Source organism: Hylobates moloch, unplaced genomic scaffold (genome assembly GCF_009828535.3).
Source record: "Hylobates moloch isolate HMO894 unplaced genomic scaffold, HMol_V3 SCAFFOLD_15, whole genome shotgun sequence".
NCBI lineage: Eukaryota > Metazoa > Chordata > Mammalia > Primates > Hylobatidae > Hylobates > Hylobates moloch.
Window position 1 is genome coordinate 35,288,796 of NW_026652290.1, and position 144,179 is coordinate 35,432,974.

The window sequence follows — 144,179 nt, forward strand, 5'->3', positions numbered from 1 at the left end:
CCTCACAGGGCATGTGACAGGGAGAGTGGCTCACTTCTTCAGTGCCCCGCTGCTCAAACCTCTAGGGGAGCATACAGACAGGCAGGCTGTGGGGCTCCAACCACATGGCGGTGTCTAGGGGTGGATGTTTACAGCTCCTGAAGCCCCAGTGGGCGTGTGTTACAGGGTAGTCTTTTAGTTTAGCTGTGTATAGGTGGCTTGTGTTAACCAGCTCAATTAGACCCTCTACTTTGTCATAAGGACAGTGGGCTTTCTGTATCCTGGGTGCTTGCCTTCATGTACCAGAAGAATCAGATCACATGTGGCCTTGGAAAATGGGTGCAAGGTTTTATTGAGTGGAAGTAGCTCTCAGCAGATGGAGGAGCCAGAAGGGAGATGGGTTTCCCCTGGAGTCAGGCCGCTCGGTGACCTGGGCTCTCCTCCAACTGCCCTAGCCAAACTCCGTATCGTTCTGCTGGTCGATGGCCTGCTGGCGTCTGTCTGTGTGCTCATCCACTGGCATGCTCCCCTCAACATCCTCTTAATGTCCAGCTGCTTGTGTGTCTGCCCGCCAGGGTCTCGGGTTTTTACAAGCCCAAGATAGGGGCATGGTGGGCCAAGGTGGTCTTGGAAAATGCAACATTTGGGTGTGAAAGCAGGAGTGCTTGTCCTCATCTAGGTCCGTGGGCACTGGCCCCAGGGTGGAGCCCTAGCTAGGGACCCACCTTTCTCTACCCAGCGCTTACCTGCCGCCCCCATTATCACTTTTATCAAATATTTATTTAAGTACATATTATTATTCCCATTGACTTATGAGAAAACTGAGGCTTAGAGCTATAAAGTGCTTCACCCAGGTTTCCACCTTGGCCATCTGATAGAGTGAATGATTGGACCATTTCCCCTCATGCCAGAAGATGAAAGGAATACCTCAAACCCTTACGGCACTGTTTATACTAGTTTCATTAGTAAATATTTTCTAAGATTTGTAAAGTCAGTAACTAGTTTCTGAAAGAAAAGAAACGGCATTTGACTCATAACCATGACACATGCAAGAATAGGCTGGTTTAAAAACTTACTTTGTAGTTACTGAGGCTGCGTTTTGCTTTAAAAACAAACAAACAAACAAACAAACAGAAAACCCTGTCGTAACAAGCAGTGACCTGCAGTTAGGCTGCACCACGAAGGCAATGGAGCAGAGTTAAAAAGCTCTGACCAACAGACAGCTAGCATCAGCATGAAAGCACAGTAAGCCCCACGTATCAGAATTTATAATGAGTAAAATAGAATCCTATTGTGGGACCCTACTTAATGGGTCTTCTCAGTACCCAGCAGGCCGGCAGCTGTTGCAGAACTGGTCTGCTTATTTTCTTATTTGTGGGCACGTAGAAGCTCACTGGCCCACTGGCAGCACAGCGTGGGTCCCTCAGGTGTGGGGATGGCAGCCACCTGAACTTGTTTGGTAGAGATGCAATCAGAAATGTCACCCTTCCATGTGCAGTTACCTCAAAGGAAAAAAAAAAAACCAAACACTTGGCCGGGTGCGGTGGCTCACGCCTGTAATCCCAGCACTTTGGGAGGCCGAGACAGGCAGATCACGTGGTCAGGAGATCGAGACAACCCTGGCTAACACAGTGAAACCCCGTCTCTACTAAAAATACACAAAATTAGCTGGGCGTGGTGGTGGGCGCCTGTAGTCCCAGCTACTCGGGAGGCTGAGGCAGGAGAATGGCATAAACCTGGGAGGTGGAGCTTGCAGTGAGCAGAGATTGCTGCCACTGCACTCCAGCCTGGGGGATAGAGCGAGACTCTCAGAAAAAACAAACAAACAAACACTTACGTTGGAACCTTCTTATCACTTCCAAATCATCACTTCCAAATCAGGGTGAATTCTCATGCTAAATTAGATTGCTTTTTAAAGCTTGAAGGTAAATCCTCAGTTTCCAAATAGCTATAACCCCAGGGACATTACACAGCACTTAGAGGGAGAATTTCCTGACAATCATATCCCTCAGAGCTTTAATAAGTTTTCTCTTTTCTGCCACTCTTCCTGAAACAAAAACTCTCTGGGGAGGAGCCCAGCCTGTCTCCGGTGCCCCCAGGAACATTCTCATTTCCTGCCAACACTTCACAGCGCTGGGTTTGACTGAGATGTTCCTCATTTTAGGTCCAGCTTACATCACTATAATCTATAACCTAAATCACTCTTCTGATAAGCTGAGCCATGTGAAATTGCCAATATTTGACTGTTTTCGATCTACAAAGCTGGTGATTTCTAATGGTTCAAGTCAGTACAGATTAGATTCCGTTTTCCCTCTTTTACATTTGCTGACCTTGAGTCTAGGATGCTGTTGTCACACAAGTCAGTGAAGAAGTCTCTGTCATCTTCAAAACCAATCTCTAAAATCCCCTAAAGTCCTTCCACAAAATCTTCAAGGGCAAACTGCCTCCCACACACTTTCCATGTTCCAGTTTTAGAGAATATATTTATTTTTAGCCATTCAGGCCATTTTAACATTTGAGGATACTGTGCCTGTGGCAAACAGTGGGCTTTGTGAACTGTGTGCAGGGCGCAGAGGCCAAGGTGAGGCTGTGTGTTATGCTGGCACATCTTTAAATTTAAAATAGAAAGGCACCCTTTTTCTGTCAAAAGTGTGTGTAGCACTATTGGCAGCCCAGCACCTCGTCCTGGCTCCGCATCTGTTAAGCGTGCGCCCGGGAGCTTGTGTCCTGTTTTCTCTCAGCAACATGGGACACCTGTAGGATTTTAAACACAGGGTCGGGGCTGGGAGTCAACATCTCAGGATCACCTCCTCCAGTTCAGGGAGAGAAAGCAGGGAGAGCCTGTTGCAGAATGCCTCACACATTTTATCTGCAGTTCCCTTCTTTTACATCACTCCTAAAGCATAACCAGTGACATTCTGCCCCACTTTCTCCTACCCACAAGCCTCCTCTCAGCAAGGTTTTTGCTGCAGTTGCTTTTGGAGAGAGGCAAGTCTCTGTATCGGAGGACTAGCCAAAGCTGCCTGCATGAGGAGCGCCTGCGGGACTGTCTCAGGTCTTTTGTTCACAGCAAAGAAGAACCCAGCTAGCCATAGTAAACCGATGCAAATATTCTAAAGGAGTGTAGTCATTCAGGCTAATGTTCCAGAGTTAAGTGGGTAGAAGAGATTTTAAAACCTATTAACAGGAGCTTGACTTTGAGTATGTTCTGCAATAGAAAACAGCCAAATTAAGACCCAGTACCTTAAGAACTCCTTCAGTAACCCCTCTTAGAAGGATTCAGTGTTTTATTGTTAATGACAGGAAACTTCTAGAAATCAAACAACTTTGACGTGAGGCTAGAAGCATTCCAAAGTGAATATGTGTATTTTTTATACTTCAGGAAGCTCTTGTCTGAGGAACATATCTTAAAATCTTTTTTTACTTATTTATTTATTTTTTTATTATTATACTTTAGGTTTTAGGGTACATGTGCACAATGTGCAGGTTTGTCGCATATGTATCTATATGCCGTGTTGGTTTGCTGTACCCATTAACTAGTCGATAGAATGTCCTTACATTTTCTTATTAATTATGCCTACAGTTTTAAAAGCTTAACAACTGATGTTTTTAAGTGGCATTTAAAAAAATTTTAATGCTGCCTCCTTAGCAAACTGATTTTTTCAAGTTTATCTTTATGAAAGGCATGAAAAGAATGATATAACCATGGTGGCTGCTGGCCTTACTAAAAGCTGGCCATTACCTTTTTGTTTATTAAAGCATGTACTTATGGTTAAAATTTAAGAAGCAAGATCATGCTTACAGCATGTCACTCTCCAATTTACTTATAATAAATAATCTTGATCTGATCAGTGTTCCCATTTCTACAAGTGTGCCCTGGACACTGCTTGTCCAGGCATGGTAAGGCTTGGAATTTGACTATTGCCCAGGAAGCCTGTCCCTCTGCCCACCCTCACACCATGCTCTGCAAGAAGGCACTATAGATGCTGGGGCATAAAAAGAAATTTGGTCTTTGTCAAGGGTTCTTGGTACAGATCTCCTACAACCCTTGGAATTTCCTGAGTGACAGGAAAGTCTAATTATTCCTAAGGTTCCCCTTTGGATCACACCTATATACACTAATAGTATAACTCAGAGTTGGGCCCCTAAATTGCCTCAGGAGAAGGCTGGTCACCAGAATGAGCCAGAAGTTTCAGCCCCACCCATTTACCTCCAGGAAGGAGCAGAAGGCTGGGGATTAAACTATCAAAAGTATTGAACAACAAGATTTGAAGAGCTTTCAAATAGGTGAACACAGTTACGTGCCAGGAGAGTGTTCCACCCCAACTCCACAAGGACAGAAGCTCTTGTGCCCAGGTCTTTTCTGGACCTTACCCTATATACCTCTTTATCTGTATCCTTTTTCATAAATCAGTAAAATGTCTTTCTGAGTTTTGTGAGACACTCTGGTAAATAATCAAAACTGAGCAAGGGATTATGGGAATCCCGATATATAGTCAGTCATTCAGAAGTGTGAGTGGCTGGCTACTTGTGACTGGCATGTGAAGCAGAGTCAGACATCTGGGAATGGAGCCCTTCAACCTGTGGAGTTTGATGTGTATTCTGGGTAGTGTCCAGATTGAACACATTGTTCGATATTCAGTTGGTGCCTGGAGGGATGGAGACTTGCTTGTTGGTGTCAGAAGGCACCCCATAGAAGCAATGCCACTTTAACATGAAATCAAGTAGACAGACCTGGAAACTTTGGGGAAAAGATACCTTGTGAGTAGGGCCACCGAGCAATCCTGACAGATACGGATTCTTTCAACAGAATGGGCTCCCCAGCGGTGAGCCATGTGGACACTCACAGCACCATCCGGGAGAAGGGCCCTCCATGATGCAAGAGAAAGCCCACAGCCCGTAACTTGGGATCTGCAATGCAACTGTCTTCTTCTTTCTTAACTTAGATCTTCTCCTTGTCCTCCAGTTTCTAACATATTTTTAAGTGTTTCTACCAGGAATTTTAAACAAGTTTTCTTTACTCTGCCAAAGGTTTCACAGCGGCCTTTTAGACTCAAATAGTACTTTCAGTTGTGTGTGCTGAAAAGTGGTTGATTTTTTATTTATGTATGTATACATCTTATTTTATGTATATATTTTCATTTTTCAGAGTTACATATTTTTGTAATTCTATTTATACGAATTTATTTTATTCTATTGTATTTCACGTTTTTAGAGTATCTGCCCTTGGCCTGGGTATTTGATTCAGTGAAACAGCTCCCCCAACCCCTGCCAACACCAACTGACCACTAATGGGTGGTTCATTCACTTTACAGATTCTTGTGGGGAAAGAACTGCCAGAACTTTCAAACACAATTAAGCAGAATAGTTGAAAAATCTTTTTAACACTATTCACTAGCTTTTGCTTACTTTTACTCACCACTATTTGGCCTGTGACCCAGCAGGAGATCTTTTAAATCAAAACACTTAGTTAGCTTTCTCTAGGGAAGGTGCTAACCTGAAAGGGGCCAGATATAGCCTGGGAAAGCGCAGCTCAGCTTAGCACCAATTTGCAAAGTAGTGTTGCTTATCTTCAGCACAGAGGAGCCTGCATGATCCAGGCAGAGGGAGTCTGAGACAGAACACAGCACATTAGGGAAACAGGGCAAGGTCAAGTGCACAAAGAAGGGGCATATAGGACACCAGCCCAGGAAGATCTAGCATGGGGAATGGCCCTGTGGGGGCAGAAATTCTCCCTCGGTAAGAAGCTGGCACTTTTCTTTTTACTCTCTGGGCTTTTTGGGGGCTGCAGGTCCTGGATATGGAGACTGTCCGTAGCTTGAATCCTGGGTCCCGTAGGGATTCTGCAAGGGCAGGCAGCAGGGGCTGGTAGGAAGATGTGATGCAATGTTGAAGGGAAAGGATGGCAGCCTGTGGGAAGGAGAGAGGCAAGGCACCCAATCTGGAGGAGAGTGTTAAAAAGAGAATCACTCTTTCGCCTGAGATTCCAGAGTGTGGGTCTTCACATATCCCCCCCTCTCAGAATCAGGATGGCAAAGTAGCCACTTCCAGGGATACTTGCTGCTGGAAAAGGAAACTGGGATGGCCAGGGGAACCCCAAGTGAACAGTGTCCTCACCTTGAGTTTGCCAGGAAGCTGAGTGAGAGTGTCCTCTTCCAGACAAGTTTGTCCACCCCATGCCCCAGAACATAGCCTATGTGGTATCTTACCAGTTCCAAGGGCTGCTATGGACACATGCGGCACTGGATTTAGTTCTACATAGGGAGCATTCTACTTAAACTGCACCAGAAACTAGAAGCTACTCATGTCTTTTAACCCAAAGGCCTTTGGGTAAGGATGAAAGTACCACTTGGAATTCCCCATTACGTTTTTACTATCCAGCTTCATGTTCTGTCCTCCCTCACTCACGGATACTACATAAAACCAGGACCCAGCGCTAGCTCCCTGCACACACTCTGCTTTATGGTTGCCAAGAGAGCAAAGGAGAACTAAAAGGTGTCACAGAGAGGCCAGCCACTGTGTAAGTTCTAGGATCATTGAATGGCATGCTTAAGCTAGGAAAATCATCTTTTTTTGCTGCCAGGAGAAATGAGACAGGCTTATTGATACCACTACCCTAAGCTCACCCACAGTCCCCGGGGAGTACATATTTAACGTCACTGTGGAATTTAGGGTAATTGGCGCCAGCCCCCAGGGCCACACACAATGCATTTATGCACCTGTGAAAACTAAGTACCTTGATGACTTAGAAACAACCCACAAGCTAAGGGGCTTTCCTGAGAACTGGTGCTGCCCATCCACCATGACTCATTTTCACCATGATCTTTAGTGTTTCCAGAATGGAGATCTGTAGTCTAATTGCCTGGAAGACCCACGCCCTCACTTTGATTTGGGATGCTGTGGCTAGCATTGTCTGCATTATTTGAGCTTCTACTATTAAAAACACCCTTATTTCACCTACTTATCCAAGTCATTTTCATTCCAGAGTGTGGAGTAGCTACTCCATTATCATGAAAGTCACTGCATAATGAATCTGGCCCCACATTTCTTCCAAGGAGATACACTGGCACTCTAAATCCAAAAACAAAGGTTTTACATGAGTACAGAGTATTACATTGTGTCAGGGTTTCATCACCGCCTCAGTCACTGTGGCGGAGAGCCTGGTGCCCTTAATGAAGATGGAGAGGGAGATCTGGTTGTTCCAAAATAAATAAGTCAAGAAACTGGATGCTGAGATGACACTTTAAAACACATTTTGTGTTTTGTTCTAACAAAGATTTCGGAGCTTTGCATTATCTTGCAGTGACTGTGGATATTACCAGGAGTGTTGATGAAGGACAATACACCATCAAAAGTGATATTTATGAAACTAATGATATTGTAGAATCCCTGTGAAAGTGATATTTGTGAAACTAATGATATTATAGAATCCCTGTGGAAGTGTGCTTGAAAAGACATATATATGTCTCATAATACATGTTGAATAACTATCCTCTCAAAGTATGAAAGAATATCAAATGTAGAGAAGACATGCTAAAATAAAAATAATTGCCTTATGTCCTCTCTTAGAATATTTATTTGACTCTTTCTCAAATTAGAGTGGCTAATTTCAGGCCATATTGATTGGATACTGTAGGTTTATTGTTATAAACATCTGCCAAAGTCCTTCCCATTCCCTATGCAATCCTGCTACCCAATTCTTTCTTAAACATTTATCATCACCTAATCTATTATAGAGAAAACAGGGACTGTAAATTCACTCAGTTTGTCATATCCTTATCTCCTCACTTCCAAATAGATCTACATGACCCACTCTTACCACCCTCTATCCTATCTTCGAGAGTTGTCTCCACCTGTCAATCATAAATTGCAATACCTGATTATGCTCTGGAAATCGCTTAGTCCATCAGTTATTCATTTTGCTTCCCATGTCTCTATTTTCCATCACCTCTGTTTTTTTCTTTATATTACAAGCTTATTTCGCATCTTTAAAAAAATCACTCATAATGTGCATGTGTTTATTTTAATTGAGATCTGGACTCTTAATAGCTAAAATTATTCAAAGGATTTGGTATATTGACTGATTATAATGTTTCAACATCTATTGATTTCTGAAAACATGGAATTTTGGTGCTTCCTCTCAACACTACAGGAATGACTTTTGCAAAGCTCTCCACTGACTTCTATGAGACTTAACAGCATGAACATGTTCAATCATTATTCATAGCCTTTTTGCATATTTGAAGCTGTTAATCTTCCTATCTTTGACCTTTTTTAGATGTTGTGACATCATTTTTTTCTTTTTCCTTTCCTCAAAGTCTCCATCATCTTCCTGAAAATTTGTATTTATCTCTCCATGGTTCCATCATCCACTCTTTTCTGTAGCTCCTTAGTCATCTCTTCTACTCTCTGGCTTTAAATACCACTTATATACTAATGGCTCTTAAAGCTGTGTCTCTACCTCTATTCTATCTCTTGTGCCAAATTTATAGCTCAAACTCCATTTGGTATAAAAGCGAATCTATTCCATCTCACCACTTCTATCCCAATAACAAAAATTAGTTTGCTCTCTGTGTTGACTAATGTTACAACCATCTATCCAGCTCTTCTGTTTGTACACAGCTAGGCAGGCGTCAGTCTCTATCTTTTCAAGACCCTTAATGTTATTCAAATCGTTCTTCATTCTCATTTTCTCCGCCTGGCCAATTCCCCATCTACTCTTGCCTAGACCATAGTAAAACAAGTCTTCTTACCGATCTCCTGTAGTTAACATTTTGCGCTGCCATTGGCCACACCACTGCCATAGGATTCTTTCTGAAACTTATATCTGATTACACTGTCTCTTCTGGATGGCTTTTTTTTTTTTTTTTTTTTGTTTTTTTGACGGAGTCTCGCTCTGTCGCCAGGCTGGAGTGCAGTGGCACCATCTTAGCTCACTGCAACCTCCACCTCCTGGATTCAAACAATTCTCCTGCCTCAGCCTCCTGAGTAGCTGGGACTGCAGGCACATGCCACCATGCCCAGCTAATTTTTGTATTTTTAGTAGAGACAAGGTTTCACCATGTTGGCCAGGATGGTCTCAATCTCTTGACCTCGTGATCCACCCGCCTCAGCCTCCCAAAGTCCTGGGAATACAAGCATGAGCCACCGCGCCTGGCCCCTCGATGGCTTTTTAAAAGAGCAGAGGCAAAAGGCAGCACCTGCATGACCCTTCTCTCCACAGAATGTCAATTAATGTGTTTTAAAGAGTTGTTTTGAGTTGGGAAAGGGGAGAATTCCTTTTTCTGTCTTTAAAACATATCTACTTAGTTGGAGATTTGGTTTTAATCACTGATGTTAGAAACTCCTTTCCCCAATTCCTCCTCCCAGGGTGCTAACCAGTCCACCCACTCCCTTCCCCAGTTATAAATATTCCATTAGTCTCATGATTCTGCCTCCTGGGTTATAATCTGAACCTACTACTGGCAGGACAAGGTGGCTCATGCCTGTAATCCCAGCAGTTTGGCAGGTTCAGGTGGGTGGATTGTTTGGGGCCAGGAATTTGAGACCAGTTTGGGCAATATGTTGTCCATTGAGCAAGACTCCATTGCTACAAAAAATTAAAATAAAAAGTTAGTTGTGCATGGTGGCATGCACCTATAGTCCTATCTACTCAAGAGCCTGAAGCAGGAGGACCACGTGAGCCTAGGAATTGGAGGCTGTAGTGTGCTATGATTATGCCACTGCACTCCAGCCTGGGTGACAGAGTAAAACTTTGTCCCTAAAAGACAAAAAAAATTAATTAAAATTATATGTGTGTATATATATATATATATATAATTAAAATATTTTTATTTTATATATTTATATATTTTATATATTTTTTATTTATATATATTTTATATATTTATATTCTATATATATATTTTACATGCCTATTCCCCAACTTAGTAGGTACTGATAAATGCAAAAGGAAAGAATGAAATTACTAAAAGTTGTCACTGATATTAAAAACCACTGTATCACTGTATGTATTTAAATCACTAATGTATTTTCTGATAACCTGGAATAAATTCAGCCTCTTTTATGAAAGCAATAAAGTATAAAATCAATTATTGTCTTGGATACTGCCAAACTCCCTGAAGAAGACTAAAGTGTGGAATAGTTAATATGTAAAAGGAGCTAACTACAAAAAAATGGATACTATAATTTTAATTTTGTAAAACTAAATAACACAGAGTTTGTATTTATGAGTGGGTGACTAAACAATATAAACAAGTTGTTGAAAATAATTATCTTTGGGTGATTGGGTTATGATGATTTTATTTTATTGTTTTGCTGTTTTCTCTAAATGTTCTGCAAAGCTGTAGTAATTACATATTCTGTAAAAAACATAATAAATGCAAAAGAAGACTTGACTAGAATACTTGAACATGTTTTCTTGATAGCAGTGGTTATCTATGGGTGATGGGGTTGTGAATAATTTATATTCTCATCTTTATAATTATTTTGGTGTCTATTGTTTATTGTTTATACATGAGCTATTGATAATTAAAATATCTTTTATAATATAATTTTAAATTAAAGACATTAAATGTTATTTTCATATGAAAAGTTAGAAGGGTGCTCTCCAGGATTTCACTGAAAGTTAATTCTGTGCTAGTAGGACTATCCAAATTGCTAACCATTTTCCCCATAGTCTTAGAATTTTCCCTCCAAATCAATCACTGGAAAAAAGCTCAGGAATGAAAGAAAAGGCACTGAAAATGGTGAATGCATGGCTGGCTGGAGAATGTAAGTAGCCATGAGACCGCACTGGGTATATAATAGCTACCTTCTCAGGTGCACCATATTCTTGCTGTGCAATAATGCCTCAAGGCTGACTTCTGGAAACTGGAAACTGCTCAGCTGGCTGTTCTATGACTGACATTCACCCGCCATTGACCCCTTTCTATCTACCTCACAGGAGGCACAGAGAAGTAGCTCGTGGTTTTTCCCCAGGCGGGGATTTCTTCCTTATCTAAGCAATGCAAGATTGGATGTAGGAGATGAGGCTATATCTCATTGTCACTCCTCCCAAGAAGAAGAGGCAGTGCTTTCTGCCTCATGCCCAGTGACCCAAGAAACAAATCACATCCATTCTGCCCACGGTGCCCTTTTCTCCTTATTGCTTTCGGGCATGGCAGAACACCTTCAAATTCACACATAAATCTTTTCTAGGTCTAAAACACTGAAAAGTGATTCCCCATGGTGGGTTATCTGTGGCATGTTGTCAATCTAGCCAAACTTCTCCATATCACGTAGCATGCAGATGGGCTATCACCCCAAGAGCTGAATTGTTGAGTGATCAAGGAATGCAAATCAATCTTAGTGTTCAGCTTTAAAACATAACTAGAAAGTCGAGTTGGAAATTGCATCAGTATATGTGAACATTATATATTTATAGCATAATGTTCCTTATGCAACAGCATCAGGAAATGTACTTGCCTATATAGATTCATTTTCATATAACTGAAGACAAACACATTATGAGCATGAAAACTTTATCTTAAGCATTTTTTATTGATTTTTCCCTCAAAACACAATACCCTGTTACAATAGCACACAGGGAGAATGTTAACCATTTAATGGATATAAAAGCATCATTCTCAGCTTTGATTTATGGACTAAGTTCTGAAGCATTGTACCTCCGTCACAGACTATTGAAAGAAAGAAATTTCACTTACTGTCACCACAGGCTTTAAAGTTTCCTAAGCTGTGTATGTGGCTGATGTAAAACAGTGATAACTCCAACTACCACTAAGGGGATGCATTAGAGACCACCCCCAGACACATTGCTATTTTGAGTCAGTGCTAACTGGGGTGACCAGCTGTCCTGGTTTGCCACTACTTTTGATTTCCTGGAATACAATTCTTTCAGTGCCAAGACTGAATTTTTCCCAGGAAAATAGGGATAAGTAGTCACTCTCATGTTCACCAGTGGGGCACAGTAATGCTCATAGGTATGACACAGGTACCCAGTGCTATTAGCTCCAATGTGCAGAGCTGTGATCGTGGATCGCTTTCTGTTACTTAGTTAATTTTGTCTTTTTCTTTTGTAGGCAATGCTCTTTTCCTCAACTATGATTTCTTGCACTGCCGAGACTAGCAGCTACACTCACCATTTTCTCTCCTAACCACTTTCACTTCCACTGTCCCTCCTTTCTGCTCTTGCTTTGCTTTTTCCATCTTCTCTTCCCTGTCACTTCTCCGCACACTCCTTTTTGTTATTTGCTTGCACTTCTTATTTCCATCCATACCATTTGTCCTGCCTGTCTCATCCTTCCCTGAAGGGAGAATTAATTGTATATGCTCTTTCTGCCAGTGAGATTCCTTCTCTCTTAACTTACAGAAACTAACATGTATGCACATGCTGGGCTACTTTTGGCTTTCTTGCTATTTTCAGCCATACTCAATGTCCAAAGGATCTTTATTAATTAATTTTCCAAGGGTTTTGCTGCTCTAGTGATTGAGATTCTCCAAATAAGGGCATTCTCCAAATACCAAGGTTTCACAAGTCACTGTAAGGGTTAAACAGAAAAGTGAACTCTTCATTAAGTAAGTTTTGGAAATAAGAAATTAAGCACATAGAAATGGATGTTTTATGGAATGGTCTCTCAGACCCTAGGGTGTCCATTGTGGGTCACCATCATGAATCTTGAAATTTCCTGATGTGCGGTTATGAAAGGTTGCATAGACCTTCCCAGGACACCCCGCACCACACTGTCGCTGAAGCTCAGTAGTATGATGGCATTTTTTCTGGAAGATGGCAGTAAAGTGACTGAGGAAGTAGTGCCTTTTGCTAAATTTCACAAAGTCTTTGAGTCTGTGATGGATGGATTGCAAGCAGGGTTTTCCAAATTCCTTTATCCAAGCGATGTCTTATGGGAGCAGTGTTCTTGGTACAACAATTTGGAAAAGGGGTTATTGTACACGTCAAAGCATATGTAAGCATTTCTTTTATTATTTGATCACTGTTACGATCTCATTCTTTAGTGGTTGGTTACGTATTTTATAGAAAAAGTACAGTGCAGGGAGAATGCCACATATCCTTTTGAGTAGCCACAGGCATGAGAAGACACAATTCTCAATTATTTCCTATCAATTATGTGCCCTCAATTTTTCTATTAATTACCATGTAAATTTAGATGACCAAGCAGCTTTAACTGCAGGCAACATAGGCAGTTGGTATTACATATACTAACCCCTCTTCCAGGCTCTGCGAGCACAAGATCTATATTATTGGCTGTGGAGAGTTCTTCAAAGTACCGCATAGCATTGTGTTTAAACCCCAGTGCTTTAAAGCCCTTAACTCTGTTTAGTCAAGAGATTTCCCTCCTCTGTGTTCTAAGACAGTATTTTTGTTTTTTTTTTTTTTTTTTGAGACAAAGTCTTCCTGTGTTGCCCAGGCTGGAGTGCCGTGGTGCGATCTTGGCTCACTGCAAGCACTGCCTCCCGGGTTCAGATGATTCTCCCACCTCATCATCCCTAGTAACTGGGACTACGGATGCCTGCCACCATGCCCAGCTAATTTTTGTATTTTCGGTAGAGACAGGGTTTCACCATGTTGGCCAGGCTGGTCTCGAACTCCTGACTTCAGGTGATCTACCCGCCTCAGCCTCCCAAAGTACTGGGATTACGTGCATGAGCCACTGCACCCAGCCTAAGACAGTATTATTTCTAAAGAGAAAAGTTTCTCCTTTCCTTGGGCTTTCCAAACTTGTTTTATTATGGAATAATAAATTAATAGTTTAATGTTTCATACTTCATTATAACATGTGGCATTGTTCATTTTGAAAACACAAGCATGATATATTTTGCTTCCTTTCAAATTTACTTCCTCTGTGCCCAGAATCTATAAAATGTCACCCTTTCTACTATACAGTAGCACTTCAGGACACTTTTTATACTTAAGGAAAAAATATTTGCTCTTTACTGAAACAAAAAAAAATTTTGAAAGAATATTTATTAACCTCATTCTGAAATGACTTCAGAATAGTTCTGCCAGCTATAGAGAGTTGGGTTAGTTTTCATATCCAGATTTCTCTAGTTTCATTGTTTTATGATAAAGTCTTTGGGAAAACTTGGGAAGAAACTATTATATACAATTTGTTTATAAATTTAGTATGAATTTATAACTATTATAAGAGAAGCTTATCTCTTTAGAAATAATACTGTCTTAGAACACAGAGGAGGAAAATCTCTTGGCTAAACAGAGTTAAGGTGTATGGAACAGATGGGTCATCAATATTTCATAAGGTGCTTTTCATATTTGGAGCTCCAAGTGCTTTATAAATATTAGCACAATATTACAATATCTCTCTTGGGCAAGAAAGTGGCAAATGCAATTCAATAATCCATTCACAATTTGGAAAACTGAACCACTTAGCATCTTCTTTTTTGACTCTTTGTTGAGAAAAATTATCTGCAGAGATGAGCACTGGACAGAAAGTTAGGAACAGGTCCATGAGAATCTGATGAAAGATTCAAAAGAAGGAGGATGCACACACTCACAATAGAGTGATACCTCTTCAGGAAGGCCCTAAGTGATGGCCATGGGGAGCTTCCTAAAATGTGGCAACTGAATCTTACCACAAGAGTGTGAGTCAGTAGGTCTAGGATATAGCCCAGTAATGGGTGGCAATGAAGCAAGCTTTGCGTGTAATTCTCCATGACCCCAAAGCTTGAAAACCACTACTGTAGAGAAAGGGGCCACTGGGCATGGTGCTTATGTTCAGTGATAAATTTGGAGAATAAGCACATGACATGACGTTGCAGCAGAGCCACAGCGAAGGGACTTCCCTGAGCTATCTGAGGCAAGACTGGGGCAAGATTTTTTGCACAGCCATTACTTTCCCTTCATTTGTGAAGGAGAACAAGGTCAAGAACAAAGAGAGGAGACTGCTGAGGATGCTTCTAAGGCTAGAGATCAGCATGGTTTTTGTTTCAACACAGCCCTGGGAAGAAAATGGGCAAACACACCACCACTGCTATGAGTCTGTGGTCCTGTAGGAAGGTCAGCCCCAGTGAAGTGGCTACACCATCTGGTGTATATAACCTGGGGTTCATTGTCATGCACCGAGAAAGAATTCAGGACATGAACACATGTGAATAGGTTAAGGAGTGGAAAGTTTAATAGACAGAAGAAAGGGGAGAGGAGTGCAGTTCCTTGTGAAAGACAGAGAGATGTCCCAAAAAAGAGAGGCAGTGGACTGCAGCAGATTTTATAGGCAGGCTGGAGAAGGTGTTGTCTGATTTACATAGGGCTCACAGATTGGTTCGATCAGTATGACATCTACACAGTGCGTGGGGGAAGCCTGGTTCCCCCACCCTAGCTTTCTTATGCAAATGGGCTTTCCAATTGATCAGCACCATTTTGTCTGCTCCTTTACAGTATGCGTGGCTGGCAAAGAAGCAAAGATGGTGCCACCATTTTCAAAATGTCTGGTCCTTACTTCCTGTTGGCATTCACCCATGCAAGCTCCCAGATTGCAGGCTCCACTTTGTTAGAAAATGACCTGGGGCTGCTTTTCTTTAAAAAGAAAAGCCTTACCAAGAACTCCCATACCCTTTCTATCTGCCTACGTAATTCCTTCTTAACTACTATATTCAGGAAGCCTTCTTGAAGATGTGAGTCCTCCTGAGGAATGGGGATTCTTCAGCCTCAGGTGTGTCCCCTGCCAGTTTGTGCTTTTCCCAGTGGAAATTATCCAGGATTGAGGCATTACACAGACTGCATGAATGAGTGAGATGTCCAAATGGGAATCTTCCTGAAGCTCTTACAGCCTGAAAACACGACAAGCATGCCATACTCTCCCACCATCTAAAACATAGGCTGTGTTAGTCTATTTTGAGTTGCTATATTGGAAGACCTGAGACTGAGTAATTTATGAAGATGAAAGGTTTAATTGGCTCACATTTCTACAGGCTGTACAGGAAGCATGGTGCTGGCATCTGCTTCTGGTGAGGCCTCAGGAAGCTTCTACTTATGGTGGAAGGTGAATGGGGAGCCAGCATGCTACATGTGAAATGGGCATGAGAGAGAAGCAAGAATTCCCAGGCTCTTTTAAGCAACCAAATCTCCTGTGAACTGTGAAGTCATTCAAGCCATTTATGAGGGATCTGCCGCATGATTCAAACACTTCCCACCAGACCCCACATCCAACACTGGGGATCACATTTCAACATAAGATTTGGACAAACATTCAAACCATCACAGGCCTTGTAAAGACATTACCAAAAATGGGATTTGTGACCCTAGGCCTCACATGTAGTTAAAAGAGTAAACCTGAGGGCCTTTTGTAGACAGTCCTTGGAGGGTTGTGCCTCAGCCAAGGTAGGCAGGTTTCTTTTTTTTTTTTTTTGAGACAGTGTCTCGCTCTGTCACCCAGGCTGGAGTGCAGTGGCACAATCTCGGCTCACTGCAAGCTCCGCCTCCCGGGTTCACGCCATTCTCCTGCCTCAGCCTCTCCGAGTAGCTGGGACTACAGGCGCCCGCCACCACGCCCGGCTAATTTTTTGTATTTTTAGTAGAGATGGGGTTTCACCATGGTCTCGATCTCCTGACCTCGTGATCCACCCGCCTCAGCCTCCCAAAGTGCTGGGATTACAAGCGTGAGCTACTGCGTCCAGCCGGGAGGCAGGTTTCATTGTGAGACCTTGACCCAGGTTTCTCAAAGTCCCTGGAGCACTCCAGCAGGGACATGGGGACAGCGGCCATGGCTGGAGGAGCCTCAGGGGAGTGCTCTATGGCCAGAACTGCTTCACGGATGCAGCACTGCCTGGGGCACTGTTGAGGCCTTTCTCGCCCAGGGTCTGCTCATGCCATTCAAGGTCTCAGCTGAGAGTGAGAAAGAATCCTGTTATAACCTCCTTATGATATGCATTTAAATGCAAACAGACTTGTGAGGTATAGAGCTGTGAACCTATAGAAATGAACTCTTAATGACTCAAGAGTGTGGGATTGTCTTGCAGAACCTGCCACTCAGCTCAATAACTGCAGACTTGGCCTGAGCTTAGGGCCTCACTGGCTCTTTGTTTCATTATATATAAAATGAGGCCCCTTGGGTTAAGTTTTTGACTCTCAAAGCTTGTTGGCAAACCAGTACTGTGACAATAACCTGATTGTGGGGCTTGGTGATCAAGGACTTAAAAATCTCTCCAGTTGGCTTTGGGTACCTTGAAGGTAAACAGCCCTAAGGCTACTTCCCACACTCAAATTCTATCAATTATTTTAACAGACCACCTTCCCAATCAACAGATTATGTAGAGCGTGGCCCTGAGGAGGACAGGACACAGGCTGGGAAGGTCTGGTTAGTGGAGGTGAATCTGAGCACAGCCCTCACAAGTTAGGGTAAGTGTGAGGCTGGTGTCAGAGGCAGGTGTGGTTAGAGATGAGCAGGAAAAGTTACCTCTGTCTCCCCAGGACCACGTGTTTGATAGTGTTTAGAAAAAAAAAATTATGGAAATAAGATGGTACCATAAAGTTTTGAGAAAAAAGAACATACTTTGTCTCAGCTATGCTGTACTTGAAGCACCAGCAAGGCATCCAGAAAAAAAATTCCTTTTTTTTTTCTGAGATATTTTCTTGCTCTGTTACGCAGGCTGGAGTGCACTGGCATGATGTCGGCTCAGTGCAACCTCCACCTGCCTCCCCAGTTCAACTGCTTCTCATGTCTCAGCCGCCTGAGTAGCTGGGATTGCAAGCATGCACCACCATGCCCGGCTAATTTTTGTATTATTAGTAGAGACAGGGTTTTGCCATGTTGGCTAGGCTGGTCTCAAACTCCTGACCTCAAGTGATCTGCTCACCTCAGCCTCCCAAAGTGCTGAGATTACAAGCCTGAGCCACCATGCCTGGCCAAGACATTACTTTTGAAAGGCTTAATCTGCTAGTTAAAGATTGCACATTGAGGCACAAAATATCCTAAATAAGTCTGGGGAGGTGTCTAGGGAGTTGACATGAAGCTTTATCCTGTGCCCACCAGAGACTAATCCAAGTTATAAAGGCTATACTTTCAGTACAACAAATATTTATTGAGTTCCTACTATATGTGAGAGACAAACCAGCTGTGGGGTAGCCTGGCCCTGCCCTCAGTAAGCTGACAATCTGGTGGATGATACAGCTGTGCAGGGTGTAGGAGCATCATTGTACTGTTGCAATGACTATAATCTAAATGCAATGGTGGAGAGAAGGCTGTAACCCAGCCTGCAGTGGGCCAGAGAGTCTTCTGTGCTGTTGTTGCTTTTCTTCCCTTTTTGTCACGGTCTTTGATGTGCATGTCTCTCAAGCTTTTGACTCTCAAAGTTTGTTGACAAACCAGTTTGGGTGCTAACAAAATGACCAAGAACTTCAGGACCAGCTCACACCACAAGTCTTACAAGAGAAGTTTTGCATTTCCCCTTTCTTATCACAAAGCCCCTAAATTGCCCAAAATTCATGGATTAGAATTACAATTTGGAAACTCCTAGGGCAATTCAGAATCTCTATGAATGTTGTATGTCATTGAACACTGATAGGAATTTTTCAGTTAGTGAGAATTTCCCCTAGGCTGACAGCAAGCTATCTCTAGCATCTGTGAACTGGTAGCCTGTGTTTTTTCTAATTCCCTTTTCACAGACAGGTTAGCTCTTCAAATCTCTGGGCTTTCCACACAGCTGTCTGCTTTTGATGCTTACCTCACACAAAATCATATCACATCTCCTCACTGGGTCTTGAACTGTAGCCTATAGTCTTGATGTCTGAAACACCAGTAAGTCCCCATAAGGTCAACATTCACTTACATTCTTTTTTTTTTTTTTTTTTTTGAGATGTAATCTTGCTCTGTCACCCAGGCTGGAGTGCAGTGGCACCATCTTGGCTCACTGTGCCCTCTGCCTCCCAGGTTCAAGTGATTCTTCTGCCTCAGCCTCCCATGTAGCTGGGATTACATGTGTTGCAGGAATGAGGAGACTGGAGAGACCAGATGGGTGGAACAGGAGGATTTTATTTAGGTTGCCACCGGCTTAGTGGATTAATATCCAGAGGCTGAGCAACAAACAAAGACAGGGCTTGACTTTTATTCATGCAACTGGAAGAGGGTGGCTTGCCAGTGGCACGAAACTTGTGGGGTGTGGAAAGTGAGCTTACAGAAGCAGAACAAAGGCAGTAAATCAAACTGTGACAGGTTCCTAAATCAAGCTTACATATGACTCTTGTTGTGCAGACCAGGTGGCTGTTATCTAGGTTTGCTCAATATGCCTGCACAGCCTTATCTCATGTCCTTTGCTATGACACCCAGATGGCTGCAATCTAAGCTTGCTCAAGCATGTCTCATTACCTCCATGGTGCTACAGAGACTTACAGACACTAGTTACAGAAAACAGGAATCTATAAACTCATAAAACTTGCAGAGCAGGGTGAAATCACACCGAGTGAGGAGGGATTCAAGGGGGAAGCTGCTCATACCAAAAGAAAGAGGGAAAATTTGTTTTTCCTCTCACATCTCTTGCTTCACAGGCACATGCCACCACGCCTGGCTGTTTTGTTTTGTTTTTTTTTACAGTGGTGAAACTGTTTAATAGACAGAAGAAAGGGGAGAGGAGTGCAGTTCCTTGTGAAAGAGAGAGAGATGTCCCAAAAAAGGGAGGCAGTGGACTGCAGCAGATTTTATAGGCAGGCTGGATAAGGTGTTGTCTGATTTACATAGGGCTCCCAGACAAGACAAGACCCAGGCTGGTCTTGAACTCCGAACATTCAGTGATCTGCCTGCCTCAGCCTCCCAAAATGCAGGGATTACAGGTGTGAGCCACCCTGCCTAGCCTCATTTATATTCTTTATCAGTTTTAGTTCCTTTTGTGTTTCTAGCACTTGGAAATTATCTATCTATCTATTTATCTATCTAGGCATTGATATAAACAAAAGTACCATACAGAGCTGTGTTTAAAGTTCAGAGTTGATGATTCTTATGCTTGAAACCTGGCACTGCTATTTACTTCTTTATTTTGGACAATTTATTTTACATTTCTATGCTTAAGTTTGCTCACCACAGAGTTGTTTTTAGATAAACTCTCTTTGTTGTAAAGCAATGTTAGGTTTCCAGGTAAGTCTCAAACATAGTACAGAGAATTCCTTATACCCAACACCGAGTTTCTCCAATTGTTAACATCTCACATTAGCACGTACATTTTCTGTGACACAATCCTATCCTGAATTCCACGTTATATTTAGTCCTCATGTCTTCTTAGGCTCCTCTTGGCTGCAACAGGTTTCTTAGATTCACCTTGTTTTTGGTGAACTTGACAATTTTGAGGAGGGACAGGCTGGCATTTTGTAGAATGTCCGAGTTTGAGTTTTGTTGATGTGTTTCTCATGATTAGGCTGCTGTTATGGGATTTTTCAGAGGAAGACCACAGGGGTACAGTGCCATTTTTATCACATCACATCAAGGGTACACACCAAAAACATGACTTACCACAGTAGACGTTGACCTTGATCACCTGGCTGAGGCAGCGTTTAAGGTAATGTGGTATCCAAGATAGGATCCTGGGACAGAAAAAGAACATTAGATAAAAACTAAGAGAATCTGAATAAAGAGTAGACTTTAGCTTAGAATAATGTGTTGATATTGGCTCATTCATTATGACAGATATACCATACTAGAGTAAAATGTTAATAATAGGAAAACTCGAGTGGGTTTGGGGGATTCTCAGTATTATCTTTGCAACTTTCTTGTAACCCAAAGCTGTTTTACATCTTTGAAAGTTACAAATAAATAAATAAATAAAATTATGAAGAAAAGAAAAGCTTACTGTGCTTTATCTTTTTAACACTTCCCTTTCCCCAAACCCTTGGCAACCACTCATCTATTTTCAGTCTCTATTTTTTGTTTTTTTAAGAATGTCACATGATTGGAATCATGTATTATATAGCCTCTTCACACATATTTATTTCACTTAGCAATGTGAGTTTAAGATGCTTCCATTTTGTCATATGTATTGGTAGCTCACTCCTTTTATTGATAAATAATATTCATTTTATGAATTCTATCCATTCATCTACTGAAGGGCATCTTGGATTCCTCCAGTTTTTTACAATTATAAAATATTTGCATGAAGATGTTTCTGTGGACATAAGTTTAAAAACCAGTCAGAAAAATACCTAGGAGTACAATTGCTGGATCATATGCCAGTAGTATGTTTAGCTTTGTAAGAAACTGCCAGTATTCCAAAGTGGCTTTGTCATTTTGCTTCCCCACCACCAATGACAGTAAGTTCCTGTTGCTCCATATCCTTTCCAGCAATTGGTATCGTCAGTTTTTTGGATTTTAGCCATTCTAATAGGAGTAAGATTGTATTTCATTGTCATTTTCATCACAGGCATTTAATGAGAGCTGAATGTGATTGCCATTTAGTTAATTTTTCCTCTTATTACAGGATTTATGTGCTGCAGTTATTATATTTTATCCAGGATTTCCATGTGTATTAGTGGACTGAGTCCCATCTACATCAACTCAGTTCACCATGTAGATTTCATTTCATTTCATGAAATCTTTTGCTGCTCATTTATCATGAACTTAAGGCAATTTCTCAGAGCCAATCCTCATGTTTCTGCACAAGTTATTATTTCAGAGACAGACATATTCCAAATTAAACATGAGGGATATTTGCTATTGATATGATACCCAGCTGTCTAAAAACGTATCTATAAATGTTTGCTGGGTATTCTAATGGGCACAGTAAACGTTCGTATGTGTGTGTTGCATGTGTGTGTGTGTGTGTGTGTATGCCTAATTTATTCTATCTTCTTTCCTCACTCATTTGTCGTGAATTGAGTAATTTAAACTTGACATAAGTACTTAGGCTTCTGAAGATTATTCAGGTGAATTACACATAAGCAACTTGGAGACAAGAGACATCGCCAAATCTGCCTGCCAACATGTTGATGCAATGAATGTCGCCCTTGTCTTTTCCTAGTTTCTGATGAGTCATCACCTCATCATTACAAAATGACTGAGTTTGCTAAATATGCCATCTTGTCATTGAGGTTTTGATTTAGTTGTAGTTAATGCAATAAATTACACTACATATTCATCCCTTACTGAAATTGGCATCATCACAACTATCATATTCTTTTCTATATTTTTACTTCAACAATCATTTTTAAATGCTTTCTGTCAAGCAAAATTTTAATCAACAACCTTGGGCCTCTGTTGAGAGAGAGAGCATGTAGATTTTGCCTGCCTACATTAAAGAAATGGGAAAATTGTGACAACGTAAAGCATTCAAAATAAAACAGCGTGCTCTGCAAGTTTTGGGGGTTAATGATTATGAACATTTCTTATCCATAACATGAGATGGGGAAGAAATGGCTCAATAAGATAAGCTGCTGCTGTTAGCCATGCCAAAGCAGTGGTGTGGGAAATTCTTGTTGACCTCTCAAGGGGAAAACAGAGGAAAGCAATCCTCTGGTCTGCTGTAGCCAAATAGATGTGGGAAATTTTGTGCGTCTCCGAAGTTAATGGAAAGGCTATGTTTTTCTGAAGTATCAAGACAGACTTGTAATAGAGAGTAAAGGGTAAATCTAGAGTCTTATAAAACTTTATATCCACAGGAATTCATACTCTCTCTCCATTAAATTCAGAGTCATGGGTTCCTTGTGTTTCAAGCAGCACATAGCCGGTATTATCTTTGCAATTTTCTTGTATGGGGAAGAAACAATAGAAGAGGCAGCTTCAATGACAGAATTATGTATTATGGGTAATAAAGCATTTTATTTCAGAAAATAAGATGAACTTTATTAAAAGACTGAAGCCAGGAGATAATCTACTCAGAAATACTAGATAAATAAATTATTAGGAAATGAAAGGTAACCAACAAACATTGATAAAACTGCAGCATCTGTCATCCACATGGAATAGCACCAATTCACATAAATATTGTTAAAGTGAATAGATCAAAAGCTGAAAATATAGAGGGAATTTCGTTTCCAAGGAATGGTGTAAGCTGAGTTGGAAGAATTCAGTCTGCTATGCTTGAAGTAAGATCATTTTTTTCTTACATATGCACTTTCTGAATTAACTCTAACATTGCTGAGTTAGTAATCTTTGAAGAAAGTGACCAACATTCTTGTTTTTATAGTTTGGGTGGCCTACTTTGGACCCAAGTACATGTATAAAAAATGAAAAAACAATATGTGAAGGCAGTATTATAGTTGAGATTTTGAACACACAAAACCTCAGAAAATCAAATTTACCATTCCTGTGGTAACTGTAACTCTGCCATGCTGCACATTATAGTAATCACTGCAGTGAACACTATAGTTACAGTTGCAAGATATTTGGGGCTGTAACAGTTTATTTTCCATTGCTTGCAATAATTTCAAAAAAATTCTCATTTGCGGCTCTGCTTTTAAAGTTTGTTTCTGTTGATTGGTGGTGAATAATATTGGAAAGTAAGAGAAAAAAGTAGTTCAAAGACTGGTGAAAGGGAAGCTTGAAAATATTAGTTTTCTTTGGTGGTCAACAATATATAATATGTAATATATATTATATATTATAATGTGTGTGTATATATTATATATAATATATTATATATTATATACACACACACACCCACACACATACATACATATGTAAGGTACTGTGAGAGTGTAAATTGGTTTAAAAAAGTTTCCCCCTAGTTATATGTAAGAGACTGTGGGAGTGTAAATTAGTTAAAAAAAGTGTTTCCCCCAGTTACACAGAGTTTATATATATGCTCACACAAAAAGTACACACACACACACACACACACACCTGCTAGAATGTAAAATGTAGTAAGTAGTCAATCCATTCAACTTTGTTGAACTAATAAACCAACAAAGATAATACCATTCAAAAATATTTCAGGAGTTCAAAGAAGAAAATCATAAATTTTGCCTACATCTTCACAGAGAAGCTAGATGTCATGTTTAGGAAGGTGGGACTTGATTATAAAGTTAGATTCCCAATGTCACCACCAATTAGACTGTGACTTTTACAAATGAATGGACACTGTCAGTTGCTTCTCCACTCCCCATCGCCTCCTCCCTAACAGAATGCCAGACGAGTTTGGATATCCACCTTCCTCCAAGGGGTATCAGAGGAGGATGACACACCCCAGAGCTATTGGCATGAACTGTTTAGCGAAAGTCAGCCAACATATCCCACCCTTTCACTCTGGAGTGCTCCAGCCAAGGGCATTTTACCCAGTTGTTACCAATGGGAAATTAGGTAGATCTATAGGAAGAGTTTCTAAGAAAAGGTCCTTGACCCTAAGTCATGGGCGATGGGTAGACAGTCTCTGTCTTTGCATTGGACATTGTCAAGTCCTGCTGGGCTGCCTGAACCAGCCTGAAAATCCAGTGAACACAAAGGATGTCAGAGGAGAGAAAAGGAAAACATAGGGTGGTTATGCACATCATGAGCCTCATAATCAATTCTAAGACGTTGCCTTCTCCTGATCTTCCCATTATGGACAATATTAAGTTCCTTGTTTTTAAGTCAGTTTAAGTAAGGGTTTTCTATTACTGATTGCTAAAGTCATCCTTCCTCATAATATAAGTCACCAAACTCTGAGTTTTAATTTCCTCATGCATTAAATATACTTGAAAATTTCCTGTCTTCCAGAAAAATCTGTGCAAAATACTATGAATTAAAAGGCATTATACAAATACAAGGCAAACAAATTGACTTTCACATATACATTATTTATGTCCAGTGGTGTGCTACAGTCAGCATATACCAGCTCACAGAAAGCCCATTTTCAAATGTTTAGGAACCCTGCAAACTCATTGACATCACATACATTAAAATCAGCCACTCTCTGGTATGGATACACAACAATTTGCTTATCCATTCACCTGTTGATGCATATTTAGTTTTTTATTTTCAGTCTGGGGCTATTACAAATAAAGCTCTACTAACATTTATGTAAAGGCCTCTGCATAGACATGTTTCCATTTCTCTTGAGTAAAAACCTAAGAGTAGAACAACTAGATCATATTTTCAGTCTATTATTTACTTAATGGAAACTGCCAAATTGGTTTCCAAAATGGTTGTGCCATATTATATTCCCCTCATCAATATATGGGAGTTCCAATATCTTTACATCTTTGACAACAGTTGAAATCTTTAGTTTTTTTTAAAAAAATTTAGCCATAATAATGAATACATAGATGTATGACATTGTGGCTTATATTTGTATTTCTCCAATGATTAATGATGTTGAACATATATTTATGAATTTATCTGGTACTTATATGTCTTTGAAGTTTCATATCTTTTGCCCATTTTTGGGAGTTGTTTCTGTTTTTATTATTGAGTTGGGAGAGTTTGTTAATATATCCTCAATACAAATTCTTTATGAGATGATATTTTCTCTCAGTTTGTAGCTTGCCTTTCATTTTTAAAATACTCTTTCAAATAGTAAAAGTTTTAATTTGGATAAGAATAATTTTATTTTTCCTTTGTGACTCATGATTTTTGTGTCCTGTTTACGAAGTTTTTACATGCCCCAAAGCTGCAAAGACTTGTTCATATTTTCTTCCATAATTATTATATTATAATGATTATGCTTAGGTGTATAATGCATTTTAAGTTAATTTTGGTATGTGGTATGATGTAAAAGTCAAGATTTTCTTATTTATTATAAGCATGAAAATACAGTAGTCCCAGGATCTTTTGTTGAAAAGGTAATACTTTCTTCCTTAAATAACCTTGGCCCCCTTTCTGAGACGCAGTTGAACATAAAAATGTGGGTTCAGTTTTGGACTCTATTCTGTTCCAGGAATCTAATATTTATCCTTACACCAATACCACAGCTGCATCATATGGCTTGAAGTCAGCTAGTGTGAATTCTCCATCTTCTTTGTTCAAATGATTTTTGCTACTTATGGTCATTTTTATTTTTCATATAAATTTTAGAAGTAGTTTGATAATTTCTAAAAAAAGCTTCTGAAATTTTGATTGGAAGTATGTTTAATTTATAAATCAGTTTGGGGAGAACTGACATTTTAACACTTTCTTTCAATATATAAAAATATTATATCTCTTGATTTATGTCTTTTAAGAATTTCTTTCAGCAATGCTTTATAAGTTTCAGGGTATAAGTTTTGCATATATGTGTTAAATTTATCTCTAACTATTTCATTATTTTATTATATTTTTTATTTCAATTTATTTATTTATTTATTTTTGAGATGGAGTCTTGCTCTGCCACCCAGGCTGGAGTGCAGTGGTGTGATCTTGACTCACTGCAACCTCCACCTCCCAGGTTCAAGCAATTCTCCTGCTTCAGCCTCCCAAGTAGCTGGGACTACAGGCACACGTCACCACAGCTGGCTAATTTTTGTATTTTTAGTAGAGATGGGGTTTCACCATGTTGGCCAGGCTGGTCTCGAACTCCTGACCTCAGGTAATCCACCTCCCTTGGCTTCCCAAAGTTCTGGGATTACAGGCGTGAGCTACAGCACCCAGCCCTTTATTTCAATTTTTAATTATCCACTGCTAGCGTGTAGAATGCAATCAACTTTTTTGCATGTTGCCCTTGTGTGCTATCTTGTTTATCTTTAAAACTCAAATAAGATATTATTACTCTTCCTTTATACATTCAATGATGTTTCAGATTTGCCTTCAATTACTTTGCTTTTCTTTCTTTGAAAATCAGAAAATTTCCTTTTCGGATCTTTACTCATATTGTTGAAGTATAGATTTTAGTTAAGTATCTGTTGTGGTAAACTCAGTTTTTGTTTGGCTAAACATATCTTTATTTAATTACTTTTAAATGATCCTTAAAGTAGACATAAAATTTAAGAACATTTTTTTCTTTTTAGAAAGTTTTATGATGTATCATACATTAAAAAGTACAAAGTAGATATATGAAACTTTAAGGATAGTAACAAAATAAATACATAAAATTGTTATTTGAGTGAAGAAATAAAATGCTGCTAGTACTTTAGAAGTTCTGTAGACATACTTGTTGCCAAATGTTTTGCCAAATAACAAACCATCCCAAAACTTAATTGTTTACAACAAGAGCTGGTTATTGAGCTCAGATTTATGTAGGACAATTCTTTTCACTACATTCTATCAGCTGATCTCTGATGAGATCACTCATGCAGTTTAGGTGGGGGCTATACTGACAAGGATGGTCTCAGCTAAATGTCTGGTATTTGGCAGGTAGTACCAAGGGCTGGTTGACTGCCAGTTAGGACACATGTCTTCTCCCCATGTGACCACTCATCTTCCAGCAGCCTAGTTCAGCCTCATTAACACGATTTCAGGGCTCTAAATTTAGCAAGAAAACACGCCCTGATTCTCAAGCACTTTGCAAGTCTCTGACTGCATCACACTTTATATTGTCCCACTGGCCAAAGCAAGACACGTCCCCATCCAGATTTAAAGATGGAGTTGTAGACTATCTTTATTCATGTAGCTAGAAATATTTTTAGCCATTTTTGTAAATTATCATGTCTTCTCATCCATATATAGTCATATGTATATATAGTCATACATATTAACACATATTCATATCTACTAATTTCCTTTCTAAAGAAAAGCCAAGTAATTGAAGATAAATCTGAAATAAAATTGTATGTATAAAGGAATAGAAATTATATCTTGAGTTTTTAAAATGAGATAGAGTACAAAAGCAACATGCAAAAAATATGTATATATATTTGATACGGTTTAAACTTCATTTATGTGAAATTATGTTATAAGTAAGGCTCTTTAATAAGCTTCTTTCACTTGTATTTTTAATATTTACCATTGCTGAATTTAGCTGTATCTTGTCTTTTTGTATGGTATTCAGTTATATGAATATACTTTAATTCACTTATTCATTCTATTATTGATGGACAGTTAAACTATTTCTAGCTTACTATATTCTCGCTCTATTTTTTTATAAAACAAACAAGTTTTAAATTATATAAAGCTGGAATTTATCAATTTTTTGCTTATGATTTTCATCATTTTAAATTTAAGAAATCCTTCCCTATACTAAAATCATAACAATATTCTCGCATATTGTCTACCAAGCCTTTTATAGATAATATAATTTCATTTTTATATGTATAATCAGTGCCCTAATTATTTATTGAGTAGTCCACTGCTTCCCGAGTGATCTGAAATGCCATCTCTGTCACAATTCAAGTGTGTACTATGAATGTAGGCTTGTTTTACAAATTTAAAAATTCCTTTAGATTATGAAATCTTCTGAAGTATAAGTGTGCATTCTATTGCATTAATTTCTATTCTTATTTCTTTCTGTCTTTGCATTCATCCCAGTATTTTTCTAATATATTATCTCATTAATTTTATGCTTTTCAAATAACATATATTTACAATATATATTTCTGAATTCTATTTTATCCATATTCTCCAAGTCATTTGTGTATAAATTCTATAACTGTTAATTATAAAATTTTCTAAATTTTACTATGATTTATTATTTAAACTTCTACACATATAGAGGTTTACTAGTTTTAAAAGCATTTTTCTAATTTAATTATATTCTGAGAATGAGTTTGGATGATACAGTAACACTTTAAAATTTATTAAGACTAACTTTTACATATGTTTCTTAATTGCTTGAGAATAACATTATGTATCATCTATATAATATAGTTGAATTTGTTAATCTTATCAAATATGGATAGAAATAAATGGCTAGATAGAGGTATTCAATATTCTGCAAGTCAGGAAAATAGAGCTTCAAGGTTTGTTCTTAAAATCGTTTTATGTTCTAGTAGATTTACTTTTTATTTTTCAATTACTGAGAGAGGCATGTAAAAATCTTTCACAATCATAATTGTGAATTTTTCCATCTTTACTTTAAATCTGTTTTCACTTTGTATGTTTTGAAGCTGGTCACACAGGTTTAAAACTATCGTATCTTCTTAAACAATGGAAACTTTAATGGTATGTGTTGACCTTCCCTGCCATTATTCATGCATTTACATTAAATCTGTCTCTTTAGATGCTAATATAGTTGTTCCAGTTACTTATAGTTAATATTTGTAAGCTATACCTTTTCTGCATTTTAACTTTGAATATGTATGTATCTTTTCAACAAAATAAATTTATAAAATCCATTCTGTTAATCCTGGTCTTTTAAAGTTTGGTTTCTTTAAATTTATAACAATTACTGATCTATTTTGAAATATTTCTCCCATCTTACTATGTTTTTGCTATTTGTCTCACTAATTTTTGTCTTTTTCTTAGTTTCTTTTTAATTGACATATTTTGTTCTTTGCTTTTTCTCAATTGCTTTTTTTTTCTATATGCTTAGAAGCTGTTATTTTCTCTTTTAGGGATTATTCTAGCAAATTTAACACTCATGCTTACTAGGTCCAGTATTTGCATTCTACTTAAGAAGAATTTAAGTTTAGAACGCTTAATTCTAGTCATCCCCAACTTATTTGTCATTGCCTAGTGTTTTCTTGGTAACCTGTTTATTTTCTCACAGATTAGACATTGCCATTATCGCTTTATAATGTCAATATTTGTTATTTACCACAACAGAGTAGGAAGCAGTGGTGTCTGCAGGCACGTTGCCTGGCTGCAAATCTCCTGCCACTTATAAATTCTGTCATCTTAAGACAAGTTAAACTTGTTTAATAATAGGATCTTACTCATAGCATGGTAATAAGGACTAAATGAACTAAAACAGGCTTACAGAGATTATCTGGTGCATAATAATTGCCCAATAGGGATTTACCACTGGCTTTGGTATCTAGATTACTTTCTGTAACTCAGTTTTCACAGAGGCTCATTTACTCTTCTCCTGAAATAACGTTCTTTACAAATTCCCATGGAGAAGATTTTTTCGGTGATTCTTCAGTTTTTATCTGTCCAAAAATGTCTTTATTTTACAATTCTGAAAGAAAGACTACTGGGAATACAATTTTAGGTTGACGCTCTTATTCTCTGAGTGCATTGAAGATTGTATTACACCATCGTTCCTCTCCCAAAATGCTGATGGGAAGAGCAGTGAGCCTTTACTTTATGGGTTATCTGTCTTTTGTTCTGTGTCTATTTTAAGCTCTCTCTCTCTCTCTGTCTCAGTCACTTCTTTTTTTTCTTCTTTTCATGTACTAAATCTAGATGTGATTTAAAAAATATCTGGACTCTTCAGACTTTCTGGACTTGAGGATTAAGAATTTTTCTCACTTTTATCTTTTCACGTCTTCTGTCTCCCTTAATCTTTTTTTCTTTTTCTGAAACTACAATAAGATGTAGGTAAAATCTGCCCGTTTTGTTGTGCGTTTCTCTCATATTTTTCTGCCTCTCTGCGCTACAATATGGGGTAGTTCTTTCCATATGAAAACATATCTATCATTCAATGTACTGCTTCTCGTTCCATTTGTGCTATTTCACATCAGTCTTTCACTATACTATTTCCATCTCCACTCAGTTTCACATCCGCCTCTCAGTGCACCCCGTCTCCTTCCATCTCCACTGTTTCACATCCGCCTCTCAGTGCACCGCGTCTCCTTCCATCTCCACTCAGTTTCACAGCCGCCTCTCAGTGCACCAGGTCTCCTTCCATCTCCACTCAGTTTCACATCTGCCTCTCAGTGCACCAGGTCTCCTTCCATCTCTCCTCAGGTTCACGCCCACCTCTCAGTGCGCCCCGTCTCCTTCCATCTCGACTCACTTTCACAGCCGACTCTCGGTGCGCCACGTCTCCTTCCATCTCTCCTGAGTTTCACATCCGCCTCTCAGTGCGCCAGGTCTCCTTCCCTCTTCCTTCAGTTTCACATCCGGCTCTCAGTGCGCCACGTGTCCTTCCATCTCCCCTGAGTTTCACATCCGCTTCTCAGTGCGCCAGGTCTCCTTCCATCTTCCCTCAGTTTCACATCCGGCTCTCAGTGCGCTACGTCTCCTTCCATCTCCACTCAGTTTCACATCCGCCTCTCAGTGCGCCAGGTCTCCTTCCATCTCTCCTCAGGTTCACGTCCACCTCCCAGTGCGCCAGGTCTCTTTCCATCTTCTCTCAGTTTCACATCTGCCTCTCAGTGCACCAGGTCTCCTTCCATCTCTCCTCAGGCTCACGTCCACCTCTCAGTGCACCGGTCTCTTTCTGTCTTCCCTCAGTTTCACATCCGCCTCTCAGTGTGCCACGTCTCCTTCCATCTCTCCTGAGTTTCACATCCACTTCTCAGTGTGCCACGTCTCCTTCCATTTGTACCAAGTTTTATGTGTACTCATCCATCAAGGTTTTCATTCCAATGTAAATGCTTCACTTCTGGAAGTTGTATTGTTTCTATTTTTTTCAAGCCTGCCTGCCTTTTTAATTTTTTTGAAGCAGTATCTGTCACCCAGGTTGGCATGCCAGCGGCATGATTAGAGTATCATCAAACTCCTGAGTTCACCCTCTCAGCTTCTCAAGTGTGTAGGACAAGTGCCTGCCAACATGCCAAGCCAATTTTTTTTCTTTTCTTTTTTAGAGATGAGGTTTTGCTATATTGCCCTGGCTGGGTTTTGTTTGTTTGTTTTTGTTTTTTGGAATCCCACTCTGTCATCCAGGCTGAAGTGCAGTGGAACGACTACGGGCACAGGCCACCACGCCCTGCTTTTTTTTTTTTTTGTATTTTAGTAGAGACTGGGTTTCATCATGTTGGCCAGCCTGGTCTTGAACTCGTGACCTCAAGTGATCTGCTTGCCTTGGCCTCCCAAAGTGCTGGCATTACAGGCATGAGCCCCTGGCTGGTCTTAAACTCTTAGACTCAAGCAATCCTTGTGCCTCAGCCTCCCAAGTAGCTGGGATTACATGCATGAGGCAAGGTGCCTGGCTTAGTCTGCCGAAAGGTTTCTAATAATAAACAGTGCCTTGCTTATGTATCCTATTGCCTCTTTTACAACTTCAAACATTCAAATTATACTTCTACTTAGTATTTTATAATCCCAATGGCTGAATATCTTGATTAGGCAAAGTGAAGAACTAACTCTGATGCTGTTTTTTTTTTTTTCTTTCTTTCTTACAGTGGTTTTTGGTGTGTGTGTGTGTGTGTGTGTGTGTGTGATACTAGAATAAAAGTTCATCATTTATTCTGGGCTGTATGTGTAGAGTCTCATTTCAAGTTGCTAGTGCATATCTCTTCTGGAGTGTTATATCTCTTCAATCGAGGCATGTGCCCTAATCAGAGGGCATGTAAATTTAAAATCTAAAACCATGTATGAGAAGCTTATAATTACAAATAAATTATCAGGTATATTTTTCTCTCCAGAGACAAATTCCAATGGATTATTGCCATTGAAATCTCGCCTCAGAGGCTGGGAGATTTTTTTTTTTTTAATCTAGCCCTTGTTTTCATGCAAGGTATAGCCTGTCAATGTGTTTGGATCTTTTTGTAAATCCCCATTTTTCTCTGGCCCAAGGTCCTGTCTCCTCTTCTCTAAGTGGCTCACAAGGCCCAGGTGTCTGAATCACTAAAACCCTCACACATCGGAGCTAGCAGAAGCTTCACTGTCATTTTGTATCTTTTCTGTAACAGAAAATATTTTGAATTTCCAAACTCACCTCCACCTTGGAAGGATAGCTCTCCAGAAAGCATCAAACTGACCTTCCCCCAGCGCCCTTCTTACTTGTAGGTCTCAATAATCGCTAGAACATGCTGAGATAGGGAGAATGGCCTGACAGCTGGGGCTCTGTTGCCATGCTCCCCTAGAAACAGAATGTGCTTTAGTGCTGTAGCCCAGCCATTCCTATTGCCCCAGAGCATACCACCTGAGGGTGGGGATGCTGCTGTCTGGGGATCCTCAGCTGCAGTGCAAGTGGTGCCCGTGCATTTGAGCCTCCTTCTGCTCCAGGCTGCTTTCCTGAACCTTGAGGAGGACTGGCTGGTGATACATCCTAGGCTTCTGTTGTCCCTCACTGCCTGTCTGTGAGTAATAAACCTGCTTTCTATGACGTGTTGCGTATATGTGTGTTCTGTCTTTCCTAACTCAGTTTGGTCACCAGCGCACAGCAAACCTGCTTCCCTGTCTTGTTCTTTCTCACTCAGGAAGTTGAGTAACGCCACCAGCGTAGTAACTCCAGGTATTAAATAATTCAACTTATTCATATCTAAGTGATCATGGCTTGTGGCCAGTCAACCTTTCCAGGTGACTTTTGACTTCAGACAAGTTTATTAACTTGAAGCTGAAATAATTTCTAACAATAACATTCTTATAAATGCGTTTGAGGGGAAAGTGATTTCTGGAAACCCACACATTTTACCAGCTAACCTTGTTGTTCACATGAGTTATTATTGCAGCTCTCACATTCCTTTTTCAGACCTGCTGTGATGGAGATAATATATCTCTTTTAAATGTTATTCATTCAGTAAGTATTTATTAAGCGCCTACTATGTGCCAGACTTAATGCTAGAGCAACAAGGATGTAAAAAGGAAAAAAGTGAAATGGATTCCTTCCCTCATAAAGATTACAACCCACTGAGAAAAAGGAAGAACCCAACAATTACATAAACATATGTAAAAGGACATGAGAGAATTGTGGAAAGCCTGTTTTGTACTGGGGGATAAATCTTATAAAAACAAAGAAACAGCTTTGTGAGAAGGTATTTTATACATATATACACATATATATATTCTAATTTAGTAGGGAGAGTTTCTTCACGAAGGTGGCTGTGAACTCTAGCTCTGCTTTTATGGGGCTCCAGGGATTTGATTGTGGATTTTTACAATATGCTTTTCACAAAATACATTTTTTTAAATCCTGGTGGATAGCCTAATGCCTAAGCATTTGACCTGTGACCAAATGTCCCTTTCACAGGAATATCCTGCTAGACACCATTGTGGCTGTTGTCTTACCTGTGTCCAGTTGACTCCAAGCAAAATAGTCACCCTCTGGGAGAGCCCTGATGAACAAAGAAGCTATATTCAGGTATATCAGTCAGGTGAGACACAGAGAAAGCAAGTGAACAAAACACATAAAATAACAGAGGTGGTTTATTACCTACCGATCTCAGAGGGAAGAGGATGCACACTTCACAGGGTTAATGGGAAGTGGGGAACCACAGGGGACAAGCACGCTCAGCTAGTGGGTGGGGAGCAAGAGGGAAAACAAGAGACCTACGGGCTGTAGCTTTTATTGGCCTCCAGGGTGTTACCCAAATGTTTCCCATGAGGAGTCAAGATTGGTGGGTTTAGAGCAAGCTGGAATGAGTTCCTTAGAATCATGGTGAGATTCTAGGAACGAGAATCAGTCTAGAATCAGACGGAGAGGTGGCCATTGTGATATATCTGCTCAGTCTATGCAAGGTGTGGGGGTCAGTGGTGCAAGTCAAGTAGGTTGTGTCCTAGAGAGAAGTAGTCATTAGGAGGTGATTATATAAGGCAGATATCTGGATTGATCACAGTGAGGAATTGGAAGGAGTTCGAGAACTGGGAATTGTGTCAAGAGTGACAGCCCCTGCTTCTGGGATGAGAAAATCTAGCTTATATTCAAAATATGCCAAAGCAACACAAAATTTTAGTTATTCACTACAGCCTAGAATGACAGATCTGAGTTTATCCAAGGAGCAGAAAAAGAAGTGATGCTAGTGGTGAGATGAGAAGAGGGACTTGGGTCTGGAAAGCCCAGGAGATCACAGCTGCTACTATGACAGAGAAGAAAGTGTGCCAGGCAATGGGGCTGGGGAGGTAGGCAGGGTGTGACTAACAGGGTTGAGGAGAGTACTCTGTGGGCAGTCTTGTTTTAGTCAGGAAACAAGCACAGAGGTCCACACTAGAGAGAAGCAGAGAGGAAAGGGAGTCAACATAGTTAACACTGACAGATCTTTCTTTCCAATGAAGAAAATGTAGGTGTCTTAGTCACGTCTTAGCCATGGCTAAATTACTACACCCCATGCTTTCCTCTTTTAAACTATCAAGAGCTGTTGTGAAACTAAACTCTTAGAAGAATCAGATCAGTCATCAAAATCATTTCATATTTCCCCACATGCAAATTCTGCAAAAGCAGTGAACTTGAACTTTGCAGTGAAGAACTCCTTAGAATTAATTGTATTCCTCAAATAGCATGCCATCAGAGGGTCTGTCTCTCTTTTCCACTGTTAGGCTCTTTCCACACGGCAACCAAAACAGTTCGTCACCAAAACACTGGGCGGGGGTGGGGGGGGGAATAACATTTAAGCATAAAAAAGCACCAATTCCTGAATAATCATAAATTCATTTATTCAGTTTATCAGTGAAAATGTATGAAACATCTATTATGTGTCAGGCTCCATTCTCTGTCCTGTAAAAGGAAAATTAATTAACTTCCAGTAACTTCATTTAATTAGCAAGCTTTTGAAGGTATGGCCCGAGCAGTTATTCTCCTGAGCAGTCATCCAATAGAAGTTTGTACCAAATGCCCTCCATCCTCCTTTTAGTGAAACAGTAAGCTAATGGACACTGAGGAGCTAGAATCCAAAGAGCTTTGAAGAGATGCCTCACCAGCTGCTGATTTTGCACTGGACCCTCCTGAAATAGCCTGGTGATAACTCAAACCATCATAGAGGTAATTAGCTGCTATTGAGAACACACAAATATTGTTTCAATCTGATTTTTTTTCTTGTCTCACTTTTAGAAATACCTCAGAAAAAGGCTGCATGGCTGTCAAAACTCTGTGAACTAAATTTTGTAAAGGGGGTGGAGGTTGTGAAGCCACCCTTTATGAATACAACAAATGGGCTGAAGTCCTCGTTCACAAATTTTTAATAATATTGTTTCAGATGGGCCCTAGCTTCACCTCTTTTTTTCTTTTTTACAATAAATAAGTTGAAATTAATATACAGGCTAACAGATCAGCCAGGCAGAAGAAAGATCTCAGGGACAAATAGCACTGTCCTCAAAACACCAGCAGGAAAGAGCCATATATGTATCTGCATTGCCACTATATTTTTCTATTTTCTATACCCAACTAAGCCAAATAAAGTTTATGGTATTGGAGAGGTGGCTCTACTACAATGACACGTTTAGATTTACCTATTTGTAATTTTAGCTGTAAGTAGTATAGATTTGATTATCATCTTTAATACTGGCTATTGAATGGGGACAGAATAGACTTAGCTTTTATGGGGATAAGTCATTTCTGTTCATGAAGATCTTATAGTATCTTATGGGTAAGATATAGGTATCTAGGTATCTAGGTTTTTTTGTCTCTCAGCAATAAAGAAAAATCGCGAATCGACCCCTCCTTACAGTCCCGCAAAAAAGTGAACCTATCTGTTGTTTGGAAACATTTAAAATAGAGAGAATGTTCCCATCTGCAGGGGACAGTTTATGTGAAGTTATTCTTGAAGACAGGGAAAGGGCTTAGATGACCCCTGGGAAGCCCCCCGCCCAACCCTCCAGCAGTAACCTCCCCTGGTAAGCCTACAGGTATCTTCTTCCCTCTATGCTGCTTTTGTGTGAAAGGTAATAGTTATGACACTATGGCGATTCCAGAAATGCATGTGTCCCACTGAATGCTACTTTTGTCTCTTTAGGAGGGTGAGACTCAGACTTTGTGGCACTTAGCAGTAACTTTGATAACTCAAAAGAGGCAAATGCTTATCAGAATTTTCCCCTATCACAGAGCCCTGGCAAGATTATTTTTCTCCTGCAGTGATGAAATAGAACATTAAATATTCTGTCTTCTCCAAACAAAAAGCATAATACAATCCCTTTTTATCTGACAGTTTACCGAAACTTGTTTTTCTGGGTTCATTAGTTATCTTTTTATTTTATTTATTTATTTGTATTTATTTATTTATTTATTTTAGAGACGGAGTCTCACTCTGTCACCCAGGCTGGAGTGCAGTGGTGCGATCTCACTGCAAGCTCTGCCTCCCAGGTTCACGCCATTCTCCTGCCTCAGCCTCCTGAGTAGCTGGAACGCCACTAAGCTCGGCTATATATATACATATTTTTGTATTTTTAGTAGAGAAATGGTTTCACTGTGTTAGCCAGGATGGTCTTGATCTCCTGACCTCGTGATCCGACTGCCTCGGCCTCCCAAAGTGCTGGGATTATAGGTGTGAGCCACCGCACCCGGCCCAGTTATCTTTTTTTTAATAGATGGCAGATAAAATTAGAGATGAGACAATGCATGGCAAATAATGTCTCTTTCTATGAAAAGTGGGAGACCTAAAACTAAACCTAGCCAGAAAATACCTTCCATGTCACGGGTAACATCACTTAATGATTTATGTCTCTGCGAGGTAAAAGAACTGCATATGCAGTCACTTATTGATGCTATAAGCCAGTGGACAAAAATAATATTAAAAAGAGAGACAAAGAAAAAATGTTGGGAAACTTTTAGATTCCAGGACTGCTGTCCACACTGTACCCTGAACTGCTGAGACAGTTCACAGCCATCTGCAATCCTGAGTGGGAATAAGCGGATAAATTATTATCTTACTTGTTTTTATTCATCTTAAATGTATATATAGCTTGCATTTATTTCAATGTTTAATATTAGAAAGGTTTTGGTCTTTCTTTAGAAGTTTGGTAATATTCTTGTGACCAGAAATGTGCCATAGGAAACTAACTCTTGTTTCTATCAATTATTCTACAATAAAGATGTTTTCATTTTTATTTATTTATTTATTTATTTATTATTTGAGACAGAGTCTGACTCTGTCACCCAGGCTGAAGCACGGTGGTGTGATCTAGGCTCACTGCAACCTCCACTTCTTCTGCCTCAGCCTCCCAAGTAGCTATGAGCTACAGGTACACGCTACTATGCCTGGTTAATTTTTGTATTTTCAGTAGAGATGGGGTTTCACGATGTTGGCCAGGCTAGTCTCGAACTCCTGACCTCAAGTAATCCACCCACCTTGACTTCCCAAAGGGTTGGGATTATAGGCATGAGCCACCACACTCAGCCAAGTTGTTTTCATTATATGTCATTTGGTGTAGTCTCAATTTCCAAGAACCTATGGGTGACCTTAAGTGAAGCTTTACTGTACATTTTAGGCTCGTTCCTAGCTCAGCAGTAAAAGCGGAGATCCCTCAGACATGCTCTCTGTTGTTACTAAGGGCTAAAAGAAACAAAGCCTAGCACATATTTTTAAATATTTAGGTCTAATCCTAAATCAATTTTGTCACCTTTCTCACTCTTCCTGTTTTGGGACCCCTTACACATATATCCATTTGGGTACCCCATAGTCAGGGCCATCTCACCTTCAACCTCAGCAGTGCCCTACATCAGTGAGGGTACCTTGTACAACCCTATCCTTTTGCTGCCACAAATGTTATATTAGATGTTTATAGTCAAATACAGACTATAAAAAGTGTCCCAATTTTTTCTTTGTCTCTTTTTTTAATATCATTTCTGCCCACTGTCTTATGGTATCCATAATTGATTATAGCTGCAGTTCTTTTAGCTCAATTGATAAGTGATGTTTTATGTGATTTGGAAAGTGTTTTCTGTTAGGTTTCAGTTTTATGTCTCCCAATTTTCATAAAAAGAGACATTCTTTGCCTTGGGCTGACTCGTCTCTGAATTCATCTGCCATCTCTAATCTATGACACACACCCACACTCACTTGTATAGGAGCCATATAGACATGGCAGTTCACCTCATGTGCACAGCTTTGGGATGTAGGGGAGGAAGCTGGAATACCCAGAGAACACCCACACAGGCATGAAGAGAACACGCAAATGCCACTCAGACAGTGGCCTTGAGAGATGACAGCATGCTGGCAGCCCTCGCTCACTCTCGGCGCCACCTCGGCACCCACTCTGGCCATGCTTGAGGAGCCCTTCACTCCGCCACTGCACTGTGGGAGCCCCTCTCTGGGCTGGCTGAGGCTGGAGCCAGCTCCCTCTGCTTGCAGGGAGGTGTGGAGGGAGAGGCATGGTCGGGAACCGGGGCTGCACGTGGCCCTCGCCAGCCAGCGCCAGTTCCGGGTGGGCGTGGGCTCTGCGGACCCCGCACTCAGAGCAGCTGGGCAGCGCCGCCGCCCTGGGCAGTGAGGGGCTTAGCACCCAGGCCAGCAGCTGTGGAGGGTGCGCCGGGTCCCCCAACAGTGCTGGCCCGCAGATGCTGTGCTCAAATTCTCACCAGGCCTCAGCTGCCTCCCTGCAGGGCAGGGCTTGGGACCTGCAGCCCGCCATGCCCAAGCCTCCACCTTGCTGTGGAGGGAGCCCCGCCCCCTGCTCCCCAGAACCCGGTCCCATCGACTGCCCAAGGGCTGATGAGTGTGGGCGCATGGCACCGGACTGGCAGGCAGCTCAACCTGTGGCCCCCATGTGGAATCCACTAGGTGAAGCCAGCTGGGTTCCTGAGTCTAGTGGGGACTTGGAGAACCTTTATATCTAGCTAAGGGATTGTAACTACACCAATCAGCACTCTGTGTCTAGCTCAAGGTTTGTAAACACACCAATCAGCACCCTGTGTCTAGCTCAAGGTTTGTAAATGCACCAATCAGTGCTCTGTGTCTAGCTAATCTAATGGGGACTTAGAGAACTTTTGTGTCTAGCTCAGGGATTGTAAACGCACCAATCAGCACCCTGTCAAAATGGACCAATCAGCTCTCTGTAAAACAGACCAATCAGCTCTCTGTAAAATGGGCCAATCAGCAGGATGTGGGTGGGGCCAGATAAGGGAATAAAAGCAGGCTGCCAGAGCCAGCAGTAGCAACCCAGTGGGATCCCTTTCCACACTGTGGAAGGTGTGTTCTTTTGCTCTTCACAGTAAATCTTGCTACTGCTCACTCTTTGGGGCCACACTGCCGTTATGAGCTGTTACACTCACCGCAAAGGTCTGCAGCTTCACTCCTAAGCCGGCAAGGCCATGAACCCACTGGGAGGAATGAACAACTCTGAATGGGAGGAACAAACAACTCCAGACATGCCGCCTTAAGAGCTGTAACAATCACTGTGAAGGTCTGCACCTTCACTCCTGAAGCCAGCAAGACCACGAACCCATCAGAAGGAAGAAACTCGGAATACATCCAAACATCGGAAGGAACAAACTCTGGACACACCATCTTTAAGAACTGTAACACTCACCACGAAGATCTGTGGCTTCCTTCTTGAAGTCAGTGAGACCAAGAACCCACCAATTCCGGAGACAGCCTTGCAGAGACTATATATATTTTTTCTTATCAACATATCATTGAAGAAAATTACACTATTTGGAGGTGTGCTGTAGCAAAATGGGCTGGCAAAAAGCCAGAGTTGTCCTGAAGATACAGCAGCCAGCCCAGTTCCTAAGGTGCTGATTTAGAGTGACTTTGGAGTGTCCGCTTACTGAAGTGTAAAATCGCTAAAGGAGATTTTGGTGGGAGTCGGAGTAAGCTGCTCAATTTTGGACATGTTAATTCAGAGACAGCTATTTAGTACATATGTGGAGAGGGCACGCAGGCAGTTGGAGACATGAGTTCAGGGAGAGTTCTAGGCTGTGGATGTAGATTTGGGAGTTGGTGGTATGTAAATGGAATTTATAGACATGAGACTGAGTGAAAGCATCATAGCAGAGGGAATGTTTAAAGAAGACAGGAGGCCTGGGGATATTTAACACTTAGAGGCACAGGTATGATGAGGAGCCTGTGAAGCAGAATGAGAAGTGTCACCAATTGAGGCAGAAGGAGAATAGTGAGGAAGTGGAGGCTAGAGAAGAAAGTGTTTCAGGAAGGAAGGAGTCACCAGCTGTGACACATGTGGTTTAGGACAAGTGAGATGAGCCCTGAAAATTGGCCATTGGCTTCAGAAAAGTGTAGTAGTTGGTGAAGTTGAAGAAAGCCGCTTTTAGTGTGGTGTTGGGAACAATGCCTGGCAGAATTGGACTCAAGAAACAATAGAACAAGGCAAGGTGGAGACAGCAAATACAGGCAAATGTGTTGGGCAGATACTCAGGTGGTTACCCAAGTAGGCAGGTAGAAAAACTATTTTGGTAGAAAACTGGGTGATTGGAAATGTTGGCATTTCAGGACTTGCCTTTGGTTTAAAGACATAAATACCATTCAGGGGGAGAAGTCCTCTAAAGAGGTATCTAGTATAATTGATCTGAGAACAAAAACCAGGGGAAAACAAACCATAAACCATGGGCTAGAGTAGAGGGTCCCAGATATTAAAATATATAAAAGGGCCGAGTGCGGTGGCTCATACCTGTAATCCCAGCACTTTGGGAGGCTGAGGCGGGCGGATCACGAGGTCAGGAGATCGAGACCATCCTGGCTAACATGGTGAAACCCCGTCTCTACTAAAAATACAAAACATTAGCCAGGTGTGGTAGTGGGTGCCTGTAGTCCCAGCTACTAGGGAAGCTGAGGCAAGAGAATGGCGTGAACCTGGGAGGCGGAGCTTGCAGTGAGCCGAGATCCTGCCACTGCACTCCAGCTTGCACCACAGAGCTCCCTCTCTGTGAGACTCCATCTCAAAAAAAAAAAAAAAGATATATCAAAGGTGATGGAAATCTAGCTGAATTGATAATGCTGATGAGTAGAGAGAAGATAAATTCAGCAAGATGAGAGGAGGCAAGTCGGATTTTTCCTAGAAGGCATTTTAATGGGGCTGAATGCTACATTTCAGGACCAAGTACTTGGTTCTATTCCTTTTGGAGGCAGGAAAACATGACCACTGCTCCCCCCTAAAAAATCAAGGCTTTTGGTATTACGATGTTTCTAAAAGGATAAGCCTTTTGCTTGGCTATAAAAAGCCGTTATTATCAACTGAGTTAAAGGATCATAGCACAAGGTCTCATAAACAAAATATCCCTGAGTGCCTTTCATAAATGTGAATTCAACTTATTTATGTCTTCGGCCTTTGAATCACCTCCTGGAAGAGTTAATACCTTAACCTTTTACGAGGTAAAGTCTTAGGGAGAATTAGTTTTGTTCTTGGTGGGAATTTCACTGTAGCTCATACTAAACTCCTGGGAAGGGACTGACCTGGAAGGAGGAAAGAGTGGAGCCTGAATCACCCAGTTTTGCTGATGGTGAGCCATGGCCTAGGGTCTGGCTGTGTAAGGAGAGGACCCTAAAAATAGACTGCCATCAAGGTGGCTGGGTCAAAGCACTGCGATGTCAGTGAAAAAGTATAGGAGAAAGAAGTGTTGCTGACTGTATCACAAAAATTTCTGCCTTTCAGCTGGATTTTCCCATGCTTTGAAATTAATCTGCCAACGTAATAGTTAAGTTTGCATATGATTGAATTAGGTGACTAAGCAATCTTCGCAAATAAATAAAAGAAAAATAATATTGTTTAACAGTTTTTGTTTTGCTCTTAAAATTGTGATGGAATTTTAGGTTCAGAAAGAAACTGTGAGCCAGAAAAACGGAGAGAGAGAAAGAGAGAACCATCTTTCACAGAAAATCAAATGTTTCATAACTCAGAAAAAATGAATACATCTAACTTTTAAGAAAAAAATCTTAAATTGTTTATTTCACATATGAGGCTTTTCAGCCCACAGATCAGGTTTTTTTTTGTTTGTTTTGATCTTCCACATTTTTATCATCTTCAATATTCACCATGATTTCACCTTCCTTCCCCTTTCTCTCTTATTCTCTCTGACTTTAATGTTTCTTCTTGCCTTTTCATGACTATCTCTATCTTCCACTCATTTTTCTGCATCAGGTTTTTACTCTAAGTCTCTGATGCCTTTGTGTCTATATATGTGTGTGTGTGTGTGTGTGTGTATAGACATACATGCACATACATATACACTATATATATACTATACTATATATATACAATACTATATATAGTGTATATATACTACATATATAGTATCTACTAAACATTTATAATATTTAGATTCTTCTACTGTGATGAAAACACACTTCAGTGACAATTTTTATGCACAGGTTTCTACTTTCTATGGGACCCCTTATTTAGACATGAAGTATTAAATTTATGTCAAAATGTAGGAGAAACAAATTTTTTAAGAACAACAAAAACAGGAAAGGAAGAATGTTAAGATTTTTGAAGAGAAAAGTTAAATATTACTATATTTTATGTATGTGTTTTTACCTAATATTTTGAAGGGTAAGATGTCAACCACATAGAATTGTCACTATGAGCACTTACGTCATCTCTAGCTGAAACTATGAGCACTTATGTCTTCTCTAGCTTCTCTAGCTCTCTTAAATTTTATAATTCTTTCTCTAATTCCGCATTGCTTACAACATTTTTCTGATTTCTTCATTTTCCAAAAGGGTGCATTTCCTTACTTTCTGTTCATTTTAGTGTTTTCTTTTTTGTTTGGAATTTTTTCTCTAAGGGATATCATCCATATCCTCCATGCTGATGACTTCCAGTCCATCTCTACACTCTCTCTCTCTCTGTGTGTTTGTATGTGTGTGTGTCTTGCTAGAGCTATACATTTGTATTTTTATATTCTGGCTGGATTTGTCACCTGGATTCCCAACAGGCTCCACACAGTATCCCAATCTAGTTACTTACACTGATTTCCTTTTACCTGCCAGTAGCCACACACGGAGAATGGCTGAGCTAGTCCCCACCATCACAACCACCACCAGGATACACATGCTAAGCAGTGTTTGCCTTAGGATGAAGCAAAACACACAGACTTCTGAAGTGGGCACTCCAACACTGGAGACTCATGGTCTGGGGAAACAATACCAGGTAACATAAAGCCACAGGAGGTCTGGAGAGGTCCCAAACCTAGAAAATAAGCTGTATAGGAGTTCTAGCTTAATTCCTATTCTGCTGGTCTCCTGAAATCACTAAATGTGATATTCTGAGTGTGAAGCTTCATTTCTTTCCAGGGATTCCCTGAAAAATGAGGAAATAGACTTGAGCTAGTAATATATTCTACTTCAACTATCCACAAATATTTACAGACAAATAAGAATCACAGCCTAAGAAGAGATATCACATGCAAACTCTAAGAAAGCAAAATTAATAAAGTAGAAAAAGGGAAACCTCAACATAAACAGTCCACATTCCTCATCAAGAATTGAGATGTAATTTGTTTAAAAAAAAAAAAAAGAAGTGGAGGAAAAGGATGACGAGGAAGAGCAGAAGCAAGAGGTGAAGATGAAGAGGAGGAAAAGAAAAATAAATGAAAAGAAAGTGGTTAATAGTAAAATAGAAGCCTCTCAACAGTTCTTGGAGTTTTAAAATATTGTTACGGAAACAAAATAATAAAGAGTAGGTGAGTGCTATAAATAATATACATGGTGAGAATGTGAATTGTAAGGTGGAAACTTGTGTGAAGGAAACAAAAGATATTAGAAGAAAAATAAAACTTGGAAGATAAATCTAAAAATTCCAACATTCATCTAATAGGAGTTCTAGAAATTCATACAATGATTTGCCAAAGATGAAATTATCAAAGACTTTTTTTAAAAAAAGAAAATGTCATGGTGTGAAGAACTTAAATTCACCTTTAGAATAAAAGGGCCAACAGGGCGCAGAGCTGACTAATAAAATTCATATTACTTGTAGAATATAAACATATGGGGGATAGATAATAGGATTATAAAACCTAAAATAGTTGCTAAGAAATTATTTCTAAGTACTTAGAGGCCTAATGTAAAAATAATTATCATTTGTAACTAAAATTCCATTTTATTTTAAGAAAGCGCAGGAGGTGGTGAAGTTAGAAGAAAAAGTAAAAGCATGCAAAAAATAGTGCCCTTCTATGTGCAGCGTGAAAAGACACAAGCAGAAGAATATATAAACAAAATGTTTTTAATAAAAAAAACCTTCTGAAAATAAGAAAATAAAACTCAGAAAAAAATAGGCAAATGAGATAAACTCTTAATTCACAGAAGAAATCCATGAATCTGATAAACTGGTAACAAACTGGTAATCAAAGAAACAAAAATTTTAAAAGTAATAAAATAGTGCTTTTCATCCCAAATTGTCAAAAATTAAAAATAATAATACTTAACACTCATTAAGTTTTTACTATGTTATATGATAAAATGGAATAAATACTTTAAAGAGATTATCTCACTCAGTGACTATATAAACCTATGGAGAATGTGTTTTTAATATTCTATCTGTATAGATGAGAATATCGAGATTTTGGGAAACTTCCAGAACCTTCTCTACTCTTCCGGAAATCCTCCATTAGCTCCCCTTCACAGCTAAAATTTTGGGAGGTTAACTCTGTACATATCATATCCACTTCTCACCTTCTTTTCACTCATTAACTTAGGACAGTTATTTCTCTACTTTCATCACTCCAGTGAAATATTTATTTCCAAGAAAACCACTGTATGATTAACCCAATAGCTTCTTCTCAGTCCTTATCTTCATTGGCTTTAGGTCATTGAAATTGCAACTTATTTTAACTTCTTGATGCATTTTCGTTCCTTCACTATGGCCTTAAGGCTTGCACGTTTCTTCTTGTTCTTTGCTGAAACCTGCGCATACTTCTCTATGCCTAACCTGCCACTTCCCCTAACTGCCTAGTGCTCCAGAAGCATTCGTTATGAGCCAGTGAGTTTAAAATATGTACATTCCCTTGCAGACAAACAAATTACATCTACATGCAAAATGAAGTTGCACAGAGGACCAGTTTCTTAAGGTAAAAGAAGAAGTATGGCAATTATTCCCTTAACCCACAAACTCAGACTATCTCATATTGATACAGGAATGAAGAAGAAATTACTTACACAGATAGTGAGGGTATGGAAGTCTTTGGTCAGGTTTTCCTTTTAATGAAAAGTAGCCCCAAATCATTTTCCTTTCTAACAAACAGCAGCCTGTAAAATCGAGCTGCAGACATAGATGCTGGCAGTCGTGCCAATCATGTTCAAAATAGTGGCTCTGCCTTCCCGTCTCTGCCAGCCACATGTACAGTAAGGAGCAGACAAGATGGCCCTGGCCAAGGGGAAAGTTCAGTTACATAATAAGATTAGGGTAGGGTGGCCAGCCTTCCCTGGGCTATGTAAATGTCACACCTGATGGAACCAATCTGTGAGCTCTTCATAAATCAGACACCGCATGCTGGAGCCTGACTATAAAATTCAGCACATCTGCTGCCAGCTGGCCTTTCCTCTTGGAAGTCCCCTCTCTCTCCCTAGAGAGAGCGAGCTGTTTTCTTTTCTCTTTCTTTTGCCATTAAACCTCTGCTCCTAAACTCCTCATATGTGTCCGTGTCCTTAATTTTCTTGGCGCAAGAGGACGAACCCCAGGTATTTATCCCAGACAACATAACTGCTTCAGTATCACTTTTGCTAAAGTTAAAAAAAAAATACTCCTAATTGTAATTATATTTTGTGAACATGTGACTAAAAAAAAGAGTATAGCACAACAGGTTCCTGTTGTGCATCAGGATGATAATCTAGTAAATGCTCTAATACAAAGAAACAAATCAACAGCACAACTATGCTTAAAATTGTGAAACAATAAATTTAACTCCATTTTTTCAGAACTGGTCATGGAACACAAACATTGTCTTGGTAAATAAATGCCTCATTCCTTATTTATATTTATTTATTTATCTCTACTTTTATTTTAGGTTCAGGGGATGCATTTGGAGGTTTGGGACATGGCGATACTGCTTGTTGCTAAGGCTCAGTGTAAGAATGATCCTGTCACCAAGGTAATGAGCACAGTACCTGATCGGTACCCTTCCATTCCATGTACCCCTCCCACCCTTCTTCCTTAAGCAGCCCCCAGTGTCTATTGTTCTCATCTTTGTATCCATGTATACTCAATGTTTAGCTCCCACTTATATATGGGAACACGCCTTATTTGATTTTCTATTCTTGCATTAGTTTGCTTAGGATAATGGCCAGCTGCGTTCATGTCCCTGCAAAAGACATGATTGTGTTCTTTTTGATGGTTACATAGTATCCCATGGTGTATATGTACCAGTTTTTTTGTGCAGTCTACTATTGATAGACATCTTGGCTGACTCTGTGTCTTTGCTAAGGTTACTAGCTCTATAATGAACATATGAATGCATGTGTCTTTTTGGTAAAATGATTTATATTCTTTTGGATGTATATCTAGTAGTAGGATTTCTTGGTCAAATAGTAGTTCCATTTTTAGTTATTTGAAATATTTCCACATTACTTTGCACAGTGGTTGAAGTAATTTACATTTCTACCAGCAATGTATAAGTGTTCCCTTTTCTCTGCAGCCTTGGCAACATCTATTGTTTTTTTGACTTTTTAATAACAGCCATTCTGACTGGTATGAGGTGGTATTTCATTATGGTTTTGATTTTCATTACTCTAATGATCAATGATAATGAGCATTTTAAAAATGTATTTATCACATATATGTCTCTTTTGAGAAGTATCTGTTTATGTCCTTTGCCCACTCTTTAATGGGGTTATTTATTTTTTGTCAGTTGAATTATTTAAGTTCCTTATAGATTCTGGATATTGGACCTTTGTCAGATACAGAGTTTGTGAATATTTTCTCCCATTCTGTATGTTGTCTCCTTCCTCTGTTGATAGTTTATTTTGCTGTGTGGAATCTTTTCAATTTAATTAGGTACTATTTGTCAATTTTTGTTTTCATTGCACCTGCTTTCAAAGACTCAGTCATAATTTGTTTGCCAAGGCCGCTGTCCATAATGGTATTTCCTAGGTTTTCTTCTAGGGTTTTTATTATTTTAGTCCTTGTATTTAAGTGTTTAATTTACCTTTAGTTAGTTTTTATATATGGTGAAAAGAAGTGGTCAAGTTTCAATATTCTGCAAATAACCAGCCAGTTATCCCAGCACCATTTATTGAATTGGAAGTCCTTTTCCCATTGTTCGTTATTGTCAACTTTGTCGGCCGGGCACTGTGGCTCACGCCTGTAATCCTAGCACTTTGGGAGGCCAAGGCAGGTGGATCACCTGAGGTCAGGAGTTCAAGACCAACCTGGCCAATGTGGTGAAACCTCATCTCTACTAAAAGTACAAAAATTAGCCGGGCCTGGTGGCAGGTGCCTGTAATCCCAGCTACTTGAAGGCTGAGGCAGGAGAATCGCTTGAACCTGGGAGGTAGAGGTTGCAGTGAGTCGTGATTGCTCCATTGCACTCCAGCCTGGGCAACTAGAGTGAAACTCCTATCTCAAAAAAAAAAGAAACAAAAACAAAAACAAAAACAAAAAAAACAAAAAAACTTTGTCAAAGACCAGTTGGTTGTATCTGTGCAGCTTTGTGAGTTCTGTATCCAGTTCCATTGTTCTATGTGTTGTTTTTGTACCAGTACCATGATGTTTTGGTTATTGTAGCCTGGTAGTATAGTTTGAAGTTGGGTAGTGTGATGCCTAGTGGCTTTGTTCTTTTTGGTTAGCTTTGCAATTCAGGCTCTTTTTTGGTTTCATATGAATTTTACAATATAGTTTTTTTCTAAATCTGTGAAAAATGACATTGATAGTTTGATAAGAATAACACTGAATTTATACATTTCTTTGGGCAGTTTGGCCATGTTAACATTATTGATTCTTCTAATCCATGAGCATGGAATGTTTCTTCATTTATTTGTGTCATTTTTTATTTCTTTCAGCAGTGTTTTGTAATTCTTCTTATAGAGATGTTTCACCTCCATGGTAAGCTGTATGCCTAGGTATTTTATTCTTTCTGTGGCTATTGTAAATGAGACTGCATTCTTTATTTAATTCTCAGTTTGGACATTATGGATGTATAGAAATGCTACTGATTTTTATACATTGATATTGTATCCTGATACTTTAATGAAGTCATTTATCAGTTCCAGGAGGCTTCTGGTAAAATATTTGGGGTTTTCTAGGTATAGAATCATATCGTCTGCAAAGAGAGATAATTTAACTGCCTCTCTTCCTAGTTAGATGCCTTTAATTTTATTATCTTGCCTGATTGCTCTGGCTAGGACTTTCAGTAGTATGCTGAATAGGAGTGGTGAGAGTGAGCATCCTTATCTACCTATGTAACAAACCTGCACATTTACTCACTGAATCTAAAATAAAAGTATCAAATTTTTTTTTTTTTAATGAGTTGTATGGGCCCTTGCCCTCAAGTGGCCTCAGGGATAAAAGGTGATTAGCTAGAATATGCAGTAGAATATAAATTAGCATAAGGAGCATCTAGGACAAAGAAAGAGGTAGAGATAAAACATAATGGGAGAGCAATGGAAAGATAGTTATTACAACTCTATCTATTCCAAATAAATTCCAAATACTTATTCTAAAATACACAGATTTTGGATAACTGAGAGCAGTGGTGATGGGGAGGGGAGATTATAATACAAACACAGACACTAAAGCTGGATTACCTAGCTTCTAATTTCAAATCTCCCCCAAATTTTCCAAATGTATGTAGTTTCTTAAATTCCCTGTGCCTCAACTTCCAACTCAGTTCAATGGAAATAATAATATAATTACTTGAAATGGTTATTCTGATGATTAAAGAAATTAATACATGTAAAGCTCTTAAAAGGGTAAGTGGAGCATAATAACCAATCAATAAACATTAGTACTTATTTTTGTTGTTGTTGTATTTAATATGTTTCCTGGATAAATAACCAACATGGAAAAGGCACAAATGTGAAAAATGAGGCTGGGTGCAGTGGTTTATGCCTGTAATCCCAGCATTTTGGGAGGCCGAGGCAGGTTCATCACCTGAGGTCAGGAGTTCGAGACTAGCTGGGCCAACATGGTGGAACCCCATCTCTACTAAAAATACAAAAATTAGCCAGATGTTGTGGGGTGCACCTGTAGTCCCAACTACTCAGGAGGCTGACGTAGGAGAATCGCTTGAATCTGGGAGGCAGAGGTTGCAGTGAGCCGAGATCGCATCACTGCCCTCCAGCCTGGGCAACAGAGCAAGACTGTATCTCAAAAAAATAAATAAAATAAAATAAAGTATATAAATTTTTGAGAGGGAAAATTTTTAAAAGCAACATGTATTCAAAATAAAAAAGTGTGGGAAATGGAAGACTGATAGAGAAACAGTAGGTAATTTTTGTTTAGTTAGAGCATGAACGTACAAAAATAAAATGAACAGTAGAAAACAAAATTTTAACTTTCTCTCTCTTTCCATTTCTAACCCATTAACATATCATTCAATATTATCCCTTAAATGTCATCTATGGCTGTGCTTTTGTTTCTACAATAGTAGTTTTCAGCAGATCAACACTCCTACTGAAGAAAAATAAAAAAGCTTATAAAATTATATCTATAGCTATGTCTATATATCTAGGAATAAATGGAACAAGACTGCTGAGAGGCAAGCCATGGAGAGATGAGTTCATGTTTCATAGCTACTTTTTCTAGTTATAGTTCCTCATTGTGAGAATGCATCAAGATGCTGACATCCTAGGCTTTGCCCAGGAAAAGAGGCACTACTTGGTGGTGGGGTAGGCGTCAGGGTCAATAAATAAGAAGAGCTTTGACTGTCATGGAGTTGAAAAAAATGACAAATTATCTGTCTAAGATCTTGCTGAGCAGAGATAGGCAGGGAACTAAGCCTGACACAAGGCAAGAAAATACATTTCTATACTCTAGTAGCGGATAATTAAAAGTACAATTTTTAAAGCTTCAAGTACTATTATGTGGAAATCATAATATGCTTAGGAATATGTTTTATAAGACACATATAAAAATTCTATACTAGGAAATAAAAGGAAACATTGGTGAGAGAAATTAAAGAAGACCTAAATAAATGAAGAGGTATCTTATGTTCATGAGTTGAAAGAATCAATACAGTTAAATTATCAACTCTGGCTATATTAAACTATTGAATTGATCCTATGCATTCAGCCACATGTTTATAGAAATTGACATGCTGTTGTTAATCTGCAAGAATATGCAAATAAATTAGTATTTCTAATACACGTATTCTAGATAAAACAGAACAAAGTTGGAGGTTCTTGTACTAACTGACTTCAAAACTTAATATAAAGCAACATAAATCAAGGCAATGTGATTCAGGCATGAGGATTAACAAATAAGTGAATAGCACAGTATATAAAGACCCCAAATAGAAACACACATGGTCATTTGATTTTTCAACCAATGTGCCAAAGCAATCAAAGGAAGAGAGAAAGCCTGTTTAAAAATAATGGTAGTTTGGATATCCATAAGAAAAAAGAAAAACAATAAGTGTTTAAGCCTTGACTCCCAGCTCACCGTTTACCCAAACATTAATTTGAGGTTGATTACATAACCTAAACATAAAAATTAACATTATTAAGTCTTTATAAGGCAAGTTACCTTTTGAGAGAAAATGTCTTTATTATATGAAGGAAAGCAACAGTTTCTTAGCTAGGACACAGGAAGCAATCAACATTGAAGAAAAAAATTGAACTGTACATTACCAAAATGCTCATTAAGAACATTAATTGGCGTGTCTCACTAAAGAAAAAATATTTTCAATAAACATATGTAGCTGATGAATGCCTGCTACCTAGGATATGTAAAGGGTTCCCATAACTCAATAATAAAAAGACAAGCAAATATTTTTAATGATTTCTACAGACAAGAAGATATACAAATGTCCAATATGCATATGAAACACCAGGGAACATTGGTCATCATAGAAATAAAATTTAAAACCATAATAAGAAAATACACACCCACTCAAATGGCTAAATTTATAAGAACTGGCAATATTAAATGTTGGTGAGGATCATAAGCTTTGATGCATTGTTGTAGGGAGTATAATATGATACTTCCACTTTGAAAAAGGGCTGAACATTTTATGTAAAACTAAAGATAAGTTTAGAACTAAAAAAGTAGAAAATTTTCCATTATCAGCCATAGTGGAGTAAGAAGTGTTAAATTTATCCTTCCCTCTTAAACAAGTAAGAAACAAAAAAAAAATATGACACAATGATTTACAGCTCTTATAAAACAAGCAAACACAAGATAGTGATTCCTGAAGGACAAGATATAAGGTGAGCCCTAAGATTAAAACAGCTACTTCCTGAGTTTCCAGTCCAAGTTGCAGGAAAAGAGAACTTAGAGGTTAGCAGTCTACCTCAGTTGAGGCAATGTTGAGAATTTAAAGAGGCCAAGGGAGCTAAAATTCACAGAGCTGAATAACATAGAGAAGAGAGTTTCATGAAGAGGAGAGAACTACACAGAGAGAGCCACAGAGGCCTGTAGGGGGTTCCCTTCAAGTATTAAGCTAAGTATTGATTAGTATTTGTATGTGAGGAAACTGAGAGTGGGAAAGGAACAGGTATAATAATTTCTACAGACCACACACACTGTCAGCAGATATAAGAAGACTTGTATTCCTTGGGACTTTGGGTTGGGCATTCAGAAATGTATCATCCTAGTAGCAGGACCAAATATGTTCTGGAATAAAGACTACTCTGGCCTTGACTCACAAGTTTCAAAAACAAGCCTCAAAAGAGATCAAATTATTTATAATAATTTTATTGTATCTCACAATAAAACTGGAAAAACAGCTTAAGGAATCCAAAAAGAAAAAAACAACCTAACATTCAATAATGCAAAATTCATAATCTTTAGTATTCAATTCTAAAACTGACCAGACAGGCAAAAAACAGGAAAAATATAACCGTAATGAGGAGAAAAATAAACCATTAGAAATGTCTCTTAATAAAGTTAGTAGAGGAAGACATTAAGCCAGCTATTATACATATACTTTGGATGTCCAAGAATGTAGAAGACAGAAAAAGCATGTTAATAGGAGGTATGTTAGATATTAGAAAGACTCAAATTGAATTTCTAGAGGCGGAAAATATGCTGGAACAGGACAATAGCAGATTAGACAGACACCACACAAGAAAACCTTAGTGAACTAATTCTGCATTGATACAAACTGTCCAAATATAAACAGAAAAAAAACAAAAAGACTGAAAACGGAATGGGTGGAGTCTCAGTGAGCTGTAGGAAAATTTCAAGCAGGCTAATATATGTGTAACTTGTTCCACACAACAGGAATGGGTTGGGGAGAAAGGAAAAACACATGAAAAAAATATAGCCAACATTTTTCCAAATTTGATGAAAACCGTGAGTCCAGTGCTATAGACTGAATGTGTTTCTCCCAACCCAAATTTATAAGTTGAAACCTTAATATCCAATGATGGCAGACACCTCATGAGTGGAATTAGTGCCTCAAAAAAAAGACCCTGCAAAGCTCTCTTACCCCTATCTGCATTTAAGGACAAAGCAAGAAGATGTCTTTGAACCAAAAAGTGGACCCTCACTACTGAATCTGGTAGCATCTTGACATTGGACTTCCCAGCCTCCAGAACTGTGAAAAATGCTTTTCTGTTGTTTATAAACCACCCAGTCACCCAGCCTGTGGTATTCTATTATAGCAAGCAAAACAGACCAATACACATAGACCTAAGAAGTTCAGTAAATCCCAAGTAAAAGGAACATGAAGAAAACTACCCCAAGTCACCTCATAATCAAATTGCTTAAATGCAGTGATAAAGAGAAAATCTTAAAAGCACACCCCAAAAAAATACACAGAATATGCTGAGTAACATACATAAAAATCACAGTTAACTTTTTATCAGAAAACAACAACAACAAAAAAAGACAGTGGAGCTGTATATTTAATGTTCTGAAAGAAAAACCAAAGAAACAACCTAGAGTTCTATATCTAACAAAAATATCTTTCAAAAATAAAGGTGATCTAGACTTTTTCATAGAAAAGCTGAAAGAATTTTTCACCTGCATACTTCAGAAAATTTCAAAGGAAGTCATTGAAATAGAAGAAAATGATACAGATGGAAATTTGGGTCCACCCACAAAAAAGAGCACCTGATATTGTGAATATGCAGAAACACAGTGGGAGATTTCAAAGCCTTTCTCTCAATAAGTAATAGAACATGAAGGCAAAAATTATGTTTATAAAAATATTGAACATGATTATCAAACAACTTGACTTAGTTGGCATTTATAAACCACTCTATCTAAGAATAATAGAAAACGCATTATTTCCAGGTGGACACTTGACCTATATTCTAGGTCATAAAACAAGTCCCAATATGTTTAAAAGTTTTTATGTCATATCAAATATGTTCTGTCATTTAGATGGAATTAAATTTGGAATCAAAAAGAGAAAAATATGTGAAAAATCCCTAAATGTTTGATAGCAAAGTACATGTCTATATAACCTATGGAACAAAGAAGAAAGTTTTCAAAATGTACTTTGAACATAATTTAAATGAAAATAAAATGTAAGAACATTTTTGGTGTCCATGCTTGTATAAGAGAATATTAGAGGTCTCAAGTCATTGACTTAAGCCCCGAATTTAAGAGAATAGGTAAAGAAGAGCAAAGTAAACCCAATGTGGAAAGAAAATAACAATAAAAGTAAAGGAAGAAGTAAGTAAAATACCAAACAGAAAAATACAGAAAATCAGTAAAATCAAAAGAGGTGATCAATAAAAATTTTAAATATGCAACCAGAATAATCAAGAAAACAAAGAAGACAATTTAAAAATATCAGAAATGAGAGAGTAGGCATCACTAGACTTTCTATAGACATTAAAAGGATAATAAAGGATACTATGGACACATTTATGGAAATAAATTTCACAAGTTAGATGGACTGAACAAATATCTTAAAATATATATAATTCCAAAACTCACAAAGAAAGATAATCTGAAAAGCCCTATATCTATGAAGAAATTGATTTTGTATTTAAAAGCATTCCTAGAAATAATGCCTCAGATGGCTTTGTTGATGAATTCTACCAAACATTTAAAGAAAAAATACTATCAATCTTATACAATTGATATTGGAGAATATAGAAGAAGAAACATCCATACCATTTTATGAAGTTATCATTACCCAAACACCAAAACGAGACAAAAAGAGTATAATAAAAGCAAACTAGAGGCCAATATCTCTGCTAAACATAGAGGCAGCTATTCTCAAGAAAGATTTGGAAATTAAATCTAACAATACATTTATATAGAAAGTAAGATATTATAATCAAGTGGAATTCCTTCCAGGAATTCAATGTTTGTTTAACACTTGAAAATCAATTAATGTAATTAGTAATACTAACCAACTGAAAAACTAAAACCATGTGATCTTAATTGACACAATATATTTGACAAAATCAACATGTATTCATGATTAAGACTCTTAGTAGAGGAGAAATAAAATGAAACTTCTTCTATTTAATGGAAAGAATCTATTAAAAACTTACAGCATCATACTTAATGATAAAATACTTCATAGTTTCTTTGTAAGATTGGAAATGAGATAATAAAATACTTCGTAGTTTCTTTGTAAGATTGGACATGAGATAATAATTTCTACTCTTACCATTTCAATTCAACAGTCTCAGAAGTCCTAACCATGCAAACAAAAGGCATACAGATTAGAAAGGGAGAAGTAAAATGGTCTTTATTTCAGATGCGATAATTTTCTATGTAGAAAATACTATGTAATCTATGGAAGAAGGACTAGAAACAATGAGTGACTTTGGGAAGATTGCAGGATATGAAGTCGGTGTACCAATATAAATTCTATTTCTATATTCTGTAAATGAGCAATCAGAAAGTAAAATTGAAAATAACAATTTTATTTGTAATATATTTATAATTTAATCAATTATTTCTCCTCTAATTTATAGATAGATGGTAGATAGATAGATAGATAGATAGATAGATTGATTTAATGTTATCTTCATCAATATCCTGGAAGCCTTTTCTGTTGAAAACGACAAGGTGATCCTTTCATTTATTTAAGCAATGCAAATAATCTAGAATTACCAAACGATTTTTGACAAAGAGTAACAAATACAGAGAACCTACAGTATCTGATTTTAAGATTTATTTCAAGACTACAATAATCAAGGCAGTATGGTAATGGCATAAAGATGGAAATATAAGCCAAAAAACAGGATAGATAGTGAATAAATAGACCTACGATGTGTGCAGTTGATTTCTGGCCAAGGAACTGAGGAAACTAAATGGGGAGAGAACAACATTTATACCAAACTGTACTGCAACTACTGGATAGTCATATGCAAAAGAACTTAGACTTTATCTCACACAATATTAAAAAACTCAAATTGAATCATAGAGCTACATGGGAAAGTTAAAACTATATAAGTTCAAGAAGAAACCAAGAGGACATTTTAGTAATCTTGGCTCTGACAAAGATTTCTTAAAGTAGGACCCAGCACGCTTAAAATATATATAAAATAATTTGGACTTCATTAAATTTTAAACATTTGTCCTTCAAAATACATATTTAAGAAAACCAAAAGGAAAGCTATGAATTGGAAGAAAACATTCACAAAACACTTGCATGAAAAGACAAAGTTCTTGTATCGTATATATAACATATATAATACTGACAAAAATAAGAAAAATAGATCAGTAAAAATGGAAAAATATGTAACAGAAACATCACATGCAAAAATATATATAGATGCAAAAATATCACATGCAAAAAATATATAGATGGAAAGTAAGCACCTGAAAAGTTGCTTAATATCATTAGTCATGAGGAAGGTGCAAATTAAAACCAAAATAAAATACCACTATACATTTGCTGAAACAGCAAAAGTTTAAAAGACAGTCTATATCAGATATTGGCATGCATGTGTTACAACTGAAGCCCTCTTTCATTGCTTCTGAAAATGGAAAATAGTACAACTGTTTGAAAAATATTTTGGCAGTTGCTTGGCAAACTAAACATGTACTTATCATGTGAACAGCCATTCTATCTACTCTTAAGAATATAGCCGAGAGAAATAAAAGCACATGCTCACACCAGGACTTTTACACAATTACAAGTATCAGCTTTATTTGTAATAGCCCAGACAACTTAAACCAACCCAAATATCTATCAAAATGAGAATGAATACATTACGGCACATCCGTGCAGTAGAATACTCCTCTGCAAAACAGAAACAAAGCAAAACAAAAAGAAATTATGGATATTGATTCAACTGATGGTTGTTCATGATTGATAGTGATGATGAGCAATACTAATATTAAGATAAATATTTAATTACACTAAATGAAATAAGACCAACAAAAACCACTTGTGATTTCATTTATATAAAATTCTAGAAATTGCAAAGTAATCCACAATAAGAGAAAGTAGATTGTCTGAGAATAGGGGAAAGGAGAAAAAAAATGGCTTACAAAAGGGCCGTTAGAAAAGTTCTTGGGGCTGGGTGCAGTGACTCATGCCTGTAGTTGTGGTGCTTTCGGAGGCCAAGGCGGGAGAGTTGTTTGAGGCCAGGAGTTTGAGACCAGCCTGGGCAGCACAGTGAGACCACATTGCGGCGAATAAAAAATTTAAAAAATTAGCCAAGTGTGGTGGTGCATGTCTGTATTCCCAGCTACTTGGGAGGCTTAGGTGGGAAGATCACTTGATCCCAGGATTTTGAGGCTGCAGTGAGCTATGATCTTACCACTGCACTGCAGCCTGGGTGACAGAGTGAAACCCTGTCTCTGAAAAATAAAAAAGAAAAAATAAAAATTGTAAGTTCTTGGTGTGATGCATATGTTCTCTATCTTGATTCTAGTGACAGGCTTATTTGTATACACGTGTGTCAAAACTCATCCAATGTTACACTTTAAATATGTGTAGTTTGTCATATATCAATAATATCCCAATAAATCTCAAAAAATAAATCTGTGCATATGCCTATTCTACAACCCACATTCTACTCCTAGACATTTACCCAAGTGAAATAAATGCATATGTCCATAAAAAACACATACAAGAATTGCATAGTAGCTTTATTCATAATAGCCAAAAGCTGGAAATAGCACTTACATCCAGGAACAGGATAGTACACAAACTGGAGACTATACATACAATGGAATATTACTTAGCAATGAAAACGAGCAAATTGTTGATATATGGAACAATGTGGATGGATCTCAGAAACATTATGCTGAGTGAAAGAAGCTTTTCACAAGAGTATCTGCTGTATGATTATACTGTATGATTCTGATACAGGAGGGGGACAGGGAAGAGCTGGGTAGAGAAGGGCAGGGTGGCAGGCTAGGGCTGCACACTCAGGTCTGTGCCTGTGGACCTAAGTGAGGACAGGCATTTGTTTTCACTCCCAAATGTTGTATTTTCCAAGACATCCCTGGCCCGCCACACCCCCCATCCTGTGCTTATAAAAACCCCGAGACTCTAACAGGCACACACACAAATGGCTGGACTTTGAGAGGAATACACTGGCAGAAGAACACACAGGCGCTGACAGGCCATCAATGACGGAATGACGCAGATGCCAAGGGAGATTTAGCTGAGGGTGAGCAGAGGAGAGCCCAGCCTCTAAGCAGCCCAACTCAAAGGGAAGACCACCTTCCCACTCCATGCCCCTACTGGCTCCCCATCCATCTCCTGATAGCTACCTCCATCATTCAACAAAACCTTGCACTCATTCTCTAAGCCCATGATTTGATTTTTCTGGTACACTAGGTCAAGAACCTCAGGACACCGAAAGCCCTCTGTCCTTGTGATAAGGCAGAAGGTCTAACTGAGCTGATTAATACAAGCTGCCTGCAGATGGCTAAGCTGAAAGAGCACCCTGTTACATATGCCCAGTGGGGCTTCAAGAGCTGTAAACACTCAACCCTAGATGCTGCCATGGGGTCGGATCCCATGTTCCCCCAGGACCTGCCCATCTGCATGCTCCCCCTAAGGGTTTGAGCTGTGGGGCACCAAAGAAGCAAGGCACTACCCCATTGCATGCCCTGTGAGGGGGATAAGGGTACTTTTCCCATTTCAATTCCATTTATTATTAGAACAGGCAAGACTACTCCATGGTTTAAAAAAAAAAAAAAAGAAAAATCACAATAGTGGTTGCCCTTTGGTTGCGGGACCAGGGATTTAGTGGAAGTGAGGCAGGGCAGGTGAATCCCAAAATTAGGGCATAGCCTGGGAAGGTTCTTGGCCTTACCCAGGAAAGAATTCAAGGGTGAGCTGGAGGTGTTAGACAACAACTTTTATCGAAGTGGCATTGTAGAGCAGAAGCAGAGGTACTTCTCCTTGCAGAGCAGGGCTACCCCATAAGCAGTGTACCCAAAGTAGCAGCTCAGAGGCAGTTCTGCAGTCAAATCTATACCCACTTCTAATTACATGAAAATTATGAGGTGTATTATGCAGAAATTTTCGAAAAGCACAGTAACTTCTAGATTGCCAGGTAATTGCCATGGAAAGGGGTGATAACTTCTGGATGTTGCCATGGCAATGGTAAACTGACATGGCACATTGGTGAGTGTGTCTTATGAAAATCTACTTTTACCTTGAACCTGTTTTAGCTAGTTCTCAATTTGGTCCAGTGACTGAACCCCACCTCGAGTTGAGTTCCACCTTCTATCTCAGAAGGAGGCAAGATAAAAAATTGGGGGATGACTGATGATCCTGAATCTTAATAGGAGTTTGGGTTGTACAGTTGTATGCATTTGTTGAGACTCATCAAATAGTACACTCATGAATTGTGCATCTCATGGTAAATTTTACTTCAAAAGAATAAAAAATAACCAAGTCAGATATTGATCTAGTTAATGAGGTCTGAAGCTTATTTCAAAATGTATTTTTTTTAAAAAAAAGATGATTGCTGGATGAATAGGAGACAGAAGATAAGTGATAAAGCAAATATAGTAAAATATTAATTGTAAAAACTAGGTATTAGATATATGAGTATATCCCACTTTCTTGGGCTTTTTTTTTTTTTTTTTTTGCCCATAATCATCTTCTATAACTTTGTACATGGTCCTATCAAGAGGTAAAGTCTATTTTCCATTCTCTGAATCTGTCCTGGCTTTGTGACTTGCCTTGGTCAAAAAAATGTGACAGAATCATTTTCCAGCTCTAAGACTAGATCTCAAAAGGCAGTTTGCCTTTCATCTGCCTCCTTCTCATGGACAGTGCCAGGATAGCTGGCTTGAGAATGACTGTCCACATGGAGAGTCCACATGGTGCTGCCAAGGCCACCTAAGAGCCCATCAACCCCAAATATGGGAGAAAGCATGACCAGGTTCAGCAGAGATGCCCATTTGACCCTCAGCTGACCATAGATGTATGAATGAGCCCAGCCAAGACTGGGAGAACAACCTAGCTGAGAGTTTATGAGACAGCAATAGCTATCAATCTTTTTTTTTTTTGACGGAGTCTTGCTCAGTCGCCCAGGCTGGAGTGCAGTGGCACGATTTCGGCTTACTGCAAGCTCCGCCTCCCAGGTTCATGCCATTCTCCTGCCTCAGCCTCCCAAGTAGCTGGGACTACAGGGGCCCGCCACCACGCCCAGCTGATTTTTTTTTGTATTTTTAGTAGAGATGGGGTTTCACCATGTTAGCTAGGATGGTCTCAATCTCCTGACCTCGTGATCCACCCGCCTTAGCCTCCCAAATGTTGGGATTACAGGCGTGAGTCACCATGCCCAACCCTTTTTTTTTTTTTAATTGACAGAGTCTTGCTCTGTCACCAGGCTGGAGTGTGGTGGCATGATCTTGGCTCACTGCAACCTCCACCTCCCGGGTTCAAGCCATTCTCCTGCCTCAGCCTCCTGAGTAGCTGGGATTACAGGCACCCACCACCACGCCCAGCTAATTTTTGTATTTTTAGTAGAGACGGGGTTTCACCATGTTGGCCAAGATGGTCTTGATCTCCTGATCTCATGATCCGCCCTCTTCGGCCTCCCAAAGTACTGGGATTACAGACGTGAGCCACCGCACCCAACCTAGCTATCAGTCTTTGGAACATTACATAATCTCTCTCAACTTCAACTTTTCCATAGTATCTACATCATAAGGTTGTGATTAGATAACTCGCCCAAATGGCTTAGAACAGTGGAAAATGCATAAATCCTTCAAATCATTGCCTATTAATGCTATCTCTACTACCTCAGAGAGTTTCCTTGAAGAACAGCTCAAAACTCTGACTGCCAAATTCTTCAGAAATATCAGTAGAAAGCATAGAAATGATTATTAATGTTTGCCAAGCCACTGCTCTTTTGCCTTGATGCCAGTCCAAATTGAGGCTTGTCATATATCTAAACTGAACCTGCAAAAGAGAAGAAATAGTAGATCAAATTTGAATTTGGCTATTTGCCTCTATTTCAGAAAGCTAAGAGCTCTCTCAAAGGGCAGCACAGGGAAGCAGGTGACTTTCTGTTATTCCATATCATATTGCCTTGTGTCATTTCTGACACTAAAGTCACACTTCTTTTAAAAGGCAAGTAGCCTGAGCTGAAACCTTGCCCAACATTTTCCCCACCATATACAAACATCCATTTTGAAAGAACATAGTCCCTTAACTCTGTTTTCCAAAAGAATTGATCAGGTGACTTGGCACAGGGGATGGAACCCCTTAAAATTACAAAAGCTGTTCTGTGCTTCACACAGAGGTGGCTGCCAAAAGTTTTGGGGCTTATGCAAACCCTTTGCCATTCAAATGAACAGGCATCCTGAAACAGAAAGCATTTAACCAAAAAATTGCCTAAAAATAAGTTTCTCTGTACCTGGCAATGAAGAATGAGTTACTCCTCCATAGGAGGCCAGTGGCAGCATTATACAGTGTCTGGGTCAAGCCCATCTCTAGGCAAGAAACCGTGGCTGGGCTGGGCTGGGCTGATATTTCAATACTAATGAGGTGGGGCACTGCTCACAGTGACTTCTTTTCTTTTACAAAGTGTCACTGAAACCTACTTACTGAAAACACTGCGTACAAGACACTTGGCAGACATTTTCGCCATATTTTCACCGTGGGAGATTATGATAAAGCCCCCAAACGCATCTCTTTCTAGAGTCAGCTGTGGTTCAGAAGAGGTAGCAGCAGCTGGTATTTAACCCTGTGGGTATAAAAACACCAGCAGCCAGGCCTGTGTTCCTTAGGGTGTCCCTGGTGTTAAATCATCCATCCTTCCATGTAGGCCTTTTCTTGGGGTGGAGGATGCGATATTTATTAGGACACCAGTCTCATGGAAGAGTGGCTGTGGGGTGGTGCTGCACACCCTGGATAGGATATTTCTGTCCCCAAAATTGATGTCTCATGCACTTCTAGAAATCATACTTTAAAATACAGGTGAAAACATGGCAAGCTTGTCTATCTACCAGTTCAGGAAAGACAGGAAGTCTCTCTTGTTCTTGGCTTAGTAGAAAATTTATGAAATTAGGAGTTGAAGGTTTGGTAAGCAGAGGCTTCAGAATGTTTAGTACAAACCTTATAGCTATGGAAGACACTTTGCCCCAGAGTTCAGCAGTGCAGGGGATGTTGTTACTGTTACATGAAGAAAGGTCTCACACCGTCATCTATATCTGGCAAATGCGGAGATAAACTGGATTATTTCCTACAGGAGTTCTTAGGGCCTGGAAGATGCAGCTGAAAGCAGGAGGTGGAATATATAGGCTGCCCAAACTCATTTAATAATGGCATCTATTTTTTTCTTTTCCCACAGAGCATGAAATAGTTGTCAGAAAATATTGTGGGAAATGGAGCCTTAAAGTAACCATGAGAAAGTGTATGTGGCATGGTTAATACAGCCCTAGAAATAGAGATAGGCTTTAGCTTACTGGGGCAATTGAAATCACAGGCTTTCTAGCATAGCCCTAATTCTCAAGTTGGAAGCTGCCATCTATATAATCATAGGAAGTAGAGAAAAACAGTGTCAAGATGACTGTCCTTGAGTGGGAATGAGGTCAAGCCTCACAAGAATGTCCAGGAATACCATTAGGTGAATGGTTAGAATGAGCCTGCAGCAGCACTAAGTACACTCGAGAAAGAAGAAAGGAGGCCCGATTCTGGCTCAGCGCTCACGCCAGCCCTCCTTGCAGCTGCCCACAGGCCCCCACACCCATGGGAACATTCTATCTACCCATGGGCAGAATATGCAATACTCCTAACCATTGCATACAATGAAATACAGAGAAATGATTATTTACTAAAGTTATCAAGGAGCCCGAGAAAATTAAACCCTTTCCTTCGACAGCTGCCTGTGTGGTGAGAACTCTGGACTTGGCCTTAAAAGACCAGTGACCCAGTCTCAGTAAGCAACTCAGATCCTACATTTTCATTCCCTGATCTTCAAAATGAGAAAGTCAACTAAGATACTGTCTAAGATGCCGGTACGGTGAAACATCAAAAAGTCTGCCTCTGTATCGGAGCCCTTTTGCTCACCTTCTCTAATTCAACACCCCAGTGACACCTGTTGACTGATAGTTATCCCTTAGTTCCTTAGGAAGGGAGAAAAAGGAGAAGGAGGAATGAGCTCTTACAAGCCATTTCTAACCTTCTTTATGCAGGTTTACTCTTCAGGGAAAGAGCTATTCAGTAATGGTAATATATTCCCAGAGATGGGCAAAATGGTTTAAGTGTGGTGGCACTAATCACATAGTTGCTATTTCTGTCTGTAGCCATTGCCCTTTTGGGGTGCTTGAATAACAAATACTAACTCCTTCCTTCCTTTATTAAATGGATAAGATAAATCTACAGGAAGCGGTCCATTTCTTTACGTGTATCATTTTATGTTAAATTTTGTATGTCCTTAACTTAGGCTTGTGGCAGATTTTGATGTAGACTGAAGTTTTGCATTTGATATAAGGCTCCTGTTTCTTATTTCTATATACTATAAAGAAACAAGTAATTATTACCCTCATGATATTACCAAACAGTGAACTGAGCAGTCTAAAATTAGGTTTAAATTTGACAAATGGCATGTAGCCATACAGCTTCTTGATAATCACTGCAGTGCACAATGAAATTTACCCAGTTTACTGAATAATAATGAATGCTGCTAATAATACAAATTGGTGTTTTAGGATTACCTTTTATCATAATACCAAACTTACTGTGAAATCTAAATAGCTATATATATTTCCAACCAGTATTAGTACAATAGTACTAAATCAATTCATGCAATTCTTTGCATTGTGTTGCTGTCAATGTTCTCATACTGTTTGTTTATGTTGTTTGTTAATATGATCATTATATACGCCACAAATTGTGTGTCTTACATGATGTTTGCACCACTTTCCGTATTCAAGCTGAAAGATTCTGATATTCTGCTGCTTAAACTGTTGTTTTCAATTATTGGCAAAAGGGGATTGTATTTAAGAACTTGAAGTAAATGTTCAGATGTGCTCTTTTAAAGTAATCAAAGGAAAATTATATTGCCCTAGTAGTCTCTGCAAAGATGTTTTGTAATGATGCAGCCATTCTTGAAGGGTGTGTGTTGTACCTCAGGATTACTTCATACACCCTACTTACCTCAAAAAGCAAAACTGAATTTGATTCATTCTTCAGGGAGCACTATACTGCAGCTTGTTGATGAATAAAGCTCTCAGGTCATTTCATTCTGTTCCTAATGACTAAGTAGCAGGAATGGCTTTGCCACTGGGTGGACAAAGTAGGTGTTTACTTCTATGAGGGGACTGAGAAACTACAACATTCTTGATAAGCCTAAATAGCCAATAATTCCAAAATGGCATATGTTGTATGCCACAGGATATGATTTTACATTAAAGTTTCATTTTGTGGGATGGAACCACTAAGGCATTAATAGGGATATATTTATATCAGAGCAGCCTGACTTATACTGACTTATATTTATATCAGTGTCAGTCCCTGACACTGAATGAGGTTAGCTTTTCTGACTCAAGAGGACCTTATGCTGGAGAAAGTTCAGAGAAAGCATGTATTGATGGGTATCTATTATATGAGATAAAGACTGAGAGTGCTGAAGGCCAAAGGTAACACACTTTCTGACTTTTTCCAATCTTACTTAGTGCCATTTCTAATCTAGGGACTGCTTTACTGTGGCTGAAAGAGAAAACACAGTCAAGGGCTCTAGTAACCACCAGGAGGTGCAGTTTTTCATGCCTTGATACTTTAATGTTCTTCTTAAGCATGTGGGCATGGTTTTAATGTAAGCTGCTCCAAAAACATCTTAAAAAAATTGCTTCAAAAGGCCAGGTACGGTTGCTCAAGCTTGTAATCCCAGCAATTGGGGAGGCCAAGTGGGGGTGGATCATGAGGTCAGGAGATCGAGACCATCCTGGCCAACATGGTGAAACCTCATCTCTACTAAAAATACAAAAATATTAGCTGGGCGTGTGGCGTGCTCCTGTAGTCCCAGCTACTTGGGAGGCTGAGGCAGGAGAATCGCTTGAATCTGGGAGGTGGAGGTTGCAGTGAACCGAGATCGCACCACTGCACTCCAGCCTGGAGACAGAGTGAGACTCCGTCTCAAAACAAAAACAAAAACAATAAAAAACTGCTTCAAAGAAATGATATAGAGCTGAAGTGGAAGGCAATCCGTCCACTCATAACTTACCACTCCACACATTAACACACACACACTCACGTATTTATTCACTATCACCACTATAATCAACTTAGCAGTTGGCAAACTTCCTGTAATAAATGCTGATATTCATCTATACTCACACAACTAGGCTTGTCAAACATAAGCTTCTGGCTAGCCACTGCAGTCTTGGGCCCAAAGTCTCTAAGTTAGTTTTATAACCTAGGTATTGTTATCTGTGGCAGGGAGGCAGCAACTCAGAATAACAGTGTGTATTTCATTGTGAGGCCAAGGGATGAGGCAGGAGAGATGTAAGAACAGCAAATAACTGGCCTGTAAGGTGCTAAATACAGCATAAAAAGCCTGTTTCTTGGTAAATGGTTAATTGACAAAAGCCAGTTGCTTTCTTATATATCAGCAATGAATATCTGGAATTTGAAATTAAATACACAATATCATTTGTATAGGATCAAAAAATTAAATGCTTAAGTATAAATCTAACAAAATAAGTATAAAGTCTTTATGAGGAAAACTATAAAATTCTGATAAAAAATTAAAGAATATCTAAATAAATATAGAAATATTCTATATGTATGGAAAGGGTAACTCAATATTGTTAAGATGTCATTTTTTCCCAACTTGCTCTATAGATTCAATGCAATCCCAATCAAAATCTCAGCAAGTTACTTTGTGGGTATCAACAAACTGATTCTAATGTTTATAAGGAGAGGCAAAAGACCCAGAAAAGCCAATACAAGATGGAAAAAAGACCAAAGTCAGAGTACTGAAATTCACCAAAATAAAAACTTCCTATAAAGCTACAGTAATCAAAACAATGTGGTATTTGTGAAACAACAGACAGACAGATCAATACAACAGAACAGAGAGCCCACATATAGTCCACCAAATATAACCAACTGATCTTGGATGAAGGAGGAAAGGCAATTCAATGTCTTTTTAACAAATGGTGCTGAAAGAACTGGATATCCACAAGCAAAAATATAAACCTAAACACAGACCTTTCACAAACATCAACTCAAAGTAGATAATAGACACCAATGTAAAATATAAAACTATGAAACTCCTAGAAGATAATAGAAAATATAGGTGACTTTGGGTTTGAAAATGACTTTTAAGATACAACACTGAGAAAGCAGGATCTATGAAATAGAAAATGGATAATTTGGACCTCATTAAAAGTTTTTTTAAAAATCCTTCTCTGCAAAAGACACTTAAGAGAATAAAAAGATGATTCACAGACCAGGAGAAAATATTTGCAAAAGACTTCTCTGATAAAAACAAACCCAAATTCAGAATATACAAAGAACTCTTAAAGCTCAACAGTACAAAAGCAAACAATCCAATTAAAAGTGGGCAAAAAAAAAAATCTGAAAAGACACTTCATCAAATAAAGTATACAGGTGGCAAAAAGCATATGAAAAGATGCTCAACAGCATATGCTATTAGAGAATTGCAAGTTAAAACAACAATGAGATACTACAGCATACCTATTTAAGTGGCTGAAACCCAAAACACCGACAATACCAGATGCTGGTGAGGATGTGGAACAATAGGAAATTTCCTTCATTGCTGGTGGAAATGCAAAGTGGTTCAGCCACATTGTGAGAAGCTTGGCAGTTTCTTACAAAACTAAACACCCTTACCATACAAGCCAGCAATCACACACTTTGGTATTTACCCAAATGAGTTGAAAATTTATATCCACACAAAACCTCTACACGAATGTTTATAGCATCTCTAGCCGCAATTGCCAAAACTTGGAAGTAATCAAGTTGTGCTTCAGTAGGAAAATAGATAAACCATGGTGCATCTATACAATGGAATATTAAAAGAAAGGAGCTATCAGGCTATGAAATGACATGGAGGAAACATAAACACATATTAATAAGTGAAGTAAGCCAATCTGAAAAGGTTACATACTGTATTATGCCAGTTATATGGCATTCTGAAAAAGGAAAAACTAGGGATATAGTAAAAATATCAGTGATTACCAGGGATTAAACTGGTGGGGAATGAGTCGGCAGAGCAGAGACAAATTTTTGGGCTATGAAATGACTATATATGAAATTGTAATGGTGGATACACAGCATCAAACTTTGTTAAAACCCCATAGAATGTACTTCCTGAAGAGTGAAACCCAATGTTAATTACGGACTTTTAGTAAATAATTATGTATAAATATTGGCTCAAAATTGTAATAAATGCACTGCACTAATGCAAGATATTAATATGGGAAATTGGGGGTGGTGAGTTCCTACACACTTCACAATTTGTAAATAGCACTTAACTAGACCCTCATCACTCCCCCTCAGAGAGAGAGGAGGGAGTTATTTCTTGCCTGTGATTCCTGCCTCTGGCTCCCAGAGTTCTTACTAAAATCTCCTAATCTCTAGATGTTACGTAGGAAACACCAATACTTTTGCTAACAGAAATCTCTCTTTCTAGGTCTTTTGCACAGCTCTGCTTGCAAGGCAGTAAGAGGAATTAAAATGCTGAAAGAATGGCAGATTCTCTTATGCTGTGTTAGACATTTATTCTATTAGTTTATTTTTGTTTTTAGAGAACCTCATTGAAGCCTAGGATTAAGAGGGCTTTGATTTCTTTACACAAAGCAGTGTCTTGCCAAGGAAAATGAGAGCCTCTAAAAGCATTTGTCTTTTCTACACGGAGCAGCCATTTTCACTAAGTCAATGACATCTCTGCAGAAGACAAAGAAGTAAGAAATGCTTAGATTTACCCTAGCTTATTAAACCAGGTTTGTCTTCCTCCCAATTCCTAGAGGTTCCCAAAGTCTTCAAGTATGTCAAAGTGCACGAGGACTACTGACAATATCCAATTTTTGAGAGATGCTTAATGAAAAATTAAACTAGATATAGAAGAATAGGAAGGAAAAGTATAGGTGTTTTACTAAAAACATCTCTAAAATAGCAGGCATCCTCTGCCAGGCTTCCAGGACAATGTCTGTTGCTCTTGCTCAGGGTAGGAGAACGTGTTCACAGAGCAGTAAACCCGAGACAGCCCCCTGGCAATCTGCAGATCTGCTGGTTTTGTTTTTTCCTATCCTTTCATTTCATTTCTCTTCAATTTCATTTGTTAACTGGCTGGGTTATGTCCCGACAGGTTGAGATGTTTAGATGTTTCTTTGAGAGTACTTCATGGTACCAAGAACGTGGTCTCTCTTCTCCATTCTTCATAGCCTTCTAGTTAAGGATGCCTCATCTAATCTGAAAGCATTTACTGTGCTCAGAATCCTATCACACTGCAGCAGGCCCTTAATCTATCACTGACACTGAAGATTAATAATATTACAAATGCCTGTGATAAAGCCTATCTCTCATTCGTTTTCTCTGAGTTTCCTTGTCATGCAAAGATCATGTGAAGAGTTCCCCCCTTTCCTGGACCTGAGGAACTGACCCAACTGAGGGTCAGGCTGCTATTTCTTGTGGCCCAATAATGAGATACAGATGAACTGTATGTGGAACAATAGGAAATTTTCTTCATTGCTGTATCTCATTATTGGGCCACAAAAAATAGCAGCCTGACCCTCAGTTTGGTCCAGGAAAGGGGGAAAGGGAGGAAGAGAGTTTATTTCTGTAACCAGTTACATGGAGAAGACCTGGAAATTACCACCAGATCAACTCAAAATTACAAAGTTTTCCAGACCTTATATGTCTTCTAAGCTATATGTCTACGTGTAAGTGTGCATTCATCTATAAAGACATAAGTGATTAACGTCTTTTAATCTATAACTAAGGTCTGAGCCCTGAAGACCTTCCTCTGGAGTCTCAGTAAATTTACTTAATCTAAATGGGTCCAGGTGCTAGAGTGATTACCCTTATCTTTTCTTCTGCTAAATCATGGAGGTTTGGGGAGTTCCTTTAGACCCCTAATAAACTTGTTTGTGGAGGCCTGGGGCGTTTCTTCAGATCCCCAAAACAACATTTTTTTTTCCTTTTTTGAGACAGAGTCTCTGTCGCCCAGGTTGGAGTGCAGTGGCGCGATCTCGGCTCACTGAAACATCTGCCTCCCAGGTTCAAGTGATTGTCCTGCCTCAGCATCCTGAGTAGCTGGGACTACAGGCATGTGCCACCATGCCTGGCTAATTTTTTGTATTTTTAGTAGAGACAACGTTTCACTGTGTTAGCCAGGGTGGTCTCAATCTCCCGACCTTGTGATCCACCCGCCTTGGCCTCCCAAAGTGCTGGATTACAGGCGTGAGCCACCATGCCCAGCCAAAACTTGTTTAATCCTAAATGGGTCCTGTTAAGAATTCCTTTGTTATTTGTCATGTTTTAAGGCCCAGAAAAGGCCTTCGCAAAACTCTTGGTGGGCTTTTGTTACATTATAGCCTTTGTATAAGGTCACTGGCTCTTTTAGCTTTTAATATTTAACTTAATCACTCAGTCAGTACTGAAACAGTTGTTATGAAGCCCTGCGTTAGTGAGACCTGGCCTGCCACACCCCTACACAGGATCCTAAGACAGACTGTTAAAGGCAGGTCCCCAGAGTGGCACTGTAGGTAAACACAGAGACAGCTGCAGCATAGAGACAACTGGGACCCCTCTGCAAACTGCGCAGCACCTTTTCTATCTGTCTGTGAAACTCTTCTGTCACTTGAAATGCAATTTACAGACTTAGACAAATTCTGTGTTTCATCACTTAAAATGCAGAAGGTAGAACTCATCATTTTTGTCTTTGGCTACGCTGAAAGCAGATGTTTTGTTGTTAAGAGAATAATAACAAAGTTTTTTGTTGTAATGATGGAAGGAAACAAGAATAAAGACCTTTGTATATGGAGTATAAAAGAAGAAATGAATAGTGCCGCTGACTGAAGAGGGGGACGCAGTAAGTGAAGAGCTGGGAAAGCGGATCGAAAGGATTGAAGACTTAGGTGTTTGCCTCAAGACCCTGGGAGTTCTTTATCCAGTTCTCTTATTTTTGTTTCGTTTTGTTTCTCATTTGATGGGAGGAAAAGATTTGAGAGAAGGGTAACTCCAGGAAGCTGCTTTAACAACCTCAGAACTAGAATACTTTGCCACGGAGTTGTAAGATACTTCTTTTTTGCTTTTACTTTTATTTTTGCTTTTTGACATTTGTTTCTGTTTCAAAAATGTTCAATTAAAATATATGGCAAAGAGATTCTGTTCACACACCCCATCCATTGCAATGACAGTTCCCAGCTTCAAACCTGCAAACCGACATTTTTTTGGGAAACCAGTTTGTCTCCTAATCGCATTTGGTTGCTTTTATCTCCTTACTTTTGATTTTAAAAAATGTTTCTCTCCTTCTATGTGAAATTTCATTTCAAAAAGAAGACTGATGGCAGGCATTGAATCTGGAAGCTCTTCCACCCAGAGTGACAAAAATAAAGAGTGATGCTGAAAGCTGCACTGCATGAAATCCTCTCTCTGTCATCCTTTCTCCAAATCCCTTACTGGCTCTAAAGAGATCTCCTGAGAACAGAAATCGTACATTGACATTGACTGGTTTTTATACAACGATTAAGCCACACCTCATCTCCTGTATTTTCCAAATAGACAGCAGGGCTGTTTTCTTAAAAGTGAAAGAAAACATTGACAAGGATCTCACTATATTAGATCATTTCCAAGGTCTCTCATGACCCTATTATCCCCTGCTCTCCAGTAGCCTAAACACGGGATCAGAGGGTAGCACAATATCCTTAACATTGGCTTCTAAGTGTGTGTTGCTGCTAACTTGGAGATGGCAGAGACAGGCTATTACAGACTTCTTTCATGACGCAAATGTAGGAGCCAGTCCTTTGTTACCAGCTGGTAAGGGAAGTTGGCAGATCCATGAAAATGGAAGGACTAGCACATAGCAAACAAATGTCCGTTAAAAATGTTGTTATTCATTTAGAAAGTCTACAAATCAGACTATTAATGCCAAATTGGAGTGAAATCAGACCTCATACATAGTAATGAGCTTTGAAGTTTAGCTTAGAGTTAAGAGAGATCCATCATTTTATGTTAATGCAGGCAGGCCAAACAAGGAGAACGACAATGGGAAGACATACGAACCAGGTGAGCACTAAGAAAAGCTTTTACAAGCCATTCACAAGGAGTGCAAATAATAGTGAATGCACCGATTCCTTCTAAAATGCTCCCATTCAATGTATTTCAGTGTCTATGGAAGGAATAAAACACACTGCCAACAGTTCTCTTTGTTCTAATCACTTCCACAGAGGTTGAAGATTTCTTGGCTAATGGGAAACCAGGAGGGACATAAAGGCTTTTCTTGGGTAACATGGTTAATGATGTCATAAATAGACAGCATAAAATATTCGTTTATATTTGATAATCCTCTGAAAATCTATTGTCATAGGATCACGTAGGCCAATCTGTGGCATCTTTAATCACATTTTAATGGCATCACATGAGCAGTGTGTAGTAGCACTTCATCTCACCTCAAGAATGCAGAATAACCGAGTTTTCCATAGTAATCAGGCATTGTGCACTAAATTCTTAATTCAAAATAACAAAGGCTAACATTTATTGAACCCTTGCTAAGTGTCAGCTACTAGACTAGATACCTTACATATATATTTAATATTCACAACATTGTTATAAAGAGATACTATCTCATTTTATAAAATAGGAAACTGAGACATGGGAGGATAAATAATTCACACAGCTAGAAAGTGGTAAAGCAGAATTTCAAACCCAAGCAATATGACTTTAGAATTCATGTTCTTAATTACTACATCAAATTCTTTGTCATTTATTACAACTTTATAAACTTCCACAAATCTGAAATTTCAAAAATTTGAAATGATTTGATTTTAATTCTCCAATATCATGTTATCATTTAATACATCTCCAGATTATCCATGTTGCTTAATTTGGCTATATTGGGTCAGATATTTATGGAAATAGAATTGCACTCATCAGATTTGTCTGTAGAATCTGGGCTTCTTAGAAGAAACCAATGAATGCCCGCATCAACATCATCATCCCCACAACTATTCACCCAGCCAAAAACTGTGCTAAACACTGGGTCTCATGGGGTCTTATGGAATACTTGCTTGTGGAATTTATCCACTTTTAATGCACTTCAGATTTGAAACGTAAAAAGTATCCTACAAATGAAAGAAAGTTGTTAGAGACTAGTCTAATTTTACCAGGTACAGTCATCTTAGTTGTTCAGCAGGAACTCCTTCAAAAATTAAGTACATGGCCTGAGCCTTTTAAAGATGGTATGAACTATTCTTCCCTATCATTTCCCAGCCCTAATACCTGTAATGAGCTTTTCACAGGAACTGCATGCCTAATTGACTATCAGCAACACTGAACATTTGTCCTTTCTTAACAGAGGAATTTATGTTACTCTGTCTGTGTGCTTAAATGGATGGCTTAATTCATCTTGACCTTATTATGCTATTGATGCAATAGAAATACTGAGCCTAGGTGATTCTCTGCATAACTAAGCACAGACAAAGCACCTGAGGAGGGGTGGGGGGTTGTCATCAAGATTCAAAGTAACTTAAGCTTTTATGTGATTTGTATAGCTGAAGAGAAGCAAAGTAGAGATGTCGATGTCAAGGAACAGTTTTTTGGAAAGCCCTCCAGTGAAAAGTAGATAGCAGTGACTTTAAGCAGCCATGGAAAACAGTTGATCTTTTCAATGACTGTTAGTAGCAATTCTGCTACTCTATTTTTCTATTCCACGTTAAACCAAAAAAAAAGTTTTGGCGTTAGAAACATACTGATACTCATCGACAAGTTGAACTTGTCTTAGTGATTTTATTTTTGTCTTTTTCTTGCTACTTGTGGGCCAAAAAACAATCAGAAGACAATTTTTAAAAGAATATTAATACTACCTATTTACCCAGTGATTACTATACCAAGCAGTGTGCTAGACATCACACACTGAAGAGAGAGGGAGGGAGAGGTTATTGTCTCAAATAACTGACTTGTTAAATTGTCTTATTTAATCTTCTCAGGAGCATTAAGAGTATGCACCCTCATTATCCACAAGCATAGGTGAGGAAACTGGGGCTCCCAAAGGGTAAGTTACTTGCCCAGTTCCCAGAGGTAAAAAATGGCAGAGCCAAACTTGAACTCTTTGTCTGACTCCACAGTCCACTCACTGTCTGAACCATTATTGTTATCTCTCTGTAAAACAAGTAATTTTCCATGCGGTGGAGAAGAATATACGTTGAAGAATTTTTCTAACACTAAGGACATTTTTTATTAATTCAACAATTATTAATACAGATACTATCACACGAAGGCTATGTGTTTCATACTGAAGAGATACAGTCGTAACTACAGCAATAGCTAATGATCATTGAGAACTTACTATGGGCCCAAAATTTTAATTTATTATTTCATTTAAATCTTACAGCAATACTATATGGCAGTTACTATAATTTTCCAAATTATTTTATTAAAAAAATTAAAGATTAGATAGTTTGGGCCACTTGCTCTATGGCAATGAACAGGTAAGTTGTAAAATTTAGGCTCTGGGAGGCCAGAGCCCAAGCTCTTAAATTTTAAATAAACAAAAATCAGGAAGTGACATTACAGACACATGGAACATCAGGAAGATAGAACTGCATAAAACTGAGTGGTCATTTGGGGAATAACTAATGTAGGAATTGAAGCCATAGTCTGATTTACAGAGGGTTGTAGGCTTTTAAAAGAAAGCAGATGGAACTATCAAAGGGTTTGTGCACAGTAGATATACATAAGGTCTATGTTTTACTTTCTAATGCTACTGACTTATAAAGAATATAGCTTAAGTTGTGAGTTCTCTGTTCAACAGTGGTAATAGATTTTTACAACTTGTCACTTCTATAATAGAGATCCACTTGTATCCATCTGTATTCATTAGAACACTTTCAGTTGCTTGTAATAGCAATCCCCTTAAAGCCAGTTAAAGGAGAAAAATAAGACAGGTAGGTGGGTGAGGCAAGGTGTTACCGGGTTGGGCAACAGAATAGCCCATGACTCCCTTCAGACATGGCTGTCTCTAGATTGCTTAAAAGATGTCATAAAAAATACACTTCTCACTCACTCCATCTCCCATCTCTGCCTTGCTCTACAGGTGATGGCAAAGATGATCCTCAGGCATACCTGATCTTTGGGTTCATGACCAGCATGAGATACCTTCCCCATTTCTGAGTTCATACGGATACATAAGGAAGGATTCTGCTTGGGTCCTACACCTCCACTGGCCTGATTCTCAGTTGAGGGAAATTCTGGTTGGCTAGGAGAGGTGCCTGAGCTTCATGGTCCCACCAGGCTAGGAAGCAATTGTTCCTAAAGGGAAAAGATGAGTTCTAGTCACTTAAAATTGAAATGGAAAGCTAGGTAGGCAAAAATAGCAGATGTCCTTTATAGCAATGCAGATGCCTGTGTGATGTGATGGGAATGGAAAGAAAAACCCCTTCTTCCCATACGGCCTCTGTTGGACAGGAATTCCCTTGTTAGTCACACCTTTAGGAGAAGGAATAGAGGCCACTTTGTAAAGCAGGAAGGCAGAAGCTTTAAGCCATTATCACCCACTAAGAGTTTATTAGGAAAGAGCTTTTCAGATTGCCCATTTTACCTCCTAGTTTTGCCTGGAGCAGGCTCTAAGTAATACACGTTTCTGAAATAGTGGGTTCAGTTAATACTGTAAAGAAAGAAACAAGGTAAATGGACCCTTCAAGAGATTAATACAGCACTGTGGATGCAACAGCAGATGGCGGTGAATTTGTAAACCTGGACTGCAGTTTGCCTCTAAGTTATTAGGGTGGCCTCAGGAGAAAAAAACTGTCCCACACTGAAAGTAACAGTGATGACAGCTGACATTTAGTACCATGTGCCTGCCACTGTGCTAAACATGTTCCCTAAGTTATCTAATCAAATCTGCTTAAGAAAATTTTGAAGCATATACTTTTATTCTCCCCATTTTATGATAGAGGAAATTTAAATAATTTAGTCAAGGTCATATAACTAGTGAATTGTGGAGCAGAGATGAGCAGCCAGGACAACTTGATTTCAAAGCCATGTTGATTCTGTCAGGCTACACTGATACAGATGCTAAGGAGGAAATGCACACATTAGGTGAGGATTCACATAGATAGAACCTGGATGTCTTTCCAACTGTGAGGCCCGTCAGTCTTTCAGGATCTTCAGGGATTATCTGTGGGAGGAAATCAGCCATTCCTTGTATGGTATGTGGCTTTTGCAACACTCCTTCATGGTTCCTCTCCCTGTTGTTGGTGTTTACGTGTGCTGACAACTTCCCTATAAGAATATATCTTGAGCATGAAAAGATGATATAGCTAACAGAAAAACAGGATAGAGGAAAATCACCAAATGCTTGCTACCAATGCCAAACAAGGATTGGAGCCTAATCTACTGACTTGCTGGGACACTCCTAGTGTTGAAGGTGCTTGAAGACATGCCTTGCATAAGTACCATGACAGACCAGTCACTGTGTCTGCAGGCGGAATTATAGCCCTAACCCCTGGGAACCTGCCTACACACTACTGCAGAAGCTCCATTGACCTCACACCCTGTACTTTACCCTACCCACATCGCTAGTCACAGGGTTAGAAATTTCTGCTAAAAAATTCTATCCTAGATTTAGGTGTATTGACCTTGGCAGTCTAGCTAGAAACTCATACATTTGCATCATCTTGCAATCCTACACCTTGTATTTTGCATGTTAACATTTTATACACTTTTCCAAGGTCTAGCTACACCTTCCTAAACTCCCATTTTTCACCTTGATCTGAAATCCTGGACAATTTTCCCAGAAACCAGCAGGTGATATTTAGCAGCTGAGTGAGTTTGATGTCATAATTAAGCAAAACTCACAACCCACATTCCCGCCAAGCAGGTGCACTAGCTGTGCAAGCATCCATGTGTATATTCATGTTGGACCAAAAGTTTGCACAGCATATGCCCTAAGAAATACACATTGAAGACCCAAGGAGTAGCCGATTCCTACCTCACTCTTTAAACACACACAAAACAATTCTAGAGAGATGCCAACGTTCGAATTTTAAGTTTTGGATGAGAGTAATTTCTGTATCAGAAAACCAAGAAACGAAAAATTTAATGATTAATAAATTTTATATAATAAAGTTCTAAATGAAAAAAATAAAGCAACCAAAAGCAGTAAAAAAAAGAAAGATAATAACTTTTTTTTAACTGGCAAAGACATGGACAAGCAATTTACAAATATAGTATATAAATAGAAAGATAATGCTATCAAAAATAATTAAATGAAATATTAATCAGCAATATAAAGGAATAAATGACTCATACATGCAACAACCATATAAGGGCATTCATTATGGTGAGTGAATGAAGCTGCTTTCTGGCCAGGCACGGTGGCTCACACCTATAATCCCAGCACTTTGGGAGGCTGAGGCAAGTGGATCACCTGAGGTCAGGAGCTTGAGACCAGCCTGGCCAACATGACAAAACCCTGTTTTCACTAAAAATACAAAAATTAGCCAGGCATGGTAGGGCTTGCCTGTAATTCCAGCTACTGGGGAAGCTGAGGCAGGAGAATCACCTGAACCCAGGAGGTGGAGGTTGCAGTGAGTTGAGATCACACCACTGTGCTCCAGCCTGGGTGACAGCGCAAGACTCCGTCTTCAAAAAAAAAAAAAAAAAAAACTGATTTCTAAAGGTACCATATGATACCATTATAGAATGTCTTTCAAATGCCGGAACTGCAGAGATGAAGGCTTGGGGGGAGGGATGGGGTGGATAGTGGATGGCACTGTGAATGATGGTACGAGAAAATTGCTTTGTGCTTCTCTGTACCTTGACTGTGGCCACTGTGGTGGTGGTTATGCACACAATTGCATTGCAGGGAACGCTGACCTGCCCCCATTACATGTACAATGGAGTGCATGTAAAAACTGGTAAAAACTAAATGGGATCTGTAGTCTAGTTAACAGTGTTATAGCAATATCAGGTTCCTGGTTCTGATATTATATTGTGGTCACATACAATGTCATTTTTGGAGGATGCTGGCTGAAAGGTTTATGGGACTCAGTGTATGCATTTTTCCAATTTCCTGTGAGTTTGTATTCATTTCAAAATAAAAAGTTAATAAAATTAAGAGAGAATCCTCAAATCCAACTGAAATAAATACAAATGGAAATTGAGAGTTACCATTTTCTACCTATCACATTGGAAAAATGGAATAACAGTCACTGTTGGAAAATGTTATGGGTTGAATTGAGTCTCCTCTCCCTTCAAGTACCCGTGACTACGACTATATTTGGAAATAGGAGCCCTGCAGATGAGCAAGATAAGATGAGGTCATTAGAGTGGGCCCTAATACAACCGCATCCTTATAAAAAGAGGTCATTTTGACACAGAAACAGACACATACAGAGGAAAGACAAGTGATAACATGGAGAGGACAGGGCTCTACAAGCCAAGAAATGCCTGAAGCTGTTGAAGTGCGGAGAGAGGCTGGGAGCAGATTCTTCCTCACAGCCTCAGAAGGAACCATCACTGCTGACACCCTGACTTTGTACTTCTAGATTCTCAGGTTGTAATAAAATAAATTTCAGTTTAAGCACCCGGTTTATGGTATTCTATTATGGAAGCCCTGGCAATGAATGCAGGAGTACGGGGAAGGAGGCCCTTTCCTAGAATGCTTGTGAGAGGAAGAAATTGGTGCGACTTCTTTGGAGGGAAATGTGGCAATATTTATTCAAATATAAAGTCACATGTCAATTGATCCAATAATTCTGCTTCTGAGTAGTCACTCTAAGGATATAGTCATATTTTCCAAAGATTCATTTCCAAGAATGTTCATTGCAGTGCTATTTTTAATAACAAAACCCTAAAACAACCCATGTCCATCCATTGGGGAATAGATAATAAATCATGTGATTCCATGTAGTGTGATATAGATCTACAACACCATGTAGGCACTTCAAAAATTCAAATGCTCTGGAACATTGAAGTTTTAAAGCAGTTTGCAGCAGACTTATTTGATGCTGAAAGCTGCTCTGTGTTGACATGAGGCTTTTAAAAGTCTTTATTCATCCTGGTCAATGTAAATATTCATTTGTTACATTGCAGAAATAGCAGTGGCAGTTAAATAAGAAGTTCATCCCCATATCTTTCTGGGAATTTTGTCATCATCTTTCTAAAATTTGGAAAATTGTGAATACTGAATTACATCTAACCCCAAGGATTTGGGACAATGGAACAAGAGCTGATATTCACAGCTGTTGAAATGTATGCGATAAAAATACAGTACACAGTGCAGATTAGAAATATCTATCACCGGTTATATTATTAAGTGAAGTAATACCCTCAGTGATAATATTAGGTAAAATAAAAAAGCAAGGGCATAGAATAGTATATGTAAAAAGTTATTTGGGTAAATGATTACAAGCACATAAACAACTGAAAATATATAAAAATCTAATTATGATGTCACATTTTAGGAATTCAGATCACTTCTGCCCTCATTCTCTGCCAAAGCTGTCCTAGTTAGCAATGTACTTTAGCAAGGCAGACAGCTTTTTGGGGTCTGGCTTTGGCAGGAAGGCTGTGAGGGGCTGAGAACCTTGCTTCACTCTGCCTTGTCTCTGGTTAAGGTAACCTGATTTGTCTGTCTATACATAGTTTTTAAATAAATGTCTCCCAGGTACCAATGCATTGCATTTTGGGGGGATTAATAGAGATTAAATAAGCATCTTTAAAGAAGTTGATAAAGGCATCCTCTCTCCCCCCATCCTTCTCCTTTTTCCTCTGTTCCCTTCCTCCTGCCCCTCTTCCTCTCTCCCTCCTTCTCCCTCAACTTCCTCCATTCCCTGTACCTTCCTGCTCTTCCCCCTTTCCTCTCTTTTATCCCTTCTTCTCTTTCTTCCCTCTGTCCTTCCTCCATGCCATCTACCCCCTCCCTGTCTTCTTCACTCCCTCTCTTCTGTGCACTCTCCCTCCTTGTCTCCCCCTCCCTCCCTTTCCTGTCTTTTCTTCCCTCCATCTCTTCCTTCCTCCCTTTCCCTCTTCTCCATTCCTTCTCCCTCCTTTCTTCCTTTTCTCTCTTTCCCTCTCCCTGCCTCTGTTCCCCAGTCAATACCTGTGCCCTGAGTGCACCCTTGTGAAACACCTGGCCCTGACCTTCACACCCTGAATTGAGAGGGGAATAAGACAGTCATTGTGGGAAGCATGGCTTACACTTCTTTCTCTGCTCCTTCTTCTGGTTCCCTATTTAGTTCGTTTACAAACAGATTTCATAGAGTCAGCTAAAGCATCACCTTTACACTATTATAACTAAAACAAAAATCCTATGTTTCTGTGTTTGTATTATCTGAATGTTTAGATTTTCCTACATCACCAGGTAAGACTTCTGTAATCATCAAACTGGCCTGCAAGCTTTCTGAGGACCATTGCTAATCAAACAACCAGTTTAACCCCAGGGATCACTAGAGCTCTATGCCTGCAGCTAAATCCCCCAAACATGCCAACATTTCCTTCAAATAAATAGACTTTATAAAAATTTCACTTGAGAATCTGCACAACTCCCTGTACTATAAATCTACAACACCCTGAGCACAGTCCGGGACTTGTTCTTCCCTTTTCCCTCAGCTGTGTCGCCGAGGTAGTTTAGGGTACTGCTCTGACTCCGGCATCCTGTCAGAAACACCATGGTTCTAAGGCAAAATTGTCATGCTCAGTTCTTCTTTTTCTTTGCTCACTAGAATCCTATGATTCCCGGAGTGAAGCAAAGCCCTCAAGACATCTGATCAGCAGTCTGCCAAGCTCTTTCTTTAAATGGCTAAAAGGATCAGGCTATGAGAGCCTGAAAGTCGAAACACCTTCAGATTTCATATCCAGTGTAAACTAAAAATGAAATCCTAAACTTCCATCACCCCACCAACTAAATGGACCTCTTTTTGGCCAAGCAAACACCAGGAAAACCTAAAAAACTGAATTCTTAGGCATGGCGGGAAGGGAGGCCAGACATCATTAAACCCCCGCCCTTTTGGAGGTCAAGCACAACTGACCAGTATTAATGTTAAAATAGAGATCATGAGATGGATAAAATAGGCTCTTTGTGGCAATAAGACACCACATTAAAGACAGGACCTAAGGCCATGCTAGGCAAGGGTTAGGTCACACCTGCAGGTCATCAGTTTTGCCATACAGCATCCTTATCTCAAAGCATTTCTTTCTGCTGACTGCCAGATTTTAGACAGAGCCTTACTCCTTTAACCAATTGCAAATTAAAGAATCTCTAAATCCACCTATAACCCGTAAGCCTGCTCATCAAGATATCCCACTTTTTCCAGCTGAACCAATATATACCTTCCATGTATTGATTTAGGTCTTTGTGTAACTCCAGCCTCCCTAAAATGTATAAAACCAAAACTGCGATGTGACCACCTCAGTACCACTTACTCGAGGCTTCTTGGGTTTGTGTTTTTCTTGGGGTCACAGTTACTCATACTGGCTCAGAGTAAGCCTCTAAAACATTTGACAGAGTTCGTTTTTTTCTGTTAACACCAGCCTGTCATTATTTCCTTTTTGGCTCCCAGACTCCAGTGATCTCTGGTTCCTGTAAGTACGCTTTTCTGGGCTAGAATCTGGGCTATGAACCCTACATAAAAACGTTGCCTTAGCTGTTATGAATGAGAACTCACAAATTAAAATGCCTAATTCTTCTCCCCAGTTACCTCTTCATCTATTTACCTATCCCTTTAAAGCTCCTCAGTATTTAGGTGTTAAAGAGAAACCTGGGGAGAAAGAAGACAAGAATGGTAGCTTGAAAGCTTGTGCTATTTGTGAAGTGGGCCAGACACAAAAGGAACTCAGGGTAGATCAGCAACCCTACAAATTAACACCTGTAATCATTCCATCTTATTATAAATAAAGCTTATTAATTTGAATGTAGGTGAAATATTATAAAGATGTTGATGATGTTGATAAGATCGACTGTTGATTGACATGAAAAGAGGCATCAGCCTTCTCATACAGAGATTTAGGGGGATTTGTCAACTCAAAGAAACCTGTGAAGTTCGCTGATCTCAGCCCTTCATTGTGAGGAGAAGAACCAGCCATCCAAAGAAAATGGAGGCCTCAGTAAGGAAGTGTGTTCAAGGCACCACCCTGCCTGAGTTCTTTTGACCAGCTCTTCTGGAGCCTGGTAATATAGTTCATTTCTTAATGACAAATTATAAGTTGATACACTGCAACATAATTAATTTTCCAGAGTCTAAAATTTCAAACTTAGAGAACTTCAGAGAAATGCAAGCATTTATTTTGCTGGAACCTCAAAGAGCTTCTGCAGAGCCTTCCTGGATGGTTCCCTCAGGCCTAGCAGAATCCTCTTTGCACATCTATAGACTCTCATACATGCCTCTGTGCTGGGACTTAGCCATCACAGTCATGACTGCTGGTTAGACTGCTATTGGTGAGATTGTGCTGTATTGCCAGTATCCAATGCAGTACCTGACTCGTCGTTCCTAAAAAAAAACACGTGATTGCTGAATAAATGAAGAAACTGCTGCCAGCCAGAGCTGCTGGGTGCCTTCTCACAACAGAAAGTCTGTTGTGAGGTTGTTGTGAGGGTGCCTGTTTTCTTAATAAGAGTTACTGCATAGAAAATGTACAGAAATGAGCCCACTTTTAAATCTTGGCATAGTCCCTTGCATCTGTCACCTTGGCAAGTCACGTAACTACTCTGAGCCCCAACATCTTCATTTGTTAAAAATAAAAAAGGTAGTAATGACATCATTGTTGTTAAAAAAATGAAGTTCATGACTGATTGTTGTAAAGATTAATTTTCATGAAGTATGTAAAAATTTCCAAAAACTGCCAGGCATATTTTCAGTGCTCAACAAATAAATCTCAGTAGAATCTGAATCTGAATGTTGTCTCCTCTAGATAATTTATTTTTTCCTTATAGGAACGCAACTTTGATTACCTCATGAAACTTAGTAACACAATACTATTTTTTGAGGAACTATGCATTATAAATAACTTAATGGAATGCACTTCTTCTATAAAGCATATTAAGTGATTCCCCAGCTACACAAAAAGGATACTTGCTTCTAAAACCACCTACACCAGGCTGAGGTCACACTATATCTTCCTAAAAGGCATGCACAATATAAAAGTATCTCCATTTTGAAGATATAAAATAATACAAAGAAAAGGGAAGTAAGCTTTCTAGGGTCACATAGCAAACTGGTGACAATATCAGGAAGATAATTGCATTCTGAATTCATGGACCAATGCTCATCTCTTTTATTTATCTTGGAGGTGAAGTTGGAGTCCAGGTGTGATAAGATGATTGATTCTGTTTTTCTTAACACTGGAAAGGAATGCCAGACAAATGAGACAAACCCGGGTTTGTGTTCTTAATTCATTTGCCTTTCCTTGCTTTGTTCCTCTTGAAACAAATGAAATCTGTAATTTTTTAAAGTTGTCATTACAATATGAATGAATTTATTTCTTTACCTCTTCTTCCTCTCTCTTTTGATTGCTTGAAACCACATAAAAACAAGCAAATGTGATGGTGATTAAGTCTTGGCAGAAGATATTTAGTTGATGTATCGATTCCAAGTTGCTCTCAGGAAAATAATTAAACTAAGATTTCATTGGTGATTTTCTGGTCTGCTAGGTGTGAAGGACATTTATTTGCATTAGTAGAAAATAAAGTTCTACGCTGTTACATAAGACCGGATATATCTAATTTTTTTAAAAAAGGGAAAGGTTTACTTTTCATTTAAAACCATGAGAAAATTGCTACTCAGCAAATTATTTTAAGCCAGTGGGTTTTTAAACGTCAAGCAATTGCTTTTGTTCTTTGTTTTCTTTATAAGTTCAGCATTTAAATGTTTTCTCTTCTTTTGTCTTACATTTTCATTGGAGTTCATGTTGTGTTTCTTTTATTATCACAGGAGCTGCAAATATTTATTTTTAATATTCTAGTCTCAGAATAAGCATGATATTCAGCACCACAGCAAGCGCACTTACTTAGCATAAGAATGCATTCTATTTTAAAAGCAATTGCATAGGCAACAGCAGCACTGGAGCTAGAATAATTTATTTGCGGAAACATGGCTATATGATAAAACACATTGACTGCTGAATTATTAGTATAATCCTGGGATCAGGATGGTGGCTTCTTCTGTTTGCCTTTCTGTACCTTTGTCTGCCAAGGTCATACTGTAGTCATATCTTGAATCTTTAGCATCCTAATGCATTTGCATTTTACCTATTTTCAGAAAAGAACTGATGTTGTGCTGTAAACATGTTATAATGCTAATGTTGGAGAAAAGACTCCTTTTTTTCATTGGCAAGTTGTTTGTTTGTTTGTTTGTTTGTTTGTTTCTCAAGTAGGGAAGGGAGCAGATAATAGAGATAATAATTTTTTTTCTCTTTTTTAATGAAGAACATGATTTATAAAAGGCATTTAGAGTTGCAAATTAGCATCAATGCCTACTATATCATTATATTTTTTGCTTCATCCCCCTTCCTCTGCTTCCCCACTCACTACCATACAATTTTTAAAAGCTTATTTAAAATAGGATTTGGAAGAAAGAGTAAGGAAATCTAAAATATGAGTTAGTTTACTCTCTAAATACAGAGTTAAAAAGTTCAATGTAACCTCAAACTGAAAAAAATGTATATTGCTACTTCCAGAAAAGATGATATTATTTTCTTAAGATTTCTTTTTTACAAATTTCCTATAGTAAATTGTTCTTTAAACTTTCTTTTGGGGTATAATACACATACAATAAATGACCATGTCTGGAGCTTCAACAGTCACTACACTTTCCATGCCCCCCTCCCCAGTAGTGGTCACCACTCTGTCAGCATAGATTAGTTCTACTTACCCCTCACTTTTGGACAGTAGATAGGTTAATCATTTTTGTCCTCTTCTAGCCCTTTTGTGTCTGTGTTCTTGACTGGGGTATCCTTTTGTTCACACTGGGATTATCAGTAAACAGCTTATTATCCTGCTCACTTTAAGTCAGTCAAAGCAGAAACTTGGATTTGAATACAATTTGTAACATTTTTCCTCCAAGCACTGGCGTCTTACTATTGACAAAAGAGCTTTTTTGAAAGTAGTTATGTTGGGAACACTCCAAATCTTTTCTTCTAGCTATTTTGAAATATACCCTAAGTTATTGTTAACTGTAGTTGTCCTGTTATGCTGTTGAACACTAAGACTTATTCCTTCTATCTAACTTTGGAATGTTCCTAACACAAATAAGTGATAAATGTTTGAGATGATGGATATCCTCATTACCCAGATTTCATTATTACAAACTGCATGCTTTTATCAAAGTATCACATGCACCTCATAAATATGTACAAGTATCATGTATTCATAAAATATTTTAAGTATATCTTGCCCTATGGTTCTAGCAAAGATGGAATAGAAGCCCCTTTACTCACAGGTTCTCCCACTTAAAGTATAAAATGGATTAGATCCCAATGAGCAAGCATAGAAAGAGCCTGGATGGTAGAAAGGAGAAGGTAGGCTGCCTGGTGATCTGAGGACCTGGGAAAACACACCATGGCAAATTCCCTGGGTCTTCCTTTTCCCACTCCTATATTCTGCAGAAGGTACTGTGGAATCTCCAGAACTACTAATAGACACACACACAAAAAAGGTCCAAGAAAAGCCTGTTACCTTAGCCAAAGAACTTGGAAAAGGGTGTCCTAACAGAATGGAAATATTCGTTGACAATATTTGCCATACTTTAGGCAAACACCAACAGAATCCTTGCAGACTCCAGGCTTCAGCAGTGCTGAAGGGAGCTTATTTCCCACCCCACCTCCCACCCACCTGTGCAAGCAGCAGCCCTCCAACACCCCCTCCCTGCAGAGGCAGGCAGTATTTTGATTTTCCTATGGGGGTGGGGTCAGTAGGATTCAGCAGAGAGTGGAGGAGGCTCCACACTCTACAAACAGCAGGAAATTTAGCCTGCTGGAGGAAGGCCAGGCTGATCAGCACTCCACCCAAGGACCCAGTGGGAAGCTGAACGTGCTCACCCACCTGGCACTAAAAAGGGGAAGAGGTGGTGTGAGATGAAGCTGGTTGACTTCACTGCCCCATCTCCCTATCCCTGTCATCAGTGGGCTCCAGTGAGGAGCTAAGCTTCTTCCTTATACCTGTAGCAAAAAAACAAAAACAAAAGCAAAAAACAGGGTTTTTTGAGTCCTCAGCTTCCTCCCTTGTTGGCATCAGTGAAACACAGCAGGAAGCAGAGGACTCACTCCCCCTGGGGGACAACAAGCAGTACCAGTTGGTGCTCATTTTTGCTGGAAAGATAAATGGTCAGTGAAGCCTTGGGATAACTTTCACTGCAATCAGGCAGTGTGAGTCGGTGCTCTGTGGAGCCCAGTGAAAAGCAGAACATGCTCACATACCATGTTTTTTAACTATACTTCAAAGAGGGGATTGTTTGGTTGACTACTTAATTAATTGAATAGTATTTGAAGTTCAGTATACAATGTAAACCACTCATCATATCAAGAACCAACACAATTTGAATGAGAAACGTCAATTAACAAGTGACAACACTGAGAAAAATCAGATACAGTAGTCTCACTATGTCCATGAGACATGTTCCATGACCCTCAGTGGATGCCTGAAACCTCAAATATTACCAAGCCCTATATATACTATGGATTTTCAATCTGATACCAAGATCTGCAGACAGGTAGTGTATGCAGCATGAATACACTAGAAAAAGGAATGATTCATGTCCAGGGCAGGGAGGAGCAATACAGTACAAGATTTTATCACATTACTTAGAATGGTGTGCAATTTAAAACTTATGAGTTGTTTATTGTTGGAATTTTCCATTTAATATTTTCGAACCATGGTTGACCATGGGTAAGAGTAACTGAAACTATAGAAAGCAGAACTGTGGATAAGCGGAGACTACCATATTGGAATGATCTAAAGGAGTTTTTTTTTTTTTTCTTGAGACCAAGTCTCGTTCTGTCACCCAGGCTGGGGTGCAGTGGCACAATCTCGGCTCACTGCAAGCTCTGCCTCCTGGGTTCATGCCATTCTCCTGCCTCAGCCTCCTGAGTAGCTGGGACTACAGGTGCCTGCCACCACACCCAGCTATTGTTTTTGTATTTTTTAGTAGAGACAGGGTTTCACTGTGTTAGCCAGGATGGTTTTGATCTCCTGACCTCATGATCCACCCGCCTCAGCCTCCCAAAGTGCAGGGATTACAGGCATAAGCCACCATGCCCAGCCTATCTGAAAAGAGTTTTAAAGCAAACAGTGTAAAACTACTTAAACAAGAAACTTAAACTGGAAACAAATGGGAAAAAGCAATTTCAACAAAGAAATAGAAACTACCAAAAATAACAAGAAACTTAAAATTATCTGGAAACAAATGGAAAAAAAAAAACAATTTCAACAAAGAAATAGAAACTACCAACAATAACTAAGTTAAAATTGTAGGACTGAAAACTACAGTAAAATAAAACACTTGATGGATGAGCTCATTAGTAGAGTAAACATGGCAGGTGACAGAATCTGTGAATTTGAGGACAAATCAATTTAATTTATCCAATTTGAACAACATAGAGAAAATAGACTGAAATACAAAATTATTAAGCAGAGACATGGTGTATTAGTTCGTTTTCACACTGCTATAAAGAAATACCCGAGAGTGGGTAATTTATTTAAAAAAGAGGTTTAATTGACCCACAGCTCTGCATGGCTGGCAAGGCCTCAGGAAACTTACAATCGTGGTGGAAGGGGAAGCAGGCACATCTTACATGGCAGCAGGTGAGACAGGGTGTGTGAAGGAGGAGCTGTCAAACACTTATAAAACCATCAGATCTCATGAAAACTCACTCAACTATCATGCAAACAGCATGGGGGGAACCTCCTTCAACATTACATGTCCCTCCTTTGACATGTGGGAATTACAATTTGAGATGAGATTTGAGTGGGGAAACAGGGTCAAACCATATCACCTGGGTTCCTATGGAACATTCACAAGAGAACTTAATATCATTCAAGTCCCAGAAGGAAAAGTGATAATTAGTGGGACTGAGAAAGTAATGAAATAATGGCCAAACACTTCCCAAATCTTTTAAAAACATAAACCTATAGGTATAAGAAGCTGAGTGAAATTTAATGGTGAAAGGCTGAATGTTTTTCTCCTCAGATCAGGAAGAAAACAAGGATGTCTGTTCTCACTACTCTTATTCAGCATAGCACTGGATGTTCTACCAGAGCAATACAAGGGGAAAAGCATAAAAATTGGAAAAATAAGAAAACTGTCACTAATTGCTGATGACCCCCTGAGGAAAATCATAAAGAATCTACAAAAACATCTCTAAAATCAATATGTGAGTCCAACAAGTTCACAAGATACAAATCAAAACACAAAAACATTCACCTTTTAATACAACAAATATGTGGAAATCAAAATTAAAAATACAATACCATTGTTTTGTCCATTTGTGTTGCTATAAAGGAATGTCTAAGACTGCATAATTTATAAAGAAAAAGGACTTATTTGGCTCATGATTCTGCTGGCTGGAAGATTGGGCACCTGGTGAAAGCCTCAGGCTGATTCTACTCATGGCAGAAGGCAAAGGGGAGCTGAAGTGCAGAGATCACATGACCAAAGAGGAAGAGAGGAGGAAGAGAGAGAGGGGAGGTCTAGGCTCTTTTTAGCGACCGGCTCTAACAGGAACTAATAGAGCAAGAACTCAATACTATGAGGACAGCACCAAGCCATTCATGAGGAATTCACCCCATAACCCAAACACCTCCATTAGCCCCATGGTGAAATTTTACCATGAGGTTTGTAGTGCAGTGGCACTATATCAGATCACTGCAACCTCCGTCTCTTGGGTTCAAGTGATTTTCCAGCCTCAGCCTCTCGAGTAGGATTACAGCCACCCACCACCATGCCCAGCGAAGTTTTGTATTTTTAGTAGAGATGGAGTTTCACCATGTTGGCCAGGATGGTCTCAATCTTTTGACCTAGTGATCCGCCTGCCTCAGCTTCCCAAAGTGCTGAGATTACAGGTGTGAGCCACCGTACTCAGCCAAAATGCATATCTTGATTGAGGCATAATGTAATAATTTATACTTTTCTAAGTTTATAATATTAAACTCTTCTTGATCTTGGCATTCTCAAAACTGTTAATTCTTTAAATATATTACTCAATAGGAGTGTGCTAAGAGCATATTATTTTGGAGAACAATCAAAATCTACAATTCACATCAGCATAAAAAGTACATTTAGTTTAGAAGTGCAACAATAAAGAAACATGATTTTAATTTAACTGAGGCTTCCCAAACTCTTTCTACGAGACTGTTATTGTCTAACATTCCTTAAAACTAGCATTCAACAGAGTACATACTAGAAATGCAATTTCACCCTATTTTTCTAAATAACATGACATGGATTTGAATTCCCACTAAACTGAAACAATAATAATTGAGAATTCTGATTAGTTTATAACAAATTTATAAACTTTTCATTGAGGCAATTCCTTCAGGATGGGAAAGGCTGAGTGGCTTTTACATACCTTAGCTTAATGTTTCCACTTCAAGTAACTACTACTAAGTGTTTTTTGTATTTTCTCTTAGTGACATATGGAGAAAGAGAAAATAAGGAAAGTTAAAAAGTAGACAATAGAGAGAGAGAGAAAGAGAGAGAGAAATATTCTTCTCTGGATCAAAATGGAATAAAGATACTGGATTTACCATCCTGACTTAACTGTAAACATAGCCAAAACATATGAAACAACAGTTTGCAGATGTGGACTACAGTCAGCACAGAGCTGTGATTCCTAAAGTTTTCAGGCTACATTTCAGGGAGGCGGGGGATCCAAACAGAATCCAGCAATTTTGCTGGGCTGAGATCAGTAATCTGGAAGAGTTGGCAATGAGAAATTGTGGGAAAAAATAGAAGAGAGAAGGTAGATGCACCAAGAGAAAGAATCAGAATGCCCTGTGACACTGAGTGCTGATATGCACTGCATGGGAGGGAAATATCTAAGACCAAAACAAAAAAAAAGAGAAGAAGAAAAAGAAAATAAGTAGACAGGAAATTTTCTGGATATCAACCAGAACTAGTAATATTTTATATTCCCACCTGTCAAAATGGAAAGTCCTCATAATATATGGGGGATCAAGTAGAGTCCTCCAAAGCACACCACCTGGGGAAAAATAAGTCCCAGGCTAAAGGTTGCCCCAGACCCATTCTAAACACGTAAAAGCAAAACAAAAATCAAACACTATTTATAGAAATACAACAAAATCTAGGAACCAACAAAGTAAAATTCAGTGTTTGGTATCCAGAAGAAGAAGACAAAAGAAGAAGAAAAAATTACCAGGTATGCAAAGAGCAGAAAAATAGAACTCCTAATCAGGAGAAAAAAATCAACCAATAGAACCATACCAAGAAATAAGACACGATGGAATTAGCAAACAGGGACACTAAAACAACCATTACAAATATGGTATATATAGTCAAATAAGTAGTGGAAAGAATGACCACAATGAAAAGAAAAATGAAGATATAAAAGCTATTTAAATAGAGATTCAAGAGATGAAAAATATAACATCTGAAATGTATGTATATGTATGTCATATATACTATGTATGCATATATATGAGAGATATATATCATATATACTCTATATACACAAGTGTATATATAATAAATACACATGGGCTATATATAAAATACATGTGTATTTATGGTATATATGATATATATCATAGTATATCATATGTATCATCATATGTATATGTATCATATGTATATGTCATATATACACATAATATATGTGTCATATATGATGTGTACACATGTGTATATGGTATATAATTTTGTATAATAAAAATATAAATATAATATATGTACACACTTGTATATAATATATAAGTAATATAAACATATTCACATACATCCATATATTATGTTATATATGTATATATATTTTCTACATGTATACATATATGTAACTCATATATATAGGATGAGATCAAGAACAGATTTGATAGTACAGAAGATAAAATCAGTAAACTAAGACATAGGGCTAGAAACTGTCCATAATAAAGTACAGTGAGAAAAAAAGAGTAAAGGAAAAATAAACAGATCACTAGGTACTTACAGAGAAGATTAATGTAGACTAACATAAGTATAATTGAAGCCACCAAATGAGAAGAGAAAATGGCAGGCAGAAAAATTATTTGAAGTAATAATGTCCAAAAGTTTGCAAAATTTGATGAAAATTATAAACCTAAAAATCCAAGAAACTCAATGACCTCAGGCAAAATAAATATAAGGAAAACCACCAAATCCACCTGATAATGAAATAACTTGAAATGAGATATAAGAGAAAGAAAAGTAGCCGAAGAATAAAAATACACATTGTGCACACAGAGGACCAAAGATCAGATGATGTCTTGTCAGGAACTATGAAAGCTGAAACTTGATGGAGAGACATCATTAAAGTACTCAACAGAGGAAAAGAAAAACCTGTGAACCTAGAATTCCTTACCAGTAAAACAGCTCTCAAAATTGAAGACCAAATAAAGGCCTTTTTTTTTAAACCACAATGTGAGACATTTCATTTCCAGTGGCCTGCACTATAAGCAATGTTAGGTGAAACTGATCAAGAATAATTAAAATAATATCAGATGGCAATTTGGACCTATAAGAAAGATTAAAAAGCACTGGAAATAATACACATGTGAGAAATATAAAATATATTTTATTATTCAATATATTTAACAGATAATTGATCATTTAAAAAAGCTTAAACTAACCAGGTGCGGTGGCTCATGCCTGTAATCCCAGCACTTTGGGAGGCCAAGGTGGGTGGATCACGAGGTCAGGAGTTTGAGATCAGCCTGGCCAACATAGTGATACACTGTCTCTACTAAAAATACAAACAATTAGCCAGGCGTGGTGGCAGGTGCCTGTAATCCCAGCTACTCAGGAGGCTGAGGCAGGAGAATCGCTTGAACCCGGGAGGCAGAGGTTGCACTGAGCGGAGATCATGCCTCTGCACTCCAGCCAGGGTGACAGTGTGAGACTCCATCTCAAAAACAAAAAAAAATTGATTAATAAAAAAAAGCTTAAACTAAATATCTATGTTTATAGCACAATGTATTTATAAAATAACAACACATCACTCACACACATACCACATGCATACACATACATATGTTTCTAGCAAAAGTAAAAGTAGAATGTGCAATAACAGAAGGAGTTAATAGAAGTATATTATGCATAAAGTGGTATTTTACCTTTTTTGGTAAATTGTGATAATTAAACATACATCTTGCAAACTTTAGAGTGACTACTATATAATAAAACAATCAGATATTGTTTATCAGATATATGTAATAAGCCAATAGTGAATAAGAAATCTAATTATTAAAAAAACTGTAAAAATATAAAATCTCAAAAGAAAACAGAAAAGACAGAAAGGGAAAATGATGGATAAACAAAGTCAATGTGACAATAATAATAGTCTGTATATACTTTACATAAATAATTAAGAAATCAGGTGGAGCCAAGATGGCCGAATAGGAACAGCTCCGGTCTCCAGCTCCCAGCCCCAGCGACACAGAAGACTGGTGATTTCTGCATTTCTGCTTGAGGTACCGGTTTCATCTCACTAGGGAGTGCCTAACAGTGGGTGCAGGACAGACTGTGAAGCGCACTGTGCGCGAGCCGAAGCAGGGCGAGGCATTGCCTCACTCGGGAAGTGCAAGGGGTCAGGGAGTTCCCTTTCCTAGTCAAAGAAAGGGGAAACAGACGGCACCTGGAATATTGGGTCAGTCCCATCCTAATACTGCGCTTCTCCAACGGGCCTGGAAAACGGCACACTAGGAGATTGTGTCCCGCACCTGGCTCGGAGGGTCCTGTGCCCACGGAGTCTCGCTGATTGCTAGCACAGCAGTCTGAGATCAAGCTGCAAGGCGGCAGTGAGGCTGGGGGAGGGGCACCCGCCATTGCCCAGGCTTGCTTAGGTAAACAAAGCAGCCAGGAAGCTCGAACTGGGTGGAGCCCACCACAGCTCAAGGAGGCCTGCCTGCCTCTGTAGGCTCCACCTCTGGGGGCAGGGCACAGACAAACAAAAACTCAGCAAAGAACCTCCACAGACTTAAATACCCCTGTCTGACTGACAGCTTTGAAGAGAGTAGTGGTTCTCCCAGCACGCAGCTGGAGAACTGAGAACAGACAGACTGCCTCCTAAAGTGGGTCCCTCACCCCTGAGCAGCCTAACTGGGAGGCACCCCCCCAGTAGGGTCAGACTGACACCTCATTCAACCGGGTACTCCTCTGAGACAAAACTTCCAGAGGAACTATCAGACAGCTGAATTTGTGGTCTCACGAAAATCCGCTGTTCTGCAGCCACCGCTGCTGACACCCAGCCAAACAGGGTCTGGAGTGGACCTCTAGTAAACTCCAACAGACCTGCAGCTGAGGGTCCTGTCTGGTAGAAGGAAAACTAACAAACAGAAAGGACTTCAACACCAAAAACCCACCTGTACATCACCATCACCAAAGACAAAAAGTAGATAAAACCACAAAGATGGGGAAAAAACAGAGCAGAAAAACTGGAAACTCTAAAAAACAGAGCACCTCTCCTCCTCCAAAGGAACGCAGTTCCTCACCAGCAACGGAACAAAGCTGGATGGAGGATGACTTTGATGAGTTGAGAGAAGAAGGCTTCAGACGATCAAACTACTCTGAGCTACGAGAGGAAATTCAAAACAATAGCAAAGAAGTTAAAAACTTTGAAAAAAAATTAGAAGGATGGATAACTAGAATAACCAATGGAGAGAAGGGCTTAAAGGAGCTGATGGAGCTGAAAGCCAAGTTTCGAGAACTACGCGAAGACTGCAGAAGCCTCAGTAGCAGATGCGATCAACTGGAAGAAAGGGTATCACTGATGGAAGATGAAATGAATGAAATGAAGAGAGAAGGGAAGTTTAGAGAAAAAAGAATAAAAAGAAATGAACAAAGCCTCCAAGAAATTTGGGACTATGTGAAAAGACCAAACCTACGTCTGATTGGTGTACCTGAAAATGATGGGGAGAATGGAACCAAGTTGGAAAACACTCTGCAAGATATTATCCAGGAGAACTTCCCTAATCTAGCAAGGCAGGCCAGCATTCAGATTCAGGAAATACAGAGAACGCCACAAAGATTCTCCTCGAGAAGGGCAACTCCAAGACACATAATTGTCAGATTCACCAAAGTTGAAATGAAGGAAAAAATGTTAAGGGCAGCCAGAGAGAAAGGTCGGGTTACCCACAAAGGGAAGCCCATCAGACTAACAGCTGATCTCTCAGCAGAAACTCTACAAGCCAGAAGAGAGTGGGGGCCGATATTCAACATTCTTAAAGAAAAGAATTTTCAAACCAGAATTTGCTATCCCGCCAAACTAAGCTTCATAAGTGAAGGAGAAATAAAATACTTTACAGACAAGCAAACGCTGAGTGATTTTGTCACCACCAGGCCTGCCCTAAAAGAGCTCCTGAAGGAAGCACTAAACATGGAAAGGAACAACCGGTTCCAGCCACTGCAAAAACATGCCAAATTGTAAAGACCATCGAGGCTAGGAAGAAACTATAGCAACTAACGAGCAAAATAACCAACTAACATCATAATGACAGGATCAGACTCACACATAACAATATTAACGTTAAATGTAAATGGGCTAAATGCTCCAATCAAAAGACACAGACTGGCAAACTGGATAAGGAGTCAGGACCCATCAGTGTGCTGTATTCAGGAAACCCATCTCACGTGCAGAGACACACATAGACTCAAAATAAAGGGATGGAGGAAGATCTATCAAGCAACTGGAAAACAAAAATAGGCAGGGGTTGCAATCCTAGTCTCTGATAAAATAGACTTTAAACCAACAAAGATCATAAGAGACAAAGAAGGCCATTACATAATGGTAAAGGGATCAATTCAACAAGAGGAGCTAACTATCCTAAATATATATGCACCCAACACAGGAGCACCCAGATTCATAAAGCAAGTCCTCAGTGACCTACAAAGGGACTTAAACTCCCACACAATAATAATGGGAGATTTTAACACCCCACTGTCAGCATTAGACAGATCAATGAGACAGAAAGTTAACAAGGATATCCAGGAATTGAACTCAGCTCTACATAAAGTGGACCTAATAGACATCTACAGAACTCTCCACCCCAAGTCAACAGAATATACATTTTTTTCAGCACCACACCACACCTATTCCAAAATTGACCACATAGTTGGAAGTAAAGCTCTCCTTAGCAAATGTAAAAGAACAGAAATTATAACAAACTGTCTCTCAGACCACAGTGCAATCAAACTAGAACTCAGGATTAAGAAACTCACTCAAAACCGCTCAACTACATGGAAACTGAACAACCTGCTCCTGAATGACTATTGGGTACATAATGAAATGAAGGCAGAAATAAAGATGTTCTTTGAAACCAACGAGAACAAAGACACAACATACCAGAATCTCTGGGACACATTCAAAGCAGTGTGTAGAGGGAAATTTATAGCACTAAATGCCCACAAGAGAAAGCAGGAAAGATCCAAAATTGACACCCTAACATCACAATTAAAAGAACTAGAAAAGCAAGAGCAAACACATTCAAAAGCTAGCAGAAGGCTACAAATAACTAAAATCAGAGCAGAACTGAAGGAAATAGAGACACAAAAAACCCTTCAAAAAATTAATGAATCCAGGAGCTGGTTTTTTGAAAAGATCAACAAAATTGATGGACCGCTAGCAAGACTAATAAAGAAGAAAAGAGAGAAGAATCAAATAGATGCAATAAAAAACGAAAAAGGGGATATCACCACCGATCCCACAGAAATACAATCTACCATCAGAGAATACTACAAACACCTCTATGCAAATAAGCTAGAAAATCTAGAAGAAATGGATAAATTCCTCGACAAATACACCCTCCCAAGACTAAACCAGGAAGAAGTTGAATCTCTGAATAGACCAATAACAGCTTCTGAAATTGTGGCAATAATCAATAGCTTACCAACCAAAAAGAGTCCAGGACCTGATGGATTCACAGCTGAATTCTACCAGAGGTACAAGGAGGAACTGGTACCATTCCTTCTGAAACTATTCCAATCAATAGAAAAAGAGGGAATCCTCCCTAACACATTTTATGAAGCCAGCATCATCCTGATACAAAAACCTGGCAGAGACATAACCAAAAAAGAGAATTTCAGACCAATATCCTTGATGAACATTGATGCAAAAATCCTCAATAAAATACTGGCAAACCGAATCCAGCAGCACATCAAAAAGCTTATCCACCATGATCAAGTGGGCTTCATCCCTGGGATGCAAGGCTGGTTCAACATACGCAAATCAATAAATGTAATCCAGCATATAAACAGAACCAAAGACAAAAACCACATGATTATCTCAATAGATGCAGAAAAGGCCTTTGACAAAATTCAACATCTCTTCATGCTAAAAACTCTCAATAAATTAGGTATTGATGGGACGTATCTCAAAATAATAAGAGCTATCTATGACAAACCCACAGCCAATATCATACTGAATGGGCAAAAACTGGAAGCATTCCCTCTGAAAACTGGCACAAGACAGGGATGCCCTCTCTCACCGCTCCTTTTCAACATAGTGCTGGAAGTTCTGGCCAGAGCAATCAGGCAGGAGAAGGAAATAAAGGGCATTCAATTAGGAAAAGAGGAAGTCAAATTGTCCCTGTTTGCAGATGACATGATTGTATATCTAGAAAACCCCATTGTCTCAGCCCGAAATCTCCTTAAGCTGATTAGCAACTTCAGCAAAGTCTCAGGATACAAAATTAATGTACAAAAATCACAAGCATTCTTGTACACCAATAACAGACAAACAGAGAGCCAAATCATGAGCGAACTCCCATTCACAATTGCTTCAAAGAGAATAAAATACCTAGGAATCCAACTTACAAGGGATGTGAAGGACCTCTTCAAGGAGAACTACAAACCACTGCTCAATGAAATAAAAGAGGATACAAACAAATGGAAGAACATTCCGTGCTCATGGGTTGGAAGAATCAATATCGTGAAAATGGCCATACTGCCCAAGGTAATTTATAGATTCAATGCCATCCCCATCAAGCTACCAATGACTTTCTTCACAGAATTGGAAAAAACTACTTTAAAGTTCATATGGAACCAAAAAAGAGCCCGCATCGCCAAGTCAATCCTAAGCCAAAAGAACAAAGCTGGAGGCATCACGCTACCTGACTTTAAACTATACTACAAGGCTACAGTATCCAAAACAGCATGGTACTGGTACCACAACAGAGACATAGATCAATGGAACAGAACAGAGCCCTCAGAAATGATGCCGCATAGCTACAACTATCTGATCTTTGACAAACCTGACAAAAACAAGAAATGGGGAAAGGATTCCCTATTTAATAAATGGTGCTGGGAAAACTGGCTAGCCATATGTAGAAAGCTGCAACTGGATCCCTTCCTTACACCTTATACAAAAATTAATTCAAGATGGATTAAAGACTTATATGTTAGACCTAAAACCATTAAAATCCTACAAGAAAACCTAGGCAATACCATTCAGGACATAGGCGTGGGCAAGGACTTCATGTCTAAAACACCAAAAGCAATGGCAACAAAAGCCAAAATCGACAAATGGGATCTCATTAAACTAAAGAGCTTCTGCACAGTAAAAGAAACTATCATCAGAGTGAACAGGCAACCTACAGAATGGGAGAAAATTTTTGCAACCTACTCATCTGACAAAGGGCTAATATCCAGAATCTACAATGAACTCAAACAAATTTACAAGAAAAAAACAAACAACCCCATCAAAAAGTGGGCAGAGGACATGAACAGACACTTCTCAAAAGAAGACATTTATGCAGCCGAAAAACACATGAAGAAATGCTCATCATCACTGGCCATCAGAGAAATGCAAATCAAAACCACAGTGAGATACCATCTTACACAAGTTAGAATGGCCATCATTAAAAAATCAGGAAACAACAGGTGCTGGAGAGGATGTGGAGAAATAGGAACACTTTTACACTGTTGGTGGGACTGTAAACTAGTTCAACCATTGTGGAAGTCAGTGTGGCGATTCCTCAGGGATCTCGAACTAGAAATACCATTTGACCCAGCCATCCCATTACTGGGTATATACCCAAAGGACTATAAATCATGCTGCTATAAAGACACATGCACACGTATGTTTATTGCGGCACTATTCACAATAGCAAAGAGTTGGAACCAACCCAAATGTCCAACAATGATAGACTGGATTAAGAAAATGTGGCACATATACACCATGGAATACTATGCAGCCATAAAAAATGATGAGTTCGTGTCCTTTGTAGGGACATGGATGAAACTGGAAAACATCATTCTCAGTAAACTATCACAAGGACAAAAAACCAAACACCGCATGTTCTCACTCATAGGTGGGAATTGAACAATGAGAACTCATGGACACAGGAAGGGGAACATCACACTCCGGGGACTGTTGTGGGGTGGGGGGAGGGGGGAGGGACAGCATTAGGAGATACACCTAATGCTAAAGGACGAGTTAATGGGTGCAGGAAATCAACATGGCACATGGATACATATGTAACAAACCTGCACATTGTCACATTGTGCACATGTACCCTAAAACCCTAAAGTATAATAAAAAAGAAAAAAAAAAAAAAAGAAAAAAAAAAATAATTAAGAAATCAGAAAAGGGGTAAAATTTTTAAGAGGTAATCACAATACTAAATGTGTATTTGTCTAATAATAGCATTTCAAAATACAGGCAATAACTCGTGGAAAAACAACAACAAAGAAACCAAACAAATAAAACAGACAAATTTTCAATTATAGCTAAAAAAACCTCTTTATTCTTATATACTCTTATAGTAATTGATAAAGCAATTAGAGAGAAAATTAGTAAGGATATAGAACATTTGAACAATGACATCAACTAAATGAACCTACCCGATACTATAGAAAACTCCATCATATAACCGCAGATTAGGTATTTTCAAGATATGAGGAAGCTTCATGAAGGTAGGCTATATTTTGGGCCATTAAACGGTATTTAAAGTTTTCAGAATCAGAAATCACATTAAATAAGTTATCAGATTGCAACAAAATTCAACAAAAATGTCAGTAAGTTGAAGATAAATGTAATTCATAAATATTAAAAACTAAACAACACAGAAATCAAAAAGGAAAAGAGTAATTACAATGAATGATAATAACATCACAGCATATAAAAATATGTGAGATGAAGTTAAAACAGTGCTTAGTGGGAAATTTATATCACTAAATGCAAATATTAGGAAAACAATGTCTCAACGCTATAACGTATGTCAATGCAAAAGTAATTGTGGTTTTTGCCATTAGTTTTAATATTTCCCAGTTACATATTTCCTACATATTTCTAAGTTAAAGGTCTAGAAAAAGAAGAGCAATTTATGCCCAAGGTAGTAGAATAAAATTAATAATAATGCTAAGAGTAGAAATCAATAAAATAGAAAGTACCAATATAATAATAATAATAATAAAAAGACGTGTCTTTGAACAAATCGATTAATTTGATAAAGCCTATCTAGAATGATCAGAAATAAAAATGAAATAAATTACCAATAGCAGAAGTGAAAAGGGGGACATTACTATCGATACCACAAACATTAAAATACTAATAAAAACTATTAACATATTTGTTTTAATTAATTATAAAACTTAGATAAAACGGAAAATTTTTTTCAGATACAAACTACCAAAGCATCCCAAGAAGAGTCCTCTGTATCTGTGAAATGAATGGGTGTTCTAAATATAAATCTTCACACAAAGACATTCCTATTCTCAGATAAGTTAACTGTTAAATTCATTGAATATTTCAGAAATAATAACAATACACAACAATTTAACCTCTACAATACATACAATTATGTGTATATATAATATATACATTGTATATGTTGTGTATATGTAATATATACACATAATTATATGTGTGTTATATACGTATATATGTATACATATAGTGTATACATATATAATATATGTATATTATAGATGTATATAATAATATATACACATAATTGACAGTTTAATCAAAAAAACAAAACCATTTACAATGACAGCAAAAATATGAAATACTACTAGGTAAATTTAACAAAAAATCTAGAAGACATGTATGCCCAAAACTACCAAGTATTGCTGAGAGAAATTTAAAGAGACCTACATATATGATGAGTTACACAATGTTCATTAATTGAGAGACTTGATATTAAGATTTAAAGTGTTCCCAAATTAATCTCTAGCAGCAAGACAATCCCAATCAAAACCTCACTTTTTTTTTTTTTTTTTTGCAAAAATTAACTGGCTTATCTGAAAGTAATATAAAATATAAATAACCTAGAATAAAAATTGTATAAAAGAAAGACAAAATGGAAGAATTTTACTGCCTGATTTCAAGATGATGGTAATCAGGACACTGTGGTGTTGGTGTAACAGTACATTTATAGATCAATGGAAAATCATAGAAAGTCTAGGAATAAACATGAATTTGTGTTTAATTTTTTAACAAAATGCTAATGTAAATCAATGGGTTACGGACAGTCCTTTAAACATTGTGCTGAAATATTTTGATATCTGTATGCAAAAACAATATAACCTGTACTTTACAACATATACAAAAAGCTGAGACAAAAAAAAAAAAAAGTTGAATCATGCCACACGAGAGCACTAACTGATCAAAGTCATTTGCAGAAGAGCAAAGGATAGAAGGTAGGCTTGGACCAGAGAGCGAGAGATCTTCTTTCTCTCCCTTTTTCGTTTCTTAGGACCTGAGATCTTGTCAAGTTGGTCATAATAAAGTATCTTTACCCAAAGTATAATTTCCCTTGTTATGACAACTATGTAAGAACAATTCTTCTAATCTTGTCTAATTTCGCATGTTTGAGGAGATGAGAGAAAGATGTTTCAGCTGAAAAGGTGAAGAAGTTGGCCAGGCACAGTGGCTCACACCTGTAATCCCAGCACTTTGGGAGGCCAAGGCAGGAGGATTATGAGGTCAAAAGATGGAGACCAGCCTGGCCAACATGGTGAAACCCCGTCTCTACTAAAAACAATGCAAAAATTAACCTGGTGTGGTGGCATGCACCTATAGTCCCAGCTACTCAGGAGGCTGAGGCAGGAGAATCGCTTGAACCTGGGAGGTGCAGGTTGCAGTGAGCCGAGATCTCGCCACTGCACTCCAACCTGGCGACAGAGCTCTGTCTGAAAAAAAAAAAAAAAGGTCACAAAGTTATCCCTTGTTGAATTAATTAAAATTAAAAATATTTTCTTGGGCCGGGAGTGGTGGCTCACGCCTGTAATCCCAGCACTTTGGGAGGCCTAGGCGGGCGGATCACGAGGTCAGGAGATTGAGACCATCCTGGCTAACATGGTGAAACCCTGTCTCTACTAAAAATACAAAAAATTAGCTGGGCATGGTGGCAGGCGCATGTAGTCCCAGCTACTCGGGAGGCTGAGGCAGGAGAATGGCGTGAACCCAGGAGGCGGAGCTTGCAGTGAACTGAGATCATGCCACTGCACTCCAGCCTGGGCAACAAAGCGAGATCCATCTCAAAAAAAAAAAATTTTTTTTTCTCCAATTCTATGGATTTTCATTTTACTTTTTAAATAGTATCTTGGAAGCACAATTTTTTATATATTGAAGAAGTTCAATTTATCTATTCTTACTTGCTTGTGTTTTTCATGTGATATTTAAGAAACCATGCTTAATCCAAGGTTATGTAGATATATGGTCATGTTTTCTAACTAAATAGGTTTTAGTTTTATTTCTTGAATTTCATTCTTTGATTTTCTTGAGTTAATTTTCTATGTGTTGTTAAGTTGGTAAGTTCAACATCATCCTTTTTTACACAGACATCCAGTTTTCCAGTGCCATTTGTTGGAAAGAACATTTTTTTTCCATTGAATTGCCTTGGAACCTTTGTCAAAAATCAATTGACCATAGATACATGGATTTATTTCTGGGCTTTCAATTCTCTTTCATTGATACATATGTCTATCCATCTCTCCTTATGCCAATACCACATTGTCTTGATTTCTGCAGCTTTTTAGTAAGTTTTGAAATTGGGAAGTTGATTCTTCCAAATTTGTTCTTTTTTTGTTAAGATTGTTTTGGCTATTGTGGGTCTCATGTATTTCCATATGAAATTTAGGATAACAGCAAAAGCAGCTGAAATTTTGACAGAGATTGCATTAAATCTGAAGACCAATTTGGGGAGTATTACCTTCTTAACAATATTAAATATTACAGCTCATGAACACAAAATATCCTTAATTTATTTAGGTATTTATGTATTATACGAATTTTATTTTTTTTCTGCAGTAAATAAAATTCTTCTCTTAATTTCATTTTAGGATAGTTCATAATGTGTAAAAAGATAATTAATGTTTATATATTGATCTTGTATATTGCAACCTGTGGATTCATTCATTACTTATAAGAGGCTTTTTTTGCAGGGAGGAGCACTTCTTGGGATTTCTTATATACAAGATTCTGTCATCTGTGACTAGGAATAGTTTTACTTCTTCTATTCCAATTTGAATGCCTTTAATTCTTTTTTCTTGTCCATTTGCCTTGAATAGAACCTCAAGTAGAATGTTGAATAGAAGTAACAAGAGGAGATATTATTATCTTGTTTCTACTCATAGAGGGGAAGCTTTCAGCCTTTCACAACGAAGAATGTCAATTGTGGGTTTTTCATAAATGCCTTTTATCCGCATGAGGAAGCATCTTTTTTAAACTTTTATTTTAAGTTCAGGGGTACAAGGCCAGGTTTGTTACATAGGCAAATGTGTGTCATGGGGGTTTGTTGTACAGATTATTTCATCACCCAGATATTAAGCCTAGTACCCGTTAGTTATTTTTCCTCCACCTGTCCTTCACCATCTGATAGGCCCCACTGTGTTCCCCTCTATGTGTCCATGTGCTCTCATCATTTAGCTCCCACTTATAAGTGAAAACATGCTCTATTTGGTTTTCTGTTCCTGTATTAGTGTATTGTTAAGGATATGGGAAGCATCTTTTTATTCATAGTTTGTTGAGTGTCTTTATAATGAAAAGTTATTGTATTTAATTAAATGACACTTTTGTCTTTGTCTATTGAAATGATTATGTAGTGTTTGTCCTTTATTTTACAATATGGTGTGTTACATTGATTGATTTCTGTATATTGAGCCACTCTTGTATCTTTGTGATAAATCCCACTTAATCATGGTTTGTGATAGTTTTTATATGTTGCTGGATTTGGTTTCTGATATTGCATTGAACATTTTTGTATCTATATGCATAAGGGCTAATAGTCTGTAGTTTTCTTTGCCTTAATATATTTGCCTGATTTGTTATCATAATATCATTTCCTGATTTGGCCTCATACAACATGTTACAAAAAGTTATCTTGACTTCTATTTTAAGAAGAGTTTCTAAATAATTAGTGCTAATTTTAATTAAATAATTTAAAGAATTTATCAGTGATTTGCATTTCTCTGATGGGCAGTGATGATGAGCACTTTTTCATGTGTTTTTTGGCTGCATAAATGTCTTCTTTTTAGAAGTGTCTGTTCATGTCCTTTGCCCACTTTTTGATGGGGTTGTTTGTTTTTTTCTTGTAAATTTGTTTGAGTTCATTGTAGATGCTAGATATTAGCCCTTTGTCAGATGAGTAGGTTGTGTAAATTTTCTCCCATTTTGTAGGTTGCCTGTTCACTCTGATGGTAGTTTCTTTTGCTGTGCAGAAGCTCTTTAGTTTAATTCTCACACCAGTTAGAATGGCAATCATTAAAAAGTCAGGAAACAACAGGTGCTGGAGAGAATGTGGAGAAATAGGAACACTTTTACACTGTTGGTGGGACTGTAAACTAGTTCAACCATCGTGGAAGTCAGTGTGGCGATTCCTCAGGGATCTAGAACTAGAAATACCATTTGACCCAGCCATCCCATTACTGGGTATATACCCAAAGGACTATAAATCATGCTGCTATAAAGACACATGCACACGAATGTTTATTGCAGCACTATTCACAATAGCAAAGAGTTGGAACCAACCCAAATGTCCAACAACGATAGACTGGATTAAGAAAATGTGGCACATATACACCATGGAATACTATGCAGCCATAAAAAATGATGAGTTCATGTCCTTTGTAGGGACATGGATGAAACTGGAAACTATCATTCTCAGTAAACTATGGCAAGGACAAAAAACCAAACACCGCATGTTCTCACTCATAGGTGGGAATTGAACAATGAGAACTCATGGACACAGGAAGGGGAACATCACACTCCGGGGGCGGTTGTGGGTTGGGGGGAGGGGGGAGGGACACCATTAGGAGATATACCTAGTGCTAAATGATGAGTTAATGGGTGCAGCACACCAACATGGCACATGTATACATATGTAACAAACCTGCACGTTGTGCACATGTACCCTAAAAAGTATAAAAATAATAAAAAAAAGAATTAGGTAAAATTTAATAGTCAAAGGCAATTTTATGATCAAACCAACATTTAGGGTTGAACTTTAACTGCTTGCTACTTCTATGGCTGTTACCTGAGGTTAAAGGAAGAAATTTGCCATAAAAATTAATGTAACAAAATCTTTAATAAAATGGTAAAATGTGAAAAATTAAAAAAAAAAAGAATTTATCAGTGAAGCCATCTTGTCCTGGAGTATGGTATTTCTGTGTGTGTTTGTAAATGTGTGTGTGCTACATTTAATTTAGTAATTTCATCACTTTACTTTTACATTTCTATTCATATTTTTCATCTGTTCTAGAGTCAGTTTTATAGTTACATTTCTTAATTTCATGTATATTATCTAATATATTCGCACAAAAATGGTAATAATATTTACTTATAATCCTTTTTGCTTTTTAACATCAGTATTAATGTGCTGGTTTAATTTGGGTCTTATTTCTTGGTCTAGCTAAAGGGCCGTCAATTTTGTTTATCTGTTCAAAGAACTAGTTCATGATTTCACTGAAATTCTTGAAATTTTAATTCTCTATTTAATTTTTCCTGCTCACTTTATTATTATTATTATTTTTTATTTTTTTTTTTTTTTTTTCGAGACGGAGTCTCGCTCTGTCGCCCAGGCTGGAGTGCAGTGGCACGATCTCGGCTCACTGCAAGCTCCGCCTCCTGGGTTCGCGCCATTCTCCTGTCTCAGCCTCTCCGAGTAGCTGGGACTACAGGCGCCCGCCACCACGCCCGGCTAATTTTTTGTATTTTTAGTAGAGACGGGGTTTCACCGTGGTCTCGATCTCCTGACCTTGTGATCCACCCGCCTCGGCCTCCCAAAGTGCTGGGATTACAAGCGTGAGCCACCGCGCCCGGCCACTTTATTATTTTTTTCTTTCCATCTGTTCTGGGTTTACTTTTCTCTTATTTTTCTATATTTTAAGATGGGGATTTAGATTATTAATGTGTGACCATTTTCATTTTTAACATGGGTGTTTACAGCTATAAATTTCTCTCTTGGCACTGCTTTAGGGATTCCTAAGATTTTGTATGGTGTATTCTTATTTTAATTGACCTCAAGTATGTTTTAATTGCCTTTGTGATTTGTTTATTTGGCCTATTGGTTATTTCTGAGTGTGTTGTTTAATTTCCACGTATTTGTGCATTTTTCAAATTTCCTTCTTTTTGTGGTTGAAAAATATCTTTTTATTATTTCAATTCTTTTTAATTTATTGAGGTTTGCCATATGACTTAGCATATAATCTATCCTGGAGAATTTTTTTAACAATTGTAAGAATTTATTTTCTACGGTTGTTTGGTGGAATGTTGTATAAATGTCTAAGTTTAGTTAGTTCAATGCCTTGATAAAGTCTTTTGTTTTTGTTGACCCTCTGTGTAGTTATTCTATTTATAATTAGAAGTAGGATATTAATACCTTCAACTACATCAAATTGTCTATTATTCCATTCAGTTTTGTCAATTTTTGATTTATATATTTTAGGCTCTGTTTTTAGGTACATATATGTTTATAAGTGTTATCACATCTTGAAGTAATGACTCTTGTGTCATTGTAAAATATCCTTCTTTGTCTCTAATACCACCTTCTGCCTTTGAAATATCTTGTCTGGTATTAGTATCACTTTTACTTTTCCACATCTATTTTTGTTATTGTTTGCATAGTATATCTTTTTTTATAATTTTATCTTCAACCTATTTGTGTCTTTGAATCTAAAGTGTATCTCTTGTATACAGCATATGTTTAGATCATGTTTGTTTTTTCCTAATCCATTCTGTCAGCCTCTGTCTTTTGGTTGGAGTATTTAATCCATTTACATTTAATGTAATTAAAGATAAGGTAGGATTTATGTCTTCAATTTTAAAACTTGTTTTGGATGTCATGTCTTGTTTGTTTCTCAACTTCTCCATTATTGTATAATTTTGTGGGGGGGGATTTTTTTTTTTTTTAATGGAGTTTCAGTCTTGTTGCCCAGGCCAGAGTGCAATGGCACAATCATGGCTAACCGAAACTTCCAATTCCTGGGTTCAAGTGGTTTCCCTGCCTCAGCCTCCCGAGTAGCTGGGATTAGAGGCATGCGCCGCCACCCCTGGCTAATTTTGCATTTTTAGTAGAGATGGGGTTTCTTCATGTTGGTCAGGCTGGTCTCAAAATCTCAACCTCAGGTGATCTGCCTGCCTCGGCCTCCGAAAGTGCTGGGATTACAGGCATGAGCCACCATGCCCAGCCATTATTGCATTATTTTATGTTAAATAGATGCTTTTTTAATGTACCAGTTTAACTCACTATCATTCGTCTACTGTGTATTTTTTAAATTAGCTTCTTAGTGGTTACCTTGGGGATTACAATTACCATCTTAATTCATAAAAAATTATTTCACATTAACACCAGCTTAATTTCAACAGTATATTTTAAAAAGTCCACATATATATATCTCTGCTTGTACTTCCTCATTTCTTTCATTATTGTCATATAAATTCCATGTTTATACATTGTGTGCCTATGAACACAAATTTATAATTGCTTTATGCAATTGCTTTTAAGTCAAATAAAAGTGTGACGTACAAACATACATTTATACTTTGCTTTATATTTACCTACGTACTTACTTTTACTGTTGACTTTTCTTCATGTGGATTCAAGTTACTATGTAGCTATGCAGTTTTTTTCATTTTACTTTAAGATATACCTCTTGATGCTTTTGTAGAATAGCTCTAATAAAGCAAATTCTCTGTGTTTATTATACAGATATATTGAATTTTTCCTTAAATTTGTTTTTGTTTTTTTTTTCTTGAGATAAAATCTCACTCTGCCACTCAGAATGGAGTGCAGTGGCACAATCTTGACTAACTGCAACCTCTGCCTCCCAGGTAGCGATTCTCCTACCTCAGCCTACTGAGTAGCTGTGATTACAGAGAAGCGCTACCACACCCATCTAATTTTTGTATTTTTAGTAGAGACAGGGTTTTACTATGTTGGCCAGGTTGGTCTTGAACTCTTGACCTCCGGCAATCCACCTGCCTTGGCCTCCCAAAGTGCTGAGATTATAGGCATGAGCCACCGTGTCTGGCCTTGAATTCTTCCTTAAGTTTTAAAGAACAGTTTTACTGAATGCAGAATTCTTCATTGATAGTTTTTTTTTTCTTTTTTATTCTCCTTTGATATGAATATACCACCTCACTGCGTTCTGGCTTCTATGATGTCTGACAGGATGTTATTCAGGCTGTTTTGTACATAATGAGTCCTTTTTTCTTTGCTGCTTTCAAGATTCTTAGTCCTTGACTTTTGAGAGTTTAATCATGGATGTATTTAGTTGGGTATATCTTTGAGTTTATCCTACTTGCATATGCCCTTGAGTTTTATGGGTGTGTATGTAATGTTTTCAATAAATTTGAGGAGTTATTAGCCATTATATCTTCAAATATTCTTTCTACTTTCTTTTCTCATCTTCATCTAGAATTCCCATTATAAATATGTTGATGTATTTGATGTTGTCTCAAAGCTTTAAAAGGTTCTTTTTATTTTTATTAATTTTTTGGAAGCCCAGCTAGCTAGAGTCAGTAGAGCGTGAGACTCTTATTTTTATTAATTTTAAAAATTCTGCTTCTTAGACTGTATAACCTCAATTGATCTATCTTAAGTGTACAGATTATCTTCTCTGTCCACTTAAAACTGCTGTTGATTCACTCTACTAGTATATTTTCCATTTCAGATACTAGATTTTCAACTCCAGAAGTTTAATCTGGCTTGTTGTTTTGCATTTCTATGTTTTTATTTTTTATTTTTTCTATTCAGTGAGACATTGTGCTCATAGTTTATTTAATTCTTCAGATGTGGTTTCGATTTCTTTGACTGTATTAAAATGTTCAAAGTCTTTGTCAAGTAAGTCCAAATCTGGGCTTCCTCATGAAAAGTTTGTACTGTTTCCTTTTTTCTTATGTATGGTCTATACTTTCATATTTCTTTTCATGTCTCATAATATTTTTTGAAAAGTGGACTTTTAAATTAATATAACATATAAATGTATTATAATAAATACTAAATATAATATGCTATGGTACAATATAATAAATACAATAATAATATAATATAATATAATATAAATGAGATTCTCCCTCCTCTTCAGGATTTGTTATTGTTGCTATTTGTTGTTTTCCTTGCTGTTGTTTAGAAACCTTTCTAAACTAATTCTGTAAGTCTATATACTTTGTTGTAAGTGGCCATTGACAGCATTATTTGGTTACTTTAGTAATCATTTACCGAATGAACAGATTTGTTGCTGTTTTTGTTTGTTTAGTTCCAGAAAACAATAAGCCTCCAGTTTTTGTTGGGGAGTTCTGCATGTGTGTTGGAACAGGCCTGCAACACTCAGGCAGTTTATAACTCTGTCTTGCCTTCATTTCCTCCTCTTACAGAGTCTGGAGGCCAGCCAGGTGCGAAAGCTTAGGTCCTCCTCCGGTCTTTTCTGAGGATATGAATGGTTCTGCATGTTAGAGTGACTTTCTGGATTCCCAGGAATGTGCTTGAATTTCTCAAGGCCCACTGCTGGCATCTTATTCTCTAGTTTTTCCTTAACAGATTTTTCATTAGCTTATTTGTCTCAATTATTATCACCTCCTCAGGCAGCTATAACATTAAACAATTGCTGCTGATTCTTTTTGCTAAACACCTCTGAAGAAAATACTATTTGTGCACAATTCAGCTAAGAGTCATATCAAATAAAATAAAGACCAGTCTTGGGATTGAGTTTACACAAAGAAATGCCAGATAGGTCAAATAATACTAATCTCTGAGAATGGAGTTTTGAAAGAGCTCAATTTATACTAACTCCTCCAGTGGTGCTAGGATTATGGTTTTCACTGTAGCTGTGAGTTGTCAAAGACACCATGAAGCTGGAGAAAGGATTGGAAAATATGGCAAGATAAAATGCCACAAAACTCACCACCCTTATTTAGCTACTTTAAAAAACAATGCCTCCTGGATTCTTGCAAAACTTTGGTTAATCCCTAGAGTTCTGAAAAAGTTGGTTTTGAAATTTTTTGCAGGGTTTTCTTTGCTTTTATGAAGGATAAGATTTTGGGAAGTTTATAATCTGCCATTCCCAATGACATTACTGAGAATTGTTAAAATTTGATGTAGGCACTGGGCGCGGTGGCTCACGCTTGTAATCCCAGCACTTTGGGAGGCCGAGGTGGGCGGATCACGAGGTCAGGAGATCGAGACCACGGTGAAACCTCGTCTCTACTAAAAGTACAAAAAAATTAGCCGGGCGTGGTGGCGGGCGCCTGTAGTCCCAGCTACTCGGAGAGGCTGAGGCAGGAGAATGGCGTGAACCCGGGAGGTGGAGCTTGCAGTGAGCCAAGATTGCGCCATTGCACTCCAGCCTGGGCGACAGAGTGAGACTCTGTCTCAAAAAAAAAAAAAAAAGAATTTTGATGTAGGCAAAGATTAATTAATAGGACACAGGAAACAATATACACAAAAGAAAAAATGGATAAAAAGACATACTCAATATTTTTTTAATTGCTCATTAAAACTCATCTTTAAGGAAACTAATAGTTAAGCCACGGGTTTGGAGATTAGAGACACGCATCCATCTAACAAGGGCTTTTTATCTAGAATACTATAAAAACTCAAACAGATTAAAAAATGGAGAAGACTTGAAAAGATACTTCACAAAGGAAGATATACAAATGGCCTACAAACAACCAGTTGTTTATTTCTAAATATCATTCTTAACTAAAAGGAAACATGTTTCCTTAGATAAATGCCTAATGCCATAGCTTGGATAAGGAAATTCTACAATGATCTTGGGACATCTTATTGCACCAGAAAGTGAAGATATGATGAATGGATAAATGGTGACATGTCAAAGGGGCACAGGAGCTTAAACGAATGGGATTGGACTGGCCGGTCCTGGAACAATTTGAGCATAAATATAAATAATTGTAGTAATAGATTATTATCCTTTGTGTAATTTTAAAAAATCCATTAATATATGATACAAATAAGCAAAACAAATAACCATGTAAAAAATAGTAAATAATATTAAGCTCTTCCTTACAGTAGAGTATCAATCAATCAATATAAAAAGAATAATGAGGTTAGAAAATTATCAATTTGTCTTACAACTTTCAGTTGAAAATTTAATGTGAAACTGAATATTTACATGTCTCAAATTATCTCCCCATAAATTATTGAAGGAAATGAAAGGAAAGGAAAAATGGTAGCTCCATTGTAGAGAAACCTGGCCAAAACCATTTTTACCAAGTTATCAGACTTTGCATTACCAACATTGGAAAAAACTGACATCATTTGCCTCTGAATCAGATATTCTGAGAAGGATGTAGTATCACTGTTATGCTATTGCTACGAAAAATGCAGAGTCTAATCATGAGGCAACCTCAGACAAACTCAAAATGTGGTACATTCTAAAACATAATTGATGTATACTCTTACAAGATGTCAAAGTCAGTAAAGATATGGAAAGGCTGATAAACTACTTCGAATTAAAAGAGACTAAGGAGATATGAGAACTAATTACAGTGTATGATACTGCATTTGATCTTGGGCTAGAAAAATATTAACTATAAGAGACATTTTTGGGAAAACTGACAAAATTTAAATGGAGTAATGGGTTACATCATTATATATTAATCTTTAGTTTGTTAATTTTGCCAAATGTACTGACATTATTACAAGAGAATGTACTCATTTTTAGGAAACACATACTAAACTATTTAGGAGTAAGTATGATGTTTTCAACAAATCATACAGAAAAAATACATATCTATGTATATAGAGAGAGATTCTTACGTATATTCTACATATAGATATATACGGGGAATTATAATGTAAATGAGGCAAAACATTAACATATGCTGACTATGAACAAAGGGTATATGGCAAGAATGTTAGTAAAAACCTAAGAAACAACTTGATGGTAACTTTTTCGTCTTCATCTTGCTTCCTTTGTCCTTAACATTCAACACAGTTGATCATTCTCACCCTTGAGTTATTTCTTCACTTGACTTCCATGAACCAATTGTCACCTGGTTTTTTTCTTGCTTCTCTGGCTGTTCTTTCTCTACTTTGTCACTTTCCCCCACTATCCCAACCTCTAAATTTGAGTATTCCCCAGACCTCTTCAATTTCCTATCAACATTCATTCTGTAGGTGATCTCATCCAGTCTCATGGATCTATGTGCTGATGACTCCCACATTCAGAAGTTGAGCTCCTGATACTTCATTTTCCCCATACCACCTTAATTTCTAAAGTGTTCTTCTTTATCCTTATTAATGGCAAGTCTAGCCTTCCAGCAATTTAGAACAAAACCTTGAAATAATTCTTGACTCCTTTTTCCCCCTTTCCCATCACATATCACAAAATGCTGTTGGTTATGCGTTAGAAATATATCCAGAATTTACTTCTTACTATCACCTCCACTACTAGCATAGTTTAAGCTACCACATTTGCCTAAAATATTTCAAGTTTTTAAAACAAATGTATTTAGTATCTTTGTTTCTGAACATAGTGTCTAGCATGATCCTGTTAAAATAGTAGTCATGTTATATCATAGTTCTGCTCAATATATCCCCATATTACTATGTAAATAAATAAAAGCTCTTCCTATGACCTGCAAAGTTCTGCAGGATGCTTCTCTGACCTCAACTCCTCCTTACCTTGTCATTCTGTCCACTGTAGCCAGCTTGGTCTCCAACCCATGTCATGAGCATATGGGCATGATGGGCATGCTGCTTCTTCAGAGCTTTTGCAACAGAGCAGTCTTGCCCACTCCTACATTTCCCTTGGGTGCTTGCTGAGAGGTACCTTGAGTGAGGCTTCTCCTGGTCACTGCAACTAAAATGTCAGCGCCCCACCAACCATCACAACACTTCCCAACCCTCTTCCCTGTCTTGTTTCCCTCAGCTGTGTCAAATGTGTTTCTGTGTGTGTGTATGTGTGTGTGTGTATCTTGTCTACTTTCTCACATTCCCATTCTAGCTATTTGTGGTAGGGATCTTTATGTGTTTCTTCACTGTTGTTTCTGTAGCACATAATAGGGATTAAATATTAGTGACTAAATGAATGTGAAATATATTTTTACCTTTCAATATTATGAACCTTATAATATTATTTACCTTCTAATATCCTGTAACAAATTGAACCTATAGTTTCTCACCACCTCCAATTAGTTTATTACCAGACTAATAAATAGATTAAAATCTATATCCTTTTAACAAAGTCTTCACAGGCTGGAGCGCAGTGGCACAATCATGATGAGAGGTGACAACATGCTAGCAGCCCTCGCTCGCTCTCGGCACCTCCTCAGGCCATGGTGTCCAGTCGCTCATTGGGTCAGTGCGAGTTCCGGGTGGGTGTGGGCTTTGCGGGCCCCACACTCCGAGCGGCCCAGGGCAGTGAGGGGCAATGCGCTTGAATTACCGCGGGGCAGGGCTCGGGACCTGCAGCTCGCCTTGCCCGAACCTCCCCTGCCATGGGCTCCTGCACTGCCGGAACCTCCCTGACGAGCACCGCCCCCTGCTCTGCTGCACCCGGTCCCATCAACCGTCCAAGGGCTGAGGAGTGCGGGCACAGGGCTGAGGAGTGTGGGCACAGGGCTGAGGAGTGTGGGCACACGGCTGAGGGCGGGCACATGGCTGAAGGCGGGCGCATGGCTGAGGAGTGCGGGCGCATGGCACAGGACTAGCAGGCAGTTCCACCTGCGCCCTGGTGCGGCATCCACTAGGTGAAGCCAGCTGGGCTCCTGAATCTAGTGGGGACTTGGAGAATGTTTATGTCTAGCTAAGGGATTGTAAATACACCAATCAGCACTCTGTGTCTAGCTCAAGTTTTGTAAACACACCAATCAGCACTCTGTATCTAGCTAATCTGGTGGGGACTTGGAGAACCTTTATGTCTAGCTAAGGGATTGTAAATACACCAATCAGCACTCTGTGTCTAGCTCAAGGTTTGTAAATGCACCAATCAATGCTCTGTGTCTAGCTAATCTAGCGGGGACTTGGAGAACTTTTGTGTCTAGCTCAGGGATTGTAAACGCACCAATCAGCACCCTGTCAAAACGGACCAATCAGCTCTCTGTAAAACAGACCAATCAGCTCTCTATAAAATGGACCAGTCAGCAGGATGTGGGTGGGGCCAGATAAGGGAATAAAAGCAGGCTGCCTAAGCCACCAGTGGCAACACGCTGGGCTCCCCTTCCACACTGTAGAGGCTTTGTTCTTTTGCTCTTTGCAATAAATTTTGCTGCTGCTCACTGTTTGGGTCTGCACTGCCTTTATGAGCTGTAACACTCACTGAGAAGGTCTGCAGCTTCATTCTTGAGGCCAGCGAGACCATGAACCCATAGTGAGGAATGAACAACTCTGGACAGGAGGAACGAACAACTCTGGATGGGAGGAATGAACAACTCCAGACGCACCACCTTAAGAGCTGTAACACTCATTGCTAAGGTCTGCAGCTTCACTCTTGAAGCCAGCGACACCACGAACCTACCAGAAGAAAGAAACTCTGAACACGTCTGAACATCAGAAGGAACAAACTCCAGACACGCCATCTATAAGAACTGTAACACTCACCGTGAGGGTCCACGGCTTTTTTCTTGAAGTCAGTGAGACCAAGAACCCACCAATTCCGGACACAATGGCTCACCGTAACTTTGAATTCCCAGGCTCCATTGATCCCCCTGCTTTAGCTTCCTGAATATCTGGGACCACAGGCCCACAGAATCATGCCCAGCTACCTTTTTATTTTTTGTAGAGATGAGATCTCGCTATGATGCCGAGGTTGGTTTCAAACACCTGGACTCGAGAGATCTTCCCACCTCGGCCTCCCAAAGTGCCAGCTTTACAAATGTGAGCCACCATGCCTGGCCATGAACTCTTCCAATGACCTTTTATAAAAAAAAAAAATTCAATTGTTCAATGTGAGCCAAGGATGTGCCAGACATTTGCTAGGTGCTATGAAAAAAATATGACCAAGATTCAGTCTTTGTCCCTATGGACTATATAGTATAGTAGTAGATGAGACTTGTAAGTAATAGGTAGCCAAAAATAAAAATTACTATATTATGGAATAATAGAATGCTATATTCTTCAGTGCCAATGATTATCTTTTCATGTTCTTCTTACTTGGGTTTTGACAACAATTGATGATGAAAAATGTAACACTGGATTTCAGTTTGTATTCTTATTTTCCAACACGATGAAGGTGTTATCTAGTGTGAGATGATTAAGAGAGACTCAGAAGCAGTGGGTAACCCCAGCTAAACGCAAACAGATAGTATATTGGAAGATGAGGTAAACAAACAGAACAAAGCATTAATGAATCTGTGCTTAAGAGTCAGCTAGAAGTCTTTTGCATAATCCAGTGAGAACTATTGCAACAGTGTTACATATTTAAATCCTTTTCAGTCTTTCAAATAGCATCTATCTACAATAATTCTCAGAGACAACTTAGCAAGGTTTTTCAATCCCTTGTCTGCCTTTCATAGCTCTGTGTTGGCAGAAATTCCTCCTTGAAGGTCAGAGGCCACTTAAGTCTGTAATGGAGATCTCGCTTAAATAAACTGTAACTCTGATTTCCCTTTTTTTTTTTTTTTTTGGATTTTGTTCTATTAGCTTTACAAGCAGAGCAAAGTTGAAATGGTCATACCATGTAGGTAGTAGTAGAAATAAACACATGAATATATTTAAGCATACACATATATTTAAAAGACTCTATACCTCCTGTGGGAATTGCTGGAGTTGCTGAAGCTGTCTATATGGAAATCCCAAAGTAAGCCCAACATTTTATATTACAGTCACAGCCATGTGTTGCACTCTCCTAGTTGACCTAATAAAGACTAAACCGAGAAAAAGAAATACAGGAAAGCCAAATATGCGTAAGCAGAGAGGAATGTGGGAGAGAAGGTCAGAAAAACACAGCTTTTTAGTAATTAGTGTTAAATTACCTGAGGCATATTTGCATGCACTGTGTTCATGCTGATAGCCCAGCACTTCACTAATTTAACACTAGTTTATTCTCTGATCATGATTTTTCCTGTTCCTGAGGTTTTGCAGCTTCTGTGTGCTACTTTACCAATCTACATAAACATTCCTCATCCCACGAGGAGTTGCTTTCCCAGGTTGTGCAGATCAGATTATTTTGGAGCCTGAAAGTGCATGCATTTCCATTTCAGGCTATCAGGTGCTGATCAGCTCTTGCTGCTTCTGAATGGCCTTGATTTCAGATGTGCACAAATAAAGCAGTTTACGTGAGATTGTTGAAACTGCAGTTGGCTCCTGGGCAAAAAATATGAAATGCAATCTCATTCTGTAATATATCTAATGTCTAACTATTTACTGCGTGCTTTCCTGACTTTATACTTCCTGATTTCTGGGGCACTCTGAGGGACAGCTAAAGAGGCAATTGGTGCATATCCATGAATTCCCACAGTGTATTGAACCAATGCGCCATCCTATCCTCATTGTCTTCTATCAGCTTAATGTTTTACTGTGCTTTGGCTGCTGAAATGCTCTCTTCTGCTCACTCTGATCGGAAGAATGCACACTTCCAGAACACTAACATTGCCCTTGGCAAGCAGCCTCTTGGAAGCCAACAAATGGTCCCTCTGTCTTCAGTTTGGGAATGCTCAACAAAGCAGTGTCTATTGGTATTCAGTAATTAAGGAAAGTTTGAAAGCAGAATCATGCTTGAAATGGCTATTTCTTGCAAATAGCCAATTAGTTGCAAGAAAAGTAGAACACCAGTTGTGTCCTGGTTTTCAGTCTAGTTTGGAGGACACTTTCAGCTCATCTCACACGTGTCATCAGAGCCAAGGGATTTGAGCAGTTTATGTACACATGTCCACCCACTTTCAATTACAGTCAAGGAGAAATAGAAACAGAAAGACAGCTAAAAAAAAAAAAAAAAGGAGTTTTTCTCTGCAGGCATCTGTGATGTTTCCATATCAGTTGTCCAAGTTCTACTGAGACTGTCCTCCTCCTTGAGCCTTTCTCTGTATTCCTTTTTTTTTTTTTTCTTTTTGAGATGGAGTCTTTGCTGTATTGCCCAGGCTGGAGTGCAGTGGCATGATCTCGGCTCACTGCAACCTCCGCCTCCCAGGTCAAGTGATTCTCCTGACTCAGCCTCCCAAGTAGCTGGGATTACAAGCGTGTGCCACCACATCCAGCTAATTTTTGTATTTTAAGTAGAGACGGGGTTTTGCCATGTTGGCCGGACTGATCTCGAACTCTTGACTTCAGGTGATCCACCTGCCTCATCCTCCCAAAGTGCTGGGATTGTGAACCACTGCACCTGGCCTTTCTCTGCATTCTTTATGCTATTTCCGTTCTCCATTTGCTTGGCTCTTAAAAGCTTTAATTGTTATTTTCTATTGAAGTTCCTGTCCCTTCCATCTTCTCAGCCTGTAATTTTTCTCTGAGCAGATAGCAAGTCTCAGAGATGTCTGTGTGTCTTAAAAATTATATTTGCCTCTGATGTGAAATTTAGTTCTATCTATTATGTCATTTACCTGATTCAACTACTACATATAGAAGATGGAGACTTAATATTTGAGGTTAGAGGAAAAAAAGCACAAGGTCTGGGTGTTTTCCAACCAAGATTAAATTTTGTTTGGGGAGTGTGTATGCGTTACTTATCTGTATTCACTAAGTTTGTGTTTATATTTATACCCATAAACACATATGGACGATGGTGTGAGGAAAATAGGAAACTTGGAGGTATAGTAGGTGTTAGGTATGGATAGGTGAAGGGAGGAAGATTCTAATCAGATATTCAAGGAAGACCTCACTGATATTAAATTTGATCTGAGACATGAATGTTTGAAGGAGGCAGCCATGTAAAGATCTAGTAGAAAAAGACTCCACATAGAGGAGGAAACCACTTGTGCCACAGCCTTAATATGGTAGCAAGTCTGATGTATTTGATAAAAACAATGAGAAGGCCAGACTGTGACAGAGTTGTTAGAGACACTGTTGACAAAGCAGGTAGAAGCCAGGTCATGGAGGACTTTGGAATTACATTAAAAATTTTGATTTTGACTTCAGGTGCAGAGACAACCACTGAAACAATTTAAACAGGTGTGGACTGTATTCTGATTTGAAATTAAAAATATCACTCCAGCAGTTGTGTGGAGCCAATTAATAAAGATAAGTTAGGAGGCTGCAAAAAGGAAAAAAAAAGAACCCCCATATTGGCTTAAATTAGGGTGGTAGCAGTGAAGATGGAGAGAAGCTATCATGTATGATACATATTTTCTGGGTCAAGCTTTGTTGATAGATTTGATGGAGAGGACAATGGAAAAAGAAAAAGCATGTTGACTTCTGAATTTCTGCACTGAGCCACTGGATAAATGGTAGGGCCATTGACTGAAACAGATGAGACTGTGGGGGAGGTAATTTTAAGGTTTGAAGTATGAAATCAAGTGATTATTTGTGGCACATTAAGTTACTTGTCTCCATGCAGTGGAGAGCTCAAGTAGGCAAGTTGAGTATATGAGACAGAGATTCCCATTGAAGGTTGGAAATACAAGTCTGGGCATCATCAACAAATGTGTAATATGTTTTTTAAAATGCTATGGTTAAAATTACATACAGAGAAATGATGATTAGATAAGAGGAGGGGGCTCAAGAGTAAGCCTGTTAGCCAAATCATCTAGAGATTGAAAAGAGAAGAAACCAGCTGAATAGACTGAGAAGGAGGTCCATCAAGTTGATAGAAACCAGGAGTGTGGGTTCTCCCAGAATTCTAAGAAGAGTAGTCAGTTGTGCTGACAAATACAGCACAAAGATTATTGACTGTTTTACCAAACAAGACTTAGGGCGGGGGGATCAAGATCTTGGTTGCAGTGTGTTGGGCATAAATGAGATGTAATAGAGGAATTAGCAGTAATCAATCATTCTTTCAAGAAGTTTGGCTGTAAAGTGCTGTTGAAAAATGGGGCAATACCTGGAAAGAATTTTAGGTTTAGGAAGGGCTTATGCATTTACTTAAAGTTGGGAGATAGTGCACCACAATGGGAATCAACCAATAGAAAACAGTCTATTACATAAGACATTAATAATAAAAATACATAATTAATGTAGAAGAAAATTAATGAAAAGGTAAAAGGGGATGGTTTCTACCATGTAGTGAAAAATGATAGCCATGTGGGTACTTTCTCCATTTTTACAGGAGGGAAAGCAGATGCAGGAGGCTTGGTAGATTTGTAGAAGGAAGAGAAGGAAGTTCCCCTTGGGTTGTGGGTTGTTTCTGTTTCCTTTTCTTTCTTTCTTTTCTTTCTTTTTTTTTTTTTTGTTGGAGAAAGAGCTTCGCTGTTATCACCCAGGTTTGAGTGCAATGGTGCAGTCTCGAATCACTGCAACCTCCGTCTCCTGGGATCAAGTGATTCTCCTGCCTCAGCCTCCCGAGTAGTTGGGATTACAGGCATGCACCACCACACCCCGCTAATGTTTGTATTATTAGTAGAGACAGCGTTTCACCATGTTGGCCAGGCTGGTCTTGATATCTTAACCTCAGGTGATCACCCACCTCAGCCTCCCAAAGTGTTGGGGTTACAGGCATGGGCCACCGTGCCCGGCCTGCCTCTGTTTTCTTAGAAGGCAAGATTATCATCTGAAATGGGGACATATGACATTTGTGTAAGAGAAAAGTCATAAAATAGTTTGAATAGACAGTTGTGAAAACACTTGTACCATAGAAGTGTGCTGCAAAGTTGTCAAATCATGATATGGTTCTGTAGAGATTGCACCTTTATTTAAAGACAATCTTGACCATTTCAATCAACACTTCAGCTCTTCTACTAGCCCTTGCTGTGCTACCACTCCACACAATTGCTCTAATATAGAGGAAGCACAGAAATAAAAGTAAAAATATAATTTCAGGATCCTTTCTGTTATCTGAAATGCGTGAATTAAATATTCTGAAAACATTGGCAGAATACAATAATAATTAATGCTACTCTCCACCAAACCATGCTTTGCCTTTAAATTCTGCTAAATTAGATGTGCCATACACAGTTGGCATTTGCCACAGACATTTGTAAAATTTGCTTAGGTCATTTCCATCCTTGGTCAACATTGCTTTTAAATAACCTAAGACACCACTAGCGAGGCTGAGGGAGGAGGTTCACTTGAGTTCGAGGAGTTCAAGGCTGCAGTGAGGAATGATCTCGCCATCATACTCCAGCATAGGTGACAGAGTGAGACCCCACCTCTAAAAAAATAAAATAAACAAATAACCTGGGTCACCACATATCTGAAAAACGTATCACTAATATATTTGTGTTAGGAAAGAAGGCTATAATTTTTTTTCATATTGGCTTTATCCATTCACTCAACCATTCATTGACTGCTCTTTGTCATGCTGCCAGGCACCAGGCTCATACGATTAAACATAGTGTCTGTTTTTCAGAGTCTATAGGGGCAAGGATGCCATCAATTCCATGTAAGAATCATAATGGTAAGTAAGAACAGCTATGGAGACAGAGCAAGAGCACAGCCTGGCAGAGAGAGGTGGCTTCTCAGAGGATGGGAGAACATGACACTTAATCTGGGTTTGAATGATGAGTGGGAGTCAGCCAGGTGGAGAAGTGGAAGAGGCTATTTATTCCAGGCACACAATCTAATGACTCTTGCACAACTTGAGAACATATGGGAGCATAGCAGGATGCGGGAATGCAATTAGCTCCATATGCTTTGATTGCACCATGATGGAGAGACAGCGATGAAGCTCAAGACTGGACATGGGGCAGAAAATGAAGGCCCTTCTGGAGCTAACCAATACATGTAACCCTTTTACATGTATTGAAAGCACTAAGGAAATTACGAGGAACAGTTAGTCAAATTTGCACTTTTGGTGTGTTGTTACAGCAATCAAAGAAGGCCATCCACCAGGATTTACAGATTTTGAAAATGAATACAGAACCTATCTATTCAACTTGCCATTAGAGTTATGTTCCATTTGAAGCTCTCTGAGATCATTTCCGAAGGAAAGAAATGCACAAGGGGCCGCCGTGTTGAAATCGTAGCCCGGATTTATCAGTGTAAGATGACACTTAATGTATCATACATGGATGAGCTAAGTAAGATGAAGCTAGTATCATTAGAAAATATTTGCATATTTTAAAAAGCAGCTACAATAAAAAATGTCTGAGGAAAATCACTGGGATTTTCCATTTCAGGTTTTCTAATTGTGATCTAAAGCATTCCTTACAGCTTGGAGTTTCATTTTTAACTCAACCACTGCATTAAGATGACTCTGCCTCATGATGTAATTATCTAGTAATTCGTGAGTTTGACACATCCAAGCCACTTGGTCCATGGTATTTTTTGCTACCATTTAGTATAGCTATTTATATTTAGCCTGACTCTGAATTGTTTCCTATTACTGCCCACACCCTGCCCCAAATACACACACACACACGCACACACACCTGCCACCTGCAATTTGAAAGAAGATGTCATTAACACCATCAGCCAGAGTTTGTCAAGTCTGACACTAAATTTGTGGGTTTTTTTTTCACACCAGTCAATTTTCCAACTCTCTAGACACCAACTGGTTGTCCCACCATTCAACTCGGTTTTGACACTAATTATCTGGCATCCATGCAGACCCCATATGCCAAGGTCTCAGTCCCACAGACTACCCCCACTTCAGATGCCACTCTCAAGTCCCAGGTGGCCACGTGTGTTTCTGGCCAACCAGTTATAAATTGAGGGTTTTTATTGCTCCCTCCTCACGTTTTTAATTTGCTAGAATAACTCATAGAACTAAAAAAAAAGGTACTTACTGTTACCAGTTTATGATAAAGAATGCAACTCAGGAACATCCAGATGGAAGAATTATATCAGTAAAGGCATGGAGCTGTCAAGCCCTCTCCAGGTGTGCCACCCTTCCAGTACATAATGTCACCAACCTGGAAGCTTTTTGAATCTAATTGTTTAAAAGATTTTACAGCACTCAAACAGCAATCCCTGGGTCCTCCTTAGATGGTGGGGATGGGGCTGAAAGTACCAACTCTTTTAATCACTTGGTCTATCTGGTAGTCAGCCTGGTCCTGAAAATAGCTGGGGATCCTACCCTAAGTCATCTTATCAGCATAAATTCAGATGTACTCAAAGGGGGCTCCTTATGAATAACAGAAGATACTTTTATTGCCCAGGAAATCCTGAGAGTATTAGGAGCTCCGTGCCAGGAATCAGGGACAAAAAACAAACACATTTTTGGAATATACCACACTACTACACCTGATTATAGAGAATATTAAACAGGTACTCTATTGGAGAGTGATGCACGAGATGTAAGAGAAATGATGTAAGAGATGATGTAAGAGATGATGCACGAGATGTAAGAGAAATGATGTAAGAGATGATGTAAGAGATGATGCACGAGATGTAAGAGAAATGATGTAAGAGATGATGTAAGAGATGATGCACGTATTTTGGTTATTTTCAATAATATGCTGCATTCGAACAGCAGTCCTGTTCCATTATCAAGTGTAATGGCCATAATGAGGTAAAAGATTTGATTTTAATAGTTTTAATTTTTCTGATCTGACATTTATTTCCCCTACTCTCCCATCATCATTTGGGAGAAAAGTCTCCCAAATATTACCCTTGAAATTTGAACATACTTATGTTTAAGGTGGCTCTAATAGCCAAATTAATACCAGATAAAAAATTATCAATGAGCTGTATCAATCAACAGCCTGCCAAAGACCAATTGCCTTAATGACCTTGATATCAGGGATTGATGAGGCACTCATGGCTGGTGATTAATACGTTTAGTTATCAAGATATTTTTAAAAATGTGAACAGTTTACACCTGCGTTGCCATATCTCACATTTCAGTTAAGAAAATATAGCCAAACATCCAGATATTTGATCAAATGTTCAGTTTTTTGGAAACATTTGGAATGTTTTTTGTTGATATGATTTGTGTTTGTTTGGTACGCACAGCCACTTTTAGTTCCCACACAAGATATACAACATTATAGAAACCCAGCATGAGATTATTTTCTTTCTGCTTCATTACAAAGTTCTTAACACCTTTATTTATTTTGTTTGTTTGTTTTTGTTTTTTGGAGAATCAACATTCTTGAATAGTTTTGTTTAAATCACAATCCTCCTCTAAGGATTATAACACTTTGGCAGTGTTTCATACAATATAATTGTTCTGACTGAAAAATACATCCACTTTAACCATAGATTTAGCAGAATATTTTTTCTTTTGGAATTACTTGTTATTTCTCCATTTTCTATTAGACTGACCAAGACCTTGATATAAATGTCTTGAAACAGGAACAGTTTGTATTAATATTTGCCCACAATCCCCTACTGAATGGATTTCTGCATGAGCTTGTATTTTTCTCTGTTACTTCAGATTACTAAATGATAATCACAGCAGCCCAGATTTTACCTTCTTATCCTCTGACATTTCCAAACACTCAGATATTAATTCCTAACTCATTTCCTCCCCATTAGCCATACCCATCTTCCTTTTCTCTTAGTCCCTTACCAGAGAAAGTTTCATTTTCTTGACAAAATTTTTTCCATTTTAACTTTGTGTAGGAAAGTGATGCTACACCCTAGAGATCTCTGCTTGGCCTTTTCTGGCTCTGGACCTCTCAGCTTGAGGACGCCCTTAATTCTGACTCCTCTGTCTGTGAGTGGCCCACCCCCAGACGGCCTCTCATGCCCTGCTGTAGCAAGGTCTAGTGGAAAGAGACATGGACTAGAAGTCAGAAAATATACATTCTGACCCTATTATTTCCACCAACCAGCTTTGGAACTAAGAATAAGTCATTTATCCAGCTTGAGCTTCAGCCACCAATAAAAGGTGCATTCTAAGGGCCCTTCAGACCCTTTCCTCCAGGGGCTAAATGCCTACAAATATTCAATTTCCCAGAAGAGTGTTCACTAAGTGCCCTGTTGAGATTGCCGGCCTTGCCTTTAATTATCACACCAGGATTCTCTGAGTCATGAAGTCCACAAAGTTAAGGGCCTGAGCATTAATCTTCTGATCTAACTTAGCCTCAAGCTCCACTGATTTTCATAGTCTGACTACTGTTTAGATCAAGAGGAACTGTTCTGTAACTCACTGCATTGCCAAACTTAGCCTGGATCAGGCTCTGCAAAAAAATATTTAAATCAATTATGACTAAGTCACTGAGGGAACTCCTAAATAGACCTAGCACAGCACATTTGGTTTAAATGTAAAATAAATGAAAATTTCTCCTTCAATGAAGAACGGAATTCTTAATTTTAAACTAGAAAAAGGCAGTACTTAAAAATAATAGAATCTTTAATGAGGAAATATTGTATAGTAAAAGGGCCCCATCTATTAATGGTAAAAACAAATTGTGAGTTTGGGAAAAATTCATTTGTTCAAGACATTTTTGGTTACTCACAAATGTTAGATGTATTACTGAAGGTTAATTTTTTTTCAAATCTTCTTTTAATTTAGGCTTTAAAATATTTCCCTGAATTTGTCACCCCTCGTCTTCACTTCTTATCTTCAAAGAAGTATGGATTAAACCTAAGTTCTCCAGATATAAAATGTTTAAGAACTACAAACCTACTGAGTCCCCATTGTTAAATGTTATTTAAAAGTTATTTGTGGGCCGGGCACGGTGGCTCACGCCTGTAATCCCAGCACTTTGGGAGGCCGAGGCGGACAGATCATGAGGTCAGGAGATCGAGACCATCCTGGCTAACACGGTGAAACCTTGTCTCTACTAAAAATACAAGAAATTAGCTGGGCGTGGTGGTGGGCGCCTGTAGTCCCAGCTACTCAGGAGGCTGAGGCAGGAGAATGGCATGAACCTGGGAGGCAGAGCTTGCAGTGAGCCGAGATCAGGCCACTGCACTCCAACCTGGGTGACAGAGCGAGACACTGTCTCAAAAAAAAAAAAAGTTATTTGTGAAAAGCCAAAGCAGTAGGAGACCTAAGAGCCCTTCTATGTTACATGTTGATACATCTGGGTAAGGAAGTGGGGTTACCACAGGGCCCAAATACAAATGTAAATCTAAGGATGTATGTCCAAGTCTCTTCCTCATCACCAGTAGAGGCATTTTTTACTTAAAAACAAACAAAATTTCCAATAGACTCAATCAAGCTTCAATCTACATCATTGGTTTTCAAGCATGGCCCTACCTTCAAAGCTTCAAAGGACAGTCTGACTCTCTTGTGATGGGCTAATGCAGCTGGTGATTTTAAGTTGAAGGCATTGCTATTTACCATTCCAAAAATCCAAGAGCCCCTAAAATTATGCTGAATCTACTCTGCCTTTTCTCTGTACATTTAACAACAAAGCCTGGATGACAGCACATTTGTTTACCATGTGGTTCACTGAATTGTTAAAGCCCTCATTGAGACCTACTGCTTAGAAAAATAGATTTCTTTCAAAACGTTACTACTCATTGAGAATTCCCCTGGTCACCCAAGAATGCTGGTGGAAATGTACAGTAGATTAATCTTGTATTCATGCCTGCTAACACAACATCCATTATGCAGCCCATGTGTCAAGCAGTAATTTCAACTTTCAAGTCTTATTATTTAAGAAATACATTTTGTAAGGCTATAGCTCCTGTAGATAGCAGTTCTGCAAATGGGGATGGGCAGGGTAAGTTGAAAACTTTCTGAAAAGGATTCACTCTTCTAGTTGCCATTAAGAACATTCATGACTTATGGAGGAGAAGTCAAAATATCCACCTTACCAGGAGTTTGAAAGAAGTTGATTCCAACTCTTATGGATGACTTTAAGGGGCTCAATATTTCAGTGGAGTAAGCTATTTCAGATGTGGTAAAAATAGCAAGACAACTAGAATTGGAGATGGAGTCTAAAGGTGTGACTGATTACTACAATATCACGAGAAAACCTGAATGGATAAAGAGATGCTTTTTGTGCATGAGCAAAGAAATTGGTTTCTTTTGAGATGGAATCTCCTCCTGGTGAAGATGCTGTGAACATTATTTAAATGATCACAAATGATTTTAAATATTTCATTAACATATTTTAAAAAGCAGTGGCAGGATTTAAAAGGATTTATTCCAATTTTGAAAGTAGTTCTAGAGTGGGTAAAATGCTGTCAAAGAGCATTTCATGCTACAATGAAATATTCCATGAAAGGAACAATCAATGCAGCAAACTTCATTATTGTCTTACTTTAAGAAATTGTCCCAAGCACTCCAACTGCCAGAAATCACCACTCTGATTAGTCAGCAACCATCGATATTGAGGTAAAACATTCCACCAGCAAAATTTAGATTACAGCTTGCTGGAGGCTCAGATGACCTGGCGTAGTTTTTTAGCAATAAATTATTTTTTAATTAAGATATGAACATTGCTTTTTAGAAATAATATTATTCTACAATTAATAGATTATAATATAGTGTAAACATAACTTTTATATGCATGGATGTCATTTCGTGTTATTTGGGCCCCTTTAAGATAGCATATAGTTGGGTCTTGCTTCTTTATCCAACTTGCAACTTTGTGTCTTTTAAGTTGTGGGTTTAGCCTGTTAACATTTAAGGTTAGTATTGATATGTGTGGACTTCATTTTGTCTTTGTGTTATTAGCTGGTTGTGATGAAGACTTGACAGTGTAGTTGCTTTAGAGTGTCTTTTGTCTATGTACTTAAGTGTGCTTTTATGGTGGCCAGTGACAGTGTTTTGTTTCCATGTTTAGCACTCCCTTAAAGACTTCTCGTAAGGCAAGTCTGCCGGTAACAAACTCCCTTAGCATTTATTTGTCTGAAAATGATTTTATTTCTCCTTTACTTTTGAAGTTCAGCTTGGCTGGATATAAAATTCTGGATTGGAATTTAGTTCCTTTAAGATGCTGAACACAGGCCTTCAATCTCTTCTGACTTGCAGGGTTTCTGATAAAAGATCCCCCCATTGGCCTGGTGGGGTTCCCTTTGTAGATGATCTGCCCCTCCTCTGTAGCTGCCTTTAATATTTTTTCTTTCACATTGACCTTGGAGAATCTGAGGAGTGTGTCTTGGGGATGGTCATCTTGAGTAGTATCTTACAGGAGTTACCTGGATTTTGTGAATTTGAATAGGAAGGTGGTATCTGCCAGCAAAAGAGCTATGAGAGTGGCTGTCCTGTCCTACAGGCAAGATGGCCCTGTTCTGTTCAGATCTGACAGTCAACAAAAGCCAAAGCCACCTAGAGGAGCATGGCAATCCTTGGCATATGGGCATCCCTAGCTGTGCTCCACTGCAGTTGTATTCATGCCAAACCCTTTGGGCTCCCTAAAGGCTTGATTTCTGCCAACTTTCCAAGCAGCTTTCTCTGCCAGCTTAAATGTCTGTGGGGGTTATGAGGTCTCCTGCAGCTAGGATTCCAGAGGTTCATGGTGACAGTAGGCCACTCCATGCCTATTTAGCTCACACCTTCCCCAGGAACCACTTGAGGGCTGTGAGGAGTCTTGTTGCTCGGAAACCCCATGCAAGGTTCCCATCTTCCTCCGGCATCAGTCCATGGCCTGCACCCTCCTTTTGTCCACTCTCAAAGCTGTCTTTCTGAGAGCATGCTGGTCTTCATGGTCTGATCTTCAGGTGAGAGAAGCTCTTCCTGGCTGCATTTAGTCGGCCATCTTGGCTCTTATGTGTGAAATATTAGTAAGGTATAATAAAAGATTTTGGTTCACCTTTTGAGTAATCATTTAGCAGCTTCCAGGTGTTCTAGCATCTTCCTTTGGGTCTCCCAGTATCTGCATGTGGCAGAGTCAACTAGGGCCTCCTGGAGAGGATGACATGAAGCAGTGAAGATGGGAGCCAAGCTTGGTGCACAGCCAGAAGGAGACAACAGTGTAATATTGTATTGACTCATTGATTGTAACAAATATACCAAACTAATGCAAGTTGTTAATAGGGGAAAGGGAGGGGGAGGCAAAGGAGTGTATGAGAACTGTGTACTTTCTGCTCAATTTTTCTATAAACCTAAAACTGCTTTAAAGCATAAAATGTACTAATTTATTTAACAAATTTACCTTGACCACTACTCATATCAAACACATGAAAAAGTAATCTCCATGTGAATTGAGATTTAAAGGTAGAAGGTAAAACAATGTTGCTATAAAATAACACAAGTGAGTATTTTCATGGCCTGGGGTTGTGGAAAGATTTCTGAAACAGAACACACAAAGCACTATTATAAAGAGAAATATTGAGAAGTTGAACTTAATGAAGATCTCTTATTATCAGAATTCACCATTAAAAGGTTTAAAATGCAATTCAAAAAGTGAGAAAAGAAAGATATTCACAATATATATAGAAGAAAAGACTCATAGAATCTAAAACAACCCCTATAGATCAATATAAAAATTTAATAAAGGTAATATAAATAAATGGGCAAAAGACTTAAACAAGAACTTGTAAAGGATTGGCGTATCTAAATAATTGTATGAAAAAGTGCTCAATGAAATATACCATTACAAACCCAAAAGAATAGCTAAAATTTAAAAAAATCAAAATATAAAGTGTTGAAAACATGAAATAATTGCACTCTCATATACTGCTGGTTTGCTGTGTAAATTAGTAAAATTACTTGAAAAGCTTTTGGGAATATCAGAAAAATGAACTTATACATTATCTATAACCCAATAGTTCCATTTCTGGATGTATACCTGATGACAATGCATTTGTGGACTCGTAATAGCCCAACGCTAAAAATATCCAAAATGTACATTAACCATAGAATTAATATGTAAACTCTGGTATATTCTAAAATGGAATACTATATATTCCAGATCACAAAAGTTGGTGAACTACTGTTACAAACACCTACATAGATGAATCTTATGTAAGTTTAATATTGAATAAAAGAAGCCACAACAAAGCAATATGTACTCTATTTCTCCATTATAATTCCAAAAGCTGGCAAAATTAATCTAATGTAAGAAAAGTTAAGATTCAGTTTACCTTTGGGGAGAGGTGAGGGTATATCTTGGGAGGGCAAATGTTTCTCCTGAGGTGCTGGTTTGTTTCTTAATTTGTGGTTACACAGATTTATTCACTTTGAGCTGTACTCTTAGTTCTGTATGTCTTTGTACATATATACCATTATAATAAGGAGTAATAAAAAGATTAATAGAAAATAGTCTTAACACTTTCTTTTTATTTTTGACAAGATTTCTGTTGGTATTTAATTTAGTTTGGGCAAAACGTGGAATGCATTTACTTACATTTACATAGATGCTCCTGCAGGAGTTTTGTTGTTAAACACTAGAATGAAATTTACTTTGCTTTTGGAATAATATAAAAAAGACTCTATTTGGTCATATTTAATAAAATTATATACTAGGTAAAATAGTGCAAAAGGCAAATAAAAACGAGAATAAAAAATGGATATACCAATGGAGAAAAGAGTTAAAAAGGAAGAAAAAAGAAAGAAAAGCAGTAAACCAGCCATGCTCTGCCTTGGTTTACTTTAAAGTTTATGGAACAAATCTAAATTCCTATTCTGCTTCTGAATACAGATAATCAATGAATTGGTATATCTTTAATTCTGTAAAGTTGATGCTTTCTTTGAATTTGGAAAGACAATATGAACTATGTCTCCTAGAACTCTGGAAAATGCTATCTTCATGATTTTCTTTCTGCCCCAGGGAGTAAAAGTGTCTACCTGGGAAGTGAATCTTTTATTTTATTTTATTTTTTTGTTATTATACTTTAGGTTTTAGGGTACATGTGCACAATGTGCAGGTTTGTTACATATGTATCCATGTGCCATGTTGATTTCCTGCACCCATTAACTCGTCATTTAGCATTAGGTATATCTCCTAATGCTGTCCCTCCCCCCTCCCCCAACCCCACAACAGTCCCCGGAGTGTGATGTTCCCCTTCCTGTGTCCATGAGTTCTCATTGGGAAGTGAATCTTATTACTGGGTTATATATCTTTCTATCTTTCACTAAATCCGGTTTATAACTATGGTAATCTGAAAAATATTTAAGTAATCTCATTGTTGAAAATTATATCATGGCAAAGCTATTAAACTCGGGTAGATGCAGCCTCTCCCAGTTATTTTCTCTTAAACTATTTCCAAACAACCTAACGTGCTTGATACAGAGAAGAAAGAAAATTGTCTTTCTCTTTCTCTTAATCCCCTTAATGTCTAAAGATATTAAGAACATAATGGAAATTACACTGAAGGATTTTCAAAGACTTTAACTAAAAAGGGCTAAGTCATCCATGATTGATCAAAGAGAAAAGTGGATTCTTTCCATTACATCTTGAAAGACAAAAGTTTCAAACCCCTATCTGCAGATTTTCTAAAGGAGCCACTACTCCATTGTTTTCTTGTTGAAGAAAACTGGTGATGGCCACATTAGCATTGTGTTATCCTTTTTTACAATATAATGAAATAAACCACCTCTCAAACTCTAAGTCTCAAATGTAGCAATTCATTAGCATTAACATGCTAATTTATACTTATCCAAATAAAACACAAATGACAGAATAGCAGAAAGGCAGGTAGAGATGACATATTCTTCTTTATATTATTTATTAAACTAAATAAATGAATATTTGTTCAACTCAACTCACAGATTCACTAAACAACCCACCAAGTAATAGGAAACCTCAAAAACAATCAGGACAGAAAAGATATGAGCTTTCCACCTTAAATTCCATCCAGATGCAGGCCATGTAATCAGTATATCCAAGAGCCTTTGCTCCTTTCTCAGCATGCAGATCTGTGGACAGAACTTGTATAATCTAATGAATGGCTACCTACAGAAGTAAGATGCCCACAGGTTGTCAGACACTAGCAAGAGAGGCAGGCCATAGTAAGATGAAGGATGAAAGAGAGACAGAGAGACAATACCACTCAGTGTCTGACAACTCCAGCTCTTGGGGAAGACTTAACAGATGTTGTATTAGGTGGGTCCCTCCAGGGAGTACCATCTGTCATAAAAGAGGGCAGAAAATATTACTCAACATCACACCAGCACTAAGCATGGATTAAGAAAAAGCTTTGTTGGGAAAAGAGAAAACTCACCAGGCCAAGGTCTGCAAAGTAGAGATGTAGGTACACCACCCTCCCTGCCTTCTGGATTCTCATAATTCCGCAGAGGTGCACACTAGTTCACGGCATCTGCTCGGCATGGCTGGGGTTGCTTTCTAATGCAAGAACACTCCCTCTGGAGATCTCCTTCTTTATATTACAGGCCTGAGAAAGCAAATTTTGGAGTGGAGAAATAGACTTTTAGTGGCCAGGCAATCTGGACTTGGGTGCCAGTTGTTTCTATGATTGACTGAAAGGCCCACTGTCCAACTCCTGGAGACTCTGGGCCTGCAGCACATTATTGCATTTCCAGAAGAAGAAGAAAGCCACTCCCCTCCACCTCTATCCCAGCACACTTGCTGGACAGCTATATCTGTAAATTCCCAGGGCTACATTGCATTCTCATTCACCACAGAGGAGATTCCTTCTCTCAACCTCCTTGCTTGCTGTCTTTTCTCTGTACCAAAATCCAAATAATTGTAGCAATTTATTAAGGGTCAAATAATATTTGTTTCCATCCACAGAGACACCTACAGCTCGTAGGGATCCTGTGATCCAAGGAGCATGCTGTGAGTGGTGGCAGAATTAGAATCTGACTTTGAAATCCCATTACGATCACTAAAAATCCTATTACTTCAAGATGATCACACTTGTGGAGCTTAGCATGGACTATATCGTTGGCTGTGGCCACTCCACCCCAGCATGAATCATTCTGATTCCCACGTTTACATGTCCATATTGCAGTTCAAATGATCTTGCCCTTGAATCTGTCTTTTCCCTTCAGATTATTCTTTTTGAATCAAATACTTTCTTTTCATACGTATTCACTTTTCTTTCTATAAGCATTTATTAATTCTCTGTTTGGGGCACTTTGCTAGCAGCAGGATACTCAGGGATTGTAGAATATGTTTTCTGCCCTCCAGGCATATCTAGTCTGATGGAAGAGAGGAGTGTGAATACATACTGAGTTATAAGAGCACATGACTAGTCTGGGCGTGGTGGCTCACACTTGTAAACCTAACACTTTGGGAAGCCAAGGCTGATGGATCAAAGATCACTTGAGTTCAGGAGTTTGAGACCAGCTTGGCCAACATGGTGAAACCCCATCTCTACCAAAAAAAAGTACAAAAATTACCTGGGTATGATGGCATGTGTCTGCAGTCCCAGCTACTTGGGAGGCTGAGGCAGGAGAATCGCCTGAACCCAGGAGGCAGAGGTTTCAGTGAGCTGAGATCATGCCACTGCACTCCAGCCTGAGTGATAGAGTAAGACTCAGTCTCAAAACAAAAAAAAAAAAAAAAAAAAAGAAAAAGAAAAAAGGGCACCTGATTACAGGAGCATCTTTAATTCCAACCCTCCCACCTTCTCTGCTTTTTATTTGATTAAGTATGTGTGGAAACAAAACTAATACCCTTTATTTTTAAATACAAAACAAAAGAGAAGATTCTGTAAAGGAAATCCATTTCTAGGCAGGATCTAAATTGTTTGTCTTCTCAGTTTGTTAAGGGCTCTAACTCATGGTTATGTCTTCTAAGTATTTATTAACTGAACAAACCATCAGTGTCTATTTTGTGATTTCAGCAGAGGTAAGCTCTGGCAGCTGGCATTTTGATGGACCTATTTTTGTAGTCAAATCAATTCATAATTTTACTATTTGTACTTGTGCTGGTGTTGCCAACAGATTAATTCCAATCCTTCCTCTGAATCCCATAGGAACCCTGGTCTAAGATTTTGTGGTCTGAGGATGTGCTGAAATGATAATAGTCGTGAAGTCCTGAAGGGAGGCAGCCATCTTCTCTCTTCTCTGATCCTATGTAGGCAAGCTTTGCATTCTGAGAATTTTGCTTGAGAGTATCATTCATGATTTTTATGTTGAATAGAACTAAGCAAAATGTTCCAGATACCCAAAATAAAAGGACTCCATCCATATATTGTATTATTATTTAAAATATAAAAGTGTCCAACTCACAAGAATGATTTGTTTTTTCCCCCAATTCTGGAAAAAAGATGAGCATTTTAGAAAGGAGATTTTTGCTGTACTCTGGCACAGATTCACAGGAATTGATGGTCATCAAGTACCATGACTTGGTACCTACAGCAAGTAATCCTGTAGACAAACTCAGCAGGAGGCAGTGCAGCACTCTTCTTTCAGCAAAAATCAATGTGTTCCCAAAGCACTGGGATTACAGGCATGAACCACCACATCCACCATTATGAGAGTTTTTGTCATGAATGGGAGTTGGGTTTAATCAAATTCTTTTTCTATATTTATTGATATGATTATATAATTTTTATGTTTAACCCTTTGATGTAATTATGTTAATTTTGTATCTTGAGCCAGTTGTGCATATCTAAAATTAATAGCACTTGATCATGATGTATACAATTCTTCTTATACCTTGTTAGATTGAATGCCAAAATTTTGTTGAGATTTTTGCATTTATATTTATAGGGATATAAGTCTGTAGTTTTTTTTCTTTCTTGCAATGTCTTTATATGAATTTGTTAGCAGGGACATGCTTGCCTTATAGAATGTGTTAAGAAGTGTTCCATCTGCTTCTATTTTCTAGGAAAGAAGATAGAGCAGGGGTCCTCAACCCCCAGGACCAGTACCCTTCTGTGGCCTGTTAGAAGCTGAACCACACCGCACAAGGTGAGCATCAGGTGAGGGAGCAGTGAGCAAAGCTTCATCTGTATTTACAGCTGCTCCCCCATCCCTGGCATTACCGCCGGAGCGCTGCCTCCTGTCAGATCAGCGGTGGTATTAAATTCTCATATGAGCATAAACCCTATTGTGAACTGCACGTGTGAGGGACCTAAGCTGCATGCTCCTTATAAGAATCTAATGCCAGATGATCTGTCACTGTCTCTCATCACCCTCAGGTGGGACCCTCTAGTTGCAGGAAAACAAGCTCAGGGCTCCCACTGATTGATTCTACAATATGGTGAATTGTATAATTGCTTCATTATATATTACAATGTAATAATAATAGAAATAAAGTGCACAATAAAAGTAATGTGCTTGAATCTTCCAGAAACCATTCTCACACCCTGGTCCTTTGAAAAATTGTCTTCCACAAAACCAGTCCCTGGTGCCCAAAGAGTTGGGGACGTCTGATAGAGAAACCTAGTATCATTTCGTTTTTAAAACATTTGGTAGATTTCACTTCTGAACCACCTATGTGTTTTCTTTTTGGTAGCAGTATTATTTATGATTTAATTTGTAATAGATACAGATCAATTAGATTATATATATATTAATTATATATCTATACTTAGATTATCTTCTTGTGTGAAGGAGTTTATGTCCTTGTCACACAAGCTTTTTCAGGTTGTTTCTATCCAGGAATTGGTAAATTTCAGTTATCAAAATTGTACATATGGTATTGTTTGTAGCATTTCTTTAATATTCTTTCAGTGATCATATAATGAGGAATAATGACCCCAATTTCTGATATTAGAAATTTGTGTTGTATCTCTTTTGTGTTAGTTATAATGGCAGAGATAGATAGATAGATAGATAGATAGATAGATAGATAGATAGATAGATAGTTCCAGTGACCCAGTCTGAAAGTTTGAGTTTCATTTATTTTCTCGTTTAATTTTGTATTTTAAATTACATTGATTTCCGTTCTAATATCTATCATTTCCTTTCTTCTGCATTATTTAGTCTTAATCTTCTCTTTATTCTCTATTTTCCTAAGGTGGAAGTGTATTGGTTAAGCTCTAAATATTTTTAGATTTTCTAGCTATCTTTCTGTAATTATTTTTTAGTTAATTCCATTGTGATCTGGGAGAAAACTTTGTATAATTTATATTCTTTTAAATTTTTTTGATCTTTGTTTATGGCCCAGAATATGGTCTGTCTTAGTGGATATTTAATGTGAGGTGAGAAGGATGTGTATTCTGCTGATATTGAAATATATAGTCAATAAATGCCAATTATATCCAGTTGATTGATGGTGCTGTTCAGTTTAACTATATTTTTAGTGATTGTCTGCCTGCCAGATGCATCAATTACTGGTGGAGGTATGCTGAAATCTCCAACTATAACAGTGAAATTGCCTATTTTTCTTTGCAGTTCTATCAGTTTTTACCAAGCTTATTTTGACACTCTATACTTAGGTGCACGCACATAAGAAATGTTGTATCTTCTTAAAGAATTGACCTCTTTATCATTAAATAATGCTTCTCCTTATTCCTGATAATTTTCCTTATTCTGAATTGTGCTTTGTCTGAAATTAATATAGCCAGCTGCTTCAGCTTGCTTCTGATTAGTGTTAGCATGACATATCATTCTCTGTTTACTTGTAATCTATCTGTGTCTTTATATTTAAAGTGGGTTTCTTGTAGATAATATATAATTGAGTCTGTATTTTTAATCAACTCTGTCAATCCTTCACTTTTAATTGGTGTATTTGGACCATTTACATTTACAGTGATTGTAGATATAGCTGAATTGATGTCTTCCATGTTCATAACTGTTTCTATTTGTTGCATGTGTACCATTTCTTTTTTAACTGCTATTTTTCTGTATTTCTGGTTTTAATTGAGCATTTTGTATCATTTGATTTCCTCTCCTTTTGTAAACAATATCATTTTTTGTGAAGGATAATGAAGATCATGGCAAAATAAACAATTAGAAATATCACTTTTTCTTCCTTTTTTAGTAGTTTCCCTAGAGTTTGCAATATGTATTTACAACTAATCTAAGTCTGTTTTAAATCATACTATGCTGCTTCAAGGCTTATGCAGGTACCTTATAGCAGAGTATTCCCAATTCTTCCTTCTCATCCCTTATGACATCATTTTTGTTTGTTTCACGTATCTATATGCTATAATCACCCAGTGCATTGTTGATATTATTACTAGACTAAAGAACAATAAATTATTTAATATTCCCTTTACTTATTCATAATGCTCTTTCTCTGTTTTTTTGTTTGTTTGTTTTGATGGAGTCTCTCTCTGTCACCCAGGCTGGAGTGCAGTGGCCTCGGCTCACTGCAATCTCCACCTCCTGGGTTCATGCTATTCTCCTGCCTCAGCCTTCTGAGTAGCTGGGACTACAGGCGCCCACCACCACGCCCAGCTAATTTTTTTTTTTTTTTGGTAGAGATGGAGTTTCACCATGTTAGCCAGGATGGTCTCGATCTCCTGACCTTGTGACCCGCCTGCCTCGGCCTCCCAAAGTGCTGGGATTACAGGCATGAGCCATCGCACCTGGCTTCTCTGTTTTTTTTTTTCTAGTTCCCTTTATGAGTTTCAGAATTCTTTGTTAAATACAGTCTGTAATTTGTATCTGTTGCAATCTAGTGAATCCCTGTCAATGCTGTAGTAAGAATTTGGACAGAAGTGTCCTACAATATTATGTTTTATCTTCAGTTTTTTGGTGAATGTTATGGTTTGGATATTTGACCTCTCCCAACGTCATGTTGAAATTTGATCTCCAGTGTTGGAGATCAAATTATGAATAGATCACTGTCCTCCCAGGGGTAGGGGAGTGAGTTCTTGCTCCATTAGTTCCTCTGAGAGTTGGTTGTTTTCTAAAGCCTGGCATCTCACCCTTGCTCTCTTGCTTCCTGTCTTGCCCTGTGATCTTGCACATGCCATTTCCCCTTCCTCTTCCACTATGAGTGGAAACAGCCTGAAGCCCTCACCAGAAGCACAAGCTGATGCCATGCTTCTGGTATAGCCTGTAGAACTGTGAGCCAAAATAAACCTCTTTTCTTTATAGATTACCCAGCCTCAGGTGTTCCTTTATAGTAACACAAATGGACTAAGACCAAGCCTGACTGAGTTTCTGGGCTATGATTTTCAGAAGCATTTCTTAGACTTTTTCCCATACGTTTTATATGAGAGAAGATAAGAGGGGGCTCATGTTGGCAAAGTATAGTCCCCTGATGTCAGATAAGTCTCTGTTACAGTAGTATTTCTTGGAAAACAGTTTTGTTATTAGGAATAGTCTGGGCTCTTTGAAGATGGCTACTTTTCCCTCTCCTTGAGATGAGAGTATTTTCTTATTCTTCCAATTTTTACCATGAAAACTTGGTGGAGTCCCTGGAGGCAAAACCCATGAAAGTGTGAGAATCCTCCCCAAGACTGGGCCCCTACCAGTTCTTCATTCTCAAATTTGTCCCCATTTAGCCCCCAAAAGTTTATAAAATTTACTGTATTAGTGTTCCTATTAGTTAATGGCTCCATCAGCTTCTGCTTCAGGTAAACTGATCTCAGATCTCTGTATTACTCTCCTGCCCCTAGCTTTTGCGGTGGCTGTTCACCCTACAACTTCAGTTCTCTCTGATGACTCTAAGAAAAGATATTAATTGTTAGTCTTTCATTTTCTTTTTCTTTTTGTAAGTACAGGAATGATGGCTTTCAAGTTCTTTAGATGTTGAAGCTGAACTAATTGTCTTTTAGAATCTGTCTATCTGGAGTAATTTGGGATAAATTATATTTTCTTTGAAAATTATTTTTGCCACATAGATTTCCTGTATCAAATCAGATTTTGTTGAGCAAAGTAGACTATTATATATATATATATATATATATTTTTTTTTTTTAAATTTCCTCTCTGTCATTCTTGTCTTCTTACAATTTCTTCTTTTGTGTCTATGCGCTTTGTATAAGTTTTTCTTATAAAACTAGCTGTTTTATTTAGTTCATTGTCTTCTTTGTTTGAGAAGCAGTTGTTTGGTTTATTTATGCTTTCTTCTTTCGTTTATTTTTATGTTCTCTTTGGGATTTTATTACTTGTTTCTCTAACATTTAAAACAAAATGCTCGATTAATTTATTTTCATTCTTTCTAAAAACATGAGGATTTAAGAAATGTTTTTGTTCTGAGCCCTGTTTAACTGAATTAGTGTATATTTTAATGTGCAGCGTTGTAACTAATTACTTAATTACATTCTGGAAAACTAAAAATTTAGATTTTCCTTACTCTGACAAAATAGTCATTGAAGAGATTTGATTATTTTTAGTAAGGAAATTTATCTTTCTTCCTTCCGTGCCCTTCTTTCCTTCCTTCCTTCCTTCTTTCCTTCCTTCCTTCCTTCCTTCCTTCCTTCCTTCCTTCCTTCCTTCCTTCCTTCCTTCTTTCCTTCCTTCCTGGTTCTATTGCATTGTGATCAGAGAATGCTTATTTCGTATTTGAGTTATTTCATTTTTATTGCAGTTTTTATGTGACCATATAAGAACATTGTGCATGTGTGCATGCGCATGAATGGATGAATTTGTGTTGGTAATATAAAGTTGTTTTTTATGTTTATACGTAACATAGTTTTACATTCATTAACTCTACCTTATAAATTATGTTATTTATATGTTTTACATATGTTTAAATATGACCTGGAAGAGTTGAATTTTGTTTCTGTACATTGCTCCTTACTTCTGCTATAGTCATAGGTATGAATAGAATAAAGTGTTGCTAATGTGAAGTGAGATTTTCACAAGAAAATATTTTCCTATACAAACAAACAATGGGAATCATAAATAAATATTGAACCATATTTCTAAGTCTAAATAGAGTGCTCTTGTACATAAGTGGTCCAGCCACATGAATCTATTATAACAAAGATGGCAATGTTTGTTAAACTTATGGCCAAACCTATTGAGAGGCCATCTCTACTCTCTGGTGTCAATAAGACAAACCAGGCCATTACAGAATGGTTACATTCAGTCCTGGTACTTATATGAATGTAATTTATTCCTATTGTCAAGTCAATTAGAGCTGGAACAGATATTAATAGTCATCTAGTAGTCTAGCTAGTTTCACTTATAACAAAGGGACCTAAACCTGGGATTACCTAAGATTCTGTAACTAAACAGTAGCATTTCTAGAAGTAGCATGAAACACATTCCCACCCTGCAGCCCAGTGCATTTCCATCATAATGTCTGTTCTAGCAAGGTTTCTGGTGCTGCCAGTCCATTCCAAACCTTGCCTTAGAAAGTCAGCTCTACCAAGACCTTCTACTGAGTGGGCAATAAAATACCTAATCCTCCCCGCTCTATATGGCTGATTGAATTAGTGACAGTGTATGCTAGATTTGAAAAATGGGCTTGGGCGAAACAGATTGTTTCTCAGGAACTTGAAGTAAGCAACACAGAGGGAAATTGAGGAAGAGCTGCAGATACTGGTGCTCTAAGGGTGCTCCTGTGGGCCCATGTGCAAGATAAATATGCAGCAGAGTCTTGATTATGAGATGAAAATGAGAACAGGACTGAGGCACAATGAGAAACAGAGATGAGAAAAGGCAGTCTGGGCCAGAGAGGCCACTAGAACAAGAGAGAAGGATGAATGAGGAATCAGTCACTAGCATCTCAGTTCCAGACCTTCACAAGGCCTGGCTGTTCAGCCCTCTCTGGATTTTCATAGGACTGCTCTGAATATCTGGCATCACATCTCTGTTACTTGGGCTACCCTAAATGAGTTTCTTTTTTCTTTGCTTTCTTCTATTTTTTAATTTGGAGACAGAGTCTTGGTCTATAGCCCAGGCTAGAGTGCAGTGGCACAATCACAGCTCATTGCAACCTCAAATTCCCACACTAAAATGATCCTCCCACCTCAGCCTCCCAAGTAGCTGTGACTAAGGGCATGCGCCACCATGCCTGGCTAATTTTTTTTTATTTTTTATTTTTTGTATAGATGAGGTCTCACTATGTTGCCCAGGCAAGTCTCAAACTTCCGGACTATAACAATCCTCCTACCTCAGCCTCCCAAAGTCCTGGATTATAGGCATGAGCCACTGTGCCCAGCCTGGTCTCTTTTTCTTGCAATGAAATTATGCTTTTTGAACAATAGCATGATTTGACCAAATAAACCAATAAAAGGCCTGTGCCATATTTTTAAGCTATACTTTAGTGGAGTGAGTAGGGTACCAAACAATTATAAACAATTTTTGCATATTTTCTGTAGTAGGATGTTAAAGTGACATCAAAACTTCTTGGAGAAACACATGAAAGGTGACATTCAAGGCATCTATTATTTATATTCCCATTAACCAGTCTTTTCTTTATATAAACATCGTGGAAGTTCTGTCAGAGTAGCCCTGCCATGAAATCCTACTTGTTCCTTGCTGGATGTGTCTGACAGCTTAAATTTTGAACCAATTTCACTTTAGCTTCAGTGTGTCTTCTAAAATATTAAACTTACATATTCACCATTTCCTACCATTCCCCAGTTCGTTGTAGTTTTTCTTTCTCCAAGGTCTAATACATTCTCTGGTAATAGTTGGATATATTCAGAAGATTATCTCCGGCTTCTAGTGTATTCAGTTAATAATTTCTCAGTGCACTAGATCTCAATGCATAGATCTAAAAGTTATAGCATCTTCTTGGGAAATTTCGTAGGCACAATGACTATCAAGCTCAATAGATGGCTTCCATTCATTCCAATTGATTTTATCAAACACTGAGTGAGCACTTGCTATACTATAACAATAATAAGAACCAGTATCATTGCAGCATTTTTACTTGTATTTATTGTCATAATCTTTAAATAAGCCTCAGAAACAACATATATTCCTGATTTCATCCAGTAGGGGACAGAAAGCCAGAGATATTAGGGGACTAGCTCCAAAATACAGAAATAGAGAGTGAGAGAATGAAGCCTTAAGCCCTCTAAATTCCTAATAATTTTCATTATCCCATGCTGCTTCCCAGTGTGTCCACCTATGTATGGCTGTACATCATATAGTCTCAGTCCCTAAAGAGAAATATACTAAGCAACTAAAAATCAATGCAAGACAAACTCAATGGAGCTACTCAGAGAATATTTGTGCATTAAGATAATGTAACTAAAATGAGAGAGAAATAAATAATGAGATTACACTTAATTTTCAGCAATCAAAAAGAAGAAAAGGTAATTCAAAGCAAAATCCAAGATGAACAAGTGATGATTGTCACGAATACTATTTCACACACAGTAGGAATGTCCTTAAGGCTTTACCAGCTTTAATTAAAATTAAGGCAAGTACTCTTTGATTTCTCATTCCACAAATATTTAGTGAGCATTACATATGTTTCAGGAAGTAAAATTGGCAACAACTTTCAATATACTTTGATATTTGATATACATAATTTTCCGTCTATGAATATATCAGGATAAACTTTTAAAAACTGGCTTAAAGAACAGGAGTATATTTGTTCCTCATGGGTAGCTTTGCTCCACATTCAGAGTGATACTGGAAATCAGACTGAAGCTGGGTTCGGCAATCCTCAACATATTTGCTTCCAAGGATACTTAGGTCGTTGTTATTCTAGTTGTGTTGCTGGTTGAAGGAGAAAAAAATCATGGTTCACATCATTTCCTCTCACTTTCTAGTGCAGAGAATTTGAACATATGCCTATATTTTGCAGCAAGGGTGGTGGTGCTGGGAAATATAGTTGCTACCTGGAAAAATGTGAGAAGAGATTTTGATGGACAACAAGAAGTCCATATTACAGAGTGCATCTATCATATTAGACATCCAAACAGTGCCTTTGGATAGAAACATCTGGATGAGTCTGTAAGCTCCTCCACCTACTAGGCACATGATCTGAACAAGTTACTTACTTCCTCTAAATTTGCTTCTCATCTTTAAAATAAAAAAAAGAGCATTCCTATTGTGTCAGTTAATTAGATTTTGAGACCATCATAGGCAACATAGTAAGAACTTGTTTGTACAAAAAAATAAAAATAACAAAATTAGCTGGGAATAGTGGTGCACACCTGTTGTCACAGCTACATGGGAGGCTGAAGCTAGATTCCAGCTTCTCAGCTGGAAAGTCACCCTTTAGTACCTGCTCTGGTATAATGGACTGCAGCTAAGCATTTTTTCTTTACCGTTGTTAGCACAATGTGAAACTTCACAGGTAGTGCTAAAGGGACACTGGGGAGGAAGGGAGTTGCTCTTTCTGTTTTGGGGTTGCTGGGACATTGCTCTTTCTTGTGCCTCATACCTAGTCATAACTGAGTGTGTATGGGCACATCCCATGCTGCTCTGCCCCAACTGTGCCCCAGAGCATGGTGTTTCTCAGTTACCATGCAACCCTGGCCTAGATCTGGTGATAGATCACTTCAGCTCACTGGTAACGAACATGGGTATAGTCCAGTCTTTGTCCTAGCAGCAACCCCACTCCCTTTGCATACCTCCCACCTTCCTCATCCCACCTGTTCCCCAGAGGGTGTTTTCCACAGCTCTTGCTAGATGGACACTGCACCAAAGATCACATGAAAATGCTACCCTGAGAACAAGTAGGACTCAGTCTGCATATCTGCTCACCAACCACACTCTCCTGAGCCCTAGAGGGTAGCATCCTTCTGTCTTGTAACTGTGGTTCACTTCTGGCCTGGACAGCACAATGAACTTCAAGAACTTTGCGTCGCAATCTTATCTTATCAAATGAACTCTGTACTCCAGATCAAGATTAACTCCAGATTAACTCTGTCTTCCTCATCACCATCATTATTTTTGCATTGTCACATTATCATTAACATCTCTGAGTGGCAGAAATGGCTCTTATTTAGAGATTCTCTTATTTAGAGATTATTTTTCATGGTTTAAAACAAGTATTTTTTTTTTTTTGAGAGTTAGCTAGACTTTGTGTCCTGGCTTTCTTATGGCAAGTCCCTACCCTTGCTCCATAGTCACTGTGGACCTTGTGAAAATCACCCTCAATCCCATTATCAGAGGAATTTATTTCTAATAATTACTGTGTTACCAAGACAAATAAAACTATCCTGTATTTCAATGTCTTCATTAAATTAAAAAAAGACTATAAAGGCTGCTCTGCCTACCTGGATGGTTTGATCTAGAATAAATGAGTTAATTATTTATGTAACAAGACTTAGTGTGTGAAATAGTGTCCCTCTGCAAGACCTTATTGCTATGGTAGGATAGTCTATTTAGAAAGAAATGTCCCCTGTAGCAAAAAGTTTCATCATATCTGCCTTTGATTAAAAGTCAGTATAATGGATTTTGGAGGATTCACTTTTGAATACAAATCAGCTGCATTAGAGATCATTTTTTATCTTGAAAACTTTATCTTTCCTTCTGTGGATGAAAAACTCATTAACCCTAAGTAAAAGGACAGGTAATTTAGTCTGCATGTGATCTATAGGGCTGAAATTGCTATAAGTACTATAGGGGAACAAACAGCTAAAATAATGAAATACCTTGTTTCTTAGCAAGTCTTAGACCTTTTTCTGCTGCTGTAAGAGAATACCAGAGACTGAGTAATTTATGAAGAAAGACTTAGTTAGCTCGGGACTGGGAAGTCCAAGAATATGGCACTGGTGTCTAGCAAGGGTCATTTTATAGAGAAATAAGAAAGCGTGCACATGGAAAAGGGAGAAAAAGGGGGCCAAACTCCTGCTATAACTAATCTATGATCATGATAATGGTATTGGTCCATTTATGAGGGCATAGCCTCCATAATCTAATCACATCTTAAAGGTCCCACCTCTTAATACCATTACATTGGCATTAAATTTCAATGTAAGTTTTGGTGGGGACATTCAAACCACAGAATGCAGCCATTGTGCCAACAAAACACATGTTCTCACAGAGCAAAATATATTCATTCCATTCCAATAACTCCCAAAATCTTAACTCATTCCAGCATCAACTCAAAAGTCTGAAGTCTAGAGTGGACCAGAGTCTAAGAGTATGTCCAACAGACAGTTTTCTAAAGAGATTAATATGGATAGAAGAAATCCAGGTGCTATTCATTACGACAATGGGAGAAAGACTTAATGCGGGAGTCAAAGCACAATTTATTTTGAGGCAAATTTCCTTCAGTTGTAAGCCAGTGAAATCAAACAAGTTATTGACTTCTAGAATACAATAGTAGGACAGGAATAGGATAGATGTTCTTATTGCAAAAGTGAGAAATAGGCCAAGAAAGTGTGTGTGTGGTGGAGGAAGTGGCCTCAAGTAATTCTAAAACCCAACAGGGGAACATTAAGTCTTTAAGCTGGAGAATAATCTCTCTTGACTCCATATCCCCACTTCATAGATATACTTGGATGGGATTGGGTCCCCAAGTGCTTAGGCAGCCTTGCTCCATGGCTTTGCTGGGCTCAGTCCTTGCAGCTCTCCCAGGCTGGTGTTGGATGCTGGTGACTCTATAGTTCTGGAGTCTTTGAGGTGGTCCTTTCCCACAGCTCTATAAGGCTTTGCCTTAGTTGGGACACTCTTTTGTAGCAGTTTCATCCTTTAAAATCTAGGTAGAGGAAGCCATGCTACTAGAATGCCTGCATTCTGCACACCTGCAGAATTAACACTGTGGAAGCCGCAAGGCTTACGGCTTGTACTTTCTGGAGTGGTGGGTCAAGCTGTATCTGGGGCTGCTTGAGTGATGGCTGGGGTGGCTGAGGAGTGCTACATCAGAATGCAGACAGCAGAGCCCCAAGACAGCCCTGAGCAATGAGACTGTGGAGAGCACCCTGGGCTCATGTCCTAAAATGATTGTCCTTGCCTAGAGCTCTGGGCCTGTGAAGGTAGGAGCAGCCTCAGAGGTCTCTAAAATGCCTTTAGAGTCTTTCTCCCATTGTCGTAATGAATGGCACCTGGATTTCTTCTATCCATGTTAATCCCTTTAGCAAACTGCCTGTTGGACATACCCTTAGTATTCTTTTCGGAATATGTTTTTTCACTCCTTAGGCTGCACATTCTGTTTCTTTTTTAATGATAAATTTATCTTTAAGACATTTCTTTCTTCTCATTTCTCACCATAGGCAGTTCAAAGTAACCATGCAGCAACTGAATGCTTTGCTGCTTAGATATTTCTTCCACCAGATACCTTAGTTCATCACTTAAGTTCTGCCTTTCATGAAGTCTTAGGATTCAGGCACAATTCAACCAAGGTCTTTGCTACTTAGTAACAAGGATGACCTTTACTCCAGTTTTCAGTACCGTTTAAGTAACCTATGAGATGATTCGGACTTTCCCTACAGCCCTTCTCTTCTTTTGAGCCCTCACCAGAATTACCCTTAATGCTTTGTTCATGGTTATCTAGGCTTTTTCCAGCCTTCTCCTTCAAATTCTTCCAGCCTCTACCCATTACCCAGTTCCAAAGTCGCCTTCCCATATTCTCAAGTATTTGTTATACCAACAACTCCACTCTTGATGGCAATCTTAGTCCATTCTTCTGCTGCTACAACATGCTGGGTAATTTATGAAAAATACCACAGACTAAGGAATTTATTAAGAAAATTTGGCTTATGATTCTGGATGCTGACAAGTCCAAGAGTATGGCACTGGCATTTGCAAGGGTCATCCCATGGCAGAGAGAATCACATGGCAAGGGAGTACACTACACATGTGAGACAGAGAAAACGGTGGCCAAACTCCCGTGCTAAATAAACCATTCCCATGATAGTGGCATTAATCCACTGCCCTCATGACCTAATCACCTCTTAAATATCCCATTTCTTAATACTGTTACATGGGCAATTAAATTTCAACATGACTTTTGGCAAAGACATTCAAACTATA

At 38.5% G+C, this 144,179-nt stretch overlaps 1 long non-coding RNA gene across 2 annotated transcripts; it reads left to right on the top strand.

Annotated features, from left to right (window-relative positions):
* Positions 1-32,954: 32,954 nt before the first annotated feature.
* On the top strand, positions 32,955-87,379 carry LOC131381327 (uncharacterized). 2 transcript variants are annotated; one of them, XR_009210002.1, is made up of 4 exons: positions 32,955-33,039; positions 33,775-33,898; positions 46,408-46,491; positions 87,264-87,379. It is a non-coding gene; the product is annotated as an uncharacterized LOC131381327 (long non-coding RNA). The 2 variants fall into 2 exon arrangements; XR_009210001.1 differs by having other exon boundaries at positions 33,775-33,885.
* The last annotated feature ends 56,800 nt before the right edge of the window (positions 87,380-144,179 follow it).